At 43.2% G+C, this 121,710-nt stretch overlaps 1 protein-coding gene across 1 annotated transcript; it reads left to right on the top strand.

Annotated features, from left to right (window-relative positions):
* Positions 1–3,433: 3,433 nt before the first annotated feature.
* LOC115200513 (serine/arginine repetitive matrix protein 4) lies at positions 3,434–120,014 on the top strand. The gene is made up of 12 exons (XM_029763638.1): positions 3,434–4,291; positions 86,431–86,577; positions 99,759–99,851; positions 100,414–100,497; positions 102,266–102,343; positions 109,741–109,827; positions 112,499–112,664; positions 115,522–115,853; positions 116,059–116,265; positions 116,379–116,480; positions 116,640–116,798; positions 119,096–120,014. The coding sequence occupies exons 1-12, from the start codon at positions 4,158–4,160 to the stop codon at positions 119,358–119,360; spliced, it is 1,854 nt and encodes a 617-aa protein (XP_029619498.1). The 5' UTR covers positions 3,434–4,157; the 3' UTR covers positions 119,361–120,014.
* Positions 120,015–121,710: the final 1,696 nt, after the last annotated feature.

Consider the following 121,710-nt stretch of genomic DNA (forward strand, 5'->3'; position numbering starts at 1 on the left):
TCATTTTGCAGGGCTCTGGCAGTGCTTCTCCTGCTCCTCCTTGCACAAAGGCGGAGGTAGCGGTCCTGCTGCTGGGTTGTTGCCCTCCTACGGCCTCCTCCACGTCTCCTGATGTACTGGCCTGTCTCCTGGTAGCGCCTCCATGCTCTGGACACTACGCTGACAGACACAGCAAACCTTCTTGCCACAGCTCGCATTGATGTGCCATCCTGGATGAGCTGCACTACCTGAGCCACTTGTGTGGGTTGTAGACTCTGTCTCATGCTACCACTAGAGTGAAAGCACCGCCAGCATTCAAAAGTGACCAAAACATCAGCCAGGAAGCATAGGAACTGAGAAGTGGTCTGTGGTCCCCACCTGCAGAACCACTCCTTTATTGGGGGTGTCTTGCTAATTGCCTATAATTTCCACCTGTTGTCTATTCCATTTGCACAACAGCATGTGAAATGTATTGTCAATCAGTGTTGCTTCCTAAGTGGACAGTTTGATTTCACAGAAGTGTGATTGACTTGGAGTTACATTGTGTTGTTTAAGTGTTCCCTTTATTTTTTTGAGCAGTGTATATTCCAGCCCACCATTTAAACATATTCAGCGGGTGTCCAGTTGACATGATTCTGTGTCAGACCTCGGTTCAAATACTATTTGAAATAATTTCCCATACTTTATCTGAGTTTGATTGAGCTTGTCTAGTGCAATGGAACCAATAGTTGGTGGTTGTAGACATCCCTCTAGTGGTGTGGGGGCTGTGCTTTGGCAAAGTGGGTGGGGTTATATCCTGCCTGTTTGGCCCTGTCCGGGGGTATCATCGGATGGGGCCACAGTGTCTTCTGATCCCTCCTGTCTCAGCCTCCAGTATTTATGCTGCAGTAGTTTATGTGCCGGGGGGCTAGGGTCAGTCTGTTTCATCTGGAGTATTCTCTTGTTTTATCCGGTGTCCTGTGTGAATTTAAATATGCTCTCTCTAATTCTCTCTTTCTCTCTTTCTTTCTTTCTCTCGGAGGACCTGAGCCCTAGGACCATGCCTCGGGACTACCTGGCATGATGACTCCTTGCTGTCCCCAGTCCACCTGGCCATGCTGCTGCTCCAGTTTCAACTGTTCTGCCTGCGGCCACAGAACCCTGACCTGTTCACCGGATGTGCTTGTTGCACCCTCGACAACTACAATGATTATTATTATTTGACCATGCTGGTCATTTATGAACATTTTAACATCTTGACCATGTTCTGTTATAATATCCACCCGGCACAGCCAGAAGAGGACTGGCCACCCCTCATAGCCTGGTTCCTCTCTAGGTTTCTTCCTAGGTTTTTGGCCTTTCTAGGGAGTTTTTCCTAGGGAGTTTTTCCTAGCCACCGTGCCTCTTTCACATGCATTGCTTGCTGTTTGGGGTTTTAGGCTGGGTTTCTGTACAGCACTTTGAGATTTCAGCTGATATACGAAGGGCTATATAAATAAATTTGATTTGATTTGAATAGAATTGTCACTAAAGTTCCAACCCCACCCATCTGGCACTCCAGACAGGCTTGAGCAAACGCTCAAAGTATATGAAAGATTTCAAATAGTGTTTTAAGCAGAGTAGCGTTTTTCGTCATGAATCTTGTTCTGGAGACAGCTCTGCAGTGTGGTCACTAACTGGCAAAGCCACAAAGTCATAAAATCTTACACTAACCTTAACCCCAACCTTAACCACACTGCTAACCATATTTTCTCTTTTCATTAATGTTTACAATATAGCCAGTTTTGACTTTGCAGCTGGCCTATCTATGGGGAAATCACTCAGTTCTGCTTCAAGGACAAGGCTCATGACAATAAACGTCAACTTTCATGTTTTAATTGAAGAGCGCTTGTGGTCTGCATCCCAAATGGCACCCTATGCTCTACATAGTGCACTACTGGCTACGGGCCCTGGTCAAAAGTAGTGCACTACATAGGGAATATGGTGCCATTTGGGACTCATTCCCTGACTCTATCTTTATTCAAAGCACAGTGATGATCCAGGCTGCCCGCTTTTATCATTAAGTGGCTGGTGTTGTTCGACATTAACTTTCATGTTATCAGCTAATGTATAATCTAACTGAGCTTGGCTTTAGTTTGGAGTGCCTCCGTGCATATATATTAGAACAAGCCTGGCCAGGTGATTGTTATCCCCATTTATGACGGATCAAAAGTCTGCATGTTCTAACATAACATACAAAAACTTAGAGAAGCTTCTGGTAAGGTCAAGTAATAATGGACGTTTTGCTGCCAGAGATGTATTGCTTGCAGTGTATTCCTTGATCATAAATATTCAGATGTGTCATCACTGCCACTTGGGCTCCCGAGTGGCGCAGCGCTCTGAGGCACTGCAGCTCAGTGTTTGAGGCGTCACTACAGACACCCTGGTTCGAATCCAAGCTGTATCACAACTGGCTGTGATTGGGAGTCACATAGGGCGGCGCACAATTGGCCCATTGTCGTCTGGGTTTGGCCGGGGTAGGCCGTCATTGTAAATAAGAATTTGATCTTAACTGACTTGCCTAGTTAAATAAAGGTGAAATAAAAAAACTGTCAAAGTACAGTCAATTTTGAATCCTTACGTCTATCCAACAGTAAATGATTAATCAAATATGTCTTCCTAAATTGAGTACTCAGCATTGCATAAGTAGATATTATGACAGATGATGTGAGGGGCATGGAGAGCAGAGAGGAGAGAGGGGATTGGGTTGTGGTGCATATTGTAGCTAGAAGAGTTGGGCTGTGTAGAATAGCTGGTGAAACACTGCTGTGTTGTGTTGTTATTCTGTAATCTGGATTGTGTTGGGCTGTGTAATATTACATTGTTGGACTGTGCTGTTGTGGTGGGTTTTGTTGTATACTGTAGGTAGGTACAGGCTTGCTGGGGAAAAACTCTGAGCCTTGGGGGTTATTGTGTCAGGCACATGCACCGGCTGCTTCTCTCAAACCCAGCCTTCTGTTATGCTAATAGGGGGAAACGGCTTGGCCCTTTGTCCAAGACACAGAGAGAGAGAGAGGCCTAGAATGAGGGAGGGAGGGAGGGAGGGGGACACAGAGAGACTAAAAGGGAAAGAGACTGAGTAAGAAAATGAGAGTAACTAAAGGGAGGGAACAGAGTGAGGGAAATAAGACATAAAATAATAGGAGGGGAGAGAAAAAAGATCACGAGAGAAAGAGAGAATGAGAGAGAGAGCGATAGAGAGAGAGAGCGAGAAAGAGAGAGAGAAAGAGAGAGAGGGAGACAGATAAAGATAGAGGGAGAGAGAAAGAAAGAGAGAGAATGAAAGAGAGAGAGAAAGATCACGAGAGAGAAAGAGAAAGAGAGGTAGACAGAGAGATATAGAGGAGAGGAGAGAGAAGGTGTCCTACTCCCCCTGACCTACCCCCAGCCTCCCAACGTCACAGTCTGAGAAAGACAAAACAAGCTACCAGTCAGCTGGGCTCCTCACTCCGCACGCTCATCCATACACTCTCAAACCCACTCACTCACTCACGCCCACAAACCCAGACATATACAGTCAGCACACACTCGCCTCGGCTCTCAGATCTCATCCACCCGTCGGTGTGTGTGAATGAGTCCCTGTGCAACACGCTGAGAATCACTCCCTCACACACTACGTCCGTCACTGGCTCCTTGGCTCTGACCGGAGAGGAGGATTCTCCTGTATGGCCTGTGACTCTCTGCTCTAACTGAAGACTACCACACAACACAGAGCAGAGAGACAGGGAAGAGGAGAGGGAGAGAAACGCTACCCCCCTCAGAGAGAACAAAAAACAGCCTGACGGTGCAGCAGCAGCAGCAGCAGCAGTAGAAGAAGCCTTTGTCTTGTCCAGCTTGGTCCACATGCTCCCCCCAGTAGAAAGAAGAGAACAGAAGAGAGGAGAGGAGCAGCTCTGAGCACTGACACATTGACCTACTCTAGCAGGAAGAGAACAACGTTTGCTGTTTGCTGTGTTTCCCTGTGTGCATTCAGATTCAGTACTTGGACAGCTCCGGAGCGCTCCGCTCTCCAACACATTCCTGTAGTAGAGTATAGTATATGTGAAGTCTCCCTCGTCGAGACCCCATTCCCAGGGGCAGCCCTGGACCCCCAGCCCCAGCCACCCTTGGCTCGCTCCCTGGCTCCCTGCGCCCCTCTCCCCCTGGGGACAGCAGACAGCATGGCCAGCCTGGAGCACCAGTGGGAGAAGCAGCTCTTTGAGAAGTTCTGGAAGGGGACGTTTAAGGCTGTGGCCACACCGAGACCAGGGAGCATCATCGTGGCCAGCATCACCGCACGGAGGAGGGTAATCAGGTCAGTTATCTCTACAATTCAAATTTCAAAAGGCTTTATTGACATGACAAAAATGTCACATTTTTATTGCCAATCAACATTGTTGAACAATTCAACCATACAATACGCTCAATCTCTCAATTCCCTTAATTCTCTTCATCTCTCTCTATGTCAATAATGCAACTGTAGTTTTGTAAAATCAGGCTTATTTTGTACCTATGCGTATGATAGAATTGCCCACCTGTAGACATGCTAGTAGATATGAAAGATAAGTATGTAAAAAATGTTTGGGCTGTAGCTGAATCAAGCAAACAAGCAGGTGGTTAAACCTCTTGTAACTATGAGCACTCAGTAGACAGTCCAACACCAAGTGAATTAATAAGGAATTAAGATAGGGGTGTCAAACACACGGCCCACGTGGGGGACCAATCCATCATGCAGGTGGTGTGAGTTAAAATGTGTAAATACAATATTGCTTTTATTTACGATTATTTTTATTTTTGGGGGGGGGGCGGGGTGACTCAATATACTTTAAAACGGGAGTGCAAGTAGAACTAATTTCTTCCCGGTATGTGACCTCCTATATGCTGCGCATGCACCAACATATTTTATGTACCTAATCATAGAATTACGTATAGAATCCCTATTAATTCAATAGGATCTCTGTGGTCCTAGACGTCAATATTTGTTATTTAACTTTTAAAATGTGTTACCTTTTATTGTGGTATAAACACAACCAGTCATGATGTTTTCATCTGATTGTCAAAGGTCTCCTTTACTAGGCTAGTGAGCACGTTCATCTAGTCACAACATATATTCATCCTCCAAACAGTGGAGGATGGAAAAGGGACATCTGTTACACAAAACACCAGAAAGTCTAATGACATTTGGTGATTGTCATTAGGCCAGAATTTATCAGTCCACTTCTGTCTGGACACGTCTCGGTGTCGAGTGTTCTCATCGAACCACATCGCATTTTGGAGCGTAGGCTATACCACCCGTTTTCAAGTCCATTCGCTCATTTTTCATGCCTTGTTATATCCTAGAATTTTCTTAATGGTGTTTTCATTGTTGTTATTATTCATTATTGTGATAAGCTCATACGATAGGCTCACTATTTGTTTCCCCGGTGTCCGACCATACCACCTTACTTTGACCCCTGCTTTAAAATGACTAAAACCATATCAAAACTGTGAATAGATGATAATGGACTTCATACAGTTTATTGACTGTGTCCAGCTCACTAATAATCACTACATTCATACAGTTTATTGACTGTATCCAGCTCACTAATAATCACTACATTCATACAGTTTATTGACTGTATCCAGCTCACTAATAATCACTACATTCATACAGTTTATTGACTGTGTCCTGCTCACTAATAATCACTACATTTATACAGTTTATTGACTGTGTCCTGCTCACTAATAATCACTACATTCATACAGTTTATTGACTGTGTCCAGCTCACTAATAATCACTACATTTATACAGTTTATTGACTGTGTCCAGCTCACTAATAATCACTACATTTATACAGTTTATTGACTGTGTCCTGCTCACTAATAATCACTACATTTATACAGTTTATTGACTGTGTCCTGCTCACTAATAATCACTACATTCATACAGTTTATTGACTGTATCCAGCTCACTAATAATCACTACATTCATACAGTTTATTGACTGTATCCAGCTCACTAATAATCACTACATTCATACAGTTTATTGACTGTGTCCTGCTCACTAATAATCACTACGTTCATACAGTTTATTGACTGTGTCCTGATCACTAATAATCACTACATTTATACAGTTTATTGACTGTGTCCTGCTCACTAATAATCACTACATTCATACAGTTTATTGACTGTGTCCAGCTCACTAATAATCACTACATTTATACAGTTTATTGACTGTGTCCAGCTCACTAATAATCACTACATTTATACAGTTTATTGACTGTGTCCAGCTCACTAATAATCACTACATTTATACAGTTTATTGACTGTGTCCTGCTCACTAATAATCACTACATTTATACAGTTTATTGACTGTGTCCTGCTCACTAATAATCACTACATTCATACAGTTTATTGACTGTATCCAGCTCACTAATAATCACTACATTCATACAGTTTATTGACTGTATCCAGCTCACTAATAATCACTACATTCATACAGTTTATTGACTGTGTCCTGCTCACTAATAATCACTACGTTCATACAGTTTATTGACTGTGTCCTGATCACTAATAATCACTACATTTATACAGTTTATTGACTGTGTCCTGCTCACTAATAATCACTACATTCATACAGTTTATTGACTGTGTCCAGCTCACTAATAATCACTACATTTATACAGTTTATTGACTGTGTCCAGCTCACTAATAATCACTACATTCATACAGTTTATTGACTGTGTCCTGCTCACTAATAATCACTACATTCATACAGTTTATTGACTGTGTCCTGCTCACTAATAATCACTACATTCATACAGTTTATTGACTGTGTCCAGCTCACTAATAATCACTACATTCATACAGTTTATTGACTGTGTCCTGCTCACTAATAATCACTACATTCATACAGTTTATTGACTGTGTCCTGCTCACTAATAATCACTACATTCATACAGTTTATTGACTGTGTCCAGCTCACTAATAATCACTACATTCATACAGTTTATTGACTGTGTCCAGCTCACTAATAATCACTACATTTATACAGTTTATTGACTGTATCCAGCTCACTAATAATCACTACATTCATACAGTTTATTGACTGTGTCCAGCTCACTAATAATCACTACATTCATACAGTTTATTGACTGTGTCCAGCTCACTAATAATCACTGAGATGAAAGCTAGGCAGTCAAGGAGCATAGAAAATTCCAACAAGAAATGATGGATACAGGGCTATTTTTTCCACATTTTGACATAAGGAAATGTAACACATTTTCAGTGTGTAACTCGTTAAAGACCGAATGCAGCCCCTGGGACAAAATGAGTTTGACACCCCTGAGTTAAGGTTTCAATATGTCTACATGTTATATGTAGATAGAGGGTTACATAACAGAGAAAAAAACACATGACAGGCAGGCATATCAAGTAAACATGACAGAGGCTTCAGTAGAATTTCCCAATTTCTTTTAAAGGTTACATGCTTGTCTTATCTTCTCTCTCTGAGGCTCTGTCCCCTCCAGTGACATGGTGGCCATATGCCGTTGTCTCTCTGTGAAGTGCCACCGTGTGTTACGTATTCATGCTCCTTTTCACTGTGTGTGTATGTGTGTGTGTGCGTTTGGTTTTACTATCCTTTTGGGGACCGGAAGTGGGGACATTTCGTCAGTTCCACACAAGGAAAGGGGCTATTTTAGGTTTAAGGATTAGGTTTAAGGTTAAGGTTAGAATTAGGGTTAGAATTGTTTATTTTATTTATTTATTTCACCTTTATTTAACCAGGTAGGCAAGTTGAGAACAAGTTCTCATTTACAACTGCGACCTGCCAAGATAAAGCAAAGCAGTTCGACACATACAACAACACAGAGTTACACATGGAGTAAAACAAACATACAGTCAATAATACAGTAGAAAAATACGTCTATATACAATGTGAGCAAATGAGGTGAGATAAGGGAGGTAAAGGCAAAAAAGGCCATGGTGGCAGAGTAAATACAGCATAGCAAGTAAAACACTGGAATGGTAGATTTGTAGTGGAAGAAAGTGCAAAGTAGAAATAAAATAATGGGGTGCAAAGGAGCAAAATAAATACATAAATAAATACAGTAGGGGAAGAGGTAGTTGTTTAGGCTAAATCATAGATGGGCTATGTACAGGTGCAGTGATCTGTGAGCTGCTCTGACAGCTGGTGCTTAAAGCTAGTGAGGGAGATAAGTGTTTCTAGTTTCAGAGATTTTTGTAGTTCATTCCAGTCATTGGCAGCAGAGAACTGGAAGGAGAGACGGCCAAAGGAGGAATTGGCTTTGGGGGTGACCAGAGAGATATACCTGCTGGAGCGCGTGCTACAGGTGGGTGCTGCTATGGTGACCAGTGAGCTGAGATAAGGGGGGACTTTACCTAGCAGGGTCTTGTAGATGGATGGCACTGTGATAGACTCATCCAGTTTATTGAGTAGGGTATTGAAGGCTATTTTGTAAATGACAGTTTTAGGGTTAGGCGTTTGGGGTTAAGGTTAGGTTAATGATTTTTTTAAAGGAATCAATTGTTTGGTTCCAACAGAGGGTAAAACATACTTGTGTGTTATCTATTCATGCCTACTTTCATTGTACTATCAGCCCTCAGAGCAGACAGACATGCATACATACATACATACATACATACATACATACATACATACATACAGACATACAGACATACAGACAGACAGACAGACAGACAGACAGACAGACAGACAGACAGACAGACAGACAGACAGACAGACAGACAGACAGACAGACAGACAGACAGACAGACAGACAGACAGACAGACAGACAGACGAAAAACAGATGGGCAGACAGACAGACAGGCAGGCAGGCAGGCAGACAGGCAGGAGAAAAACAGACAGGGAGAGATATGTGACATCGTTGTATCAGTGTTTATCGTCTCCTCTCTCTCTCTCATCCACTTATCCTGATCCTCCTGTTCTAGCTGATCCCATCCTCACAATCAGACACGATCCCCCGGCACTGACAACTTTATCCCTCATCCTATCGCCCCATCCTGACCAAAAAAAGTACACACAAAAACCCAGTCTGGGGATTCACACAGTGACGTGCTGCCGTCAGGATGGGGCAGCACTTATCAACAGGAGACTCTCTCTGTCTCAAATTACACCCTATTCCTTTTCAAACTATTGAGCCGAACCGAGTCGAGCCAAACCAAGCTGTAATGAGCTGGCCTGGTTATGCATCCACTATAGTTTCTGGATCCATGCTGAAAAGGAAATGGCACAATATAGTGAGCAATTTGTATAAATATCATTATAAACTGGGTGGTCCGAGCCCTGAATGCTGATTGTCTGAAAGCCGTGGTATATCAGACCGTCTACCATTGGTATGACAAAACATGTATTTGTAATGCTCGAATTACTTTGGTAACAAGTTTATAATAGCAATAAGGCACCTTGGGGGGTTTGTGGTATATGGCCAATATACCACAGCTAAGGGCTGTATCTAGGCACTCTGCGTTGCGTCATGCTAAGAACAACCCTTAGACGTGCTATGATGACCACATACCACAATCACCCAAGCTGCCCTATTGCTTAAATAGTAATATCTTTTAGATACGGTACTAACACACAAAATAACTAACATTATGTCACGATCAACAGTGTAACAGTTCTGAAGTTCACGTAGATTGTAATTTCTCTAATAACCTTCATTGATGGCAGTGGTGTAAAGTACTTAAGTAAAAACACTTAAGTCATTTTTTGGGGTATGTCTACTTTACTATATATATTTTTGACAACTTTCACTTTTATTTAACTACATTCATAAAGAAAACAGTATACATTTTACTCCATGCATTTTCTCTGACACCAAAATGTTCAGTGGCTTGCAAAAGTATTCACCCCCATGGCATTTTTCCCATTTTGTTGCCTTACAACCTGGAATTAAAATATATTTTTGGGGGGTTTGTATCATTTGATTTAAACAACATGCCTACCACTTTGAAGATGCAAAATATTTTTTATTGTGAAAGAAACAAGAAAAAAGACAAAAGAACAGAAAACTTGAGTGTCCACAACTATTCACCCCCCCCCCCTTGGGGTATGTCTCTATAAGCTTGGCACATCTAGCCACTGGTATTCTTGCCCATTCTTCAAGGCAAAACTGCTCCAGCTCCTTCAAGTTGGATGGGTTCCGCTGGTGTACAGCAATCTTTAAGTCATACCACAGATTCTCAATTGGATTGAGGTCTGGGCTTTGACTAGGTCATTCCAAGACATTTAAATGTTTCCCCTTAAACCACTCAAGTGTTGCTTTAGCAGTATGCTTGGGGTCACTGTCCTGCTGGAAAGTGAACCTCTGTCCCAGTCTCAAATCTCTGGAAGACTGAAACAGGTTTCCCTCAAGAATTTTCCTGTATTTAGCACCATCCATCATTCCTTCAATTCTGACCAGTTTCCCAGTTCCTGCCGATGAAAAACATGCCCACAGTATGATGCTGCCACCACCATGCTTCATTGTGGGGATAGAGTTCTCGGGGTGATGAGAGGTGTTGGGTTTGCGCCAGACATTTTCCTTGATGTCCAAAAAGCTAAATTTTAGTCTTATCTGACCAGAGTACCTTCTTCCATATGTTTGGGGAGTCTCCCACATGCCTTTTGGCGAACACCAAATGTGTTTGATAATTTTTTTCTTTAAGCCATGGCTATTTTCTGGCCACTCTTTCATAAAGCCCAACTCTTTGGAGTGTATGGCTTCAAGTGGTCCTATGGACAGATACTCCAATCTCCGCTGTGGAGCTTTGCAGCTCCTTCAGAGATATCTTTGGTCTCTTTGTTGCCTCTCTGATTAATGCCCTCCTTGCCTGATCTGTGAGTTTTGGTGGGCGGCCCTCTCTTGGCAGGTTTGTTGTGGTGCCATATTCTTTAAATTTTTGAATAATGGATTTAATGGTGCTCCGTGGGATGTTCAAAGTTTCGGATATATATTTTTTTAACTCAACCCTGATCTGTAATTCTCCACAACTTTGTCCCTGACCTGTTTGGAGAGCTCCTTGGTCTTCATGGGGCAGCTTGCTTGGTGGTGCCCCTTGCTTAGTAGTGTTGCAGAATCTTGGGCCTTTCAGAACAGGTGTATATATACTGAGATCATGTGACACTTAAATAAAGTCCACCTGTGTGCAATCTAACCAATTATGTGACTTCTGAAGGTAATTGGTTGCACCAGATTTTATTTAGGAGCTTCATATCAAAGGGAGTGAATACATATGCACGCACCACTTTTCAGTAGTTATTTTTTGTTAAATCTTTTGAAACAAGTCATTTTTAAAAATGTATTTCACCAATTTGGAAGCTCTTGTGTATGTCCTTTACATGAAATCCAAATAAAAATCTATTTAAATTACAGGTTGTAATGCAACAAAATAGGAAAAACACAAAGGGGATGAATACTTTTGCAAGGCACTGTACTTGTTACATTTTGAGTGACTAGCAGGACAGGAAAATGGTCAAACTCATGCACTTATCAAGAGGACATCCCTGGTCATCCCTACTGCCTCTGATCTGACAGACTCACTAAAGACAAATGCTTTATTTGTAAATTATGTCTGAGTGTTGAACTGGGCCCCTGGCTATCCGTAAATAAAAAAACAAGAAAATTGTGCTGCCTTGTATGCTTATTATTTGAAACGATTTATACTTTGACTTTTAATACTTAAGTATATTTTAGTAATTACATTTACTTTTGATACTTCAGTATATTTAAAGCCAATAACTTTTAGAATTTTACTCAAGCAGTATTTTACTGGCTAACTTTCACTTTTACTTGAGTCATTTTCTATTAAGGTATATTTACTCAAGTATGACATTTGGGTAATTTTTACACCACTGATTGATGGTTATGTGTGACTCAGTTGATAGAGCATGGCACCTGCAATGTCAGGATGGTGGGTTCAATTCCCGCTGGGGCCACCTGTAAGAAAATGTATGCATGCGCTTCTCTGTAAATCATTGGATAAAAGCTTCTGCTAATTAGCATCTATTATAATAATTTGGTTTTGACACCCACTATCATCACTAAATGTTGTATCACACGGCCGTTGTGCACCTATTAAAGTGATTGTTATTTTAATGGTGATTATGGTGATCCATTTCACAGCACATGCAACATGCATGAGTAAATTATAAATAGGGCAATAATATGTTAACCTGATCCGATTCCTCTATTCACAAAATGCCAGTGATACTGTATTTATTTAAATATTTGTTTTGCGATTCAACATGTGGCTTGTTCAAAGGGTTATTTTCTATGTTGAATATTACAATGTAACTTCATTTTAGCCTGTTTGTTGACTCAACTCAACTCAATTCCCTCCAGCCAAAATGAAGGGGGAACAGAGAAACAGTTCTCTTGATTTCTGGATATATATAAAAAAATACACCCTCTAAATATACCATCTCTCTCTGTGTTGAACTGAGCACACACAAAACAAATAGTGGGAGTACCAGATAGGGGTTCTATAAAGAACCATAATCATAGGGTTCCAAGTGGAACCTCTATGGTGCTATAAAAAACCCTTTCCTAAGGTTCTATTGAAAAAGATTCTACATAGCACCAAAACAGGGTTCCGCTATGCTGCCCTACAAAGGTGACAGTGACAACAAATTTGGTCAAAAATCTTTGATCTGTGTTATTTAGTTTCCTGACACAAGAACAAGCCAGTTGATCAGAAATTGTATCAGTATCAGAAATTGCTGTCTGTCCAGACAGAAAAAGAGTTTGAAGTAAGATTTTGCCGCTAACAAAAATACGTGTTTACTGCGTTTCTGCCTTTGTAAGACAGTATGGTTTCCTCACATTCCTCAGGTTCCTCACTTTTTTTTGGCACTGAGCAAATGTCAGGTCTTCTAAACGCAAACTTGAACGTTGTGAAATGTATGTGCATCTTCTGGTGTGCCTTTACTGTGAACACGGAGGCTGTACCAGCTTTAAGTTACAGTAATAACAGTGGCCAAGTAGGCTACTGTGGCTATTTGATCATAATGTAGGCCTACCAGAGTGGCCTGCCATCAAAAACAATGGAGAAAATGCATCCCATAACATTTTAACATGGAAATAGCTGTTCTATAATTCAGCCTACAGTAGCAGCCAATGTGTGGTGTCCAATGTAGGTCTACACTCCATGAGACTTTTGGAAAAAATGTAGTGCTTGACATTAACCTGTTAACTGGCTTTTCAAAGATGGCTAGAAATGTACACTTTTTGTGCTCTTGTTGGAAGAAACCACTCCTCCATTGCTGACTAGAAATTAGCTATAACTGGGCTAATAACTCACTAACTAGCAAAGAATATGATCAAATGTTCACACACGTCTACATACAGCTCTCGCTTTGATCTCAAAACAAGCACATCTACTTGCGGCCACTCATGCTGTAAACACAGTCCAGTTCAAAGTGAATGGCACAGATCCATATATGGCAATGGGCTACTTGCATGTAGGGATACTGCAGCTCTGATTGGTTATGCCGCACTGGTCTGTGGAGTATGGGCTGAGATGTGCCAATAGAGCTGCAGCAATCCAATAGAATCCTACTCCGGCGCATTCTGCCTATAAGAAAATCTCTTGCATAGTCCGTTTTGCATTTAAGCCTTGCATAGTTTGTTTTGTTTCGGTATGCTGCATTGAAAGTGTTGAATATGGGCAATTCCCACAGTAGAGAGAAACGTTGATAGTTTTAACTAAAGCGGAAAACTATAAAGTTGAGTGAAGTTCAACTCGAGCTTCTGTGCGGCAGTCCCGGGGAACATTGGTTACAACCCTTTTTATGGTTCTTTATAGAACCTTTATGGATAATGGTTCTATAAAGAAACTTTCTCTGTCTGAAAGATTCTTTGTAGATAATTTTGAAGAACCATATAGGTAAAAAAAAATTCTTCCAGTCAGCTATATTGTTAAAATTCCATAAGTGTTATTGTGTTAATTGACAAGTTGAATCAGGTGAGCTACCTCTGGAACAGCTGGTGGTGCCCGAAATGAGAACAACTGACTGATTTAGTCAACCATTCTCAATTGACACAGGGCAACACTTGAGTCTTTAACAAGACACCATCATCACTAGCCATAGTCTTCTAGAGTATGTAAAGGCATAACACAAAAGATTAGATCAGCAGGAATGACACTCTCAATCGCAGTTGCACCAACCAAAAAAAAACTGTGCGTGAACCACGCCCCAAAATATTTTAATGAAACACCTCCCCTACATTTGAATTATCACTAAAAGATCAAAGAGACGTTTGTGAACTGTAAAGAACCATTACCCTTCCCAAAGAACCCTTTTGTGAACTGTAAAGAACCACTACCCTTCCCAAAGAACCCTTTTGTGAACTGTAAAGAACCATTACCCTTCCCAAAGAACCCTTTTGTGAACTGTAAAGAACCACTACCCTTCCCAAAGAACACTTTTGTGAACTGTAAAGAACCACTACCCTTCCCAAAGAACCCTTTTGTGAACTGTAAAGAACCATTACCCTTCCCAAAGAACCCTTTTGTGAACTGTAAAGAACCACTACCCTTCCCAAATAACCCTTTTGTGAACTGTAAAGAACCATCGAAGGGTTCAAAGGGTTATTTGAGTCAGTATGGTTCCACATAGAACCATTGCCCTTCCCAAAGAACCCTTGCGGGAACCCTCATTTTTTAGTGTGCAGTGTAACGGTGTCCTTATAGTGTCTGGGATAGCACCAGCGGATGCTGCATTAGTGGATGCTGGCTCTCTCTGCCTGTCTGTTCAGTTTTAGCCCTTCTTAAAGCTTGTCCTCCAGCTCCAGTGTCTCCTCTCCTCTCCGCTGCTCTGGAGAGGCTAACTGTGGCTAACATTGACGTTGATCCAAGCATCACAGGCGCGGAGATGACAGACATTTACATAGCCTGAAGAATAATTTTTCTGCTCTGTCATTCGCTACTTTAGTCTGAGACTGCCATCATTGAAGTTGTTTATGGTGACAAGGAGCACAAGATGAGTTGTACAAAACAAAGTCATCAGTGATTGGATTGTCTCTAACCAATCAGAGAATCAAAGCCAATGACTTATTTTCAAACCTCCACTTTACCCACATTCTGGCTCTGGCCCAACCCATCAGTTTGTGAACCAATCAGTAAGCCGCAAAAGTGTTCGCATTCAGTGAAGGGTCAGGGAGTTACTCAGATCCAGACACATTCTTAGGAAGAAAGTAACGCCCGTGGGTGTGGCGTAGCGATCAGCCAGAGCAAGGTGTCTGGGTAGCCAGGCAGACATTTACAACCAACCGAACAAATGTTCCAAATTTTTCCCCAGCCAGAGCACAGGCTGTCAATCAGACAGCTAACACTGTTAACATCAACCTATTTTGTTCTCTCGCTCTCTATCTCTCTCTTTATCTTTCTCTTTTTACACTTTCTCTCTCTCTTTCTCTCTCTCTCTCATCCCTCTTTATCTTTCTCTTTCTCTCTTTTTCCACTCTTTCTCTCTCTCTCTCACACACACTTTCTTTCTTCACTCTCTTTTTCCACTCTCTCTCACTCTCTTTCCCCATCCACAATGCACATAGACAACACAGGGAGATTGTAGAGGACTAGAGGAACATCCTCCCTGGTAGAGTGCTGTATGTACGGTATGTAAGTTGGTGATGCTCTGTCGCGTTCTGACGGTAACTGGGGAATGCTTAGCCCAACAGAACACATAGCCTCAGGCCTAGTTCCTCTCTTCACTTGCGCACTTCCTCTCTCTGTTTATCACTCTCTTTCTCCTGCTCCATCCCTCACTCTTTCTCTTGCTCTCTCCCCCTCCCTCCCTCTCTCCCCTTCTCTCTCTCCCTCTCCCGCTCTCTCTTTCGCTCAGAGAATCACCTTATTCACTGTGTATAACCGAGGGGTGATGAACAATCCTAGTGAACTCCTGGGAAGTGACAGTTAGTGTAGAACAGACAGAGATGGAGAGAGGAGAAGAGGGGGAGACAGAGAGAGATGTTTCATGTTCAATCAGTGTCTTCCCTCCTCCTTCCCCTTTTCCTGTCCTTTTTTTTCTTTTTCATTCCTCTCTCTGTCTTTTCATTCCTCTCTCTGTCTTTCATTCCTCTCTCTGTCTTTTCATTCCTCTCTCTGTCTTTTCATTCCTCTCTCTGTCTTTTCATTCCTCTCTCTGTCTTTTCATTCCTCTCTCTGTCTTTTCATTCCTCTCTCTGTCTTTTCATTCCTCTCTGTCTTTTCATTCCTCTCTGTCTTTTCATTCCTCTCTCTGTCTTTTCATTCCTCTCTGTCTTTTCATTCCTCTCTCTGTCTTTTCATTCCTCTCTCTGTCTTTTCATTCCTCTCTCTGTCTTTTCATTCCTCTCTCTGTCTTTTCATTCCTCTCTCTGTCTTTTCATTCCTCTCTGTCTTTTCATTCCTCTCTCTGTCTTTTCATTCCTCTCTCTGTCTTTTCATTCCTCTCTCTGTCTTTTCATTCCTCTCTCTGTCTTTTCATTCCTCTCTCTGTCTTTTCATTCCTCTCTCTCTCTTTTCATTCCTCTCTCTTTTCATTCCTCTCTGTCTTTTCATTCCTCTCTCTGTCTTTTCATTCCTCTCTCTGTCTTTTCATTCCTCTCTCTGTCTTTTCATTCCTCTCTCTGTCTTTTCATTCCTCTCTCTCTTTTCATTCCTCTCTCTGTCTTTTCATTCCTCTCTGTCTTTTCATTCCTCTCTCTGTCTTTTCATTCCTCTCTCTGTCTTCATTCTTCCATCGTTACTGGAGCATGAGAACCACAGACCCCCTCCCTCTCTCCTTCCCCTCCCCTCTCTCCTTCCCTTCCCCCTCCCCTCTCCCTCCCTCTCCCCTTCCCCCTTCTTCTCTCTCCTTCCCCTCCCCTCTCTCTTTCCCCCTCGTCTCTCCTTCCCCTCCCTCCTTCCCCCTCTCCCCTCCCCTCTCTCCTTCTCTCCTACCCTCTATTTTCCCCTCTTCCCCTCTGTCCTCCCCTTCTCTCCTCCCAGTCTTCCCCTCTTCTTCATCCTGGTTGGCGAAGGGGGGAATGGAGGGAGGGAGGAATGGAGGGAGGAATAGAGGGAGTCATGGAGGGAGGAAGGGAGGAATGGAGGGAAGAATGGAGGGAGGGAGCTAGGGATGAGTTGACTAACTCTACAGCTGGAGGTTCCAGCCTTCAGCTATTATAGCCCTGCAAGCTGTTTTGTTCAGAGGCGCTCTTCATTAAAAATGCAGGCCGCTGGGGCACAGAGTCGGGGGCTATCGTGGTGTTTGTGTGTGTGTGTGTATGCCCTGCTTGTTTGTGTGTACTTGCAGGGGTTAACAGGGACTTGTCCAACACTGAGGCAGATGGTAGCCTGTGGGAGTGTAGCGGGGGGAGGAGCCTCTTACCTCAGCCCTCAGCCCGCTGCTCTAGCCAGGAAAATAAATTACAGCTAAGGGATTGGAAGCTGTTCCCTCCATCCAAAGGCATTGGGGATACACTTTCTAACACATTGAGTAGCCTGTAAATGAACAAGGAATTAACTGCTGTTGCATCCAAAGGCATAGAGGATAGATTTTATAACAATACACATTGGCATAGAGGCATAGTAGTCTGTGAATGAATAGGGGAAAAAGTCACCTTCAATCTAAACCAGTGGCAGTAGTCCCTCTTGAATGGAAAGGCATAGAGATGGGATACACTTTCTAACACACGGACACAGACTCAGTGTAGCTGTAAATGAACAATAGACTTTCTCTCATATGTAGACCAGAGGCAGAAGTACTCCCTGGGGAGTAGCCACTCTCTCCTCTCCTCCGAACTTGATGGATGAGGGGATGATACCGGAGTACAGTCCTGCCACTAGAACCTCTCTTTTTTTATCATTCTCTTATTATATCTCTCTCTCCCCTCCTATTCTCTCGCTCAGTCTCTCTCCTTCTCTCTCTCTCTCCTTTTTTCCTTCCTCTCTAGCTTTCTCTATATCTGTCTCTACCTCTGTCTTTCTCTCTTTCTCATCTCTGTCTCCCTCCCTCCCTCCCCTTCCCAACTCAGTGCCGGTTAGAGGCATTGTATTCTATTTCACTGCTAGTTCTACTCCCTCTCAGTGTTCCTAGTCATTGTATTACTGTCTGCTCATTGGACCAGGCTGCTCAGGAATGTTCATTACTGTCTGATCATTGGACCAGACTGCTCAGGAATGTTCATTACTGTCTGCTCATTGGACCAGGCTGCTCAGGAATGTTCATTACTGTCTGCTCATTGGACCAGACTGCTCAGGAATGTTCATTACTGTCTGCTCATTGGACCAGACTGTTCAGGAATGTTCATTACTGTCTGCTCATTGGACCAGACTGCTCAGGAATGTTCATTACTGTCTTCTCATTGGAGCAGACTGGTTAGGTATGTTCATTACTGTCTTCTCATTGGAGCAGACTGCTCAGGCATGTTCATTACAGTCTGTTCATTGGACCAGACTGGTTAGGTATGTTCATTACTGTCTGCTCATTGGACCAGACTGCTCAGGCATGTTCATTACTGTCTGCTCATTGGACCAGACTGGTTAGGTATGTTCATTACTGTCTGCTCATTGGACCAGACTGGTTAGGTATGTTCATTACTGTCTGCTCATTGGACCAGACTGGTTAGGTATGTTCATTACTGTCTGCTCATTGGACCAGACTGCTCAGGCATGTTCATTACTGTCTGCTCATTGGACCAGACTGGTCAGGAATGTTCATTACTGTCTGCTCATTGGACCAGACTGCTCAGGAATGTTCATTACTGTCTGCTCATTGGACCAGACTGCTCAGGAATGTTCATTACTGTCTGCTCATTGGACCAGACTGCTCAGGAATGTTCATTACTGTCTTCTCATTGGAGCAGACTGGTTAGGTATGTTCATTACTGTCTTCTCATTGGAGCAGACTGCTCAGGCATGTTCATTACAGTCTGTTCATTGGACCAGACTGGTTAGGTATGTTCATTACTGTCTGCTCATTGGACCAGACTGCTCAGGCATGTTCATTACTGTCTGCTCATTGGACCAGACTGGTTAGGTATGTTCATTACTGTCTGCTCATTGGACCAGACTGCTCAGGCATGTTCATTACTGTCTGCTCATTGGACCAGACTGGTTAGGTATGTTCATTACTGTCTGCTCATTGGACCAGACTGCTCAGGAATGTTCATTACTGTCTGCTCATTGGACCAGACTGCTCAGAAATGTTCATTACAGTCTGTTCATTGGACCAGACTGGTTAGGTATGTTCATCACTGTATTCTGATTGGACCAGACTGCTCATTCAGGATATAATGATACAGATACAGCCTCCTAGCAGGACTCTAGACGTGTCCCAAATAGCACTCTTTTCAGAATATCATTGAACATCACAGCACATTGAAGGTTTTAGTGGTAAACGTGGGAAGTCTTGTATATGTACTATAGCTTCCTGGTGTCTGTATGTGTAGATGGCGCTGAAACTCTTGCTGTACAGTACATACATTGAGTCATTAACGCTTCCTTAGGTTATGACTCTGAGGCCACTGTGGCTCTAACTAAGCCCATCTGTGCAGTATTGGTGGTGCTGGGTTGGATTTCCATGGTGTTGGGCTGGGATGCTCCAGGCTGTGCTGCCATGGTACAGTACAGAGCTGGAGAGCAGCTGTTATCCAGGCCTGTATTTCCTCCTTCAAACCTAGCTTGGGTTCTGTCGACTCTCTCACAGTACTGCCATGCTCAGGTTGAGCTGCTATGGTACAGAGTTGGAGAGCAGCTGGAACGCTTGTCCCCAGGGGGTTTCTCTGGAGTAATTCCTCCCTAATCTAACAGCAACATTTCAGGGAAATGCTCTATGGACACACCTGGTGCTCAAATTGACGATGTACAGTATGTCGTGCAGATGAGAGTTGAGTGGAGATGAATGGATTTGGTTCAGTTACTTCAGTCTGTTGTCCTGATGAGCCCTTCCCAGCTAGCTACTTTGTAACGGCCAGCTGGCAACAACAGCAGCATGGTGCTAGTTAAAACTTGTAAAATAAAGTTATGTTTATTTCGATGGGCGAGGGACAAATAACTTGTAGTATTGTTCACAAGCTGGATGTCACCGGGACATGCCAATTAGCTAACATAACGACAAGCCGGGCAGCTGTAGCACATGTCGTCGGCGGAAGCTAAAGTGGCCAATTTGTCCCATCCCACTTGATTTAATCAAGAGTAGGATAGCAGCCTACACAAGAAATAACTTGTCATATTGGTATTAAATGGTACTAGTTACCATCTGGATGTCACCGTGCCAGAGTCTACTACTCAAAATGAAGAGAGCTTTTCGCTTCAAGCTGGCAACACAACAAAATGCGGCATATTGTACTTTGCTCCCGCTTGCTGAGCACTGCTGTCCTATAAGGAGAGGGAAGTAGCTAGATAGTGTAGCCAATATCAGGCCAGTAAGGAAAGGGAAGTAGCTAGATAGTGTAGCCAATATCAGGCCAGTAAGGAGAGGGGAGAAGCTAGATAGTGTAGCCAGTATCAGGCCAGTAAGGAGAGGGGAGTAGCTAGATAGTGTAGCCAATATCAGCCCAGTAAGGAGAGGGGAGTAGCTAGATAGTGTAGCCAATATCAGGCCAGTAAGGAGAGGGCAGTAGCTAGATAGTGTAGCCAATATCAGGCCAGTAAGGAGAGGGAAGTAGCTAGATAGTGTAGCCAATATCAGACAAGTAAGGAGAGGGCAGTAGCTAGATAGTGTAGCCAATATCAGGCCAGTAAGGAGAGGGAAGTAGCTAGATAGTGTAGCCAATATCAGGCCAGTAAGGAGAGGGAAGTAGCTAGATATTGGCTACACTATCAGGCCAGTAAGGAGAGGGAAGTAGCTAGATAGTGTAGCCAATATCAGGCCAGTAAGGAGAGGGGAGTAGCTAGATAGTGTAGCCAATATCAGGCCAGTAAGGAAAGGGAAGTAGCTAGATAGTGTAGCCAATATCAGGCCAGTAAGGAGAGGGGAGTAGCTAGATAGTGTAGCCAATATCAGGCCAGTAAGGAGAGGGCAGTAGCTAGATAGTGTAGCCAATATCAGCCCAGTAAGGAGAGGGGAGTAGCTAGATAGTGTAGCCAATATCAGGCCAGTAAGGAGAGGGCAGTAGCTAGATAGTGTAGCCAATATCAGGCCAGTAAGGAGAGGGAAGTAGCTAGATAGTGTAGCCAATATCAGACCAGTAAGGAGAGGGCAGTAGCTAGATAGTGTAGCCAATATCAGGCCAGTAAGGAAAGGGAAGTAGCTAGATAGTGTAGCCAATATCAGGCCAGTAAGGAGAGGGAAGTAGCTAGATATTGGCTACACTATCAGGCCAGTAAGGAGAGGGAAGTAGCTAGATAGTGTAGCCAATATCAGGCCAGTAAGGAGAGGGGAGTAGCTAGATAGTGTAGCCAATATCAGGCCAGTAAGGAAAGGGAAGTAGCTAGATAGTGTAGCCAATATCAGGCCAGTAAGGAGAGGGGAGTAGCTAGATAGTGTAGCCAATATCAGGCCAGTAAGGAGAGGGCAGTAGCTAGATAGTGTAGCCAATATCAGGCCAGTAAGGAAAGGGAAGTAGCTAGATAGTGTAGCCAATATCAGACCAGTAAGGAGAGGGCAGTAGCTAGATAGTGTAGCCAATATCAGGCCAGTAAGGAGAGGGCAGTAGCTAGATAGTGTAGCCAATATCAGGCCAGTAAGGAAAGGGAAGTAGCTAGATAGTGTAGCCAATATCAGGCCAGTAAGGAGAGGGGAGTAGCTAGATAGTGTAGCCAATATCAGGCCAGTAGGAGAGGGCAGTAGCTAGATAGTGTAGCCAATATCAGGCCAGTAAGGAGAGGGGAGTAGCTAGATAGTGTAGCCAATATCAGGCCAGTAAGGAAAGGGAAGTAGCTAGATAGTGTAGCCAATATCAGACCAGTAAGGAGAGGGAAGTAGCTAGATAGTGTAGCCAATATCAGGCCAGTAAGGAGAGGGAAGTAGCTAGATAGTGTAGCCAATATCTGACCAGTAAGGAGAGGGCAGTAGCTAGATAGTGTAGCCAATATCAGGCCAGTAAGGAGAGGGAAGTAGCTAGATAGTGTAGCCAATATCAGGCCAGTAAGGAGAGGGAAGTAGCTAGATATTGGCTACACTATCAGGCCAGTAAGGAGAGGGAAGTAGCTAGATAGTGTAGCCAATATCAGGCCAGTAAGGAGAGGGAAGTAGCAAGATAGTGTAGCCAATATCAGGCCAGTAAAGAAAGGGAAGTAGCTAGATAGTGTAGCCAATATCAGGCCAGTAAGGAGAGGGAAGTAGCTAGATAGTGTAGCCAATATCAGGCCAGTAAGGAGAGGGAAGTAGCTAGATAGTGTAGCCAATATCAGACCAGTAAGGAGAGGGAAGTAGCTAGATAGTGTAGCCAATATCAGGCCAGTAAGGAGAGGGAAGTAGCTAGATAGTGTAGCCAATATCAGACCAGTAAGGAGAGGGCAGTAGCTAGATAGTGTAGCCAATATCAGGCCAGTAAGGAGAGGGAAGTAGCTAGACAGTGTAGCCAATATCAGGCCAGTAAGGAGAGGGAAGTAGCTAGATAGTGTAGCCAATATCAGGCCAGTAAGGAGAGGGAAGTAGCTAGATATTGGCTACACTATCAGGCCAGTAAGGAGAGGGAAGTAGCTAGATAGTGTAGCCAATATCAGGCCAGTAAGGAGAGGGAAGTAGCTAGATAGTGTAGCCAATATCAGGCCAGTAAGGAGAGGGAAGTAGCAAGATAGTGTAGCCAATATCAGGCCAGTAAAGAAAGGGAAGTAGCTAGATAGTGTAGCCAATATCAGACCAGTAAGGAGAGGGAAGTAGCTAGATAGTGTAGCCAATATCAGGCCAGTAAGGAGAGGGAAGTAGCTAGATAGTGTAGCCAATATCAGACCAGTAAGGAGAGGGAAGTAGCTAGATAGTGTAGCCAATATCAGGCCAGTAAGGAGAGGGAAGTAGCTAGATAGTGTAGCCAATATCAGACCAGTAAGGAGAGGGCAGTAGCTAGATAGTGTAGCCAATATCAGGCCAGTAAGGAGAGGGAAGTAGCTAGACAGTGTAGCCAATATCAGGCCAGTAAGGAGAGGGAAGTAGCTAGATATTGGCTACACTATCAGGCCAGTAAGGAGAGGGAAGTAGCTAGATAGTGTAGCCAATATCAGGCCAGTAAGGAGAGGGAAGTAGCTAGATAGTGTAGACAATATCAGGCCAGTAAGGAGAGGGAAGTAGCAAGATAGTGTAGCCAATATCAGGCCAGTAAGGAAAGGGAAGTAGCTAGATAGTGTAGCCAATATCAGGCCAGTAAGGAGAGGGCAGTAGCTAGATAGTGTAGCCAATATCAGGCCAGGGTGACAGCTAATGCAAATTTACTGTAGTGATGTTTACCAGAAATGTACAACAATGTTTTACTGTTTTGCAACATCTATGTTATGGAGTTGTTTATCTCTTATGTGTATGAATGATTTTGTCTGAATGTAGTTATCATTTTATATTACGGTTTCACTTAGCTAGTTCTCCGACTGTTTAACTAATTTGGTCTTGGATTACACATATTATGTGCAGCTGCGGCCTTTTAAAGGAAATATTCACCTATTTGTAATGGTAAAGTGTTTTTTTCAATTCCCCGGTTAATTTCATGTTTCATGTGTATCTGATCTATTGCTGTTCAAGCAGGCAGAAATTGAGCCCGGTATGACTTTCTAAGCTGTTTTAAGAAGGTCATACCATGGATCATTTACCTATTTGATTTAGAATTTTAAGACCCCTTTAGATATAAAAAAATTATTAAAGCCCATAAAAACACATTGAATAACACATTCATAAATAGCAAAAAAGACAGTAAAACAATAAATCATATAGGAATAAGGTTTTGAAATGTCTGTCGTATATATCTAGGACAGGAAATATATACAGTACCAGTCAAAAGTTCGGACACCCCTACTCATTCAAGGGTTTTTCCTTATTTTTCCTATTTTCCTATTTTTGTAGAATAATAGTGAAGACATTAAAACTATGAAATAACACATATGGAATCATGTAGTTACCAAAAAGTGTTAAACAAATCAAAATGTATTTTATATTTAGATTCTTGAAAGTAGCCACCCTTTGCCTTGATGACTGCTTTGCACACTCTTGGCATTCTCTCAACCAGCTTCATGAGGCAGTCAGCTGGAACTCATTTTAATTAACAGGTGTGCCTTGTTAATATTTAATTTGTGGAATTTATTTCCTTCTTAATGCATTTGAGCCAATCAGTTGTGTTGTGACAAGGTAGGGGTGGTATACAGAAGATATCCCGATTTGGTAAAAGACTGACATAAGTATTCAGACCCTTTGCTATGAGACTCGAAATTGAGCTCAGTTGCATCCTGTTTCCATTGATCATCTTTGAAATGTTTCTAGAACTTGATTCGACTCCACCTGTGGTAAATTCAATTGATTGGATTGACAGATCTGGGGAAGAGGGAACCTCAACATTTCTGCAGCATTGAAGGTCCCCAGGTCATTCTTAAATGGAAGAAGTTTGGAACCACCAGACTCTTTCTAAAGCTGGCCACCCGGCAAAACTGAGCAATCGGGGAGAAGGGCCTTGGTCAGGGAGGTGACCAAGAACCCAATGGTCACTCTGACAGATCTCCAAAGTTCCTCTGTGGAGAAGGGAGAACCTTCCAGAAAGACAACCATCTCTGCAGCACTCCACCAATCAGGCCTTTATGGTAGAGTGGCCAGACGGAAGCCACTCCTCAGTAAAAGGCATGTGACAGCCCGCTTCGAGTTTGCCAAAGGGCACCTAAAGACTCTCAGACCATGAGAAACAAGATTCTCTGGTCTGATGAAACCAAGATTGAACTCTTTGGCCTGAATGCCAAGTGTCAAGTCTGGAGGCAACCTTTCAAAATCCCTACGGTGAAGCATGGTGGTGGCAGATTCATGCTGTGGGGATATTTTACAGCGGCAGAGACTGGGAGACTAGTCAGGATCAAGTGAAAGATGAACGGAGTGAAGTACAGAGAGATCCTTGATGAAAACCTGCTCCAGAGCGCTCAGGACATCAGACTGGGCGAAGGTTCACCTTCCAACAGGACCTTAAGCACACAGCCAAGACAGCGTAGGATTGGCTTCAGGACAAGTCTTTGAAGGTCCTTGGGTGGCCCAGCCAGAGCCCGGACATCTCTGGAGAGGCCTGAAAATAGCTGTGCAGCAACGCTCCCCATCCAACCTGACAGAGCTTGAGAGGATCTGCAGAGAAGAATGGGAGAAACTCCCCAAATACAGGGGTGCCAAGCTTGTAGCATCATACCCAAGAAGACTCAATGCTGTAATCGCTGCCAAAGGTGCTTCAACAAAGTACTGAGTAAAGGGTCTGAATACTTATGTAAATGTCATATTTCATTTATTTTTATTTTATTGTTAGCAAAAATGTCTAAAGCCTGTTTTAGCTTTGTAATTATAGGGTATTATGTGTAGATTGATGAGGAAAAATTGCATTTTTAGAATAAGGCTGTAACGTAACAAAATGTAGAAAAGTCAAGGGGTCTGAATACTTTCTAAAGGCACTGTATTTCCACAACAGTTTTCACGTGTTGCTACCAACCTTATTAAAACCACAAGATGAAACATTTGTTCACAAAAAACAAAAAAATTGTTCTCACATATTAGTGTTAATTAACACTGTAAATTAGAGGAATTAGTGGTTTTGGTTTTGTCAAATCTTTGTGTAGAGTGGCTGACGGACATAACTGATGGAGTGTTTTTCGATGGGCCCTCTGCTATGATTCTGATGAGGCCCTGACAACTACATTGAACTTGGATAAATGTACCATTACTCAGCTCACAGTTCACTTTTATGTAAAAATCAAACACATTGACATTTAAAGAGTCTTGTGGCATTTAAAGTAATTTGTGTTGAACAGAATGAGTTGTATGCTGCTGTGCTCTGCTGTGCAATAACCGTGTGGGTAGCATGAAAGATTTGTAAAATCCACTGTCATGAATTTCTTTTATAGAATGTTCCAGTCTGTCAGTATATCAGCTTCTATAAAACTGTGTGTTAACTTAGCTCATAAGAACTAAAATAATGGACAGGAAGACATATGTCCTTAAAGCTGAAATCTGCATAAATGGAAATAGGGCCACTGTTGTCCCCAGCACATTTGATATTGGTTTGTCTTTTTGTTTATGAACTGGAGGAGAGGAGCATCCAGCATCGTGATAAAACAAATACACACTCTGCTCTTCTATTATGAATGCAATGATATCCGAGGGAAAAAACAAAGGGTCTGAAACATCATTCGTTGTTTGAAGTCATTTCTTTGTTGCTGTAATATCGCCACCGGATGTGGCAGTTTCACCACTACGGATTCCAGCTTTAAAGCGATAGTGGGACATTTTTGGCAATGCCCTTTTTTTCTATTTACTCAGAGTCACGGATACCATTTTTATGTCTCTGCGTGCAGTTAGAGGGAAGTTGAATGTAGTTTCTGCAGCCATAGCATTAGCGCAATGACTGGATGTCTATAGAGACAGCTAGCGTCCCTTTAACTGGCATGTTGACATAGATTAGTTTCTCACCTTCAGTTCCAATTAAAACTGTGACTATTCTTGTTCGACGTTGAAACACCTTTGTAGTAATGTTCTTCTGTGTTCTCAAAGTTCTCTGTGACAAAGTGAAGAAGTGTTGGCATGAGGACTATCTAATGGCAGTTATTTCCTCCTGTCCCTGAATCACTGCACTAGATGGCACCTCACAGATTCCACCACCCACCCTTCCATTTTACATCTAATCTCAAAGTGAAATAATAGTCCTTGTTCTAAAATAATCTTCTTTACCCTCTGTTCTTTAATGTAGTCCATCAGCGTGGGCAAATGTGATGTCAACAGTGGCTTGTATTCATGGATGCCAAGGGAAGCCAGGCTTCCCCCAAAAATGTACCATGAAAAAAAGAAAAATACATAAAATAATTTATCTTTCATCTCTCTGTGTTTCATAATTTCCCTTCAATTCGAGGCTGAATGTATCTCACCAGAGAAAGCATCCGAGCAAGCAAAACAGCGCCCCTCTGTCTCTGTATGTGTAGCCCATCTACCTAACGCCCGCAGCATTGAATGCAAGGGAAGCCAGCTAGCATTTGGCCTCCCTTGATAATTTTTTTAAAACAATAAAAGCCAATCAGCATTGAGCTAAACTGAGTGAGCTCAACTATAAATGGTCCTGGCGCACCAAAAACCCTAACCCAAGCCAATTTGGATTTGGCTTCACACCAATCACATCACATCAAGCCAAACGTAAAAAAAACTTGAACTGTTGCATTTCGTTGTGCTGTTGTCCTCCGGTGGCTTCAAGTAGGGTGAGTCAACATGTTAATTCATGCTATTCTTCATTTGTATTGAATTACTTGTAGGCCTATATTACACGCACGCACACACGCACGCACGCATGCATGCACGCACGCACGCACGCACACACACACACACACACACACACATCAGTTCCATGGACAGCCACATGATATTTAGCTTACATTAATTGGATTAAATTGTTTTTGGAATCTTTAAATTGTCACTGTATTAGACTAAGCATAGGGGATTCTTTGTGATTTGCAGGAACTGTCCAGTGTTTTAAATAAATAGTTGTTTAGTAGTCCGAAAATGTTGGAAACATTAACTTGCTTGACCATGATGCTTTGTGGACTCCACCAGACAGAGGTTGCTCTCTGGTTTTGTGATGAAACAAAGGTGTGGGTGAATTTATTATGCCACTCTGTCTTCTCTTTGCCTGTAGGCCTATAGAGTTCTGTCATACTTTCAATACGAGCTTCTATTTTTAAAAATCCACCTTTCTAGAAACAAGTCTCTCACTGTAGCCGCTTGTTATAGACCCCCTTCAGCCCCCAGCTGTGCCCTGGACACCATATGTGAACTGCCCCCATCTATCTTCAGAGTTTGTACTGTTAGGTGACCTAAACTGGGACACGCATAACACCCAGACCGTCCTACAATCTAAGTTAGATGCCCTCCATCGCACACAAATTATCAGGGAACCTACCATGTACAACCCTAAATCCGTAACCATGGGAACCCTCTTAGATATTATCCTGACCAACTTGCCCTCTAAATACACCTCTGCTATCTTCAACCAGGATCTCAGCGATCACTGCCTCCTTGCATGCGTGCGTAATGGGTCCGCGGTCAAACGACCACTGTCAAACGCTCCCTAAAACACTTCAGTGAGCAGGCCATTCTAATCGACCTGACCCGGGTAACCTGGAAGGATATTGACCTCATCCCGTCAGTAGAGGATGCCTGGTTGCTCTTTAAAAGTGCTTTCCTCGCCATCTTAAAATAAGCATGCCCCATTCAACAAATGTAGAACTAAGAACAGATATAGCCCTTGGTTCACCCCAGGCATTCAGCATTAGCATCGAATAGCCCCCGTGATAGGCAACTTTTCAGGGAAGTCAGGAACCAATATACTCAGTCAGTTAGGAAAGCTAAGGCTAGCTTTTTCAAACAGAAATTTGCATCCTGTAGCACCAATTCCAAAACATTTGGGTCACTGTAAAGTCCATGGAGAATAAGAGCACCTCCTCCCAGCTGCCCACTGCACTAAAGATAGGAAACACTGTCACCACCGATAAATCCACCATAATCGATAATTTCAATAAGCATTCTTCTACGGCTGGCCATGCTTTCCACCTGGCCACCCCAACCCCGGCCAACATCTCAGCACCCTCCACAGCAACTTGCCCAACCCCCCCCCCCCCCCCCGCTTCTCCTTCACTCAAATCCAGACAGCTGATATTCTGAAAGAGCTGCAAAATCTGGATCCCTGCAAATCATCTGGGCTAGACAATCTGGACCCTCTCTTTCTAAAATGATCAGACGAAATTTTTGCAACCCCTATTACTAGCCTATTCAGCCTCTCTTTCGTATCGTCTGAGATCCCCAAATATTGGAAATCTGCCGCGGTCATCCCCCTCTCCAAAGGGGGAGACACTCTAGACCCAAACTGTTATAGACCTATATCCATCCGGCCCTGCCTTTCTAAAATGTTTGAAAGCCAAGTTAACAAACAGATCACCGACCATTTCGAATCCCACAGTACCTTCTCCACTATGCAATCTCGTTTCCGAGCTGGTCATGGGTGCACCTCAGCCACGCTCAAGGTCCAAATTGATATCATAACCACCATCGATAAAAGACAGTACTGTGCAGCCGTCTTCATCGACATGGACAAGGCTTTCGACTCTGTCAATCATCGCATTCTTACCGACAGACTCAATAGCCTTGGCTTATCAAATGACTGCCCCGTCTGGTTCACCAAATACTTCTCAGATAGAGTTCAGAGTGTCAAATCAGAGGGCCTGTTGCCCGGACCTCTGGCAGTTTCTATGGGGGTGCCACAGGGTTCAATTCTCGGGCTGACTCTTTTCTCTGTATATATCAATGATGTCGATCTTGCTGCTGGTGATTCTCTGATCCACCTCTTCGCAGACAACACCATTCTGTGTACATCTGGACCTTCTTTGGACACTGTGCTAACAAACCTCCAAACGAGCTTCAGTGCCATACAACACTCCTTCCGTGGCCTCCAACTGCTCTTAAAAGCAAGTAAAACTAAGTGCATACTCTTCAACCGATTGCTGCCCGCACCCTCCCGCCCGACTAGCATCACTACCCTGGACTGTTCTGACCTAGAATATGTGGAAAAGTACAAATACCTAGGTGTCTGGTTAGAATGTAAACTCTCCTTCCAGACTTGCATTAAGCATCTCCAATCCAAAATTAATTCTAGAATTGGCTTCCTATTTCACAACAAAGCCTCCCTCACTCATGCTGCCAAACATACCCTCGTAAAACTGACTATCCTACCGATCCTTGACTTCGGCGATGTAATTTACAAAATAGCCTCCAACACTGTATTCAGCAAACTGGATGTAGTCTATCACAGTGCCATCCGTTTTGTCACCAAAGCCCCATATACCACCCACCACTGCGACCTGTATGCTCTCGTTGGCTGGCCCTCACTACATATTTGTCGCCAAACCCACTGGCTCCAGGTCATCTATAAGTCGTTGATAGGTAAAGCCCGCCTTATCTCAGCTCACTGGTCACCATAGCAACACCCACCCATAGCACGCCATCAAGTAGGTATTTCACTGGTCATCCCCAAAGATAACACCTCCTTTGGCCGCCTTTCCTTCCAGTTCTCTGCTGCCAATAACTGGAACGAACTGCAAAAATCACTGAAGCTCGAGTCTTATATCTCCCTCACTAACTTTAAGCATTAGCTGTCAGAGCAGCTTACCGATCACTGTACCTGTACACAGCCAATCTGTAAATAGCACACCCAACTACCTCATCCCCATATTACTTATCCTCTTGCTCATTTGCACCCCTGTATCTCTACTTGCATATCATCATCTGCACATCTATCACTCCAGTGTTAATGCTAAATTGTAGTTTTTCGCCTCTATGGCCTATTTATTGCCTTCCCTCCCTACTCTTCTACATTTGCACTCACTGTACATAGATTTTTCTATTGTGTTATTGACTGTATGTTTGTTTATGTGTTACTCTGTGTTGTTGTTTTTGTCGCAGTGCTTTGCTTTATCTTTTCCAGGTCGCAGTTGTAAATGAGTACTTGTTCTCAACTGGCCTACCTGGTTATTAAATAAAGGTGAAACAAAATAAAATATATAAATAAATAAAAAATATCACGGTGGCAAGGCATATGAAATAAGAGGTTATAGTGCAAACAGCACAATTATCACAACACATTCATTAGTTTGTAATGTGGCTTTTTTTCTGGATTCTCTAGTGATTTTACCCACGTACCACTACCGGATGTCAATTACATGTTCTTTGATGCATGCCTGTCAAAGGGGATTGACTTGGTACACAAGGAGACTAATAATTTCCTTCTCCAGAGAGAGATATATAGTATGTGGAACTTTGTGAATGGAAGAGAGCTATCAACTCTGGGCCTTGTGCTTGCTTCACTCAAAGACATGAGGCCAGACTGACAGACTGACAGACAGGGAGTGTGACTAAAAAGCCATATAAGTATAGGCAGCATAAAAGCAGAATAAGACGATGTTGAATGAGGGAGAGAGGTAGGGAAAGAAAGAGAGGAAGGAGAAAGAATGAGAAAAGGAGAGTAAGAGACGGCGAGAGAGAAAAAAAGAGAGAGAGTGGTAAAGAGAAAGAAAGGAGAAAGATGGATAGAGAAAGAGGGACATCAGGCTGGGCTTTTACTAAAGTGGCGTTTGGAGATCAATACAGTTAATGTCAACATAATGGAGTGGATTAAGCTACAGTTAATGTCAACATTCTTGAGTGGATTAAGCTACAGTTAATGTCAACATTATGGAGTGGATTAGGCTACAGTTATTGTCAACATTCTGGAGTGGATTAGGCTCAAGTTAATGTCAACATTATGGCGTGGATTAGGCTACAGTTATTGTCAACATTCTGGAGTGGATTAGGCTACAGTTAATTTCAACATTCTGGAGTGGATTAGGCTACAGTTAATTTCAACATTCTGGAGTGGATTAAGCTACAGTTAATGTCAACATTCTTGAGTGGATTAAGCTACAGTTAATGTCAACATTATGGAGTGGATTAGGCTACAGTTATTGTCAACATTCTGGAGTGGATTAGGCTCAAGTTAATGTCAACATTATGGCGTGGATTAGGCTACAGTTATTGTCAACATTCTGGAGTGGATTAGGCTACAGTTAATTTCAACATTCTGGAGTGGATTAGGCTACAGTTAATTTCAACATTCTGGAGTGGATTAGGCTACAGTTAATTTCAACATTCTGGAGTGGATTAGGCTACAGTTAATGTCAACATTATGGCGTGGATTAGGCTACAGTTATTGTCAACATTCTGGAGTGGACTATGGTACAGTTAATGTCAACATTATGGAGTGGATTAGGCTACAGTTAATGTCAACATTATGGACTGGATTAGGCTACAGTTAATTTCAACATTCTGGAGTGGATTAGGCTACAGTTAATGTCAACATTCTTGAGTGGATTTGGTGAAAACTTTAAACAGAAATACAATTCTCTCACATTAACATTTTACAAGCATCCCAACATATTCCAAATAGCTTTATCCTTATTCATTCATTTTTATACAACCATTAGATGCAAGTCTCACAACTGAGGCTATTATATAAACAGCGGCATGGTAATGTGGCCGTATTGTCTCTCATGAGTTTCAAAAGGACCAGTTCGTAGCTGGATTCTTCACCGATCTTTTGTTCTGTGAGGTGGAAGAAATTCCTTTGTCTCTCTATGAAAACACTCTGTCTCTTTACTGTGGCCATGAGGAGAGAATTTCCTCATAGGAATTTACGACCTCTTCTGACCACAGCAGCCTGGGTCAGGAGTATAGAGGTCGGGGGATGGTGCATAGAAAAGGCCTGGTGCAGAGGGAGGGGGGTCAAATGTGCTCGCTGTACCCAAAGAGGGCAACGTCATGACGCTAGTAAATTGAAGGCAGTTTATTGAACGTAGTAAATTGAAGTTAGTTTATTGAAGGTAGTTCATTATTCATTGAAGTTAATCTTACAGACAGTAAAAGATTACCTGTTCATTATGACCAATAGTGACGTGCTCCTGAGGAGGGAGACGGATATCTAGTCATATCCTATTTGATCTTGACAAACCATTAAAACATATTTGATGCATGCTTCCTTATAGTTCCATAGGGCGGCGCACAATTGGCCCAGCGTCGTCCGGGGTTTGTCAGGACATTTTGCAATTGCGAGAAATCACACTACTCCCTATTCTGTGATGAACCAGTCTGTTGACACTATTCACTATTCTCTAGATCATCGCTCCCACGGTAACGGCATGGTAATTAATGTAGGTGGAAGGGGATTGGCTGGGATGAGGGAATCTACTTAAACCCGGAACAGGTGCAACATGTCAATAAACCAACCCATTTTCCAACGCTTCTTCATACTTTGTCATAATTAAGATCTGAGGCTGAGGTTTTAATGTTTGTCAACCCATCGTTAACGAACGCATTTGCATCAGTCTTCCATTTGTAAGGCAACGATACCGTTGCGTTTTCAAGTTGTATGAGGCACTATGAAAATGATATAGAGGAACCGGTGCCTGGTGAACGTGTAGCTGAGGAAGTCATAATGGTAATTAGATCTGCAGTGCTTTGGGGAAAGACTGATGATGAGAGATGATGGTGCACGTCCCAAATGACAACCTATTCCCTATATAGTGCACTACTTTTGACCAGGGCCCTAAAGGGAACAGGGTGGTATTTGGGACGTAGCCGTGGTTATTGCCACTTTCAACTGGAACATACCACCAGGTACAGCAGCACCATCACTCATAATGTCTGTGCAGTGCAATAACTCCCAGCCTAAGAGATTGCACAGAGACCCAAACCGCATTAAAAATGCATCCACACTGAGTCGGCATACTGGAAAATCCGAAAATCATGCATAGCGTGTTTGACGTTGTATCTTCCCAGCGGCAGATTCAGGTCTGAAGGACACAGTGTCTCAAATGGCACTTTATTCCCTATGTAGTGCACTACTTTTGCCACGGCTTATAGGGCTCTGGTCAAAAGTAGTGCACTATGTAGGGAATAGGGTGCCATTTGGGACACTGGCAGTATTTACAGCAGGTTAAAACACAAGAGAAAGACAACACGACAGGCTGTGTTCTATCAATACGTTTTGTCCGAGGTTATTGTCTCTGTCTGTCAGCTTGCCAACTAAACCGTGTTTCTCTGTCTGTCAGCTTGCCAACTAAACCCAGTCTCTATGTCTGTCAGCTAGCCAACTAAACCCAGTTTCTCTGTCTGTCAGCTTGCCAACTAAACCCAGTCTCTATGTCTGTCAGCTTGCCAACTAAACCCAGTTTCTCTGTCTGTCAGCTTGCCAACTAAACCCGGTTTCTCTGTCTGTCAGCTTGCCAACTAAACCCAGTCTCTATGTCTGTCAGCTTGCCAACTAAACCCGGTCTCTCTGTCTGTCAGCTTGCCAACTAAACCCAGTCTCTCTGTCTGTCAGCTTGCCAACTAAACCCGGTTTCTCTGTCTGTCAGTTTGCCAACTAAACCCGGTTTCTCTGTCTGTCAGCTTGCCAACTAAACCTGGTTTCTCTGTCTGTCAGCTTGCCAACTAAACCCAGTCTCTATGTCTGTCAGCTTGCCAACTAAACCCGGTCTCTCTGTCTGTCAGCTTGCCAACTAAACCCAGTCTCTCTGTCTGTCAGCTTGCCAACTAAACCCGGTTTCTCTGTCTGTCAGTTTGCCAACTAAACCCGGTTTCTCTGTCTGTCAGCTTGCCAACTAAACCTGGTTTCTCTGTCTGTTAGTTTGCCAACTAAACCCGGTTTCTCTGTCTGTCAGCTTGCCAACTAAACCCGGTTTCTCTGTCTGTCAGCTTGCCAACTAAACACAGTTTCTCTGTCTGTCAGCTTGCCAACTAAACCCACTCTCTATGTCTGTCAGCTTGCCAACTAAACCCGGTTTCTCTGTCTGTCAGCTTGCCAACTAAACCCGGTTTCTCTGTCTGTCAGCTTGCCAACTAAACCCGGTTTCTTTCTGTCAGCTTGCCAACTAAACCCGGTTTCTCTGTCTGTCAGCTTGCCAACTAAACCCGGTTTCTCTGTCTGTCAGCTTGCCAACTAAACCCGGTTTCTCTCTGTCAGCTGGCCAACTAAACCCGGTTTCTCTGTCTGTCAGCTTGCCAACTAAACCCGGTTTCTCTGTCTGTCAGCTTGCCAACTAAACCCAGTCTCTCTGTCTGTCAGCTTGCCAACTAAACCCGGTTTCTCTGTCTGTCAGCTTGCCAACTAAACCCAGTCTCTCTGTCTGTCAGCTTGCCAACTAAACCCGGTTTCTCTGTCTGTCAGCTTGCCAACTAAACCCAGTCTCTCTGTCTGTCAGCTTGCCAACTAAACCCGGTCCATACTTGCAGATTTCTTGCTCCACATGATATTTTCTTTGTAGCTGCCAAACGGACCCCCCGAAGCGATCGGGGAGCCATTATTAAAAAGCAAACTTATCAAAGTCCGACCCTGATCCCTTCAATTAAATTATTTCAAGCCTGACTGGCTTATATTCCACATCCCGGCCTTCTCTCCTCCTCTTCATTTGTCTGTTTCTGTCCTTCCTATCCTCCTTGCCCATCCTCATTTTAGGAATACGTTTTGCCATTCATGTGAAACTACATCTCATTTGCATTTATAACTGATGGCTGGACTCGTCTGGGATGTGAGACTATATGTGTGTCCTAAATGGCACCATATTCCCTTTATAGTGCACTACTACCCATAGGGCTCTGGTCAAAAGTAGTGCACTATATAGGGAATAGGGTGCCATTGGGGATTTGAGACTGTTTCAGGGCCCAACAATGTGACAATGCAATCAGAGATGGGAGAGGAGGATATAATTGGCTAGTCATGAAACGGTTCTCATCATCACTTCACATCACCTTGGCGACTGTCTCTGGACACAGAATGTCACAATCAACCAAAGTGGCTGTCGTAAGACGTAAATCCATTCTACGTCCTTTGTACACAGTAACAGCGTTCTATGGTAATCAATCAGTCAATAGATCAATCAATCTACAATATGTTAATAAACTCTTGGGTTGTACATTCATGGTTCATTGAAAAAAAGCGTAATAACCCAAAAAAGGTTGTGTGAGGTAAGCATCGTTATGTTACTGGGTTAGGATTGCTTTATAAGATAAATACGGTTGTGAGGTAAGCATCGTTATGTTACTGGGTTAGGATTGCTTTATAAGATAAATATGGTTGTGTGAGGTAAGCATTGTTATGTTGCTGGGTTAGGATTGCTTTATAAGATAAATACGGTTGTGAGGTAAGCATCGTTATGTTACTGGGTTAGGATTGCTTTATAAGATAAATAAGGTTGTGTGAGGTAAGCATCGTTATGTTACTGGGTTAGGATTGCTTTATAAGATAAATACGGTTGTGAGGTAAGCATCATTATGTTACTGGGTTAGGATTGCTTTATAAGATAAATAAGGTTGTGAGGTAAGCATCATTATGTTACTGGGTTATAAGATAAATACGGTTGTGAAGTAAGCATCGTTATGTTACTGGGTTAGGATTGCTTTATAAGATAAATAAGGTTGTGAGGTAAGCATCGTTATGTTACTGGGTTAGGATTGCTTTATAAGATAAATAAGGTTGTGTGAGGTAAGCATCGTTATGTTACTGGGTTAGGATTGCTTTATAAGATAAATAAGGTTGTGAAGTAAGCATCGTCATGTTACTAACTATTCCCAACATGGGAAAGTTATTTTCCTCACCATGCCCTAGAGCAGTGGTTCCCAAACTTTTTATAGCCCCGTACCCCTTCAAACCTTCAACCTCCAGCTGTGTATCCCCTCTAGCACCAGGGTCAGCGTACTCTCAAATGTTGTTTTTTGCCATCATTATAAGCCTGCCACACAGACACTATACGATACATTTATTAAACATAAGAATTAGTGTGAGTTTTTGTCACAACCCGGCTCGTGGGAAGTGACAAAGAGCTCTTATAGGACCAGGGCACATATAATAATATAATAATAATCAATCATTTTGCTCTTTATTTAGCCATTTTACATATAAAACCTTTTGTTCATCGAAATTTGTGAATAACTCACCACAGGTTAATGAGAAGGGTAGATCGCATCATATTTGCACCACTTCGATGGTCCAACGTTGTTCGGTGCTTTCCCGGGTAGCTACATTTGAACCGTTAGTGGAATTCCCGCGAGAGAGTAACAGTTAATGTGATTGGATGTTAATTATTTAACTAGGCTACCTGTATTTGACATTGTGTTTCACTGAACACTAGATGGTAAAAAAAAAATGGCAGTGAAACGAGGCTACTCAGGCGAGAAAAAAAACCTCACCCAAATGTATAGCCCCGTTGGAAAATGTAAATGGACTGTTTGAAAATGTGAATCACATTTTTATTTGGCATACCCCTGGGGGTACGCGTAACCCAATTTGGGAATACCTGCCCTAGAGCAATCAATGAGCGAGGGCAACGGGAGTTACATGTTACATGCATCGTAGTTTATTTAAGTCAGTGTTTTTCTATAAACAATTACTAAAATAACAAGGACCTATCTAGAACCTTAGGACCGTCTATGTATTTTTCTTTGGTTTTATCTGCGTAATTACACACAGTACAGTATAATGTCAGCAGAGTATTGCTGGACAAAAAGTTAAATAAATAGGAAATAGAAAAATCCAGCCAAACCATTCATCCCTTTAATTTACTGTGTTAAATAACGCTAATACTGTATGTGAGAACAATATTTTTGTAAACAAATGTTTCATTTTGTAGTTATAATAAGGTTGGTAGCAACGTGAAAATTGTTGTGTAATTCTGTTGCAGCTCAAGTCGACTATAAAATCCACAATGCAATGTTCTCTCTATGGGCTAGCTAGCTGGGTGGCTGGCTGGCTAGCTGGGTGGCTGGCTGGCTAGCTGGGTGGCTGGCTGGCTAGCTGGGTGGCTGGCTGGCTAGCTGGGTGGCTGGCTGGCTAGCTGGGTGGGTGGCTGGCTAGCTGGCTGGGTGGCTGGCTAGCTAGCTAGCTGGGTGGGTGGGTGGGTGGCTGGCTGGCTAGCTAGCTGGGTGGCTGGCTGGCTAGCTAGCTGGGTGGCTGACTAGCTACACATACTAATACCAAAGTCAATATCAGAATGTGAAGTAGCTATTTAGCTGTAAAATTGCCTAAACAAACTGCGCTATCAATATAGGAGTCTACAATCTCACCATGTTCAACCTGCAGATTGATGTGCCTCGCAGAGTGGAGTTTGACATTCATAACGGCCATGCAACGGCACCATGCAATGAACCCTGGACTGAAGATGCAGACAAATAGCAGAAATGTCTAAATGACATTTCTTGAAGTAGGAATATCGCAAAAAATATGATCAATGGCTCAATCGAGAGAAGTCACCCTTCCGCGTTATGACACCTGCCAGTATTGAAATCTGACATGTATGATAGACGTTTTCATGATCTAAAAGTACCACGGGAATCGATAAAACATTGATAAAACATCGATAAAACATTGTTCAGAGTTGCACAAAAACAATATAACATTCAAAATGGGTGAATCTTTCCTTTAACTTGTGTAAGGCTTTGAGAATGTTGTCAACCAGAAATGGAGAAAGTGACAGTGGCTATGGCTGTGTGTAAAGGAAACATTCAGTAGAAACCCATGTTTCATATTGATGATGGGTCTGGCTGAGGCTCTAAAGTCACATACTTGTTTTCTAAAGACCCATGTTCGATAGTGATGGGTCTGGCTGAAGCTCTACAGCCGCAGTGTGACTGCTATTCCCAGTGACATTCGTGGAGCTGAAAGATCGGGCTGAGGACTGATTAGGAAGAATAGAGCTGACAGGTTAGCTGTTTTCCAGGGCCTGCCAGGAAATGCTCGCATACTCTGGGAGTGCAGTACTGTTTGGATGTATTATCAGTTCTTGTTTTGTCTAGTCTGAAATTTAGGGTGACTTATTAGTCGACTACTACTTACTGAAAAAGTGAAGGAGTTTGTAGGGTTTTTTTAAGAACATGGACCTTTTTCCATAGACTATAATAGGTTGACCCCTTATTAAATTACACCAGTATGAATCTGATAGTGATTTGGGGATAGATTGTCAATTATAGAAAAAGTCATATCTCATATAATGTTTTTTTCAATCACTTTAGAAAAAATGTAAGTGGTATATTTTCAAAACTGTAAGTACAAAACACTAAATAATAACACTTGTAATGTCCCCTATTCTTCTGGTCAGAACCTTTGATTGTGCATTCATTGGGATTTCGCATCTTTCACCCCGAAGTCATTCATGCAAAATCTAAGTTTTGCGTGAGCACATACAGTATTGATTAGTTATTAATACATCAGATAACAATATGCTCACCATTTAAGCATTTTAATTACCATTTGATCCAATAGCAAAAAATACAAGATACACATTTCAAAACCGTTCTTTATGAAGTGCTGAATAGAAAGAATAGTAGATGGTAAATATAATTTTCTTTCCAGAATGTGACTATAACTTGACATGCACCATTTAAAAAAAAAATATCTATATCCAATGGCAGGTTGTGAGCATGTTCAGGAATATGTCCGTGTTACAGTTTCATTGTCCTTTTATACAGTACATACGTAGGGCAAATCCTCAGAAATAGGGGTATTGTATAGGGATATTGTTCTGCCACATGCCAAATTGTATTAGATCACCTTTTCTACTTGACTTGTCAACTAATACAAAATCACCTGTCTCTCTGCTTGAAAATCATCAGCTTACAGTGTACTAATGAAACTCTGATAAATTCAGATGAGTGTAATATATTGTTATATCCAACCCAGGTATTTCAGTATGGAATTGTACACTACACTATAATTCCAAATGGTAGCACATAGAGTGACTCTTTCTACTTTGTCCTGTTGAAGCACGCTGCCTGATGGATAATTATGTAGTACAAGGTCAGGCAACCCTGGTCCTCGAGTGCCGCAGGCGCTTCATGTTTTTGGTTTAACCTGACCTGGAAGACCAGGTGTGTTGAATTTAGGTAGTCACTGAACTGATCAATTAGCTCAGTTGGTCTGGTGTGGTGCCTAGTTGGAACAAAATCCTGCAGTACCTGCGGCCCTCCAGGAACAGGGTTGCCTACCTCTGATGTACTGTAGTATTTAAGCCACATCCATGTATGATTTTGTTTTACCTTCCAACATAAATTGATGTCAAATTGATACATTTATGAGGTAAAAATACAAAAAATGACATTGTTCAGAAGTTATCTAACTAAACGTTATCTAGGCACTAAATCAGTTTGGTTCAGTAGTTATCTGTGTTGAGCAGTTTGAATAAGTGATGGTTTATTGTATTGTTAACAAATCATGTCAAAAGTAAAGTGAACATTACATTTTGAAAAGCAGATATGCAGATACAATATTTATCTAAATTGAAAGAGTGATTTGGTGAAGTGAACAAAGTGACTTTGTGAATATGTTTGTTGTACTCAGTCAACTGAAAATGTCCTTTTGAAACATGAGCCATTTTGATGATTTGTTTTGATGTTTGTGCTCAGAATTGTGAAAATGTACTACATACTTGGGAAAATTAGTGAAGTGAAGAAAAAAACCCGCATTTCCTCAGCTTAATAATATCGCAGCTGAGATATAATGGGACTTTTTGATGGCCTATCTATTTAATTTTGTGTCGATTGGAAAAAATTGTCATCATGCCTTTCTCTCAGTTCATTTGGAAAACATGAAATCCTTTGCAGATAGTCCCGTAATGAAAGGTTATTTTAAAGGTTTTAATTCAAACGTTGAGCTCTACAGTGTCCCTGTGTTGAAAGAGACGGAATTGCTTTGTCTCAGCAACTCTCTTTGACTCTGAACTGAAGATACAGCCTACATCCCAAATGGCACCCTATTCCATTTATAGTGCACTACTTTTCAACAGGGCCCAGGGGCTTTGGTCAAAAGTAGTGCACTATGAAGGGAATAGGGTGCCTTTGGGAGGCACACCGTTTAAGGAAATCAAGTTGCGGTAAAACCTCGAGGTCTGCCAAGGATGATAGTTTCAGAATTAATGATGTAGCTTTGATCAGAAGCCAGTGGTGTCCTGGTGTCTTTGTCCCCATCTAAATGAGTTTCAAGTTATTCTCTCTCTCTCTCTCTCTCTCTCGCTCTCACTCGCTCGTTCACTCTCTCTCTCTTTCAATTTACTTTCTTTCTCTTTCTTTCTCTCTCTTTCTCTCTCTTTCTCTCCATAGATGTATTTAATTAATATTTATGCTTGGAGATTGGAGATTTTTTTTGTTGCTTTTTCACTCTTGCCTGTCTCTGAGTGCCTCTACAGTGCCTTGAAAAAGTTATTCACCCCCTTGGTGTTTTTACAATTTTGTTGCATTACAACCTGTAATTTAAATATATTTTTATTTTTATTTCATGTAACGGACATACACAAAATATTCCAAATTGGTGAAGTAAAATGAAAAAAATAACTTGTTTCAAAAAATGTAATAAAAAAAAAGTAAAAGTGATGCGTGTATATGTATTTACCCCCTTTACTATGAAGCCCCTACATTAGATTTGGTGCAACCAATTACCTTCAGAAGTCACATAATTAGTTAAATAAAGTCCACCTGTGTGCAATCTAAGTGTCACATGATCTCAGTATATATACACCTGTTCTGAAAGGCCCCAGAGTCTGCAACACCACTAAGCAAGGGGTACCACCAAGCAAGTGGCACCATGAAGACCAAGGAGCTCTCCAAACAGGTCAGGGACAAAGTTGTGGAGAAGTACAGATCAGGGTTGAGTTCTACAAACATTTCCAAAACTTTGAACATCCCACGAAGCACCATTAAATCCATTATTAAAAAGGGAAAGAATATGGCACTACAACAAACCTGCCAAGAGAGGGCCGCCCACCAAAAGTCACAAACCAGGCAAGGAGGGAAATAATCAGAGAGGCAACAAAGAGGCCAAAGATAACCCTGAAGGAGCTGCAAAGCTCCACAGTGGAGATTGGAGTATCCGTCCATAGGACCACTTGAAGCCGTACACTCCACAGAGCTGGGCTTTACGGAAGAGTGGCAAGAAAAAAAAAACATTGCTTAAAGGAAAAAATAATCAAACACGTTTGGTGTTTGCCAAAAGGCATGTGGGAGACTCTCCAAACATATGAAAGAAGGTACTCTGGTCAGATGAGACTAAAATCGAGCTTTTTGGCCATCAAGGAAAACGCTATGTCTGGCGCAAACCCAACACCTCTCATCACCACAGTGAAGCATGGTGGTGGCAGCATCATGCTGTGGGGTTGTTTTTCACTGGCAGGGACTGGAAAACTGGTCAGAATTGAAGGAATGATGGAAGGTACAAAATACAGGGAAATTCTTGAGATTTGAGACTGGGATGGAGGTTAACCTTCCAGCAGGACAATGACCCTAAGCATACTGCTAAAGCAACATTCGATTGGTTTAACGGGAAACATTTACATGTCTTGGAATGGCCAAGTCAAAGCCCAGACCTCAATCTAATTGAGAATCTGTGGTATGACTTAAAGATTGCTGTACACCAGCGGAACCCATCCAACTTGAAGGAGCTGGAGCAGGAGCAGTTTTGCCTTGAAGAATGGGCAAAAGATCCCAGTGGCTAGATGTGCCAAGCTTATAGAGACATACCCCAAGAGACTTGCAGTTAGTTATGCAAGCCCAACTTTTCTGTTTTTTTTGTCTTATTTCTAGTTTGTTTCACAATAAAACATATTTTGCATCTTCAAAGTGTTAGGCATGTTGTGTAAATGAAATGATACAACCCCCCCAAAATACATTTTAATTCCAGGTTGTAAGGCAACAAAATAGGAAAAATGCCAAGGGGAGTGAATACTTTTGCAAGCCACTGTATGAACGTCTATGGACTGACTTTTTACCCCTCCTGACTCATGCAAGAATATGTTGATCGGTCAAAGCAGTGAGCACTCGTCCGTACTTTATAGCATGTACTTTGTTAACTGTTAAAAGCATTACTATTTTTTAGGGACAGATCTAAATTTAATAGGGGGGAAAGGCTGGTCCAACTCAAGATGTCATGAAAAAAAATGCGCCCCTTCCCCAAAGTAAAAAGTATTTTCACATGACCCTCCCCTTGTACTATCAAACAAATTTACCATGCTCCCCCTCATATAATTAATTCTAAATAGTATTTACGACCGCAAATAACAATGACTGTAGTGACCTTGTGTTTAGAAACGTGTATATTGACTTTGCCAGTTCAGAATGCTGTGGGCTATGGGCCAGAAGGTTGAGTGTTCACCGACCACCACAGTCGATGCCCTGCAGGGCTATGGGCCAGAACATTGAGTGTTCGCCGACCACCACAGTCGATGCCTCGCAGGGAAATAGGCCAGAAGGCTGAGTGTTCGCCGACCACCACAGTCAATGCCCCGCAGGGAAATGGGCCAGAAGGTTGAGGATTCGCCGACCACCACACTTGATGCCCAGCAGGGAAATAGGCCAGAAGGTTGAGGGTTCGCCGACCACCACACTCGATGCCCCGCAGGGAAATGGGCCAGAAGGTTGAGGGTTTGCCGACCACCACACTCGATGCCCCGCAGGGAAATAGGCCAGAAGGTTGAGGGTTCGCCGACCACCACACTCGATGCCCCGCAGGGAAATGGGCCAGAAGGTTGCGGGTTCGCCGACCACCACACTCAATGCCCCGCAGGGCTATGGGCCAGAAGGTTGCGGGTTCACCGACCACCACACTCGATGCCCCGCAGGGCTATGGGCCAGAAGGTTGCGGGTTCACCGACCACCACACTTGATGCCCCGCAGGACTATGGGCCAGAAGGTTGCGGGTTCACCGACCACCACACTCGATGCCCCGCAGGGAAATGGGCCAGAAGGTTGCGGGTTCACCGACCACCACACTCGATGCCCCGCAGGGCTATGGGCCAGAAGGTTGCGGGTTCACCGACCACCACACTCGATGCCCCGCAGGGCTATGGGCCAGAAGGTTGAGGGTTAGCCGACCAGAGACAACGATAAAAGTCAACGGCAGATGATCAGAAAGGGGGAAATGAAATTTTAACCATTTTGATGCCACAATTATATCCAATATATGCAACACATTTTCCACCAACAGGCTTCTGTGCCAATGCACCACACAACCCATAAACAAAGCATATCCTCTTCGGACACTTCAATATCATCGTTTACGTTTTCAACAATAAATTGACTATGTCAATCTCGATAAAATACATCCCTCCCTACCTTGTAGGCTTATCCAGTATCGAAGGCTTGGCTTGACAATCTCCAAATGTCATTAAACTTTGTGTTTTGTTACAGATGTCTCTTTCCATTCACTAACTGGCCGCTGCACAGTTTGGGTTGATTGAAAAATACATATATACACAAATATTTTTTTAAAGTGACCGGGATTGCACATTACATTTCCAATGTAGTCCCTCTTTTTTACATAAATATTGAACAAAAATATAAACGCGTAACGTAAAGTGTTGGTCCCATGTTTCATGAGCTGAAATAAAAGATCCCTGAAATGTTCCAGATGCACAAAAAGCTTATTTCTTTCACATTTCGTTCAAATTTCTTTACATCCATGTTAGTGAGAATTTCTCCTTTGCCAAGACAATCCATCCACCTAACAGGTGTGGCATATCAAGAAGCTGATTAAACAGCATGATCATTACAGAGGTGCACCTTGTGCTGGGGACAATAAAATGCCACTCTAAAATGTGCAGTTTTGTCACAACACAATGCCACAGATGTCTCAGGTTTTGAGGGAGCTTGCAACTGGCATGCTGACTGCAGGAATGTCCACCAGAGCTGTTACCAGAGAATTTAATGTTCATTTCTCTACCATGAGCTGCCTTCAATGTTATTTTAGAGAATTTGGCAGTACTTCCAACCGACCTCACAACTGCAGACCACGTGTAACCATGCCAGCCCAGGACCTCAAAATCCGTTTTCTTCACCTGCAGGATTAGGTGAGACCAGCCACTCAGACAGCTGATGAAACTGAGGACTATTTCTGTCTGTAGTAAAGCCCTTTTGTGGATAAAAACGAATTCTGATTGGATGGGCCTGGCTCTCCAGTGGGTGGGCCTATGCCCTCCCAAGCCTCCCAAGCCGCTGCACAGTCATGTGAAATTCATAGATTAAGGCCTTATGTATGTATTTAAATCATTTAAATTGAATGATTTCCTTATGTGAATTGTAACTTATGAACTGACATTTTTTTGAAATTGTTGCATGTGCGTTTATATTTTTGTTCAGTTATACAATTACATAAATACAGACACATTACAGAGATAGAGACTAAAACACGCTCAACCTCCAGATGAGTATGAGGGGGAGATTAAGGACAATTTCTAGAAGCTTGTTTGGCAGGTAGCTAATTCTTTAGATGTTTGGGTCTGCTGGTTAACCATGATGTGCAGGCATAATCAAAGTGACACCGGACTAGCGCACTTGACAGAGTCTTTACGGTGTCTATAGCTACTGTAGGTGTCAATCCAATGGGCGACAGATTTTCATGTGAATATTCTAAAATAGTCATAAAAACAATATGCCAATTCAGAGTTTCCTTTAGGACAGTTTTGCGCAGGACAACATGACAGGGAATATTTAAGTTTACCGTACATTTGAGACATTTTATGGACATCCATATGCATTCAGATGTAACCTGACGCAGCCAGCATGATCAATGAATGAGGGATGTTGGCCAAATGAGACACATTTATGTGTCCTTAAAAACAGCCTATAAAAAATTACAAAGACACTATTCCTTGTCTTTCAATGTGTAGCATATGCAGCTGTCAGAGATTTGAGCACTAAATGTATCAGGACATTGCATGCAAAGGCCTAAAGGCTTAGGTGTCCACTGAATTATATTAATATATATATATATATATATATACACAGTTGAAGTCGGAAGTTTACATACACCTGAGCCAAATACATTTAAACTCAGTATTTCACAATTCTTGACATTTAATTTAATTTAATTAATTAATAGGTCCGTAAGGATCACCACTTTATTTAAAGAATGTGAAAATTAAGAATAATAGTAGAGAGAATGATTTATTTGAGATTTTATTTCATTCATCACATTCCCAGTGGGTCAGAAGTTTACATACACTCAATTAGTATTTGGTAGCACTGCCTTTAAATTGTTTAATTGTGTCAAACATTTCGGGTAGCCTTCCACAAGCTTCCCATGACAAGTTGGGTGAATTTTGGCCCATTCCTCCTGACAGAGCTGGTGTAACGGAGTCAGGTTTGTTGGCCTCCTTGCTCACACACGCTTTTTCAGTTCTGCCCACAAATTTTCTATAGGATTGAGGTCAGGGCTTTGTGATGGCAACTCCAATCCTTTGACTTTGTTGTCCTTAAGCCATTTTGCCACAACTTTGGAAGTATGCTTTGTGTCATTGTCCATTTGGAAGACCCATTTGCGACCAAGCTTTAACTTTCTGACTGATGTCTTGAGATGTTGCTTTAATGTATCCACATCATTTTCCTACCTCATGATGCCATCTATTTTGTGAAGTGCACCAGTCCCTCCTGCAGCAAAGCACCCCTACAACGTGATGCTGCTACCTCCGTGCTTCACAGTTGGGATGGTGTTCTTCGGCTTGCAAGACTCCCCTTTTTCCTCCAAACATAACGGTGGTCATTATGGCCGAACAGTTCTAATTTTTGTTTCATCAGACCAGAGGACATTTCTCCAAAAAGTACGATCTTTGTCCCTATGTGCAGTTGCAAACCGTAGTCTGGCTTTTTTTATGGTGGTTTTGGAGCAGTGGCTTCTTCCTTGCTGAGCGGCCTTTCAGGTTATGTCGATCTAGGACTTGTTTTACTGTGGATATAGATACTTCTGTACCTGTTTCCTCCATCATCTTCGCAAGGTCCTTTGCTGTTGATTTGGGAGTGATTTGCACTTTTCGCACCAAAGTACATTCATTTCTAGGAGGCAGAACGCGTCTCCTTCCTGAGCGGTATGACGGCTGCATGGTCCCATGGTGTTTATACTTGCGTACTATTCTTTGTACAGATGAATGTGGTACGTTCAGGCGTTTGGAAATTGCTCCCAAGGATGAACCAGACTTGTGGAGGTCTTGGCTGATTTATTTTGATTTTCCCATGATGTCAAGTAAAGAGGCACTGAGTTTGAAGGTAGGCCTTGAAATACATCCACAGGTACACCTCCAATTGACTCAAATGATTTCAATTAGCTTCTAGATTTTCTATAGCCATGACATCATTTTCTGGAATTTTTCAAACTTTTTAAAGGCACAGTCAACTTAGTGTATGTAAACTTCTGATCCACTGGAATTGTGATACAGTGAATTTTAAGTGAAATAATCTGTCAGTCAACAATTGTTGGAAAAATTACCAAAACTATAGTTTGTTAACAAGAAATTTGTGGTGGTTGAAAAATGAGTTTTAATGACTCCAACCTAAGTCAATCAATCAATCAATCAACCAATCAATCAATCAATCAATCAATCAATCAATCAATCAACCAATCAATCAATCAATCAAATGTATTTATAAAGCCTTTCTTACATCAGCTGATGTCACAAAGTGCTGTACAGAAACCCAGCCTAAATCCCCAAACAGCAAGCAATGCAGGTGTAGAAGCACGGTGGCTAGGAAATACTCCCTAGAAAGGCCAGAACCTAGGAAGAAACCTAGAGAGGAACCAGGCTATGAGGGGTGGCCAGTCCTCTTCTGGCTGTGCCGGGTGGAGATAATAACAGAACATGGCCAAGATGTTCAAATGTTCATAGATGACCAGCAGGGTCAAATAATAATAATAATCACAGTGGTTGTAAAGGGTGCAACAGGTCAGCACCTCAAGAGTAAATGTCAGTTGGCTTTTCATAGCTGATCATTCAGAGTATCTCTACCACTCTTGCTGTCTCTAGAGAGTTGAAAACAGCAGGTAGCACGCTGGTGAACAGGTCAGGGTTCCATAGCCGCAGGCAGAACAGTTGAAACTGGAGGAGCAGCACGACCAGGTGGACTGGGGACAGCAAGGAGTCATCAGGCCAGGTAGTCCTGAGGCATGGTCCTAGAGCTCAGGTCCTCCGAGAGAGAGAGAAAGAAAGAAAGAAAGAAAGAAAGAAAGAAAGAGAAAGAGAGAGAGAATTAGAGAGAACATACTTAAATTCACACAGGACACCGGATAAGACAGGAGAAATACTCCAGATATAACAGACTGACCCTAGCCCCCCGACACATAAACTATTGCAGCATAAATATTGGAGGCAGAGACAGGACGGGCCAGGAGACACTGTGGCCCCGTCCGGCGATACCCACAGACAGGGCCAAACAGACAGGATATAACCCCACCCACTTTGCCAAAGTACAGCCCCCACGCCACTAGAAGGATACCTCCAACAACCAACCTACCTTTCTGAGACAAGGCCGATTACATCCCACAAAGACCTCCCCCACGGCACAACCCAAGAGGGGGCGCCAACCCGGACAGGAAGATGACGTCAGTGACTCAGCCCACTCAAGTGACGCACCCCTCCTAGGGATGGCATGGAAGAGCACCAGTAAGCCAGTGACTCAGCCCCTGTAATAGGGTTTGAGGCAGAGAATCCCAGTGGAGAGAGGGAAACCGGCCAGGCAGAGACAGCAAGGGCGGTTCGTTGCTCCAGTGCATTTCCGTTCACCTTCACACTCCTGGGCCAGACTACACTCAATCATAGGACCTACTGAAGAGATGAGTCTTCAATAAAGACTTAAAGATTGAGACCGAGTCTGCGTCTCTCACATGGATGAGCAGACCATTCCATAAAAATGTAGCTTTATAGGAGAAAGCCCTGCCCCCAGCTGTTTGCTTAGAAATTCTAGGGACAATTAGGAGGCCTGCGTCTTGTGACCGTAGCGAACGTATAAGTATGTACAGCAGGACAAAATCGGAAAGATAGGTAGGAGCAAGTCCATGTAATGCCTTATAGGTTAGCAGTAAAACCTTGAAATCAGCCCTAGCCTTAACAGGAAGCCAGTGTAGAAAGGTTAGCACTGGAGTAATCTGATCAAATTTTTTGGTTCTAGTCAAGATTCTAGCAGCCATGTTAAGCACTAACTGAAGTTTATTTATTGCTTTATCCAGGTAGCCAGAAAGTAGAGCATTGCAGTAGTCTAACCTAGAAGTGACAAAAGCATGGATACATTTTTCTGCATCATTTTTGGACAGAAAGTTCCTGGTTTTTGCAATGTTATGTAGATGGAAAAAAGCTGTCCTTGAAACAGTCTTGATATGTTCGTCAAAAGAGAGATCAGGGTTCAGAGTAATGCTGAGGTCCTTCACAGTTTTATTTGAGACGACTGTACAACCATCAAGATTAATTGTCAGATTCAACAGAAGATCTCTTTGTTTATTGGGACCTAGAACTAGAAACTCTGTTTTGTCCGAGTTTAAAAGTAGAACATTTGCCGCCATCCACTTCTTTATGTCTGAAACACAGGCTTCCAGGGTAGGCAATTTTGGGGCTTCACCATGTTTCATCGAAATGTACAGCGGTGTATCGTCCGCATAGCAGTGAAAGTTAACATTATGTTTCCGAATGACATCACCAAGAGGTAAAATATATAGTGAAAACAATAGTGGTCCTAAAACGGAGCCTTGAGGAATACCGGACTTTACAGTTGATTTGTCAGAGGACAAACCATCCACAGAGACAAACTGATATCTTTCCGACAGATAAGATCTAAACCAGGCCAGAACTTGTTCGTGTAGACTAATTTGGGTTTCCAATCTCTCCAAAGGAATGTGGTGATTGATGGTATCTAACGCAGCACTAAGGTCTATGAGCACAAGGACAGATGCAAAGCCTCGGTCTGACGCTATTAAAAGGTCATTTACCACCTTCACAAGTGCAGTCTCAGTGCTATGATGGGGTCTAAAACACAGACTGAAGCGTTTCGCATACATTGTTTGTCTTCAGGAAGGCATTGAGTTGCTGCGCAACAGCTTTTTCTAAAATGTTTGAGAGGAATGGGAGATTCGATATAGGCCGATAGTTTTTAATATTTTCTGGGTCAAGGTTTGGCTTTTTCAAGATAGGCTTTATTACTGCCACTTTTAGTGAGTTTGGTACACATCCGGTGGATAGAGAGACGTTTATGATGTTCAACATAGGAGGGCCAAGCACAGGAAGCAGGTCTTTCAGTAGTTTAGTTGGAATAGGGTCCAGTATGCAGCTTGAAGGTTTAGAGGCCATGATTATTTTCATCAATGTGTCAAGAGATATAGTATTAAAAAACTTGAGTGTCTCCCTTGATCCTAGGTCCTGGTAGACTCAGGACAACTCAGTTGTGCAGACTCAGGACAACTGAGCTTTGGAGGAATACGCAGATTTAAAGAGGAGTCCGTAATTTGCTTTCTAATGATCATGATCTTTTCCTGTAAGAAGTTCATGAATGTATCACTGCTGAAGTGAAAGCCATCCTCTCTTGGGGAATGTTACTTTTTAGTTAGCTTTGCGACAGTATCAAAAATAATTGTTGGATTGTTCTTATTTTCCTCAATTAAGTTGGAAAAATGGGATGATCGAACAGCAGTTACTGCACGGTTCTGTCTTTCCAAGCTAGTCGGAAGACTTCCAGTTTGGTGTAGCGCCATTTCCGTCCCAATTTTCTGGAAGCTTGCTTCAAAGCTTGGGTATTTTCTATATACCAGGGAGCTAGATTCTTATAACGAATGTTTGTTTTTTTAGGGGTGCGACTGCATCTAGGGTATTGCACAAGGTTAAATTGAGTTCCTCAGTTAGGTGGTTAACTGATTTTTGTACTCTGACGTCTTTGGGTAGGTGGAGGGAGTCTGGAAGGGCATCTAGGAATCTTTGGATTGTCCGAGAATTCATAGCACGGCTTTTGATGATCCTTGGTTGGGGTCTGGACAGATTATTTGTTGCGATTGCAAATATAATAAAATTGTCCAGGATTATGAGGAAAGACATTAAGATTCACAACATTTATTCCACGGGACAAAACTAGGTCCAGAGTATGACTGTGGCAGTGGGTAGGTCCAGAGACATGTTTTTTTGAAAATTGAAATTTGCTATCGTAAATGTTACCAACACCTCCGCCTTTGCGGGATGCACGGGGGACATGGTCACCATGGTAAGCAGGAGGTGAGGCTTCATTTAACACAGTAAATTCATCGGGCTTAAGCCATGTGTCAGTCAGGCCAATCACATCAAGATTATGATCAGTGATTAGTTCATTGACTGTAACTGCCTTGGAAGTGAGGGATCTAACATTAAGTAGCCCTATTTTGCGATGTGAGATATCACAATCTCTTTCAATAATGGCAGGAATGGAGGAGGTTTTTGTTCAAGTGAGATTGCTAAGGCGAACACCGCCATGTTTAGTTTTGCCCAACCTAGATCGAGGCACAGACATGGTCTCAATGGGGATAGCTGAGCTGACTACACTGACTGTGCTAGGCTCCACTAAGCTGGCAGGCTGGCTAACAGCCTGCTGCCTGGCCTGCACCCTATCTCATTGTGGAGCTAGGGGAGTTAGAGCCCTGTCTGGGTTCGTAGATAAGATGAGAGCACCCTTCCAGCTAGGATGGAGTCCGTCATTCCTCAACAGGCCAGGCTTGGTCCTGTTTGTGGGTGAGTCCCAGAAAGAGGGCCAATTATCTACAAGTTCTATCTTTTGGGAGGGGCAGAAAACAGTTTTCAACCAGCGATTGAGTTGTGAAACTCTGCTGTAGAGCTCATCACTCCCCCTAACTGGGAGGGGGGCAGAGACAATTACTCGATACCGACACATCTTTCTAGCTGATTTACACGCTAGAGCTGTGTTGCGCTTGGTGACCTCTGACTGTTTCATCCAAACATTGTTGGTGCCGACGTGGATAACAATATCCCTATACTCTCTACACTCGCCAGTTTTAGCTTTAGCCAGCACCATCTTCAGATTAGCCTTAACGTTGGTAGCCCTGCCCCCTGGTTAACAGTGTATGATCACTGGATGATTCGTTTTAAGTCCAATACTACGGGTAATGGAGTCGCCAATGACTAGGGTTTTCAATTTGTCAGAGCTAATGGTGGGAGTCTTCGGCGTCTCAGACCCCGTAACGGGAGGAGTAGAGACCAGAGAAGGCTCGGCCTCTGACTCCGACTCGCTGCTTAATGGGGAGAACCGGTTGAACGTTTCTGTCCGCTGAATGAGCGACACTGGTTGAGCATTCCTACAGCATTTCCTTCCAGAAGCCATGAGAAAATTGTCCGGCTGCGGGGACTGTGCGAGGGGATTTAAACTACTATCTGTACTTACTGGTGGCACAGACGCTGTTTCATCCTTTCCTACACTTAAATTACCCTTGCCAAACGATTGCGTCTGAAGCTGGGCTTGCAGCACAACTATCCTTGCCATAAGGCGATCGTTCTCCTGTATATTATGAGTACAGCGACTGCAATTAGAAGGCATCACGTTAATGTTACTACGTGGTTCGGCTGGTGTAGGTCCTGACGAACCACGTCCAAATATAACGTCCAGGGTGAAATTGTTGAATGAAAAAAGTCTAGCGAGGGGAAAAAGTAAACATATTAACGATAATTAAAAATCATAAAGTTGGCAGGTAGCAAAGTAAGGTTAGCAACAAACCACACAGCAGCACGTAAACAAGTCTACAAGTTGTGACCGGAAATTACGTAAAGAGGGTATATACAAGGAGTGTATGTAAACTTTCGATATATATATATATATTACATATACTATACATACAGACATATGTGGAAACCCCTTGAAATTTGATTTGGCTATTACAGCCACACACGTTGCTGACAGGTGTATAAAACCGAGCACACAGTCATGCAATCTCCATAGACAAACATTGGCAGTAGAATGGCCTCACTGAAGAGCTCAGTGACTGTCAATGTGGCACCGTCATAGGATGCCACCTTTCCAATAAGTCAGTTTGTCCTATTTCTACCATGCTAGAGCTGCTGCGGTCAACTGTAAGTGTGAAGTGGAAATATCTAGGAGCACCAACGGCTCAGCTGCGTGGTGGTACGCCACACAAGATCACAGAACGGGACTGGCGTATGCTGAAGCATCTGTACTCGGTTGCAACACTCACTACCATGTTCCAAATTGCCTCTGGAAGCAACGTCTGGCCATCCGACTGACTAATCTGGGTATGGCTGATGCCAGGAAAATGCTAACTGCCCCAATGCTTAGTACAAACTGTTAAGTTTGGTGGAGAAGGAATAACGGACTGGGGCTGTTTTTATGGTTCGAGCTAGGCCCCTCAGTTCCAGTGAAGGGAAATCTTAAAGCATCAATGACATTCTGGATGAAGTAGGGTAATTTGTTCATTTTCGATCTGAATATTTTGTATAAAGATAAACATTACATTGTTAGATTATAGGAGTAACTCTGGTAGTCTTGAAACAGTCTTCATCACGTCAAGTTCAACTGTCGGGGTCAGTTGGAGCACCGGGGTGCTCTGCCCTCATATCTTAGGCCTGTAGTAAATAAAGCTTAATAATAGCTACACCAACGTCTCTAAACTTTATTAGGGTATCAAACAAATATCAAAAGTAAGTCAAGCTATTGTTTCTAAGGAAAATACGAACAGAACAGCAAATGTAAAACAGGGAAAAAACATACTACCTTCCCCTGAGCCAACCCCCCCCCCCAAAAAAACACACAACCCTCCCCAAAGCAAAAAAAAAGGTGTGACAACACTCCCCTAGTTTTTTTATTGAACCTTTATTTCACTAGGCAAATCAGTTATGAACAAATTCTTGTTTATGTCTTATGACAGCCTATATCAGCCAAAGCCAGACAACACCTGGATTTGAACCAGGGACTGCAGTGTTACCTTTTGCAATGAGATGCAGTGCCTTAGTCCGCTGTGCCACTCGGGAGCCCAAGTTTGGACCATCCCTCCCACCCAGTACATTTAGATCTGCAGTCCCACCACATTGAATTTAAAATATTCTGCTACAATTAATATGGGATATGGCCTTTAAAGTGATGATGTGGCTAAACTAATGCATTTTGATTGATGGCATAATTCCGCATCAGTCTCGTAATGTCCAAAGGGCATCCATAATAGACATAGATATCAAAGTCAAGGATGCAGGGAACACACACATATTGGTATGAATAATATAATAATTAACTTAATCTTTCCATTACAGTTATTCTGATGCACACACACGCACGCTCGTACGCATGCACGCACAAACTCCTAAGCACACACACGCACGCTTGTACGCATGCACGCAAAAACTCCCAAGCACAGACACGCACGTTCATACACACGCACGCACAAACTCCTAAGCATACACACGCACGCTCGTATGCATGCATGCACAAACACGCAAGCACACACACACACACAAACACAAGCAAACACACATACACACTGATTGGATCTTAATTTGCTTTTAATTAGTGTTCTGATTTCAGCCCTGACAGGCAGTTATTCCGTTGGTGTTGATCATCTCACTGAAATGATATGACAATAACTCAGTACAGCCCATACAGTAGCAGTAACAAGAACCGTCCTTTTCTCTTGATGATATTGGCATGGTTAGGAGAATACAAATTAAGCATTTTGCATCGACGGACTAAGAATATGGGGTATAGAGCCGTAATAGAATAGTGTATACATCTAGTCCTGTTTAATAAGAACCTGGATTCCAAGTTCCAACAGGAAGTGGAGATATTGATTTAATGGACTAATACCTTTTAGCTCCTAGTTCTGCAAAGGGCCTCGCTGAGAAATATTATTATGACATTATTTACTCCTCGTCCCTCTAGTACTTCACTGTGCCTCTCTCCTCCTATCACTGCCTCAGCGACACCACATCCTGGTGAGAACATAGCCTGGAGAGGCAGAGATTAGGCTTAATACAGTATAGGAGAAGAGGAGGAGGAGGAGGGGAGGAGGAGGAGGAGGAGGGGAGGAGGAGAGGAGGAGAGGAGGGGAGGAGGGATAGGAGGAGAGGGGGAGAAGGGGAGGAGAGGAAGAGAAGGAGGAGGAGGAGAGGAAGAGAAGGAGGGCTACTCTCAGAGTAGCACTATCTAGTGAGCATTGGTCCTATCTTCCTCCAGTGGTCCTATCTTCCTCCAGTGGTCCAATCTTTCTCCAGTGGTCCTATCTTCCTCCAGTGGTCCTATCTTCCTCCAGTGGTCCTATCTTTCTCCAGTGGTCCTATCTTCCTCCAGTGGTCCTATCTTCCTCCAGTGGTCCTATCTTCCTCCAGTGGTCCTATCTTCCTCCAGTGGTCCTATCTTCCTCCAATGGTCCTATCTTCCTCCAGTGGTCCTATCTTCCTCCAGTGGTCCTATCTTCCTCCAGTGGTCCTATCTTCCTCCAGTGGTCCTATCTTCCTCCAGTGGTCCTATCTTCCTCCAATGGTCCTATCTTCCTCCAGTGGTCCTATCTTTCTCCAGCTCCAACTCCAGCCCTGCATGGCTGATTCTTTCCTGACTGGCACTTCACAGCCACTGAGCGTGTGAATGTGTGCCTGCATGCATGCGTATATATGCGTGTGTTGAGCCCAAGGTTAGTGTCTTTCGGTCAGATTGAAGACATCCCCGGCTTGGCTGGGCTCAGTGTCTGGGGCTAGAGGAGATATAGACTCTGATGTTGCTCTCGCATTGCGACACACACTGCCGTCTCGCCACGCTGACTCTTCATCACCCCTCACTGCACACACATGTGCCTGCCCCGAACACACCCACAACACACACACCCACACACACCCATCTCCTCCTATTCATTATCTTACACATCAGGCCTTCGGGGTTAGGGTTAGTCCCGCCCTCTTAAACTTTGCTAATTTAATATGCCAATCCCACGCTGTAACCTGTGCATTGTGGGATCTCTTGGGCGCTGATATCCTCTCTTCGAAACGAGCTATCAGGATCAGGATGATCCTGAACAGGATGATTTTTGCATATATATATTTCACTTTATACATTAATCTGTCTGTGGGAAGATCTGGCAGAGAAGAGATATTAATTATGTAATTCATGTCATTGCGTGCCTCCCGCTCAGATGAGGTTGTGTCACTATTCAAATCGCACTCGGCCTGCATACAGAATTCAGTGTCAGTTATTTGCTTCTTATTGAACTGATAGCGACAGTACACATGCTGCACTTTCTGCCTTGGAATGACATTAGCTTGCAGGGATTCAGGTGAGTTGAATGTTGGATGGCTGGCCAGTTGACCTAGCAGTCATAACATGCATAAATGTATTGAATAACTTGAATAATGATATGCTTTTTTGTAAAAAGGCAATGGGTTGTGAATGGTAAATAGGTCTGCTGCTCTTACCACGTCATCCCTCTGTGCCTTGTAACATTTGTTCAAAGCCAAAAGCATTGTAGCCCTGTATTTCAAACCCGATAATAGAACAGAGGCTTTCTATTTCAAAGCTCCATGTTAGTCCTGTTCACTAGATGAATCCTAGGATTCCAACATAGAATTAGAACTAATTCTAACTCTACGGATTCCACAAACCCTGACAACCCCACTTTAAAATATACTGTACATTCAACAGTTCTAATATCCTTACTGAATATGCATGAGTGACCATTACGTTAGCAGAGCATAGTGAATGAATCGGGCCCTGGTGACGAATCCACCTTCAACTTCCATGGGGATTATCTCTTAAGAAGTTTTAAACCTCCGTCTTAGAGACGATTCTTCAATTCAGTTAATCATTTTGAGTCGCGTGGCTTTAAATTATTTTCAATTAGCTTTCGTTACTGTTTCCTGTTCTCTGCAGTCTCTTCCTGGGGCACGAACAGAAAATAAAATGGCCTCCGCCTCGCTGTCCCAGTGTTTCTGTGGATGTAGGTTCATCTGTTTCGCTGGATAGTATTGGATATGCTCTGATGTAGACAAATCCAATATGATTACAAATCTGAAAAAAATTCTGTTTGATATTTACTCACAAATACATCTAGGATTAGATGAAGACAAACTTGATCGTAAGTATTCCTCAAATGTCACCTTAATTAAAAGTTGCATAGCACTCCCTCAAAGATTGAAGGACTTGAAATATATCAAGCAGAGATGTAATCTTTTTTAATTAAATAATTTCTAACAATAGTTTGTTCTTTTATGTTTACTGTAGCTATTGTACCGCTCATCATTTATTTACCATGTATTCTGTAACCAACCTCATTTATTCCATATGTCAAAACAAACAATGTATGTGCTTGTCATCTATTAAATGAATCTATATTACTGACCTCCCTCAGTCCCAAAGAACCATAGAGGTCAGAGGTCACATGAGTGATACAACAGATCCCTCTGACATTTTTACCTTCAGCACATGACAGATAATAGAATAATAATATAATAATTTACTTGTCCTTGAGCTGGCAACCTGGCACACACACACACACACACACACACACACACACACACACACACACACACACACACACACACACACACACACACACACACTGAACTTCCTATTGGGCCTCGAGCAAATTTAATAAACCTCCCTCACATAAAAGTGGTAATAGACTCCCGATGATGGGCCACTAAATAAAATAGAAGGGAGAGGAGGAGGAGATGAGCAAATGTATTACCCCATGTCTTCAAATGTATTACCCCATGAAGGTCACTATCTCATTGATTAACGGTCCCAATAGGGAAATTATCCTCACGTGTACCTAAATAACAGCGACCTATAGGTCACCTCCAACCTGAGCTGACCGTGTTTGAGGGAGAGAAGTCCTCAGGGATTTGTTATCTCCTAAGGAATCTGGTTTGGATTTCTGTAAGTATGAATTCTCTTTTTTTAAACAAAACAATTTCACCACTTTTTGAGGATCTGAGGGCCCGTGCCAAATCTTTTCAGCCTCCTGAGGGGGAAGAGGCGCCGCCGTGCACAGCTGCACCATCAAGAGTATCTTGACTGGTTGCATCACTGTCCTGTAGTAATCATTTATATGGTACATAACGTTAAATGTTCTTGATTGATCTTAATCGTTAGTTTAGAACGTGCATAATATAAAGATCTCTATCTCATCTCATGTAAAGATGAGACATTGAACAGTAGCATAGTATATGTGACTTAGAATAGCCATTTTTAGCATTGGTTCTACATTCTTTACAAGCAGCATGTGTCGGCGCACACAGACATTTAGGAGCACAATGAAAAATATTTGACATAAAGCTAGAATACTTAATTTTTATAGGAACACTGGTGCTCCTCAATTAAAATTCCAGGTCGCACAACAAAATATTTAGGCACATATGTGAGTAAAATGGTGGCACTGTAGAGCCCTATAGGGCGTTTAGTTATATAATCATACATTCAAATGTAATCTATACAGTCATCAGCTACGGCTGCTACGGCTCATATCATTAACATCCCTATTCACCTTATTTATGAACCCGGAAACAAAACCATGTACAAACGTTCTGTTTTGTGGAGGACTTCCGTTGTGGCGTTCTTGCCATTTTGCAAACGTTAGCTAGCTAGCTCAAAATGTCATGGGATCATACCAAGAAAAACCTTTCAAAGTTGAATGGCAAGTCTGTGCCACATACGCAGATTATTCAAGAGTGGTAGGACGATATGAAAAATTGGCCACATATCACCTACGAAGACATCTTAAATTATTTTGTCTTGTCTCTCGGTGTGGATGGGTCAGAGATGAGGAGCTATAAAAGCACAGAGGCATATCAATACCTACACAGTTGTACAGCAGGGGTCTGAGCACGCACCCCTGAGGGGCCCCGGTGTTAAGGATCAGCGTGGCGGATGTGTTGTTACCTACCCTTACCACCTGGGGGCGGCCCGTCAGGAAGTCCAGGGTCCAGTTGCAGAGGGAGGTGTTTAGTCCCAGGGTCCTTAGCTTAGTGATGAGCTTTGAGAGCACTATGGTGTTGAACACTGAGCTGTAGTTATTTAGCTAGCTAGCTAATTGTGATGATACCTGCGGGCGTTCTGCCATGGCTTTCTGCAAGCCCAGATGGAGTGTTAAACTCTCCAGTACTTCTAGAAATCAAATGTCCTGTTCTGAGTAATAATTGTGAGTCTCTGACTGAACTGTTCTCTGGCAAAGTCACTGATGTGAAGCTGGTGGATGGGGTTCCTCAGCTGCAACCTAATGGACCCTCGTGGGTACTACAATCAGGTGCAAAATGGGCATGTTCTGCACAGGACTGGAGAGATGCAAACTGCTTGTCTGGGCTTCATCTGAGCAGGTTGTTAATGATGGGTCTTTTGATGTGAAATTCTGTGCTGATGTTATCCCTAAACTGAAGGCATTCTGTTTCACACATATGCTTTCAAGGATACTAGATGAGTTCCAGTCAGGCAGACTAACTCTGTGCCCCAAATATGTTCATCCACTGTATGTGGTATCTAAGGGCCTAACACTTCTTATACTCTGTGCCTTGTAAAGCTCTGTCGGCTCTACCTTATTATCTAAGCATAACTCTTGATTAGTGTTTTTGTTTTGTCTTGCACAGTTCTCTTCATATGCACATTTACCTGATTATATTTGCATAATTCTTGGTGTTTTTTTTATATCTTGCCTTGTACAGCTCTCTTCAAAGATATCTATCTAATGCTTAAGGATAACTCCTTATGATTTATGAACATTTGTATTGTACCTTGTATAGAGCTTTCTTTTCATATGGCACTTCATGAACTTAACTAAGCATACCATAATTATTATTGCACTTGGCAAATTATGGTGTTAATAAAACCAATATGAAATTCAACTTTGTTGACATTTTCTTTGATAAACTTAACATTTTGAAATGAAGGATGAGGAGGCATGTCTTAAGGGTTTCAAATGTGTTTTCAGTTTGATTCTGGGTTTGGTTTTCAAGGGCATAAATGAAGAAACCAGTGTGGCACTTCGTAAACAGTCGCCTTCCCTCTCGGTCTGTTAGAGACATTTTAGTACTGAAGAAAATGCATTTTAAATCGATTTAAGAAGGCATGATAACAGCACCTATTGAATGCCTGTAATTATCATGAACAGGCAAAGTTACAGTACATTTCTAATGTAGGAATAATAAAATGATTCAGATTAAATAGGAAACCATATATCCACACATTATCTCATGTGGATGAAATGATACTGTATAAAGTTATATTTCAGATGTATGAACATTCTCACTGTTCACTCTGCATCCTCATGGATGATCTCGCCCTGCATGTTAGCAAGTGCTGCACAGATTCGAAGGACTTTGTCCATTTTGTGTGTCAGGTTGATGGAAACAGTCTGGGAGATGTTTTTGAAGACCTTGAGTCTTCTGGTAACTCTCTCAACATGTATACGTACAATAGCTATCCTTCTTGTGCCTGTGACATCCTCGTCAGACAGCTGGTCTCCTTTCTGAGTGAAGGCTGGTATGGCAAGGTTAATCTTCCTCTCATACAGCAGATCTCAGATGGTGTCTGCCATAACTTCATCGCCAGGCCTAAGGTATTCCAGGAATTTTGGGTGAGTTTTGGGTGATGAACCTGACACTGCATCTGCCTCCATATGCAGGAGAAATGAACATAATGAGCCCACATGTAGCAATGACAACCAAATACTTGAGAGTATTGCTGGAATAATAGTGGCTGTATGACTCTCCTCTGGAATTGTGATTGTGTGCTTTCTGAAGATTGGTTTCAGAGCAGTCGGTGGTGCAAGTGGTGTTGGGGAACTTCTCATTGAAGCACTGAGACATTGTGTTCTGGATCGTCTCCCTCGGCAGTCATGGAATGTAGATCCTCATGTGCTCCTCCATTGTGTCAATCCAGTAGGAAAGGATTCTACTCCCTGGGACACAGCAAAGCGTTCAGCAAGATCACCCTGGAGTAGATTCAGCTTCATCAAGGTTATCAGTGTTTATCAGTATTTATTTCAGTTACTAGTCCAATGCTCTAACCACTAGGCTACCTGCCGCCCCTGTCTTCATCTTCATCTGTCAAACAAACATAAAAGAGACCACAAGTTTAACAAAATAAAAAGAACAGACAGCCTACTGGTCATGGTTAGGTAAAAAAAACACTTTAAACGTTTAATAAGTTAGCTAGTTAGACATGTCATGAGCATCACCAGTGGCATGCCAGCAATGATTGATATAAACATGGGATGGGGGAGACATTGTCAGACAGAAGTTGTTGGATAGCTAACAATGTAGGGACTAATTAGCTAGGCTAGTTAGCTAGCAACACTGTATACGATGGGCTGCCCTCAAGCTAGCTAGCTAAGTGAGTAAGCTAGGCAACAGTTAACTAGCTACAGTATGTTAGGACTTAGGAGTGGCTACCAACTAGTAAAGATACTTAGCTAAGCTAGCTAACTTCTGCCTGATTCAGGACACCCATCCGTGATGATAGCTAGCGAGTAGCAGCTAGCTAACACCTGTTACGTGTTGAAGTCCTGATGAGATGTCACCTTCTGGTCTGTACAGGAGCATGATAGCCCAGCCACTTCTCAGGGAAAGGATGCTCTTCAGTCGGCCTCTTGTCCACGAAGTGATCGGAACACACATAGGGTCGGTTTGGTGGTTTCTTCAAGTTCAATGCTTTGAACCAAAGCCGAAGGGACTCCTCGTCCTTAGTAGGTGGGTGCAAATAACAACTGCAGTTGCTTCTCAAAAAAGTTTGGTGGTAAAAAAAATCATGCTCCATGAATAGCTTCCGTTTCTGCCAGTTTTTGTGGCACCCCCTTACCGAACATAAAATGCCCGTTTTGCCTGAATTCATGCTTGGAAAGTTGTGAAAAGTGATACTGAGTTAGTTAGCTAGGTAGCTAGCTGCAAACTATTGGCCGGAAGTGCTTAACCAGAAGTTCCCCACAAAAAACCTAAATAGACGACGCCCATATTTCTGTTGAAAATGAGGTGAATAGTGTCAACAGTTACGGCTGCTAAACCCCATATCATTAACATCACTACACAGTCATCAGCTACTGCTGCTACGCCCCATATCATTAACATCACTAGTCATCACACACACTCTGCTCCTCTGTTCTTTATTTTCCTCTTATTATTATTATCTATCTCGATGCCTAGTCACTTTACTGTCACGCCCTGACCATAGAGAGCCTTTCTATTTCTCTATTTGGTCAGGTCAGGGTGTGATTTGGGTGGGCAATCTAGTTTTCTTATTTCTTTGTTTGGCCGGGTATGGTCCCCAATCAGAGGCAGCTGTCTATTGTTGTCTCTTATTGGGGATCATACTTAGGCAGCCCTTTCCCCACCTGTGATCGTGGGATCTTGTCTATGTGTAGTTGCCTGTGTCATGACGTTGCCCTCTTTGGACACTGCGAGCACCATCCCCCGACCTCTATACTTCTGACACCAGGCTCTGTAAGAGCGGTCATAAATTCCTACGAGGAGACCCTCTCCTCATGGCCCCAGTATAGAGAGAACAAAGGAGTTCTTCCACCTCACAGAACTCCAGAACTGGAGGTTCTGGAGAAGGTATAAAATATCGGTGAAGAATCCAGCTACAATTTTGTGAAACTCATGAGTGACAATACCGCCACATTACCATAATCATGTTTATACAATAGCCTCAGCTATGAGACTTACATCTAAATGGTTATATAAAATGAATGAATAAGGATGGAACTGTGTGTGAAATTGTGTAATGTAATTTTGCTTTTGTTTAATGAAGGAAACTCCAATTCCCTTTGGAGTCCTTGGCACGCCCCCAGGGACACAGACAGAACCTGGCGTCATGAGACAGCCTTTTTCTGCTCTTCCGAATAAAACCCCCACCTTGGTTTTCTATCACTAGACCGAGCTTACCTCAATTACGAGATGGCTAAAGGTTGGAGACCAGCTTACCTCTTGCTGAACTTTTAACCATACCACGTGGTTAAACTCTTAGACTATCGATACCGACAGAATAAGAACAAGTCTTTGATATTAATTACTAGTCTGCAACTAGGAATTCGGTATCATTGAACGCGAAGACCGACAACCGCCGAAAACATCTATTCTATAACGACATTAATGAATGTCACTCTGAACTACCCATTCTAACCACGACAGAGAGAGAGAGAGAGAGCGGACAAACTCTCCAACAGAAACAAACTTTTCAACAGAGATCCCAATGACACACTGAGCGTAAATATATATATTGATTGCAATTGTTCCCGAATGAGTGAGCGTTCATGTGCAAAGGGTTAGCATTTCAGGTCAATTGTTATAATTATCAACTCTGTAGTGTCTTCTCAGCTGACCCCAACCCCCTTTTGTCTAACAAGCCGCCATGCCGGTTTAGCCCACTAGGGCACATTCCTCTATCATTTATTTGTAACGATATCTACTGTTTGTTATGCATTTCTGGGAATTACCTAGTTAGTAAATAAATGATTTTAAGACAATTGATGTATGGATGACTCATAGTGAAAACAGGGTTCGTGCAGATAACCAACAATTTACGACGTTTGGAATGAGACTGGCGTGAGGTAAATAATAATTTATTAATTCGAAGACTAAGTGATCAGACATTAAAATATCTGAAAGTTATATTAGGAAAATTATAACTTTGTAATCTGAATATTTTCCTTGGTGCCCCGACTTCCTAGTTAATTACAGTTACATGATTAATCAGTTTAATCGCGTAATAATAATTACAGAGAGTTATTTGATAAATATGTCTTCAGTTTTAATGATGCCAAAGACACGACACCTGCGAGCACTACGTAGCGTCACGGTTCGTTTTTTTTTGGTGCTTTATTGTTTTCTGTGTGTTTCACTTCTCAAATGAAAGAGGATGGAACCATACCACGCTGCTCTTTGGTCCGACAATTCTTATATCGAGCATGACACTTTACCCGGCCTTCATGTACATATCTACCTCAAATACCTTATTATTATCTATCCTGATGCCTAGACACTTTACCCTTCCTTCATGTACATATCTACCTCAAATACCTTATTATTATCTATCCTGATGCCTAGCCACTTTACCATGCCTTCATGTACATATCTACCTCAAATACCTTATTATTATCTATCCTGATGCCTAGACACTTTACCATGCCTTCATGTACATATCTACGTCAAATACCTTATTATTATCTATCCTGATGTCTAGTCACTTTACCCTGCCTTCATGTACATATCTACCTCAAATACCTTATTATTATCTATCCTGATGCCTAGACACTTTACCCTGCCTTTATGTACATATCTACCTCAAATACCTTATTAGTATCTATCCTGATGCCTAGACACTTTACCCTGCCTTCATGTACATATCTACCTCAAATACCTTATTATTATCTATCCTGATGCCTAGTCACTTTACCCTGCCTTCATGTACATATCTACCTCAAATACCTTATTATTATCTATCCTGATGCCTAGTCACTTTACACTGCCTTCATGTACATATCTACGTCAAATACCTTATTATTATCTATCCTGATGTCTAGTCACTTTACCCTGCCTTCATGTACATATCTACCTCAAATACCTTATTATTATCTATCCTGATACCTAGTGTCACGTCCTGACCAGCAGAGGGAGTAGTTGTTTAGTATTTGGTCAGGACGTGGCAGAAGTTGTGTGTTGTATGTAGTTTCTAGTTGTTCTGTTTCTGTGTTAGTCTTGTGACTCCCGATCAGGAACAGCTGGATATCGTTGTTCCTGATTGGGAGTCATATATTTGGTGTGTGTTTTTCTCTTGGGGTTGTGGGTTATTTCACACTGCTGTAAGTATTTGTATAGCCTGTGAAACTGTCACGCTGTCATTTTGTGTTTATTGTTTTCCGTGTACATCATAGTTAATAAAAATGATGTTGAGCACGCAATCCGCTGCGTATTGATCCACATTTTCTGACAGTGATTTTGAGATCTTCAGATGAAGGAGAATATCGTGACACCTAGTCACTTTACGCTGCCTTCATGTACATATCTACCTCAAATACCTTATTATTATCTATCCTGATGCCTAGTCACTTTACCCTGCCTTCATCTACAGGGAGGGGTGAAGGGATGGGGATGAAGGGAGGGGTGGAGGCAGCGAGGGGTGGAGGGAGAGAGTGAGAGAGAAAGAGAGAATGAGAGGGAGAGAGTGGGTGAGAGAGAGAGAAAGGTGGGGTGATCCTCTGTGGGTCTCATTAAGATGGTGGCTATATCAGGTACATAGGATCGGCATGGGATTGACTTGTCGCTGCGTCTCCATCTGCCTGTTACACCACACAGGTGGCAAGGAGATGGCAACTTCCTGTGGGACAGATTTAGACCTGCTCCCTTCAGGGTGTGGAAGACTGGTGTGTGTGTGTGTGTGACACCTGTTACACTTGTTGTGTAAAAACACTCAGCTGGGGTGTGTGTTCCCAGACCAGGTATATTCTGTGTTCTCAGACCAGGTGTAGTGTGTGTTCCCAGACCAGATGTATTCTGTGTTCCCAGACCAGGTGTATCTGTGTTCCCAGTCCAGGTGTATTCTGTGTTCCCAGACCAGGTGTATTCTGTGTTCCCAGACCAGGTGGATTCTGTGTTCTCAGACCAGGTGTAGTGTGTGTTCTCAGACCAGGTGTATTCTGTGTTCCCAGACCAGGTGTATTCTGTGTTCCCAGACCAGATGTATTCTGTGTTCCCAGACCAGGTGTATCTGTGTTCCCAGTCCAGGTGTATTCTGTGTTCCCAGACCAGGTGTATTCTGTGTTCCCAGACCAGGTGTATTCTGTGTTCTCAGACCAGGTGTAGTGTGTGTTCTCAGACCAGGTGTATTCTGTGTTCCCAGACCAGGTGTATTCTGTGTTCCCAGACCAGGTGTATTCTGTGTTCTCAGACCAGGTGTAGTGTGTGTTCTCAGACCAGGTGTATTCTGTGTTCTCAGACCAGGTGTATTCTGTGTTCTCAGACCAGGTGTATTCTGTGTTCTCAGTCCAGGTGTATTCTGTGTTCCCAGTCCAGGTGTATCTGTGTTCCCAGACCAGGTGTATTCTGTGTTCTCAGACCAGGTGTATTCTGTGTTCTCAGACCAGGTGTATTCTGTGTTCCCAGACCAGGTGTATTCTGTGTTCTCAGACCAGGTGTATTCTGTGTTCTCAGTCCAGGTGTATTCTGTGTTCCCAGTCCAGGTGTATTCTGTGTTCCCAGACCAGGTGTATTCTGTGTTCCCAGACCAGGTGAGGTGTGTGTTCCCAGACCAGATGTATTCTGTGTTCCCAGACCAGATGTATTCTGTGTTCCCAGACCAGGTGTATCTGTGTTCCCAGTCCAGGTGTATTCTGTGTTCCCAGACCAGGTGTATTCTGTGTAGATACGCAAAGTCCCTAATCAAACCAGTCATTAGGTATATGAAGTATAATACGTTTAATAAGTCAATATTTCCACAGTAAAAATTCTCTGTTGGTGTTATGTATTCAGCAAAACAATGTTTGCAGTGAATAAATAGAAAGATTACTTTCCTCTCAATACAAGGAGAAGTGTATATGTTGACCATGTTTCGTACGTTACTATCTGTTACTGTCTGTCACTGTCTACTGTGTCTACTGTCTGTCACTGTCTGTTACTGTCTATCACTGTCTGTTACTGTCGGTCACTGTCTGTCACTGTCTATCACTGTCTGTTACTGTCGGTCACTGTCTGTTACTATCTGTTACTGTCTGTTACTGTCTATCACTGTCTACTGTGTCTACTGTCTGTCACTGTCTGTTACTGTCTGTTGCTGTCTGTTACTGTCTGTCACTGTATGTTGCTGTCTGTTGCTGTCTGTTACTGTTTGTCACTGTCTGTTACTGTCTGTTACTGTCTGTCACTGTCTGTCACTGTCTGTCACTGTCTACTGTGTCTATTGTCTGTCACTGTCTGTTACTGTCTGTCACTGTCTGTTACTGTCTGTTGCTGTCTGTTGCTGTCTGTTGCTGTCTGTCACTGTATGTTGCTGTCTGTTGCTGTCTGTTACTGTTTGTCACTATCTGTTACTGTCTGTTAATGTCAGTCCCTGTCTGTTACTGTCTGTCACTGTCTGTCAGTGTCTGTTACTGTCTATCACTGTATGTTACTGTTTGTTACTGTCTGTCACTGTCTGTTACTGTCTGTCACTGTCTGTTACTGTCTATCACTGTATGTTACTGTCTGTTGCTGTCTGTCATGGTCTGTTACTGTCTGTTACTGTCTGTTGCTGTCTGTTACTGTCTATCACTATCTGTTACTGTCTGTTAATGTCTGTCCCTGTCTGTTACTGTTTGTCACTGTCTGTCAGTGTCTGTCACTGTATGTTACTGTTTGTTACTGTCTATCACTATCTGTTACTGTCTGTTAATGTCAGTCCCTGTCTGTTACTGTCTGTCACTGTCTGTCAGTGTCTGTTACTGTCTATCACTGTATGTTACTGTTTGTTACTGTCGGTCACTGTCTGTTACTGTCTGTCACTGTCTGTTACTGTCTATCACTGTCTACTGTGTCTACTGTCTGTCACTGTCTGTTACTGTCTGTCACTGTCTGTTACTGTCTGTTGCTGTCTGTCATGGTCTGTTACTGTCTGTTACTGTCTGTTACTGTCTGTTACTGTCTATCACTGTATGTTACTGTCTGTTACTGTCTATCACTATCTGTTACTGTCTGTTAATGTCTGTCCCTGTCTGTTACTGTTTGTCACTGTCTGTCACTGTCTGTCACTGTCTGTTACCGTCTATCACTTTCTGTTACTGTCTGTTACTATCTATCACTGTCTACTGTGTCTACTGTCTGTCACTGTCTGTTACTGTCTGTTACTGTCTGTTACTGTCTGTTACTGTCTGTTACTGTCTATCACTGTCTGTTACTGTCTATCACTTTCTGTTACTGTCTGTCACTGTCTACTGTCTGTTACTGTCTGTCACTATCTGTCTGTCACTGTCTGTCACTGTCTGTTACTGTCTGTCACTGTCTGTCACTGTCTGTTACTGTTTTTGTTTTGTTTACAAGGTAGTGAGTGCTGGGGGTGTCGCACATCAAAAATAACTGCTGTTCTATTGTGTGATCTACGATGTCTGAGGGGGAAAAACTGTTCGTTGTTTGCTGTAACTTTGTTGTTGTAATATCGCAAACGGACGTAGCAGTTTCAACATTAAGGGTCCCAGCTTTAAACTGTGATAGACAGTACTGTCTGTTACTGTCTGTTACTGTCTGTTACTGTCTGTCACTGTCTGTCACTGTCTGTCACTGTCTGTCACTGTCTGTTACTGTATGTTACTGTCTGTTACTGTATGTTACTGTCTATCACTGTCTGTTACTGTCTGTTACTGTCTGTCACTGTCTGTTACTGTCTGTTACTGTCTGTCACTGTCTGTCACTGTCTGTCACTGTCTGTTACTGTCTGTTACTGTCTGTTACTGTCTGTTACTGTATGCTACTGTCTATCACTGTCTGTTACTGTCTGTTACTGTCTGTCACTGTCTGTTACTGTCTGTTACTGTCTGTTACTGTATGTTACTGTATGTTACTGTCTATCACTGTCTGTTACTGTCTGTTACTGTCTGTCACTGTATGTTACTGTCTGTTACTGTCTGTTACTGTCTGTTACTGTCTATCACTGTCTGTTACTGTCTGTCACTGTCTGTCACTGTCTGTCACTGTCTGTCACTGTTTGTCACTGTTTGTCACTGTTTGTCACTGTCTCACTGTCTGTCACTGTCTGTCACTGTTTGTCACTGTCTGTCACTGTCTGTTACTGTCTGTTACTGTCTGTCACTGTTTGTCACTGTCTGTCACTGTCTGTCACTGTCTGTCACTGTCTGTCACTGTTTGTCACTGTCTGTCACTGTCTATCACTGTCTGTTACTGTCTGTCACTGTTTGTCACTGTTTGTCACTGTCTGTCACTGTTTGTCACTGTCTGTCACTGTCTGTCACTGTCTATCACTGTCTGTTACTGTCTATCACTGTCTGTCACTGTCTGTTACTGTCTGTTACTGTCTGTTACTGTCTGTCCCTGTATATTACAGTTTGTTACTGTCTGTCACTGTCTGTTACTGTCTGTCCCTGTATGTTACAGTTTGTTACTTTCTGTCACTTTCTGTTACTGTCTGTCACTGTCTGTTACTGTCTATCACTGTCTGTTACTGTCTATCACTGTCTACTGTGTCTACTGTCTGTCACTGTCTGTTACTGTCTGTCACTGTCTGTTACTGTCTATCACTGTCTACTGTGTCTACTGTCTGTCACTGTCTGTTACTGTCTATCACTGTCTGTTACTGTCTATCACTGGGAGTGTCGCACATCAAAAATAACTGCTGTTCTATTGTGTGAGCGATGATGTCTGAGGAGGAAAAAACAGTGTTCGTTGTTTGCTGTAGCAGTTTCAACATTAAGGATTCCAGCTTTAAAACCAGAAACTTTTATAAGAGAATGACTGATAAAGAAATCCCCCCAGCATCAACATCTCAACATGTTACTCGTCACATCATTCACAGCTCTCACTGGCGCCACCAAATTGACCCGCTCCTCTTAAAGGGATACTTCAGGATTTTGGCAATGAGGCCCTTTATCTACTTCCCCAGAGTCAGATGATCTTGTGGATACCATTTTTATGTCTCTGTATCCAGTATGAAGGAAGTTAGAGGTAGTTTGTACTGAAGTTATTGCTATCCAATTACCTCAGTACACCCAGCTCACAGCCAGACTTTTTAACTCTCTCCTACGCACACCACAGCCATCTATTGGCCCATTGGGTTACACTCTCCCCTCTCCCTGCCATGACTAGCCTCTGCAAACCTGATATGTTTACTGTCACAAATTAGCGCGTTACCCAGGCAGCTCATTACTGCAGAGTTGTGCTGTGTCCGAAGCTGTTCTGTTCCCCCCACATGGTAGTCTGTGTGGAGACAAGCTTTGACATTGTGGAAACTGTTAGGGGGTATGGTTACCCGCAGAGTGGATACAAGGAAACATGATGGGGCATCATTGGAGGAGAATATAAGAAAAAGAGAAATAGGAGGTCTCTTTCGCACACTCCTAATGCTGCGGTTCGCGGTTGATGCTCTGTCACATTTGAAATTAGATGCTGGATACTGTTTTTCAATGCATGAAAAACTTTTATTTATTCCTCTCTTATACAGCTGCTGACAGAACATTACATATCTAATGGAGGCGGACAGTTTTACCCAGATAGCTATGTAATATTATCTCTGACCGTCCTCTCTAATATAACAGTATTTCTTGCACCGTACACTATTTTTTCACCTTCCAAATTAAGTTTAGAATCCCAAAGTATTCCCAAACCTCTCCAACTACAGCCAACTACAGCCAACCACTGCCAACTATCCCCCAAGCATCCAAGTGTAAATAGTGTCACAGAAACATTTTTTTTTTTTACAAAGAAGCAGCTGACAAGCACAGCGGTCCATCTCAAGTTCAGCCATCTGCCTGCTGTTGAGTCCTAACTCTCTGCCAGAACAAGAGCCCAGTGGCTCCCTAGTCCCACTCCCTAGTCACCTCCCTAGCCCCTTAGCACCTGTTTGGCACAGTCACTGGCCATATATTTCAGCCCTGAACCAACCAACGCTGCTGTCCTGATCAACACACTCCTCCAATCACACTAAAGGTCCTCTCCTCTTCTCTCATTTGCCAGACAGCTGGCTCTTGATGTGTCGTTGTTCAGGCGTTTGTCTCTGGTGCCACAGTGTCATAATTAGAGGCTGGGTACAGCATGGAGCAGTGATTGCTGCTCTCTCCTCCACAGACATTAGCATACGCACACACACATTGGCACAGACATAGACACACAAACACACACACAGACACACACACACACAGGCCCTTAGCGAAGATTGCAACCAGACAGGTAGACAGGAAGAGCCACCACGAAACGCATAATCACAAGTCGTATACCCTGCTAATTAAACACTGTGATTCTCCCTTTCCCTGCTCCCCTTACACTCCTCCTCTCCTCCCTCCTTTCCTCTCCACTCCTCTCCACTCCCCTCCCCTCCCACCCTCTTCTCATCACCTCTCCTGTCTCCTCTCTTTCCCTCCTCCTTGGCACAATATAATGCATAATCACTTCTAACTAACTTGATTTGGGGGGGAAACTAATTGACATGCTGTCCTATAGTTTATAACCTGTAAAGGAGCAGAAACACTGTAATTTACCCATGTAAACAATCTAAGCAACAACTAAACATACATACAGCTCACTCTGATCTTTTTAGATACTGAAAATTAGCATAGTTGATTTTGATAGTTCAAAATCAATTTTGATAGTTCTAATTCCGTAGCAATATAATATTTTTGTTCTTCCTGCTTGGAAGCAGAACCTGGAACTTCTGCAGTGTGTTCTGTCTGTTGGTCCTGTCCTCCTGTTGGAATCAGAAACTGTCTCTGCCGCTAAAGTGGCTTAGAAGTCATGGTAGCTCTTTTGTGATCCCAACGGAATGTTAGAGTTAAGGGGAAGGGCCATTTCCAGAGATGTCTGTCTCTAGGGCACAGGTTGAAGTCCCATCTGAGGTTTAATGCAATTGAGTATTTGGTAAAATCATGTCAGGAGAGATGAATCTGCAAAACAAAGGCTATAACATTTTCCCAAATGTAATTCTTCTCCGAAGTGATTTCTCTTTCCCGCCTGCTCTCAGGCAGTGGTTGGTTTGTAATAAGAGATATCAGAGATATAACAGCCCCTGTTAATTGAATTTAGGGACCTTGGAGAGCACTTGGGTAGCTTGGAGAGAAATATGTCATGGTGAGTAAATTAACCAGTGACCGGTGATCAGAGACCGGTGATCAGCGACCAGAGACCGGTGATCAGCAACCAGAGACCGGTGATCAGAGACCGGTGATCAGCGACCAGAGACCGGTGATCAGAGACCGGTGATCAGTGACCAGAAACCGGTGATCAGAGACCGGTGATCAGAGACCGGTGATCAGTGACCAGAGACCGGTGATCAGTGACCAGAGACCGGTGATCAGCGACCAGAGACCGGTGATCAGCAACCAGAGACCGGTGATCAGCAACCAGAGACCGGTGATCAGAGACCGGTGATCAGCGACCAGAGACCGGTGATCAGTGACCAGAGACCGGTAATCAGCGACCAGAGACCGGTGATCAGTGACCCGAGATTGGTGATCAGCGACCCGAGACCGGTGATCAGCGATATCTCCTAATTGTGTCTGAACCACTATTAAGTCCTTGATGTCAAGTTCTATCACCCTGCCTTCCTGTCAGGCAATGTAGGTGTGCATCCCAAGTGGTCCCCTATTCACTACATAGTGCACTACTTTAAACCAGGGCCCTATTCCCTATATAGTACACTACTTTGATTTGACCAGAGTACTATAGGCCCTGGTCAAAGGCAGTGCACTATATAGGAAATAGGGTATTATTTGAGACACAGACCAGGAGAAGGCGGTGGCCAATTTGAGCTAGTCTCAGCTGCCTATAAGGATTTGCATCTTTCCCTGTGAGTCGCGATTCACTCCGGCAGCTGGAACTGTCACAAAAAAATCTATTACCCGACTACGTTCATTTGTGATTTTCAGTGAGAAACGATCTCTTGCAGGAGAGGCCCAGGGACTGTCTTCTACAGGAGAGGTCTAGGGACTGTCTTCTACAGGAGAGGCCCAGGGACTGTCTTCTAAAGGAGAGGTCTAGGGACTGTCTTCTACAGGAGAGGACCAGGGACTGTCTTCTACAGGAGAGGACCAGGGACTGTCTTCTACAGGAGAGGGCCAGGGACTGTCTTCTACAGGAGAGGTCTAGGGACTGTCTTCTACAGGAGAGGACCAAGGACTGTCTTCTACAGGAGAGGGCCAGGGACTGTCTTCTACAGGAGAGGTCTAGGGACTGTCTTCTACAGGAGAGGTCTAGGGACTGTCTTCTACAGGAGAGGGCTAGGGACTGTCTTCTACAGGAGAGGGCTAGGGACTGTCTTCTACAGGAGCGGGCCAGGGCCTGTCTTCTCCAGGAGAGGACCAGGGAGTGTCTTCTACAGGAGAGGACCAGGGACTGTCTTCTACAGGAGAGGGCCAGGGACTGTCTTCTACAGGAGAGGGCCAGGGACTGTGGTATGTTTCTCTCCCTGAGACAATGGCAATGAAATAGAAACTTTAGTGGAACAGTGCCGGAAGCGACAGAACAGTAAAGATGGATTTAAAGATTGATTTTCATATCTGAACGCTACATTTTCTCATTATGAGACAAAACAGTCTAAATTAATTGTATGGGTCTTATTCTTCAGCATGTTGCTCTATTTGTGAGTGTACTGGCTGTGGTTGCTCTCATCCATTTGCTAATCTAGTGCCACCACCATCCACTTGATCTTCCTACTTGTTTGTTTCCTACTTCCTACATTTCCCTATATACAAGCAGGTGTTTAAGTGTATGTATATGGATGTTTAAATATTAATTGTGTGTGGGTGGGAGTGTTGAGTAGGAGCCACGTGGAGGCTCTTACAGGTGTGTGTTGACAGAGAGGAGAGTTGACCTCTGTAATTGTCGCTTCACCTCTCCTTCTCCTCCTCTGCTTTCGTTCCCATCAGACACTGACCTAATTGCAGCACAGCGAGTGTTTACCTCTTCTTGAGAAATATGAGGCACTGAATTCTGAAAAATAGGACAGACGTGTGAGGGTTCACATAGAAGTGAGGGGGTGTCCTATATGGCATCATATTCCCTTTATAGTGCACAACTTTTGACCAGGACCCACAGGATGCCATTTGGGACTCAACCAGGCACATACGGTAGCATTGCTGTACCTATATCACACTACTGAACTGAGCCGAACCAGGTCTGAGCTGAGCTAGCCTGAGTCTGCATCCATCGTAGTCTGAGCTGGGCTAGCCTGGCTCTGCATCCATCGTAGTCTGAGCTGGACTAGCCTGATTCTGCATCCATCGTTGTCCGAGCTGGGCTAGCCTGGTTCTGCATCCATCATAGTCTGAGCTGGGCTAGCCTGGCTCTGCATCCATCGTAGTCTGAGCTGGGCTAGCCTGGCTCTGCATCCATCGTAATCTGAGCTGGGCTAGCCTGGCTCTGCATCCATCGTAGTCTGAGCTGGGCTAGCCTGGCTCTGCATCCATCGTAATCTGAGCTGGGCTAGCCTGGTTCTGCATCCATCGTAGTCTGAGCTGGGATAGCCTGGCTCTGCATCCATCGTAGTCTGAGCTGGGCTAGCCTGGCTCTGCATCCATCGTAGTCTGAGCTGGACTAGCCTGATTCTGCATCCATCGTTGTCCGAGCTGGGCTAGCCTGGTTCTGCATCCATCATAGTCTGAGCTGGGCTAGCCTGGTTCTGCATCCATCGTAGTCTAAGCTGTTCTAGCCTGGTTCTGCATCCATCATAGTTTCTGGAACAATGCCGTGAAAGACACTTCATAGTATGATGCATTTAGTGCACAAATCCAACTCCAGCTACATGAAGAGTCGACATGTTCCTTATTGGAATCTAGTGTAGCCTACCGCGAGTCCAAGGCATTAACATCATTCATCTAATTGCTATCTTGCAAAGTCTTTGGATGACAATTAAGTTGTCCTTAACTAGAATATAAAACATATTAAAAATTTTAAGCCTTAATTTAAAACAAAGTGCCCAGGAAGTACTCTATCAGGTTGGCAATACACCACATCTCTTCCACTCATAATTACCATGGCTATCATCTCCTATAATAATGATGACCTATTGTTCCTGCTAGCACAGACAGGGGTAATGAACAGCGTATTAGCCTTGCTGAACTTCAGAGGAGTTGCTAGGGACCCAACCAATGCTCAAATCACCCACTGCAACTGGGGAAGGAAGATCCCACATACACACACACACACACACACACACACACACACACACACACACACACACACACACACACACACACACTTCCTTGACTTCAGCCCTTTTAGTATGACACTTGTTGTATGCCACAGAATGAAGCAACGTGTTGGCAATGCATTCCAAGTGGTAGGCTAAGTGGTATGTATATTAGAGCATAGCTGTATACTGATCCTGCTGCTCAGCCACTTTACCCCTGATTATATATACATACAGTGCCTTCAGAAAGTATTCATACCCCTTGACTTACAGCATGAATTTAAAATGTATAAAAAATATATATATATCACCCATTTACACACAATACCCCATAACGACAAAGTGAAAACATGTTTTTAGAAATGTTTGCTAATTTATTGAAAAATAAATACAGAAATATATTATTTACACAAGTATTCACCCCCCCCGAGTCAATGCTTTGTAGAAGCACTACATATATATACTACCGTTCAAAAATTTGGGGTCACTTAGAAATGTCCTTGTTTTTGAAAGAAAAGCTACTTTTCTGTCCATTAAAATAACATCAAATTGATCAGAAATACAGTGTAGACATTGTTAACATTGTAAATGACTATTGTAGCTGGAAACGGCAGGTTTTTTATGAAATATCTACATAGGTGTACAGAGGCCCATTATCAGCAACCATCACTCCTGTGTTCCAATGGCACGATGTGTTAGGTAATCCAAGTTTATCATTTTAAAAGGCTAATTGATCATTAGAAAACCCTTTTGCAATTATGATAGCACAGCTGAAAACTGTTATCTGATTATAGAAGCAATAAAACTGGCCTTCTTTAGACTAGTTGAGTATCTGGAGCATCAGCGTTTGTGAGTTCGATTACAGGCTCAAAATGGCCAGAAACAAAGAACTTTCTTCTGAAACTTGTCAGTCTATTCTTGTTCTGAGAAATGAAGGCTATTCCATATGAGAAATTGCCAAGAAACTGAAGATCTCGTACAACGCTGTGTACTACACCCTTCACAAAACCGCTCAAACTGGCTCTAACCAGAATAGAAAGTGGAGTGGGAGGCCCCGGTGCACAACTGAGCAAGAGGGAAAGTACATTAGAGTGTCTAGTTTGAGAAACAGACGCTTCACAAGTCCTCAACTGGCAGCTTCATTAAATAGTACCCGCAAACACTAGTCTCAACATCAACAGTGAAGTGGCGACTCCGGGATGCTGGCCTTCTAAGCAGAGTTGCAAAGAAAAAGCCATATCTCAGACTGGCCAATAAAAAGAAAAGATTAAGATGGGCAAAAGAACACAGACACTGGACAGAGGAACTCTGCCTAGAAGGCCAGCATCCCAGATGTCTAAAGAAGGCCAGATATATATTCGCAGGTGTAAATATTTTTTTTATATTGATACTGTTGAGGAAAGAGCATGCAAGCATGCATTGACAGCGGACTTATCACCCTGAGTTGCCATTACTGACTCTGTCTTAGTGATGTGTTTAGAAGCCCACTGCCTGTACCAAGGTTTCCCCAAAAGTTACTGTTCATTCTCAGACCTGGCAACCCACCATTTTGTATTCAGGACTGGTTCCGGTCTCACCATGTTTGTCTTCTCTGCCTATCGACTGTATAAAATTTACTATGTAATGTGTCAATGTCAACGAGGAGGACCATAATCCATGCATTGGGACCAGTTGCTACAGCAGTAGGCCTATATACTGTATGTTGGCATACTGCCATCTCCCTGACAGGCTGGGGTCATGTTGTTGTTTAATGTATTGATCTACCATCTTGTTTTTTGCTTCTCCTTCCTGTTTTGGGGCTAGATGTATTGATCCTTCCTAGTATCTCCTCCAATAGGGCTTCTTGTTTTTCACAAGTTCTATTAGACACAGACAGGTCTTTTTGACATTGGCAGGATCTATCCTGTGCATGTCACGCCCTGACCATAGAGAGCCCTTGGATTCTCTATGGTTCCCAATTAGAGGCAGCTGGTAATCGTTGCCTCTAATTGGGGATCATATTTAGGAAGCCCCATCTCCCACCTGCTTTGTGGGATATGGTTTGTTTGTGTTAGTGTGTTTGGGCACTACGACTTCACGTTCTTTGTAAGTTTTGTTGTTTTGTTTCTAGTTTCACTAAAAAGATGTGGAACTCTTTTCACTAAAAAGATGTGGAACTCAATGCACGCTGCGCCTTGGTCCGCTCATTTTGAAGAACGTGACAGTGCATGTGGCTGGCATGGCAACCAAAATTACCCACATCTTGCAAAACAGAAAACACCCGTTCACAGTGACCAGGTAAAGTGCATGAGAAGGACTGAATGGAATCTTACGTTCATAATGAATCTCTTCACACAATACCAGTTAAGAGTAGGCCTAAAAAATAAAAATTGAAAATATTATTTCCAAAACGTTATATATCCATTTTCAGAAACGTTGGTAAATTAGGTTACTTACGAAAGAGATTGGTGTGTTTTTTCACTGGCATGGGTTTGTTCAATGAAAGACATATTTGTTTGAATTCCTGTTTTTTTGCAAAACGCTATATAAGTAGTTCTGCTAGGTTTTACACAGTCAAATGTAACAAATAACTACATGTTTAATAAACAACTGTAGAAATGAGAAATTTGACAAAAAAACATTGACAAAATGAATCAATACAGTAGTATGAGTTCTGGATGTTAAACATCCAGAACTCTTAAGATAGCAAGGTGAGAGCGACTTACAACCACATAACACAGTCAAATATACAGCATATTAACATTCCATCCTAGCTAAATAATGGATATATAACGTTTCCCAAAAATCAATTTTAATACACACCTAAAATCTATGAATAACAAATCTGACATTATAATTTTACACACACATGAAGGTACCCATAAGTAATCATTTCTATTGAATACACACAAATGTGAAAAATATAGCATTTTGGAAATAAACTCTTCATATACACTACTCACATTGCCTCAGGGGCATACAACTGCTATTAGTCCTACTGTACTTGTAAGAACATATCTGGTCACAGCAGTACATCAGTAGTGGAAGGAATGGAAGATGGAACATAAAGGCTGTTCTAGAATCAGAATCCCTCTGTTACATCACTGTGGAGGCTCCATTCAACACTCTGCTCCATGACGCTTTCATCTATCATCTCCATCTCACTAGATGGTCTGGCTGTCATCAAATCACATGCAAATTGTCTGACGTTTTCACCCACACGTTTTGGGTTAACACTCCATTTGGAAGTGTCTGTACAGAGAGTAGGAATGATAAATATAGAAACTACCATGCAGGAGGCAAGTATGTCAGCTTTACATTCACAGGGGATGCAAATCTCCCATTTGATTTTATAACTTTTTTTACACTGTCATTAGAGGTGCTGTGTGTGTGTGTGTGTGCGTGCGTGTGTGCGTGTGTGGTTTGTCTATGTACAGTACACCACATTAAAGAAACACTGTTCAGTGGAGTTCAACAGATGTCCAGATGGTTCAGTTTAGTTCAGCAGATGTCCAGATGGTTTGGTTTAGTGGAGTTCAACAGATGTCCAGATGGTTTGGTTTAGTGGAGTTCAACAGATGTCCAGATGGTTTGGTTCAGTTGAATTCAACAGATGTCCAGATGGTTTGGTTCAGTTGAGTTCAACAGATGTCCAGATGGTTTAGTTTAGTTCAGCAGATGTCCAGATGGTTTGGTTTAGTTGAGTTCAACAGATGTCCAGATGGTTTGGTTTAGTTGAGTTCAGCAGATGTCCAGATGGTTTGGTTTAGTTGAGTTCAACAGATGTCCAGATGGTTTGGTTTAGTTGAGTTCAACAGATGTCCAGATGATTTGGTTGAGTTCAACAGATGTCCAGATGATTTGGTTGAGTTCAACAGATGTCCAGATGGTTTAGTTGAGTTCAACAGATGTCCAGATGGTTTAGTTGAGTTCAACAGATGTCCAGATGGTTTAGTTGAGTTCAACAGATGTCCAGATGGTTTAGTTGAGTTCAACAGATGTCCAGATGGTTTGGTTCAGTTGAGTTCAACAGATGTCTTCTTCTTGTCTGTTCATTGGCTGGATCTACTGGGTTACATGGTAAAACATCGCTCATAGCCATACACGCACAGGCAGACACACACGTTCTCTCTCTAGTATAGATTTTACTGTTATTTTCCCCTTCTTCCACATGATACACCACAATAGCAGCAGTGCCACATGACAGAGCAACAGAGCGGAGCGGAGCCCGTGCCACGAGGCAGGAGTCACTCTGATACACACAACCCAGATTATACTGCTGATGGTTCCACTATTAGTGTTCCACAACAGCAGGAAGTGGTTAAGCAGAGAACCATTGGAATATGACATTACTATGACAGGAGTGACCGTGTTCATCTTTATTCGGGAAAACAAATGTCTTGATGGTATGTTTCAGAGGAGGCTGGTATAGAAGGTATAGGAGGACTGGCTTACTGTAAAGACTGGAATGGAATAGAACTGGTATACCTTTGTAAACCCTGCTATATTAACAAGAACACGTCTTGATGGCATAGAAAGCATGTTATTTCCCTACAGAGAGCAGTTTTCACCTTAGTGCAGGCTCTGACAGTCCTCCTCAACCTATGACTTATTTTAGCTGTCTTTTCACTTGTTTTCTACATGTCACAGGTTCTGCCAGGATTCCTGGCGATTACAGTCCACATAACTTCTCCCCATCAAGTACTTTCCTTTTACAAGCACTAAATCCCTTCTCTGTTGGTGTTCATTTAAAGGCTTTTGTCAGTGAGACTATGCTTTGAATAGTCCCCTTTATGTACCTTCAAACACTCCCTCCCAGGTACTCCCAGCAGCCAGTGGTTATGGATTACTATTACAAAAGGATTTCATATGGCTCTGAAACTTAGAGAGAGGTAGAAGAGAAAGACGGAGAGAGGGAGCTCACAGGTATACACGGGCTGCGATAAATCGAAGCGCTTATAGCTTAGAAAGTTTCTCCCATAAATTCCTGGCTGGGCCAGGCAGGATCAAGGGAGAGTGCATTGGTGATGGCAGAATCGATTTCATTCAGAATTCTCATCAGCCCCAGCTCTCAGCTCTGACAGGGAATAACAAACAACCATAGCCTTCTAGGTAACGAGAGCCTTGTGCCCAGTTCACCTCTAGAACTCCTTTATCAAGATCACACAGGGAACTAACAATAACAACAGGAGCTAACACAAGAAATCAACATTTTATTCTTGTTCTGCTTGTTAGTGCTGATTGTAGTCATATTTCAGGCTCTTTTCATGTAAAGGGTTGTGGGAATTAAACTAGCGTGATAGATGGTCAAGGCCAGTGAGAATGATATAAAAGATACTTCAGAGCTTAATTGTGCACTGTTAGTCAGAATGAAAAACAAATTGATACATTTTCAAGATAACAAGAGTCAAGACAAATCTGCAAAGATATTATAACAAGAGTCAAGAAAAATCTGCAAAGATATTACTACTAGAGTCAAGACAAATCTGCAAAGATATTATAACTAGAGTCAAGACAAATCTGCAAAGATATTACTACTAGAGTCAAGACAAATCTGCAAAGATATTACTACTAGAGTCAAGACAAATCTGCAAAGATATTTAACTTGGCCATCAGCACCCATTCACAAAATAGAAAACGGTATATGCAACTGCCACTGCAAATATCAATTTACACTCATAGAAAAAAGGCTTTCAGAAGGGATCTTTGGCTCTCCCCATAGGAGAACACTTCCTGGTAGAACCCTTTTTGGTTCCAGGTATAATTATTTTGGGTTCCATGTAGAACCCTCTGTGGAAAGGGTCCTTCATGGACCCCAAAAGGGTTCTACCTGGAAGAAAAAAAACGAGAATAAAAATCATGTCACATTTAAATATTCCTCTCTTCTATCAGCCTCAGTCTCCGTCCTTTGATCATTTTAACCACCCAGTCTAGCGTGCATTAGCTGTCTTCATTGAACCCATCACCTTTAAAATGCACCGTCGTGTTGGAGCGCACCCAGGCTGAACTTTTACATAATTCGTTTGACACTGCAGGCCCTTGCAGATGTGTGTGTGTGTGTGCGTGTGCGTGTGTGTGTGCACATTCGTGTGTTTGTATACATACATACATGAACAAGGCAGTTAACCCACTGTTCCTGGGCCGTCATTGAAAATAAGAATTTGTTCTCAACTGACTTGCCTAGTTAAATAAAGGTTAAATAAAAAAATCTATATAAAGTATGTCTGTATGTATGCATGTGTGTTCTCGCCTGTGTTTGTGTGTGTGGCCCTCAGTCTATAATACCAAGGTGGGAGAGAAAGGAAAGCTCTGAGCCTCTGACTCTGGCTGCATAGGAAGAGGAAGAGGCTGTCTTTAGCAGAGGAGGAGGCTGTCTTTAGCAGAGGAAGACAAGGAGGCTGTCTTTAGCAGAGGGAGAGGCTGTCTTTAGCAGAGGAAGAGGAAGAGGCTGCCTTTAGCAGAGGAAGAGGAGGAGGCTGCCTTTAGCAGAGGAAGAGGAGGAGGCTGTCTTTAGCGGAGGAAGAGGAGGAGGCTGTCTTTAGCAGAGGGAGAGGAAGAGGCTGTCTTTAGCAGAGGAAGAGGCTGTCTAGCAGCGGGAGAGGAAGAGGCTGTCTTTAGCAGAGGGAGAGGAAGAGGCTGTCTTTAGCAGAGGAAGAGGCTGTCTAGCAGCGGGAGAGGAAGAGGCTGTCTTTAGCAGAGGGAGAGGAAGAGGCTGTCTTTAGCAGAGGAAGAGGAAGAGGCTGTCTTTAGTAGAGGGATAGGAAGAGGCTGTCTTTAGCCGAGGAAGAGGCTGTCTTTAGTAGAGGGAGAGGAAGAGGCTGTCTTTAGCAGAGGAAGAGGAAGAGGCTGTCTTTAGCAGAGGAAGAGGAAGAGGCTGTCTTTAGCAGAGAGAGAGGAGGCTGTCCTTAGCAGAGAGAGAGAGGAGGCTGTCCTTAGCAGAGAGAGAGGAGGCTGTCCTTAGCAGAGAGGAGAGAGGAGGCTGTCCTTAGCAGAGAGAGAGAGGAGGCTGTCCTTAGCAGAGAGAGGAGAGAGAGAGAGGAGGCTGTCCTTAGCAGAGAGAGAGAGGAGGCTGTCCTTAGCAGAAAGAGAGAGGAGGCTGTCCTTAACAGAGAGAGAGGAGGCTGTCCTTAGCAGAGAGAGAGGGGAGGCTGTCCTTAGCAGAGAGAGAGAGGAGGCTGTCCTTAACAGAGGAAGATGAGGAGGCTGTCCTTAACAGAGGAAGATGAGGAGGCTGTCCTTAACAGAGGAAGATGAGGAGGCTGTTCTTAGCAGAGGGAGAGGAGGAGGCAAACAGCTCCTGGTTATCTTCTCATTACAATCGGACAGAGACACTGTAAAGAATGTGTAATTACGCTCCAATATTCCATGACTAAAACACAATAAGGTAATAAGGAGAGGGCACAGAGAAGTCTGGCGTTGCTTCCCAAAGGGCACCCTATTCCCTATATAGTGCACTACTTTTGGCCTAATAGTTTTAGTATGTGGGTCATCTGATGGTAGCTGCTTTGCAATAAATATAAGCCGTGGTTTCTCCACAGAAGGACAAACTCAAGGATCTCTGTTTGGGCTTTGACTGTTCAACTTGCCAAAGCCTCCCCATTGCTACGCCTGCCAACCTTGAGACTTCGAGATGCAAAAAATAATTTCAGAAGATGTCAGGACAACTGAAGCATGTAAATAACTGCATTTTAACTGACAGCTCATTTGAGTGAGGAATAGCTGATTGCTGGTGTTATCTAGGGTCTGCATCCCAAAGACACTCTCCCTCTCCCTACTCCATAGGGCTCTGGTCAAAAGTAGTGCACTACATAGGGTATAGGGTGCCATTTGGGCTGCATTTCTGTGTGTTCTCGCCCATGTCTGAGGAGGAGGCTATATTTAGTAGAGGGAGAGGAGACTGTCTTCAGTAAAGGGAGAGGACACTGTCTTTAGTAGAGGGAGAGGAGACGGTCTTTAGTAGAGGGAGAGAAGACGGTCTTTAGTAGAGGGAGAGAAGACGGTCTTTAGTAGAGGGAGAGGAGACGGTCTTTAGTAGAGGGAGAGGAGACGGTCTTTAGTAGAGGGAAAGGAGACTGTCTTTAGTAGAGGGAGAGGAGACTGTCTTTAGTAGAGGGAGAGGAGACTGTCTTTAGTAGAGGTTGAGCAGACTGTCTTTAGTAGAGGGAGAGGAGACTTTCTTTAGTAGAGGGAGAGGAGGCTGTCTTTAGTAGAGGGAGAGGAGGTTGTCTTTAGTATAGGGAGAGGAGACTGTCTTTAGTAGAGGGAGAGGAGACTGTCTTTAGTAGAGGGAGAGGAGACGGTCTTTAGTAGAGGGAAAGGAGACTGTCTTTAGTATAGGGAGAGGAGACTGTCTTTAGTATAGGGAGAGGAGACGGTCTTTAGTAGAGGGAGAGGAGACTGTCTTTAGTAGAGGTTGAGCAGACTGTCTTTAGTAGAGGGAGAGGAGACTTTCTTTAGTAGAGGGAGAGGAGACGGTCTTTAGTAGAGGGAGAGGAGGTTGTCTTTAGTAGAGGGAGAGGAGACTGTCTTTAGTAGAGGGAGAGGAGACTGTCCTTAGTAGAGGGAGAGGAGACTGTCTTTAGTAGAGGGAGAGGAGACTGTCTTTAGTAGAGGGAGAGGAGACTGTCTTTAGTAGAGGGAGAGGAGAATGTCCTTAGTAGAGGGAGAGGAGACTGTCTTTAGTAGAGGGAGAGGAGACTGTCTTTAGTAGAGGTAGATGAGACTGTCTTTAGTAGAGGGAGAGGAGAATGTCCTTAGTAGAGGGAGAGGAGACTGTCTTTAGTAGAGGGAGAGGAGACTGTCTTTAGTATAGGGAGAGGAGAATGTCTTTAGTAGAGGGAGAGGAGACGGTCTTTAGTAGAGGGAGAGGAGACGGTCTTTAGTAGAGGGAGAGGAGACGGTCTTTAGTAGAGGGAGAGGAGACGGTCTTTAGTAGAGGGAGAGGAGACTGTCTTTAGTAGAGGTTGAGCAGACTGTCTTTAGTAGAGGGAGAGGAGACTTTCTTTAGTAGAGGGAGAGGAGGCTGTCTTTAGTAGAGGGAGAGGAGGCTGTCTTTGGTAGAGGGAGAGGAGGCTGTCTTTAGTAGAGGGAGAGGAGGCTGTCTTTAGTAGAGGGAGAGGAGGCTGTCTTTAGTAGAGGGAGAGGAGGCTGTCCTTAGTAGAGGGAGAGGAGACTGTCTTTAGTAGAGGGAGAGGAGACTGTCTTTAGTAGAGGTAGATGAGACTGTCTTTAGTAGAGGGAGAGGAGAATGTCCTTAGTAGAGGGAGAGGAGACTGTCTTTAGTATAGGGAGAGGAGACTGTCTTTAGTATAGGGAGAGGAGACTGTCTTTAGTAGAGGGAGAGGAGACTGTCTTTAGTAGAGGGAGAGGAGACTGTCTTTAGTAGAGGGAGAGGAGACTGTCTTTAGTAGAGGGAGAGGAGACTGTCTTTAGTATAGGGAGATGAGACTGTCTTCAGAAGAGGGAGAGGAGGCTGTCTTCAGAAGAGGGAGAGGAGGCTGTCTTTAATAGAGGGAGAGGTGGATGTCTTTAGTACAGGGAGAGAAGGCTGTCTTTAGTAGAGGGAGAGGAGGCTGACTTTAGTAGAGGGAGAGGAAGATGTCTTTAGCCGGAGGAAAGTGAATTGAAAATTTAATTTTCAAGCCACCATTATGCTTGAAAATATCGAGTGTGGTAGTCATTAATGCTCTGTTTTGGATTTGCCCAAACCTAGAGCTTTGTATTCAGAACAAAAGTGAATTGCTTTGCCACACTTCCTTCATTTGAGTCTGTCAATTAGGTTAACATTGTGGAGTAACTACAATGATGTTGATCCATCCTCAGAGGACATTCCTGCAGTCAGCATACCAATTGTACGCTCCCTCAAAACCTGAAACATCTGTGGCATTGTGTTGTGTGACAAAACTACACATTTTAGATTGGCCGTTCATTGTCCCCAGCACAATGTTCACCTGTGTAATGATCATGCTGTATAACTTCTTGATATGCCGCACCTATCAGGTGGATGGATTATCTTGGCAAAGAACAAATGCATCTGGGATCTTTTATTTCAGCTCATGAAACATAGGACCAACACTTCATGTTGGGTTTATATTTTTGATCAATATACTTGAAAATCTATGGCAAGACATGCAAATGTTTGACTAGTAATGATCAACAACCAATTTGACAGAGCTTGAAGAATTTTTTTAATAATAATGGCAATGTTGCACAATCCAGGTGTGGAAAGCTCTTAAAGATTTTCCCAGAAAGACTCACAGCTCTAATCGCAGGCAAAGGTGCTTCTACAAAGTACTACTGACTCAGGGGTGTGAATACTTATACAAATTTGATTTCTGTATTTAATTTGGAATATATTAGCAAACATTTTTAAAATGTAACTTCATTATTATGGGGTATTGTGTGTAGATGGGTGAGACGAAAATATACACTGCTCAAAAAAATAAAGGGAACACTTAAACAACACTATGTAACTCCAAGTCAATCACACTTCTGTGAAATCAAATTGTCCACTTAGGAAGCAACACGGATTGACAATAAATTTCACATGCTGTTGTGCAAATGGAATAGAGAACAGGTGGAAATTATAGGCAATTAGCAAGACACCCCCAATAAAGGAGTGGTTCTGCAGGTGGGGACCACAGACCACTTCTCAGTTCCTATGCTTCCTGGCTGATGTTTTGGTCACTTTTGAATGCTGGCGGTGCTTTCACTCTAGTGGTAGCATGAGACGGAGTCTACAACCCACACAAGTGGCTCAGGTAGTGCAGCTCATCCAGGATAGCACATCAATGCGAGCTGTGGCAAGAAGGTTTGCTGTGTCTGTCAGCGTAGTGTCCAGAGCATGGAGGCGCTACCAGGAGACAGGCCAGAACATCAGGAGACGTGGAGGAGGCCGTTGGAGGGCAACAACCCAGCAGCAGGACCGCTACCTCCGCCTTTGTGCAAGGAGGAGCAGGAGAAGCACTGCCAGAGCCCTGCAAAATGACCTCCAGCAGGCCACAAATGTGCATGTGTCTGCTCAAACGGTCAGAAACAGACTCCATGAGGGTGGTATGAGGGCCCGACATCCACAGGTGGGGGTTGTTCTTACAGCCCAACACTGTGCAGGACGTTTGGCATTTGCCAGAGAACACCAAGATTGGCAAATTCGCCACTGGCGCCCTGTGCTCTTCACAGATGAAAGCAGGTTCACACTGAGCACATGTGACAGACGTGACAGAGTCTGGAGACGCTGTGGAGAACGTTCTGCTGCCTGCAACATCCTCCAGCATGACCGGTTTGGTGATGGGTCAGTCATGGTGTGGGGTGGCATTTCTTTGGGGGGCCGCACAGCCCTCCATGTGCTCACCAGAGGTAGCCTGACTGCCATTAGGTACCGAGATGAGATCCTCAGACCCCTTGTGAGACCATATGCTGGTGCGGTTGGCCCTGGGTTCCTTCTAATGCAAGACAATGCTAGACCTCATGTGGCTGGAGTGTGTCAGCAGTTCCTGCAAGAGGAAGGCACTGATGCTATGGACTGACCCGCCCGTTCCCCAGACATGAATCCAATTGAGCACATCTGGGACATCATGTCTCGCTCCATCCACCAACGCCACGTTGCACCACAGACTGTCCAGGAGTTGGCGGATGATTTAGTCCAGGTCTGGGAGGAGATCCCTCAGAAGACCATCCGCCACCTCATCAGGAGCATGCCCAGGCGTTGTAGGCAGGTCATACAGGCACGTGGAGGCCACACACTACTGAGCCTCATTTTGACTTGTTTTAATGACATTACATCAAAGTTGGATCAGCCTGTAGTGTGGTTTTCCACTTTAATTTTGAGTGTGACTCCAAATCCAGACCTCCATGGGTTGATAAATTGGATTTCCATTGATTATTTTTGTGTGATTTTGTTGTCAGCACATTCAACAATGTAAGAAAAAAGTATTTAATAAGATTATTTCTTTCATTCAGATCTAGGATGTGTTGTTTAAGTGTTCCCTTTATTTTTTTGAGCAGTATATTTACTCCATTTTGAATTCAGGCTGTAACACAACAAAATGTGGAATAAGTCAACGCATAGGAATTCTTTCTGAAGGCACTGTATCTATGGAGAGAGGGGGAGAAAGAAACATGACAAGGAGTTATAACGAGAGGGAGAGAGAGAGAGCGAGAGAGAGAGAAAGAAAATGCAACTAAATCCATTTTTCTTCTTTTTTCTATCTATCCACAGCACTGAGACAACAACCTGCCAGCCACTCAAGGCTGATGAGGGGAATGCCGAGGCAGCAGACACCAAGTTGGACACAACCACAGACAGAAATGGATGCATTAGAGACATGGGAAGACGCAAACATGGCAGCTATCATCGGACGCGGAGGTGAGTGCCTTTGACTAAATTTATTCACTATTTTTCAAATAGTGAAGAAATGAAAAACGCCTTTTGAAGGTGAGCAGTCTTTGTAGATAAGTAGGTTTAAGAATTTAACATTTGTCTTCTGGTATCTTTTCTAACACAAAGTTACCCAGCTTTCTTTGGCATGACTGTTCGAACAGACCTAGCGGTTTAGAGCGTTGGGCAATTAACCGAAAATCTGCCGTTCTGCAATTGAGTAAGGCATTTAACCCCCAACAACAGCTCTCCAGGCGCTGAAGACATGGATTAACAGGTTAAGGCAGCTACCCCCTCATCTCGAATTCAGATGGGGTTTGGTTAAATGTGGGAGACACATATCAGTTGAATGCATTCAATTGTGCAACTGACTAGGTATCAAGAAGTCGTCAACAGATATGGCAGCTGTGCTTCTAGCTCCTAAGAAACTTTGCAGTATTTCGTTTTTTTGTGTGTTACTTCTTACATTATTAGCCCAGAAATGTTATTACATACAACCGGAAATAACTTTTGGACATCAGAGCGGGAATATGACTTTCCTGAATTGGGTCCTTTGTTCGTACCCCCCAGGGCAATTGAACTTATTCCAGAGGCTGCTCCAAAACACTGCCAGCGGTAAAGAGGTATTCGGAGTGGACTTCTAGTCCAACTCAGGAGGCATGCACACCACCGCTCCTGAGTATATTACTCGCTAATGTTCAGTGTCTGGATAATAAAGTAGAAGAGCTCAGGGCAAGGATCTCCTTCAAGAGAGATATCAAGCATTGTAACATACTGTTTCACGCAAACATGGCTCTCTCGGGATATACTGTCCCCATCCATACAGCCAGCTGGGTTCTCAGTACATCGCCTAGACAGGAATAAAGAACTCTCCGGGAAGAAGAAAGATGGGGGTGTATGTTTCAGGATTAACAACTCATGGTGTGATTGTGATAACATAGAGAAACTCAAGTCCTTTTGTTCACCCGACCTAGAATACCTCACAATAAAATGCTGACCGTATTACCTCCTAAGAGAATTCTCTTTGGTTAAAGTAACAGCGGTGTATATTCCCCCTCAAGCCGATATCACGATGGCCCTCAAAGAAGTACACTGGACTTTTTGCAAACTGGAAGCCGCATATCTTGAAGCCGCATTCATTGTAGCTGGGGATTTTAACAAAGCAAATCTGAGGAAAACGCTACCAAAGTTCTACCAACACATTGACTGTAGTACTCGAGCTGGGAAAACATTGGATCACTGCTACTCAACTTATTGAAATGTCTACAAGGCCCTCCCCCGCCCTGCCTTTGGCAAATCTGATCACGACTCCATTTTGCTCCACCCTTCCTATAGGCAGAAAATCTAACAGGAAGTATCCGTGCTAATGTTTATTCATTGGTGGTCTGACCAATCGGAATCCATGCTTCAAGATTGTTTTGATCACGCAGACTGGGATATGTTCCGGGTAGTCTCTGAAAATAACATCAACGAATACGTGGACACGGTGACTAAGTTCATCAGGAAATGTGTAGGAGATGTTGTACCCACTGTGACTATTAAAACCTACCCAAACCAGAAACTGTGGATTGATGGCTGAAAACTGAAAACACAAACCACTGCATTTAACCATGGCAAGGGACTGGGAATATGGCCGATTAAAAACAGTGTAGTTATTCCCTCCGCAGTCAATCAAACAGGCAAAACATCAGGACAGAGACAAAGTGGAGTCGCTATTCAATGGCTCAGACGCGAGACGTATGTGGCAGGGTCTATAGACAATCACGCACTGTAAAGGGAAAACCAGCCACAACACGTCCTTCTTCCAGGACAAGCTAAACACCTTCTTCGCCCTCTTCGAGGATAACACAGTGCCACCGACGCGGTCAGCTACCAAGGACTGTGGGCTCACCTTCTCAGTGGCAGAAGTGAGTAAGACATTTAAGCGTGTTAACCCTCGCAAGGTTGCTGGCCCAGACAGCATCCCTAGCCGCATCCTCAGTGCATGCTGTCCCCATTTGCTTCAAGATTTCCATCAATATTCCTGTACCCAAGAAAGCAAATGTAACTAAACTAAATGATTATCGCCCTGAAGCACACACTTCAGTCATCATGAAGTGCTTTGAGAGGCTAGTTAAGGACCATATCACCATATCCAGAGTGACATAAGGGACTGTAGCATACTCTGTTTTATGGAACCATGGCACTCTCCGGATATATTGTCCCCATCCATTCAGCCAGCAGGGTTCTCTGTCCATCACGCCGACCAAAAAAAATGCGGAGGGGTTTGTTTCATGATTAACTCATGATGTGATTGTGGTAACACACAGGAACTCAAGCCCTTTTGTTCTCCCAAACTGGAATACCTCACCATTAAATGCCGACCGCATTTCCACCCAAGATAATTTTCTTCAGTCATCCTCACCGACTCGGAAATGTTCCGAATCACCTCTGAGAATAGTATTGACGTATATACTGACTCGTGACTCGGTTCATCAGGAAGTGGATATAGGATGTTGTTGTGACTGGGTTCATCAGGAAGTGGATAGAGGATGTTGTTGTGACTGGGTTCATCAGGAAGTGGATAGAGGACGTTGTTGTGACTGGGTTCATCAGGAAGTGGATAGAGGATGTTGTTGTGACTGGGTTCATCAGGAAGTGGATAGAGGATGTTGTTGTGACTGGGTTCATCAGGAAGTGGATAGAGGATGTTGTTGTGACTGGGTTCATCAGGAAGTGGATAGAGGACGTTGTTGTGACTGGGTTCATCAGGAAGTGGATAGAGGATGTTGTTGTGACTGGCTTCATCAGGAAGTGGATAGAGGATGTTGTTGTGACTGGGTTCATCAGGAAGTGGATAGAGGATGTTGTTGTGACTGGGTTCATCAGGAAGTGGATAGAGGATGTTGTTGTGACTGGGTTCATCAGGAAGTGGATAGAGGACGTTGTTGTGACTGGGTTCATCAGGAAGTGGATAGAGGACGTTGTTGTGACTGGGTTCATCAGGAAGTGGATAGAGGATGTTGTTGTGACTGGGTTCATCAGGAAGTGGATAGAGGACGTTGTTGTGACTGGGTTCATCAGGAAGTGGATAGAGGATGTTGTTGTGACTGGGTTCATCAGGAAGTGGATAGAGGATGTTGTTGTGACTGGGTTCATCAGGAAGTGGATAGAGGATGTTGTTGTGACTGGGTTCATCAGGAAGTGGATATAGGATGTTGTTGTGACTGGGTTCATCAGGAAGTGGATAGAGGATGTTGTTGTGACTGGGTTCATCAGGAAGTGGATAGAGGATGTTGTTGTGACTGGGTTCATCAGGAAGTGGATAGAGGATGTTGTTGTGACTGGGTTCATCAGGAAGTGGATAGAGGACGTTGTTGTGACTGGGTTCATCAGGAAGTGGATAGAGGATGTTGTTGTGACTGGGTTCATCAGGAAGTGGATATAGGATGTTGTTGTGACTGGGTTCATCAGGAAGTGGATAGAGGATGTTGTTCCTACTGTGATGATTAGAAAGGATCTAAACCAGAGACTTTGGATAGATGGCAGCATTTACGCAAAACTGAAAGCACAAACCCTTGCATTTAATCATGGCAAGGTGACTGGGAACATGGACATGTACAAACAGACCAGCTACAACCTCCATAAGGCAATCAAAGAGGAAAAAACGACAGTACAGGGACAAAGTAGAGTCGCAATTCAACAGCTCAGACACGAGACGTATGTGGCAGAGACTCTAGACAATCACGGATTGTAAAGGGAAAGCCAGCCACGTCGCGGTAGGACTGGGCGATATGGCTAAAATATCATATTACTGTATTTTAAAAGAATTGGACAGTATGATGGTATTTGACAGTATTTTATGTTGTAAATGTTCTATGCTAGGGTGGCAACACATACGTTCTAAGGATCTTTCTCCATTCTTTTATACTGTTCAATTGAACTTCAACCCAAAATAATTTTAAGCATTTTCATACATTTCTGCATATCCTGCACTCATTTGAGATCATTTCCACACTGCCATGTAGGGCTGCACGATATGGGCAAACAATCTAGGCCTTATTTTTAACCAAATGTCGCAATTGCGATGTGACTTGCGATTTAGAGCAAAACACTTGAGTGAACTGTTGGAATCATGGAAACAGAATGATTATTCTATTTATATTGTTAGAGTATAATAATGGACACTTTGAATACCGTGTTGTTTGACATGATAACGAGTAAAAATGCCATGGAGGAGTTATTGTGACAGGTTAGGAACCAAAGTGTTGACAAGTGTTTCCTACGCTCGCGGACCCTAAAATCTTTGGCTACATTGAACGTTTTCTCTTAGCTACTTCATGTAGCTAACATATTCTTGCTTCACGTATTCCTCTTTGATTTAGAAGATACTGTTGCACAAACAACATGCTGATTTAGGTCTACACGATCACTGGTATTATAAGGCTGTATAGCTAATTATGTTTGCCCGACTCAGTATATTTATTAGCTAGCTAGCGATTAGCATTAGCAATTAGCATTAGTGGCTAACAATTAGTGGCTGACAAGATTTAGGCCCAACTTACTAAGAAAAGACAAACCAGCTGTTTGCAGATTTAAGAAACACAAACTATTTGTGTAATTATAGAATGCAAGTGGATTTATATTAAGAAGCAAAGTGAAAACAGCATCGTTGTCATCAACATTGTTGCATGCACTGAATTGACCATGCAGACTGAACGCAAGTGTCTCGTGGTTGAGGAACAACAATGTGCTCCTTGAGTGACAGGGGGCGGGGCTTGGTCTGTGTGGAAAATGGCATGGAGAGAGAGCAGAGAGAGATGACTGAAGTAATGAAGTAAACTATAAAAATGGACGTTACACACACCGTATCACATTTAACAAACCAAACATTCAAATACCATTATAGAAGGCAAAAACCCAAACCAGTCTGTGCATCAATACTGGTATATTGTAAAATACGGTATACCATATTCGTCGCAGACACTGACACTTTGCTCCCAGACGAGCTAACACCGCTCACAGGGACTGTGTGCTCTCGTTGTCCTTGGCCGACGTGAGTAAGTCATTTGAGCATGTGCAGACCAGCTGGCCTGAGTGTTTACGGACATATTCAATCTCTCCATATCCCAGTCTGCTGTGCCCACTTGCTTCAAGATGTCTACCATTGTTCTTGTATCCAAGAAAGTGAAGGTAACTGAACTAAATGACTATCGCCCCGTAGCACTCACTTCTGTCATCATGAAGTGCTTTGAGAGGCTAGTTAAGGACCATATCACCTCCACCGACACCCTAGACCCACTATAATTTGCATATTGCCACAACAGATCCACGAATGACACAGTAACCATTGCACTGCAAACTGCCCTATCCCACCTGCAAAAGATAAATACCTATGTAAGAATGCTGTTCATCGACTACAACTCAGCCTTCAACACCATAGTGACCTCCAAGCTCATCACTAAGTCTAGGGCCCTGGATCTGAACCCCTTCCTGTGAAACTTGGTCCTGGACTTTCTGACAGGCCGACCCCAAGTGGTGAAGGTAGGTAACAACACCTCCGCCACGCCGATATTCAAAACAGGGGCTTCACAGGGGTGCATGCTCAGCCCCCTCCTGTACTCCCTGTTCACCCATGACTGCGTGGTCATGCACATCTCCAACTCAATCATCAAGTTTACTGAAGACACAACAGAGGTAGGGCTGATTGTCAACAATGATGAGACAGCCTACAGGGAGGAGTTGAGAGACCTGGCAGAGTGGTGCCAGGAAAATAATCTCTCCCTCATCGTCAACAAAACAAAAGAGCTGATTGTGGACAACATCAGACAGCAGAGAGAGCACACCCCCATGGGGGCCACAGTGGAGAGGGTCAGAAGCTTCAAGTTCTTTGGCGTGCACATCACTGAGAACCTGAAATGGTCCCTTCACACTGACAGCATGGTGAACAAGGTGAAACAGCGCCTCTTCAACCTCAGGAGGGTGAAGGAATTTGGCTTGGCCCCTAAGACCCTCACAAACTTCTACAGATGCACCATTGAAAGCATCCTGTTGGGCTGTATAACCGCCTGGTATGGCAATTGCACTGTCCGTAACGGTGCAGTCAGCCCAACACATCACAGGAGGCACACTGCCTGCCCTCCAGGACATCTACAGCACCCGGTGTCACAGGAAGGCCAAGAAGATCATCTAGGACCACAGCCACCGGAGCCACGACCTGTTCACCATGGTACCATCTAGAAAGCGGAGACAGTACAGGTGCATCGAAGCTTGGACAGAGAGACTGAAAAACAGCTTCAATCTCCAGGCAAGTCACCACTAGTCACCACTACCCGGCCTCCGCCCTGCACCTTAAAGACTGCTGCTTTATGTACATACAGTCATTGAACACTGTTCACTTTAATAATGTTTACATATTGTTTCACCCACTTTATATGTATATGCTGTATTCTAGTCAAGGCTCATCCTACTGTATATAACTACTGAGCCAGGCCCAGCCAATAAGAATTAGTTTTTCTCCACAAAAGGGCTATATTACAGACAGAAATACTCCTCAGCACCCTTCTCAGACTATCCCGCAGGTGAAGAAACCAAATGTGGAGGTCCTGGGCTGACGTGGTTACACATGGTCTGCGGTTGTGAGGCCGGTTGGACGTATCGCCAAATTCTCTACAACGACGTTGGAGGCGGCTTATGGTAGAGAAATTAACATTAAATTCTCTGGCAGCAGCTCTGTTGGACATTCCTTCAGTCAGCATGCCAATTGCAGGCTCCCTCAAAACTTGAGACATCTGTGGCATTGTGCTATGTGACAAAAACTGCACATTTTAGAGTGGCTTTTTATTGTCCCCAACACAAGGTGCACCTGTGTAATGCTCATGCTGTTTAATCCGCTTCTTGATATGCCACACCTGTCAGGTGGGTGAATTATGTTGGCAAATGGGAGATATGCTCACTAACAGGGATATAAACAAATTTGTTTTCTTGGATCTTTTATTTCAGCTGATGAAACATGGGACCAACACTTTACATGTTGCGCTTATATTTTAATTCAGTATATATACTGTATTCTAGTTATGGCTCATCATATAGAACTTATTTTCTTTTGGGCGGGGGGGGGGATTATGTGTGTATTTTTTTATTGCTATGTATTACAGCCCTGTTGGAGCTAGAAACACAAGCATTTCGCTTCACCTGCAATAACATCTGCAAATCTGTGTACGCGACCAATACATTTTCATTTGATTTGATTTGATTTGATTAGCAGAGAGAGAGGAGAGCAGGGGAGAGAGAGGAGAGCAGGAGAGAGGGAGAAAGGAGTGTCAGGGGGGAGAGTGAGGAGAGCAGGGGAGAGAGAAGAGAGCAGGAGAGAGGAAGAGGGGAGCAGGGGAGAGAGAGGGGAGCAGGGGAGAGAGAGGAGAGCAGGCGAGAGAGAGAAGCGCATGGGAGAGAGAGGAGAGCAACAGTCTCTGATGTTCTTCTGATGATTATTATAACATATTTTACACATTAAAATAATCTGGATAAAATCAATTATTCATGGTGGAGAACTTTTAATTTCTTAGAAGTAAAAAAAAAATGTTTTTAATAATGACTAAGGCCAGGAGTTTTTTGGGGGGCAGGTCACACAGTGAGGAAAAACTCCTATGCTCATCCTTGCCTGATTCTGTATTGAGTGTTTTCATTGGACAGCCAGGGGACGCTAGTGGGAAGGGAAGCAGTAAACCTGTGGGGTGGTAGGTAGTCTAGCGGTTAAGAGTGTTGGGCAAAATAACTGAAAGGTCGCTGGTTTGAATCACAGAGACAACTTGTTGAAAAATCTGCCAATGTGCCCTTGAGCAAGCCACTTAACCTTGTCCTATCTCTGTGCACCACTAGCTGACAGATTGAAGTAATGGCCTCCATCAGAGGTCTGTTTATCATGTCTGTTCCCTGAAGGTCAGAGAGCTGAGGAGAGAGGACAGGAGCTAAAACCAAACCGCTCATTGAAAGATAGAGGGCTATGATGGCGAAACCACTGACATCAACCGACTCACCTCAGATAAATCTCTCGTGACAGTCTATGGAAATTGTCTCTGACTGCGGTCCTTTCTGTAGATGTCTAGCTAATGCTGTACATATAGCTAGCTACCTTTTTGATTAGCTGTTGATCCTCAAGGACAAAGTTACTACAGTTGGAGCGAATACGACAGATCTCTATGACTATTTATTTTATTCAATCACCATTTCATGTCTTATTGCCTAACCAGAAATTACTCTTAACTACAGTTCTAGGATTAGATTACCAGTCCCCAATCCTAACCTTTAATATGTATAGTCAAAAATGAGATTTTCCTGTAAAAAAAATAATAAATAAGAACAAAAAAAAAAATATATATTTCCAGACCATGAGGTTGAAATAACACTCTAAAATGGTGAAAATGAGGATAATACCCTTCAGTGTAAGAACATTAAGAAACACCTGGAATCTCAGCCTGTTCAGGTGGGATGGACTTTTTGACACACACCATTTGTATTTTTTATTTGTATTTTACTAGGTAACACATTCTCATTTATAGCAACGACCTGGGGAATAGTTACAGGGGAGAGGAGGGGTGATGACTGAGCAAATTGTAAACTGGGGATGATTTAGGTGACCGTGATGGTATGAGGGCCAGATTGGGAATTTAGCCAGGACACCAGGGTTACCACCCCTACTCTAACGATAATTGCCATGGGATCTTTAGTGACCACAGACCACAGTCAGTTTAACGTCCCATCCGAAAGACGGCATGACATCACAATCTGATTATTCTGACCAATGACCAGTCATATTTTATTTGCACGTGTCCTCCTACTTTGAAGGGGTAAGCGGGGTAGGCTCTAGAGTCTACGATCCTATCCGCCAATCAGGGCTGTATATGTAAATATATGTACATTTGTATCAACATGCCCATACGATCAGACTGAGCATTTCAATGGCAAACGGAGGCTCAGGGAAACAAATGATAGCAAATATATATTTTAAGAAAAACCTTGCCATGCCTGTGTGCACTGAGAACCCTGTTGCACCACAGCATGACGCTTAGAGCCACTCTGACACTGTTAGAGACTATGTGTGTTTACAGTTTCAGGGACGATGCTAATTTGTAAATCAACAGTGTTTTACCTGCTGGCTCTGATTACACTTTTTAAATGTTTGACATCTATATGCACAAAGTGCTCTGTCAGCAACCAAATATAGACAATAGCTGCATTCACTAGTACAAGTGCATGTTTATGTTTGTGTGGGCATGTACTGTATGCATACTGTACCCGCCTGTTTGTGTGTGCGTGTGTGTGTACCTCTGTACTGTGTGTATGACAAACCTGCTCTCTCTTTCTCAGCATCACTTCGCTTGCCAAACATATTTACACCTCAACCACCAGTGATATAAACACACAGCGAGTCCTGCCCAATTGATGCTCTCCACTTTTTCATATAACGCTAATTTATTACCTCATTATAGAAACCAATGCAAAGCTGTCCAAATGAATCGCAGATAAAACACCCTTTCTTGCACATCTCTCTGTTCCTTTCTCACTCTCTTTGTCTCACTTACTCTCTCTCTTCCTCACTCCCACCAGTCTGTTGGTGCTTCAAAGGGCCTCGTCGCCCCGACGCATCAGCCATTTGCAGAGAGAAAATTAAGTGGACCTTTCAGGAGCGTTCATCTTGAGAAACAGATGGGCTTCGACAAGAGTTACATCTTTATATTGACAAATTAACATGCTACGGGTGGAAAGGCAATGTCTGGGTGGGGGGGACACTACCTGACTGAGACAACACCCCCCTCCCCCCAAAAAGAGGGAGAGAGAGAGAGAGAAGCAGAGAGAGAAGCAGAAAACCTCCCAGCCTTGCTTTGGCAATGTAAACATGTTTCTCATGCCAATAAACATGGGAAATGAGTGGTGCAGCGGTCTAAGGCACTGCATCTCAGTGCTAGAGGCGTCACTACAGACCCTGGTTCGATCCTGGGTTGTATCACAACCGGCCGTGTTCGGGAGTCCCATACGGCAGGCAACAATTAGCCCAGCGTCATCCGGGATAGGGGAGGGTTTCGCCGGGGAGGCCGACATTGTAAAATAAGAATTTGTTCTTAACTGACTTGCCTAGTTAAATAAAGGTTGAACAAATCAATAAAAAGCCCAATTGAACTGTAAACACGTTTCCCATGCCAATAAAGCCCCATTGAATTGAGAGAAAGAGAGAAACTGACTAATGCTGGAGCTGGAGAGGGAGGTGGGGAGAGGGAAAGAGAGAGGTGAGAGCCGTCCTACAATCTAAGCTAGATGCTCTCAATTTCACACCAATTATCATGGAACCTACCAGGTACAACCCAAAATCCATAAACACAGGAACCCTCATAGATATCGTCCTGACCAACCTGCCCTCTAAATACACCTCTGCTGTCTTCAACCAGGATCTCAGCGATCACTGCCTCATTGCCTGTGTCCGTAATGGGTCTGTGGTCAAACGACCACCCCTCATCACTGTCAAATGCTCCCTAAAACACTTCAGCGAGCAGGCCTTTCTAATCGACCTGGCTCAGGTATCGTGGAAGGACATTGACCTCATTCCGTCAGTAGAGGATGCCTGGATATTCTTTAAAACTGCTTTCTTCACCATCTTAAATAAGCATGCCCCATTCAAAAAATGTAGAACCAACTATAGAAATAGCCCTTGATTCACCCCAGACTTGACTGCCCTTGACCAGCATAAAAACATCCTGTGGCGTACTGCATTAGCATCGAATAGCCCCCGCGATACTCAACTTTTCAGGGAAGTCAGGAACCAATATACACAGGCAGTTAGGAAAGCAAAGGCTAGCTTTTTCAAACAGAAATTTGCGTCCTGTAGCACAAACTCCAAAACGTTCTGGGACACTGTAAAGTCCATGGAGAATAAGGGCACCTCCTCCCAGCTGCCCACTGCACTGAGGCAAGGAAAAACCGTGAACTACCGATAAATCAATTGAGAATTTCAATAAGCATTTTTCTTTGGTTGGCCATGCTTTCCACCTGGATACCCCTACCCCGGTCAACAGCTCTGCACCCCCCACAGCAACTTGCTCAAGCCTCCCCATTTCTCCTTCACCCAAATCCAGATAGCTGATGTTCAGAAAGAGATGCAAAATCTGGACCCCTACAAATTAGCTGGGCTAGACAATCTGGACCCTCTCTTTTTAAAATGATCCACCGCAATTGTTGCAACCCCTATTACTAGCCTGTTCAACCTCTCTTTCGTATCGTCTGAGATCGCAGAGTACAACCCTGCCTTACACAGGAAGCGGTGCAGGTCCTAATCCAGGCACTTGTCATCTCCCGTCTGGATTACTGCAACTTGCTGTTGGCGGAGCTCCCTGCCTGTGCCATTAAACCCCTACAACTCATCCAGAACGCCGCAGCCGTCTGGTGTTCAACCTTCCCAAGTTCTCTCACGTCACCCCGCTCCTCCGCACACTCCACTGGCTTCCAGTTGAAGTTTGCATCTGCTACAAGACCATGGTGCTTGCCTACGGAGCTGTGAGGGGAACGGCACCTCCGTACCTTCAGGCTCTGATCAGTCCCTACACCCAAAGAAGGGCATTGCATTCATCCACCTCTGGCCTGCTCGCCTCCCTACCTCTGCGGAAGCACAGTTCCCGCTCAGCCCAGTCAAAACTGTTCGCTGCTCTGGCACCCCAATGGTGGAACAAGCTCCCTCACGACACCAGGACAGCGGAGTCAATCACCACCTTCCGGAGACACCTGAAACCCCACCTCTTTAAGGAATACCTGGGATAGGATAAAGATATACTATTAGATATACTATTGTAAAGTGATACTATTGTAAAGTGATATACTATTGTAAAGTGGTTGTTCCACTGGATATCATAAGGTGAATGCACCAATTTGTAAGTCGCTCTGGATAAGAGCGTCTGCTAAATGACGTAAATGTAAATGTAATGTTTCCGAGCTGGTCATGGGTGCACCTCAGCCATTCTCAAGGTCCTAAACGATATCATAACTGCCATCGATAAAAGACAATACTGTGCAGCCATCTTCATCGACCTGGCCAAGGCTTTTGACTTTGTCAATCACCGCATTCTTATCGGCAGACTCAATAGCCTTGGTTTCTCAAATGACTGCCTCGCCTGGTTCACCAACTACTTCTCAGAGTTCAGTGTGTCAAATCGGAGGGCCTGTTGTCCGGCCCTCTGGCAGTCTCTATGGGGATGCCACAGGGTTCAATTCTCGGGCCGACTCTTTTCTCTGTATACATCAATGATATTGCTCTTGCTGCTGGTGATTCTCTGATCCACCTCTACGCAGATGACACCATTCTGTATACTTCTGGCCCTTCTTTGGACACTGCGTTAACTAACCTCCAGACAAGCTTCAATGCCATACAACACTCCGTCCGTGGCCTCCAACTGCTCTTAAATGCTAGTAAAACTAAATGCATGCTCTTCAACCGATTGCTGCCCGCACCTGCCCGCCCGTCTAGCATCACTACTCTGGACAGTTCTGACATAGAATATGTGGACAACTACAAATACCTAGGTGTCTGGTTAGACTGTAAACTCTCCTTCCAGACTCACATTAAGCATCTCCAATCATCTCCGATTATAGAGAGTGAAATAAAGTGTAGTTATGTAGCTGTGGCCATCTGGCTAGTAACAACAAGGGCTTTGTATGAAATAGATACAGCGCAGATAGCATGGAATCTAGACCACAAGCAATATGCATGGATATGCATTGCGAAACAACGCTATTGCCACCTACTGGTGTGGTGTACTTTAACAAGGTTGAGTGTCTGATGACTTCAAGGTCTTTGCTGTGTGAACACAAAAGAGTTTGACTGGCAACACCGTTCAGAGGTGCTAAGTACTCTCAGCAGGCAAACTTATTGGTGTGTCTGAGCTTTAAGCCAACATTTATCCTACATTTTGTCAGTTGGTCACGTTGGAACTTTTTTCCTGGGGAGACAGTTGTCAATGATTAAAATTAATTGATTTTATAGTCATTCCTGTGTGGCCACAAATATAGTTGATTGCAATGCTGTTAGCATACAGAGTCCCTGTATACAGGTGTCCTGCAGGAGTCTCATACAGTAATGCAGAAACCTTCATCTCCCTGAGGAGAACAAATCAGTAACCCTGTCCATCCCTGTCTTTCTCCTGTTGCAGTGTGTTGTTTGATGACGATCTTTCCCCTCGGCCCCACACTTCCAAGGGGAAGAAGAAGAGGAGGAAATCGGAGCGAAAGAGGAAGAGGGAAAGGTCAGATCATAAATTAAACCTGCACTCTGGTGGCATGGTGAAACCAGCACTCTGGTGGCCTAGTGAAACCAGCACTCTGGTGGCCTAGTGAAACCTGCACTCTGGTGGCCTAGTGAAACCAGCACTCTGGTGGCCTGGTGAAACCAGCACTCTGGTGGCCCGGTGAAACCAGCACTCTGGTGGCCCGGTGAAACCAGCGCTCTGGTGGCCTGGTGAAACCAGCACTCTGGTGGCCCGGTGAAACCAGCACTATGGTGGCCCGGTGAAACCAGCGCTCTGTTGGCCTGGGGAAACCAGCACTCCGGTGGCCTGGGGAAACCAGCACTCTGGTGGCCTAGTGAAACCAGCACTATGGTGGCCTAGTGAAACCAGCACTCTGGTGGCCTAGTGAGATGGGTCAATTTTTAGACATGTTCAAACTGTTCTCTGAGCAAACGGAAATTTTAGAGACGCACACAGAGAAAGAGGAATATTACCGGCTTTGATAGAAGAGTGCATTTAGAGAATGGTGTGTGTGCGTGTGTGCGTGGTCATAATGTTTTTTTGGTGGTTTCTGTCATAGGTCTCCGTACTACAGTCTGTCTCCGGTGAGGAAGAAGAAAAAGAAGAAGAAGAAGAAGAGCTCTAAGAAAAGCAAACGCCACAGGTAGGTACTTCCTGTTTCATGTCATAATGTGAAACGCCACAGGTACCTACTTCCTGTATCATGTCATAATGTCAAATGCCACAGGTAGCTACTTCCTGTATCCCCTCTTCAAAGGGGGAGACACTCTAGACCCAAACTGGTACAAACCTATATCCATCCTAACCTGCCTTTCTAAAGTCTTCGAAAGCCAATTTAACAAACAAACTTTGGACACTGTGTTAACAAACCTCCGGACGAGCTTCAATGCCATACAACACTCCTTCTGTGGCCTCCAACTGCTCTTAAATGCTAGTAAAACTAGATGCATGCTCTTCAACCGGTCGCTGCCCGCACCTGCCTGCCCGTCCAGCATCACTACTTTTGACGGTTCTGACTTAGAATATGTGGACAACTACAAATACCTAGGTGTCAGGTTAGACTGTAAACTCTCCTTCCAGACTCACATTAAGCATCTCCAATCCAAAATTAAATCTAGAATTGGCTTCCTATTTCGCAACAAAGCCTCCTTCACTCATGCTGCCAAACATACCCTAGTAAAACTGACTATCCTACCGATCCTTGACTTCGGCGATGTCATTTACAAAATAGCCTCCAACACTCTACTCAGCAAATTGGATGTAGTCTATCACAGTGCCATCCATATACTACCCAACACTGCAACCTGTATGCTCTCGTTGGCTGGCCCTCGCTCCATATTCGTCGCCAAACCCACTGGCTCCAGGTCATCTATAAGTCTTTGCAAGGTAAAGCCTCACCTTATCTCAGCTCACAGGTCACCATAGCAACACCCACCCGTAACACACATTCCAGCGGGTATATTTCACTGGTCATCCCCAAAGCCAACACCTGCTTTGGCCGCCTTTCCTTCCAGTTCTCTGCTGCAAATGATTGGAACGAATTGCAAAATTCACTGAAGCTGGAGATTTATATCTCCCTCACTAACTTTAAGCATCAGCTGTCAGAGCAGCTTACCGATCACTGCACCTGTACACAGCCCATCTGTAAATAGCCCACCCAACTACCTCATCCCCATATTGTTATTTTTTTGTTGTTGCTCTCTGCACCCCAGTATCTCTACTTGCATATCATCATTTGCACATCTATCACTCCAGTGTTAATGCTAAATTGTAATTATTTCACCACTATGGCCTATGTATTGCCTTACCTCCCTAATCTTATTACATTTGCACACACTGAATATAGATTTTTCTATTGCGTTATTGACTGTAAGTTTGTTTATCCCATGTGTAACTCTGTGTTGTTTTTGTCGCACTGCTTTGCTTTATCTTGGCCAGGTCGCCATTGTAAATAAGAACTTGTTCTCAACTGACCTACCTGGTTAAATAAAGGCAAAATAAAAATAAAAATAATGTCAAATGGCAGCGGTAGCTACTTCCTGTATCATGTCATAATGTGTAACGCCACAGGTAGCTACTTCCTGTATCATGTCATAATGTGAAACGCCACCAGGTAGCTACTTCCGACATCTTAATGTTGTTGTTGATCGGTATTGAAATGAGTTACTTTGACAATAAATGTATTTCACCAGAAGACACACTATGGGTCTGGCACGCAAGATTACTTTGGCAATAACAAAAGAAAATATTATAGACTATATTATACTCCAACTGATCTATTACATCACTAATGTATGATGTTGGAGGGCAGTGGCTGAGTTAGTTTTAATAGCAGGCCTCCCTCAAATAAATGACAAAGAACTAGCGGAAGTGTCAGCAACAACAATAACCAATTATTTTTTATTTTCCAGATACACCTCTAAAAAGACAAAGCACAGCTCTTCTAGTTTGAAACATAAGAGGAAGGATGATCGAAAGCACAAGAAAAGGTTGGTCAATGTGATTTTTCATCAATTCAGGAACATATATCTTTCCATCACAGTACATTTTCCACAGCCCGATCTCTCTTCTAGCCATCCTTTTCCCTCTCCTGCTATTATAAGCCAGTAGTTCCCAAGCTGGGGGTACTAGGACCCATGGGGGTTCTTGGCCTATCCACAGGGCGTACTTCAGAAGACTGCATTTTACCACAGGCCTTCTGGTAAAATGCACATGACGGGGTACTTCAGGGGTACTCAGGAAGAGCAAAATTCAGTTTGTGGTACAGTAACCGAAAAAGGTTGGGAACCACTGTAGTAAAGCCATCCTTCTGCTACGAGCAGAAGCTGTGAGGAAATATAAACATGATCCTTTAGAGCAGAGGTGCACAATTGGTCGGAAGGTTCTATCTGGACCTCGACACATTTCTCATAAATAATTGTGAAATTAAATACTGCTGAAGCAACCCTTTTTTATCAATGTACACATACAGCGCTGGCTCAGGGCAGCTGGGAAGGTCCCAGACAGCGCCCCATACTACTGTGTGTTGTCCAATCACGTGCGTTATTTAAACTCAGCCAATCAAAGCAAATGTTTACAATGCATGTTAGGAGACTGATGTTGTTAGAGAGAGAGAGAGACAGCGAGAGAAGCAAAAACGGAAGCGAAAGGAGAAATTATAGAATGGCGTGCACAAAAGTTAGGAAAGTCGATACAGAAAATCAAGCTTTCAAAGAGGAGTGGACAGAGAAATATGCCTATATTCTTCCCACAGCGAGTGTCAAACCACTCTGCCTGATATGTCAGAGACGGTGGCTCTAATAAAAAGTGCCAACGTGAAGCGCCACTACAAGACAAAGCACAGATCTTTTGAGCAAAAAAAAATAAAAAATGCATGAAATGAAATGTATGCATTCACTACTGTAAGTCACTCTGGATAAGAGCATCTGCTAAATGACTAAAATGTAAAATGTAGATGATATCCACAGCAGTCTGAGGTGAGGGCACGCAAAATAAACAAAGCCCAGTATGATCGATCCACCAGAGTCCTCTCCCATGCATTCACTGCCCAACAACGTGCAAACGAATGTTCACTAAAAAATAGCTTTGATTTTGGGTCAACACCAAAAGGCATTTATTGACGGGGAGTGGTGATGGAGTGCATGAATGCTGTTGCTGAAACTTTACTTGATGGTAAACAAAAAGACGAGCTGTGTGAAAAGATCAAGCAAATCCCAATGTCACGTACAACAACAGCAAGAAAAAGTGAAATACGAACAGAGGATGTATTAACACAGCTTGGTGAAGCTATAAGGAGCGCACCATGCATAGCATTAGCTGCTGATGGATCTACTGATGTGAGTGATAATGCCCAGCTTCTGATGTATGTTAGATTTTACCACACAGAGAAGAAGGAATTCTGTGAAGACCTGTTAGGTGTAACACCACTCGAGACACATAAAATGAGAAGAGGGGGACCTAAAACAAGTGGTCTCTATCACCTCAAACGGGGAAGAGAGAGAGAGGAGCTGTGGCACGGCTGAAAGAGGACAACCCTGATCTCACAGCTTACCACTGCATCATTCATCAGTCTGTCCTGTTTGCCAATCTGTCAGAGTATGCTGAAGTGATGAGTACAATGATAAAACTCATCAACTTCCTCAGGGCATCCTCATCTCATCAACATCGTCCTGCTGAGAGAATTCCTGAAAGAAGTTGAGGCAAATGCAAATGACCTACAGCTGCACAACAACGTAAGATGGCTCAGTGAAGGCAGGGTGTTGGAACGCTTTTGGTCCATTCGAAAGGAAATAACAGCTTCCCTAGTACAGCTCAAGAGTCAGAAGGCAACACAGTTTTCACTTTTCGTAGACATCACACCTTAATGAGCTCAATATGAAACTACAGGGCAAGAACAATTCAGTTTGTGATTTGATGATGTCTGTCCGCTCCTTCCAGAAGAAACTGGAAGTGTTCAAGGAAGTTCTTCAAGGAGACTGTGCACACTTCCCAAAAGTGCAGGAACAGATTCAGGGTGAGAGAGATGTTTCTCCTCATGTCGACTTCATAGATACGCTGATTGGAAACTTCAGAAATCGCTTTGACAGCTTCAGCCTTGGACAGCAGCTTCTTCTTCTAATTGAGAATCCATTCCTCATCACAGATGTCAGGGGATTTTCAAAGGAGGTGACACAGACCTTCAAGTGGGCACATGCTGGATCTCTACAGATGGAACTGATTGATCTGCAAAATATGTTGCACTAAGAGAGAACTTTCCACTAACAGATCATGAAACTTTCTGGCTGCAGGCTGTCTGAGACTGTTTTCCCTGGTCTAACCAAAGTAGAACTACACACCTTGACCATGTTTGGCTCCCCATACAGTTGTGAGTCTTCTTTCTCCACTATGAACATCATTAACAATAAGTACCTTTCTAGACTCACCAATGAGCACCTACATACAGTTGAGGTCGGAAGTTTACATACACTTAGGTTGGAGTCATTAAAACTCGTTTTTCAACCACTCAACAAATTTCTTGTTAACAAACTATAGTTTTGGCAAGTCAGTTAGGACATCTACTTTGTGCATGACACAAGTCATTTATCCAACAATTGTTTACAGACACAAAGTTGACTGTGCCTTTAAACAGCTTGGAAAATTCCAGAAATGATGTCATGGCTTTAGAAGCTTCTGATAGGCTAATTGACATCATTTGAGTCAATTGGAGGTGTACCTGTGGATGTATTTCAAGGCCTACCTTCAAACTCAGTGCCTCTTTGCTTGACATCATGGGAAAATCTAAAGAAATCAGCCAAGAACTAAGAAAAAAATTGTAGACCTCCACAAGTCGGCTTCATCCTTGGGAGCAATTTTCAAATGCCTGAAGGTACCACGTTCATCTGTACAAACAATAGTACGTAAGTATAAACACCATGGGACCACGCAGCCGTCATACCGCTCAGGAAGGAGACGCGTTCTGTCTCCTAGAGATTAACATACTTTGGTGCGAAAAGTAAAAATCAATCCCAGAACAACAGCAAAGGACCTTGTGAAGATGCTGGAGGAAACAGGTACAAAAGTATCTATATCCACAGTTAAACAAGTCCTATATCGACATAGCCTGAAAGGCCGCTCAGCAAAGAAGAAGTCACTGCTCCAAAACTGCCATAAAAAAGCCAGACTACGGTTTGCAACTGCACATGGGGACAAAGATCGTACTTTTGGGAGAAATGTCCTCTGGTCTGATGAAACAAAAATAGAACTGTTTGGCCATAATGACCATCGTTATGTTTGGAGGAAAAAGGGGGAGGTTTGCAAGCCGAAGAATACCATCCCAACCTTGAAGCACGGGGGTGGCAGCATCATGTTGTGGGGGTGCTTTGCTGCAGGAGGGACTGGTGCACTTCACAAAATAGATGGCATCATGAGGGAGGAAAATGATGTGGATATATTGAAGCAACATCTCAAGACGTCAGTCAAGAAGTTAAAGCTTAGTCGCAAATGGGTCTTCCAAATGGACAATGACCCCAAGCATACTTGGGCTCATTGAGACAGGCCTAACAACCTGACTCAGCTACACTAGCTCTGTCAGGAGGAATGGGCCAAAATTCACCCAAGTTATTGTGCGAAGCTTGTGGAAGGCTACCTGAAACATTTAACCCAAATTAAACAATTTAAAGGCAATACTGCCAAATACTAATTGAGTGTATGTAAACTTCTGACCCACTGGGAATGTGATGAAAGAAATAAAAACTGAAATAAATAATTCTCTCTACTATCTACATTGAGAATGTGCAATAAATATTGTTGAATGTTTTTGAAATGTAGTACTTTGTTTATTAGCTATACATATACAAGAAGTGCATATGCCCCCAAATCATAGCTCACATTAGACATTTTAATGGTTTGGACTTTTGGGAGGAGAACATGTTAGTTACTGGGTATCTAATTGTGCTCACCTGCTTTAGAGAGTCTTCCTTTAGATCAATCAATCAAATGTATTTGGAAAGCTCTTTTTACATCAGCCGATGTCACAAAGTGCTGTACAGAAACCCAGCCTAAAACCCCAAACAGCAAGCAATGCAGATGTAGAAGCACGGTGTCTAGGAAAAACTCCCTAGAAAGGCCAGAACCTAGGAAGAAACCTAGAGAAGAACCAGGCTCTGAGGGGTGGCCAGTCCTCTTCTGGCTGTGCCGGGTGGAGATTATAACAGAACATGGCCAAGATGTTCAAACGTTCATAGATGACCTGCAGGGTCAGATAATAATAATCACGGTGGTTGTAGAGGGTGCAACAGGTCAGCACCGCAGGAGTAAATGTCAGTTGGCTTTTCATTGCCGATCATTCAGAGATGGAGACAGCAGGTGCGGTAGAGAGAGGGTCCAAAACAGCAGGTCCAGGACAAGGTAGCATGCCCAGTGAACAGGTCAGGGTTCCATAGCCGCAGGCAGAACAGTTGAAACTGGAGCAGCAGCATGACCAGGTGGACTGGGGACAGCAAGGAGTCATCAGGACAGGTAGTCCTGAGGCATGGTCCCAGGGCTCAGGTCCTTCGAGAGAAGAGAGAGAGAGAATGAGAGGGAGCATACTTAAATTCACACAGGACACCGGATGAGACAGGACAAATACTCCAGATATACAGACTGACCCTAGCCCCCCGACACATAAACTATTGCAGCATAAATATTGAAGGCTGAGACAGGAGGGGTTGGGGGACACTGTGGCCCCGTCCGACGATTCCCCCGGACAGGGCCAAACAGGCAGGATATAACCTCACCAACTTTGCCAAGGCACAGCCCCCACACAACTAGAGGGATATCTTCAACCACCAACCTATTACCCTGAGACAAGGCTGAGTATAGCCCACGAAGATCTCCCCCACGGCACCTACCCGGACTGTAATAGGGTTAGAGGCAAAGGTCGAGACTGAGTCTGCGTCTCTCACATGGATCGGCAGACCATTCCATTTAAATGGAGCTCTATAATCAAATCAAATCAAATCATATTCTATCTGTCACATACACATGGTTAGCAGATGTTAATGCAAGTGTAGCGAAATGCTTGTGCTTCTAGTTCCGACCATGCAGTAATATCTAACAAGTAATCTAACAATTTCACAACAACTACCTTATACACACAAGTGTAAAGGAATGAATAAGAATATGTACATAAAAATATATATGGATGAGCGATAACCGAACGGCATAGGCAGGATGCAGTAGATGGTATAGAGTACAGTATATACATATGAGATGAGTAGTGTAGGGTATGTAAACATTATATAAAGTGTCATAGTTTAAAGTGACTAGTGATACATTTATTACATCCAATTTTTAATTATTAAAGTGGCTAGAGATTGAGTCAGTATGTTGGCAGCAGCCACTCAATGTTAGTGATGGCTGTTTAACAGTCTGATTTCCTTGAGATAGAAGCTGTTTTTCAGTCTCTCGGTCCCAGCTTTGATGCACCTGCACTGACCTCGCCTTCTGGATTATAGCGAGGTGAACAGGCAGAGGCTCGGGTGGTTGTTGTCCTTGATGATCTTTTTGGCCTTCCTGTGACATCGGGTGGTGTAGGTGTCCTGGAGAGCAGGTAGTTTGCCCCCGATGATGCGTTGTGCAGACCTCACTACCCACTGGAGAGCCTTACGGTTGTGGGCGGAGCAGTTGCCGTACCAGGCGGTGATACAGCCCGACAGGATGCTCTCGATTGTGCATCTGTAAAGGTTTGTGAGGGTTTTTGGTGACAAGCCGAATTTCTTCAGCCTCCAGATGTTGAAGAGGCGCTGTTGCGCCTTTTTCACCATGCTGTCTGTGTGGTTGGACCATTTCAGTTTGTCCGTGATGTGTACGCAGAGGAACTTAAAACTTTCCACCTTCTCCACTACTGTCCCATCTATGTGGATTGGGGGGTGCTCCCTTTGCTGTTTCCTGAAGTCCATGATCATCTCCTTTGTTTTGTTGACATTGAGTGTGAGGTTATTTTCCTGACACCACACTCCGAGGTCCCTCACCTCCTCCCTGTAGGCCGTCTCGTCGTTGTTGGTAATCAAGCCTACCACTGTAGTGTCGTCTGCAGGAGAGGCCTTAACAGGAAGCCAATGTAGAGAGGCTAGCACTGGACTAATATGATCACATTTTTTGGTTCTAGTCAAGATTCTAGGAGCCGTGTTTAGCACTAACTGAAGTTTATTTAGTGCTTTACTCGTGTAGCCTGAATGTAGAGCATTGCAGTAGTCTAATCTAGAAGGGACAAAAGCAGATTTTTTGCAATGTTACGAAGATGGAAAAAAGCTGTCCTTGAAATATCCTTCATATGTTTGTCAAAAGAGAGATCAGTGTCCAGAGTAACGATCCATGATGAGAAGCAACCAGTGTGGACAACTACACTGCTTTTGTGTTCTGAAAGCACCATGAAATCACCCACTCCGATAGAGAAAAAAAAACGATTGAAAGCAAGAATTACAATGAAAGAGAAAAAGGGACCAAAAGAGAATAAGAGAATCCAAGTTCACGCTGTGAATAAACAATATTTCCAATTGTTCTGTAGTTAGCAGCGCAGCGCAGAGAATTGTTGTTGAACATAGTGTGACTGCTACAGAATGTCAGACCACTCTCCTCTCCTCTGCTCTCCTCTGCTCTCCTCTGCTCTCCTCTGCTCTCCTCTGCTCTCCTCTGCTCTCCTCTGCTCTCCTCTGCTCTCCTCTGCTCTCCTCTGCTCTCCTCTGCTCTCCTCTGCTCTCCTCTGCTCTCTTCTCTACTCTACTCTACTCTACTCTACTCTACTCTAACTCTACTCTACTCTACACTACTCTACTCTACTCTACTCTACTCTACTCTACTCTACTCTACTCTACACTAAATTACTCTACTCTACTCTACTCTACTCTACACTACTCTACTCTACTCTACTCTACTCTACTCTACTCTACTCTACTCTACTCTGCTCTGCTCTGCTCTGCTCTGCTCTGCTCTGCTCTTCTCTCCTCTGCTCTGCTCTCTTCTCCTCTCTTCTCCTCTCTTCTACTCTACTCCTCTCCTCTCATCTCCTCTCCTCTCCTCTCCTCTCCTCTCCTCTCCTCTCCTCTCCTCTCCTCTCCTCTCCTCTCCTCTCCTCTCCTCTCCTCTCCTCTCCTCTCCTCTCCTCTCCTCTCCTCTGCTCTGCTCTGCTCTACTCTCCTCCTCTCTTCCTTTCTCTTTTCTTGTTCTGTCATTGTTTTTCCATTACTTTGTCTTATTTTTATAAAAATATATATTGATTTAATTTGGTGGCAGTTATCAGGGAAGAAGCATATACACGTATAAGGGTAAGCAAGTCCAATATCCATCACAGCAACATCTGGCTATGTCTTCCCCACTAAGATCCTCATCCCCTGTTCTTTCTCTCTCCTCTCGTTTGCTCTTCCAGCTCACGGAGGCACATGCACCGGAGACGACGCTACCGGAGGTCGGAGTCTGAGAGTTCCACCTGGCGCTCCTCCAGCACCGAGAGCAGGTAAGTCCTAGCCACTGAGACGTGCGCACACTCACACACAGAGACAGAACCCCGTTTTTCTTTTCAGCCCCGGACAGAGGTGAATGATAGGCCAGAGGTGTGACTGATAGGCCAGAGGTGACAGCGTAGCCTAGTGGTTAGAGCGTTGGACGAGTAACCGAAAAGTTGCAAATTCGAATCCCCGAGCTGACAAGGTACAAATCTGTCATTCTGCCCCTGAACAAGGCAGTTAACCCACTGTTTCTAGGCTGTCATTGATAGGCCAGAGGTGACTGATAGGGCCAGAGGTGACTGATAGGGCCAGAGGTGACTGATAGGCCAGAGGTGACTGATAGGCCAGAGGTGACTGATAGGCCAGAGGTGACTGATAGGCCAGAGGTGACTGATAGGGCCAGAGGTGACTGATAGGGCCAGAGGTGACTAGGGCCAGAGGTGACTGATAGGGCCAGAGGTGACTGATAGGGCCAGAGGTGACTGATAGGCCAGAGGTGACTGATAGGCCAGAGGTGACTGATAGGCCAGAGGTGACTGAAAGGGCCAGAGGTGACTGAAAGGGCCAGAGGTGACTGAAAGGGCCAGAGGTGACTGATAGGGCCAGAGGTGACTGATAGGGCCAGAGGTGACTGATAGGGCCATAGGTGACTGATAGGGCCAGTGTGTGACTGACTGATAGGGCCAGTGTGTGACTGACTGATAGGGCCAGAGGTGAATGAAAGGCCAGTGTGTGACTGACTGATAGGCCAGTGTGTGACTGACTGATAGGCCAGTGTGTGACTGACTGATAGGGCCAGAGGTGACTGACTGATAGGGCCAGAGGTGACTGATAGGGCCAGAGGTGACTGATAGGGCCAGAGCTGACTGATAGGGCCAGTGTGTGACTGACTGATAGGGACAGTGTGTGATCATAGGAATGATTAACAGTGGTTGTGGTAGCCCTCCTATCACAGCTTCACAGGAAATGGCTGGAAACGCTGTCCACAGGAAATGGATGAAAAACTCCGTCCACAGATAGATGTACCCTTAATTACAATGCGAACAGGCTCTTTTCACAGTGGTATAGATTGATGGATTTGGTGGCTTATTGTTTGAGGTGATGGGTTAGGTTGGGTTAAATTCATTGGGTCTGCAGCAGTTGTTTGAGGTGATGGGTTAGGTTGGGTTAAATTCATGGGGTGTGCAGCAGTTGTTTGAGGTGATGGGTTAGGTTGGGTTAAATTCATTGGGTCTGCAGCAGTTGTTTGAGGTGATGGGTTAGGTTGGGTTAAATTCATTGGGTCTGCAGCAGTTGTTTCTGTTCAACTGTTCCATTGGTTAACATGCATTCTGACAACGTAAACACACCATTTCATTTACATCTGCATCTTCAGAGACAGACAGCTCAATTATATTACACCTCTAGTGTCCTTATATTAGTGTCACTCATCTGACCTTTCATTTATTTGTTTGTTTATTCATTTATTAATTCTGTCTTTTCTCCAAGTGATCAGTCAAGTGTTATTCATTCACACTGGTGACAGAGAGACGACAAAACTGAGCCCATGTTTCAAACTGAAATAATCTAAAGCCAGAGATGATTGCATTGAAATCCCTTCTGGATCTCTCGATTTTTGGGAGTTTACCTGCGATATTCGGCAGAGGAAATCATTACCGAAATTGAACAGCAGCAGGCTTTACCCCAACCGACCGATTGCGCTCCACCGACCGTGCCGAGAGTCTGTCTGCGTCCCAAAATGTCCCGCTTCACCACATAGTTCACTACGTTAGAACAGCGCACTATATAGGGATTAGGGTGCCATATGGAACCCAGTCTATGTCGTAGGGGGAAGACGACAGGGGGACAATCTGAATAATCTTCAATACTCAGGGATTCTACATCAACTGTTCCATTGAAACGATTATACCCCAACTGCATTATGGAACGGTATAATCATTCTGGAGTTGTATAATCGTCAAGCCTAGCCATAAAAACCCACTTAGCTCTCCGGCTCGTGTCCACAGCTGTAGCTCTAGTTTTAAATGTGAAATGCCACAGCTTGGCAAGGCTGTGTCTGTGTAAATTCTCGTTCCCCTAGCTTGGCTGGTTGACTGGTATCTGTGCCAGTAGTGTTTGCCTGTGTCTGAGGGTTAGGCTAAATATCGAGCTGGTTTGTCTCGCACACACACACACAGACACACATAGACAAAGACACACACACAGACAGAGTTGCAGGCATTAGTCTGTAAACAGCTGAGGGTTGATCCCTGTTCAGCCGTAGATGACATTTACTATGAGGTTGCTGTCTGGTTCTCCTGTACAGTCTGGGGCACATCCTGAGCTGGCTGCCTGTGTACCCCTGTCCACCACAGTTTTTCCACTGTCAGAAACTAGGCCACTGTTTAATCATAACCAGTCATAAAGTCCTTCGGATGATATTGTGACATAACTTCAACTACAGCTGTTCAAACAGTAAACATTGTCCCAGTGATTACATTACCCCAAATAGGTATTCTCACGGCTGCACAATTAGTGCTATTTTGACTAAATCGTTTTTGTCCTATCCCGAACGAGCACAGTTGGCAGTATATCTGGACGATTGTGTTCCAGAAAAGGCTCTTAGCAAAACTAAGTTTGTACTGAATTGTAGACTTTGATGTAGTGACGTTTTTAACTCCTTAATATTTGTGTCCACAGACGTCATCTGCACAAATCAGTGGATCAGCCTGCGTTGGGAGGCCTAGCAGCCCTGATGGAGGACCCTGGTGCGTCACTGGACCACGGAGGGTTTGAGTGGGAGCCGGCCGCCAAGTCAGTGTGTAAAACAACTCCAATCTTTCGCTCCGTCCTTTCTACCAGCACCGTAAGTGTTCCTCGGGACTTTGAGCCTAAACTAAAATACCTTCCGGTGGTATTACTCTATTAAGGTCATGTAAGACCTCTTGCTTCCTTGTCTGAAGCCGAACGTTCAGGGCAATGTTTTCGTTGTTGATGACATGTTGACATATAGAATATCAGATTGTTTATTTGCCCATATCCTCTCTCAAGATCAAACTATTTTACAAACAATCTTCATCAGATATACTGTAAAAAAAATCAAATTCTGTCATGGCTTTTACCTTTTTTCCTATCAACATCTTCTTTCATCAAAATCTTTGGGAATATAGTCTTTCGAATTCCTTCGAGGGTTGATCTAAATCACTTTTGAATCCAACTAATTTTACATGGCCTGTCCGAAATCATGTTGTTTCCGGACATCTTGTTTTTATGAACTCTTCATTGAGCAGTGATGTCATCTGTTCTTGTTTTTCTGTTTTTATCTAACACCATTAAATAATCACAAACTTAGCAGAAACAGCACCCGGGGAACTTGCTGGTGGTAGGCAGCTAATGATAATGTGCAGAGGATGCAGTCAAGCTGTTTTTTTTGTGAAAAGCTAATGGGTAAAGAATGAGTTGAAATGATCAGCACAATGACCGCTGGCAAGATTCCAACACATACTGTAGCAGTTCATTTTGTCTTCAATTCAGCTCAAGCATATAAGTACTAGTTCTTTTCATCAAAACAATACTTTTTATTGACTGTTTATGGATTGCTATTGGCCCAGCATTGCAACAGTACTAGAGACTTAGGTGATAGCGATCGATCAGATCTAAAAGACTTAGCAGTGGCTACAACTTACTTTTGAAAGTGGCGTTTCCTAGGTTCTTTATTACTGGGAATGCATTTGATTTTAAACACAGCTCAGCGCCGTTTGTTAGTTGACTCATTGTCTCAGGCTCGCTGAGGCGTGAGATACATTTAATTTCTCTCCAGTGATCTTTAAATTATGCTAATTACTCCCCAGATGTTTTTCATCACAGACCACAGGGTTGGTAATTGAAATGCAATAAGCTATAGACTAACGGTGACGCATGCTTTGTATTCTAAACACAAACCTTTTTTTTGTTGAGAGGATTATCTACAATTGGTTACCTACAAATGGCAATATTACTACGTTTTTTTCACTTTGTGTTCATTTTCATGGGTTTTAATTAAATTAACTGTCAATAAAAGTAGATTAGTCCTAATTTTAATACGGATACGGTAGCAATAGTTTCAAAACTCTTTAATTTCTGGGGTATGTTTGATATTTCCTCCCAATCAATGCAACCCACAAGAGAAAGGTGGGTATGAATAGAACAAACACACTGATTAACTCCCAGGTAGTTTGAATACTGAATATGTGGCAGATATTAAAACTGCTCCATATTCCAAATGGACTTAACAAAATGGTGGGTGTGGGTGTTTAGGGTTGCTTTCAGTGCAACTGGTGGTTGCTTTGAGTAACTAGTGTTCTGATTGCCAGCAGAAGAACACTGACTGTTAGGATAGTACTTGAGGAGCAAGATTGAATCGATTCAAGAATATTCATCAGTGGCCTGTGATGGGTGGTTTTGTTTTGACGTTTTCCCTGGGGTTTTCAGTGTTAGTTCTGGTCTGATGTTGCAGCCTGGGGACTGGATTATCTGAAATAGACTTAGGGAGGGCAGAGTTTAATCAATCTACTATGAGTGATTTGCAATCGATAGGTAAAGAGAGATTATAATCTGTTTGGAGGGAATGAATTTGGGTTAGCCAAACATTCAATCATTTGGTATCTCTTAGTTCTCTTCAACAGGAAAAAACATGTTTTTTATTCCTGTATAGTCCTTAGCAACCACTCTTACTCTTTTAGAGTAAAACAAATTAACTTACTTTAGTAAAAAAAAGCTATAGTCTAGTTTACAAAACTGGTATGAATACCTATTCTAAAGTACATTAAGTTTGTCCTCACAGACATGTAACCTGTATTCAAGATTGACTACACAATGAAAGCTTGTTATGGGCTTCTAGCCCCGAGAAAACCTTTAAACAATCTCAATTATGGGAAGAAAAGGAACATGCCAATAACAGTAACTGGCTCTGGGTTTGAAGAGAGGGTTATTGTCTTTTTCTTGCAATTTACGACTCTAATGATGCACTTATGTTGCCCGCTCTTCCCTTTTTCTTACACCTTACCTACTTAAGGAGGAAATCTTGATTGGTAAGTCGATGCTATCCGCAGACTTAGGGATTTACTGTACCTTAGGGTTCGCTGCAGGCTAATTATTTTCTTCTTGCAGGGAAAAAAGCACAATCTGTCCTATTCTGAGGACTTTCTAAGTTAGACTGATGGGATATCTCTGTCTTCAGTCCTTTTCATTTCCACATAATACCCATTTTGTGATGTTTGTTCAATGTTCTTAAAAACCGGCTTTGAATGGGGCCATTGTTTTTCCTTCTCTTGTACTTCTCTTTTTCTCTCACTGGACTTAGCTAAAGCCGTTGGTAGTTTTTAATCACACACTAGTAACTCTTCTTTATGTTCTGTTATTTCGTTCTTCCTTTCATATGTTTGTTTTAATTCAGTTAATTAAAAAAATTATTATATAAAAAAATCTTTCAATTTGGTTCAGTTTAGTTTTACTTTCCAAGTTATTCGCATGAAACAAATTTGCATGACGTCTTTAATCTTCAAGTTCTCTGTCCCCCCCCTAAAAAATATATATATATATATTCTCTGTGTTTTGGAAGGGTAATACATGCCTTTGTAGAGTATTCCCAATGCATCATCCAGGTAGTTGCTTATTGAACTAAACGAAAAAGAAAAAAAACATCTCTGGAAGTAAAGCAACATCCTCTTCCTGTCTGTTTACAGGTCTTGCAGTCAAAACCTGGCGGTGAGGTTTTAAACACAACAGTGATTCTCCGTCACACTTTGACCAATCAGAGCAAAGGACCACAGGATTACGATTCCGGGAACGACACGTCTTCCCCACCATCGACCAAAACCGGCATTTCACAGTCAAACGTCATCGGCAACAAAAAGGTCCTACGCCTTGCGCCGGCTTCACCGGAGAAACTGAAGTTCAGGGACGGAGACAACGCGTCCGACTCTGGGAACTCTGTGACCAGCTATGCTTCCCTGTGTAAACCTCTGCATGTGGAAGGTGGTTTGTCTACTGCTACTTTCAACGGGAACGGCAAGAGGTCAGTTTCCTATCCTTGAAGAATATCATACTATAGGTGATGAAAAGTGCTACTTGAAGTCAAGGACCAGAAATGTTCCTTGATTTACTTTTTTTTCAAAATGTAAACCATCCATATACATAGTGTAAGGAGGACATCTCTATATTTTCACAATTGCAGCAGACATTTTTAAAACATTGATGGAATTCCACTGTTATCATTGCAGTGAGCCGGTGAAGACTTCAGGATGTGGGGCCAAGGTGGGGAGACCTCAGAAGACTGCCTCCATCTCTCCATTGAGGACGGTGGCCTCTTCACGTAAGAGGACTAAAGCCAACTCCTCCAGCAGCAGCAGCAGAAGCAGGAGTAGATCCTCTGGGAGCTGCAGACACTCTGGACGCTACTCTCGAAGCCGATCACTGTCATCTGCCAGGTTGGTTTCACTTAGGTTCTAATGCACTTCACTGACACCTCCAGCAGCCACTTGAAATAATGTGGGCTTTCGCTGAACTCCATTGAAGTAAATGTGTTGTGCTTTGTCTTAAGGTCATACTCCCGTTCACCGAGCTACTCAGCTGGTTTGAGAAGGAAAGGAAGTGTAGGCAGTGGTAGGTCCAGAGGAAGATACTCCAGGAACAGTGAAGACAGGTAAAAAAAAAAGCTTTGCCTATCTACTCTAGCTCAGGTAATGACTTCTGGCACTACTATTGTACTAGCATGATGATAGCAGAAGGTGCTAGTATGCTGGGTTTAAAATATATCCAAATAATAGAATTGCTAATGAGAGATGCCATCTGACATTGGTAGGGTCCGAGAGAGGAAGAGGGACCCCAGCTCCTGTGAGAAGGATGTGAAACACGGCAGTCGGAAGCATAGCGGGAAGAGGCAAAAACCCAGGTCCTACTCTCCCATGAGAAAAAGGAGGAGAGATTCACCCAGTCACCTGGAAGCCAGGAGGATAACCAGGTCTGCTATTCTCTTTTCAGCTGATACACTTTCACACATTTGTGACAGGCATGCTTTATTCTTTTATTCTTTTATTTTACTTGGTATAAACTTATTCATTCTAACCACAGACTCAAGCCTGGTTCGCTCCTAACTGAGTCCCTCTTCTTTTAATCATCGACAATGCCCCCCAGTTTGCCTCAGAGACTGTTGAAGGACTGGACTGTAAAAGGAAGGCAATAAACCTGATTCATTGTCTACTAGTCTAAACAAGCTGCAATGGATCAAGCGAGACAGCTACAGTGCATTCGGAAAGTATTCAGACATCTTGACTTTTTCTACATTTTTTAATTTTCATCCTTATTGTAAAATTGATTAAATAGTTTTCATTAACCTACACACAATACCCCATAATGACATTGAAAAAAAAATGTTTTATTTAAAATTGTTGCTAATTTATAAATGAAAAAAAAAACGGACATATCACATTTACATAAGTATTAAGACCCCTTTACTCAGTACTTTGTTGAAGCACCTTTGGCAGCGATTACAGCCTTGAGTCTTCTTGGGTATGACACTACAAGCTTGGCACACCTGTATTTGGGGAGTTTCTCCCATTCTTCTCTGCAGATGCGAGGTTGGATGTGTGTCGCTGCACAGCTATTTTCAGGTCTCCAGAGATGTTCGATTGGGTTCAAGTCTGGGCTCTGACTGGGCTACAAGGACATTCAGAGACTTGTTCCGAAGCCACTCCTGCGTTGTTATGGCTGTGTGCTTAGGGTCGTTGTCCTGTTGGAAGGTGAACCTTCGCCCCAGTGTGAGGTCCTGAGCACCGTGCAGCAGGTTTTCATCAAGGAGCTCTCTGTACTTTGCTTCGTTCATATTTCCCTCAATCCTAACTAGTCTCCCAGTCCCTGCCGATAAAAAACATCCCAACAGCATGATGCTGCCACCACCATGCTTCACTGTAGAGATGGTGCCAGGTTTCCTCCAGATGTGACTCTTGGCATTCAGGCCAAAGAGTTTAATCTTGGTTAAATCAGACCAGAGAATCTTGTTTCTGATAGTCTGAGAGTCCTTTAGGTGCCTTTTGGCAAACTCCAAGAGGGCTGTCATGTGCCTTTTACTGAGGAGTGGCTTCCGTCTGGCCACTCTACCATAAAGGCCTGATTGGTGGAGTGCTGCAGAGATGTTGTCCTTGTGGAAGGTTGTCCCATCTCCACAGAGGAACTCTGTAGCTCCCCGATTGCTCAGTTTGGCCGGGCGGCCAAATCTAGGAAGAGTCTTGGTGGTTCCAAACTCCTTTCATTTAAGAATGATTGAGGCCACTGTGTTCTTGGGGACATTCTATGCTGCAGAAATGTTTTGGTACCCTTCCCCAAATCTGTGCCTCAACACAATCCTGTCTCGAAGCTCTAAGGACAATTCCTTTGACCTCATGGCTTGGTTTTTGCTCTGACATGCACTGTCAACTGTGGGACCTTATATAGACAGGTGTGTGCCTTTCCAAATCATGTCCAATCAATTGAATTTACCACAAGTGAACTCCAATCAAGTTGTAGAAATGTCTCAAGGATGATCAATGGAAACAGGATGTACCTGAGCTCAATTTCAAGTGTCATAGCAAAGGGTCTGAATACTTATGTAAATAAAGTAGTTCAGTTTTTTATTTTATTTTTATTTGCTAACATTTCTAAAAAACAGTTTTTGCTTTGTCATTGTGGGGTGTTGTGATGTCATTATGGGGTATAGTGATGTCATTATGGGGTATTGTGATGCCATTATGGGGTATTTTTTGTAGATTGATGAGGAAGATGTTTTATTTAATCCATTTTAGAATAAAGCTGTAACGTAACAAGATTTGGAAAAAGTCAAGGTGTCTGAATACTTTCCGAATGCACTGTAAATGAAACAGTTATGCTCATGATTATGCATTGAAATGTTCACAGTATAATGTTGTTTCAAGGTGTGACAGCTATATCTAAAATAACTTCTGGCCTGAACACGAGATGAAATCATTTTCTGAAGAAAGTGTAACATAACAATCCAGGCATGATTACTTAGGCCGGTATTCAAACAATGTGGTGTTCAACCTGTATGTTAAGAACAAGCTTTGATTTCATGACAATATCCAATTTCCAATGTCCATGAGAGGAATGTGGTTAGCACTTCCGATTCAGCATAAACATTCAGAATGAAACCGCAATGCATGTTTTCCAAAATCTTTGCAGTTGATTGAATTTAAACTTTATTTTCTTATTTTTGAATGTGTTTAGTCCAATCCCTCTCATGCTAACCATCTCTCTGATTCCCCACAGTGCCAGGAAGAGACCCATCCCCTACTTTCGTCCCAGTCCTTCATCCAGCAGTCGCTCTACCAGCGTATCCTCTTGGAGCAGCCTCTTCACAAGGAGCCGCAGCCCCAGCCCCAGTCCTGGCCTTTGCCGATCCAGAAGTAGGAGTTACTCCTCTTACAGGAGCTACAGCCGCAGCTCGTCTTGGAACTCCATCTTTGGGAGTCGGAGCCGGAGTCGGAGCTATGACTCGTTGGTTGGTTACAGCAAGAACAAGAACCGGCGCTGAATTATAAAACACACTGAAGAAGAGAAGACTGACTTAGCAACAGACTGAGTTAGCAACAGACTGAGGAGGAGACTGCACTATGATTCCACAAGTCAACAGGAGAACAGCAAAACTATGGGGACATGTTTTCATCTCTTTGCATCATTTCATGTTAGATCTCTGAGCCAGAACCTTCAAGCAATTGTTTTACGATACATTGAATTCCTTGGCAGATGAATTACCATTTGAATTGTAGCAGTGCTATTCACATTGCCCAGACAGAAACAACTGGAAATAGATTGATTGAATTGAATTGATTGATTGAATTTTGTCTTTGGTTCACGTTTGTCCATCCCCAGTGTATTTGCAATGTCCAGAGACAGTTTTTTCTGATGACACTCTTCCTCTGACGTCCATGAGTGAAATGAAGGATGAAGGAGCACCATTCATTTTTACCCTCTGATAAACTCTTCATTTTATAACTCTTAAGTTTCATTTATGATCTGGGATGTGCACTAGAAAGGTCTTTTGGGACAATTTCAGTAGGTTTGTGAATGTGTGTATTTTCAAATGGCGTGTTTTCCAGGAACGTAGAATAAGGTGTGTTGCTTCTCTGATCCCAGCTCTTCAGAAGGTAGAACACAAACATGCCTCCTCTGAGAAATGGAGGAGGAGGAGGAGGAGGAGGAGGAGGAGGAGGGAGGAGGAGGAGGTGGTCCCGGTGGCAAACAAACTGCTTGTCAGCTCAAATGCCAGTTTTATTTATCCTCTGATCAAGTGGAAACCATTTGAAATGTAATTCCTTGTAAAATGATGGTGAATTAACAAATCAGTCTGCAGAAGGCCAGGACTGAGAAAGGGGTTTGTCATGATCCAGAAATCCTGAAAATGTCCAGGAAAGCATTATTTTCCCTAACAACCCCTAGTGACACTGAACAATTTGGATATCTAAATTGCAACACCTGGGGTAGGGGTTAAATGACAATTTTTCACTGATTCATATTTAGGTTGTCAGATTTTTTCATTCATCTTGATGGTTATCTATTAATGTATTTATTTATGGTTGATCTTTATGAGTTATATGTGTTCTATGTGTTCTATTCCTTTGACTAAAACTTGAATAAGAGAGTTTTGAAATGTTTTACTTTTCCTTTTGACAGAGAGGAAACTCAACATTGGATGAATCTACTATTTTGTATAACGGTCTGAAATAGCACTGTAACATAATTTTCTTGAATTGAATGAGTTTGGTATTTCAGAATCTCATCGGTCTTGTTTTGTTGTCTGTCCGAAGGTGAAGTTTTAAAAAAAATGTTTGTGTCACGCATACTTGTAACGTGTTTACAATCATATTTCTGCATTTGTGTCACCTCTCAGTAATGGTATCTGTTTGTTTCTATGCAACACCATTATGTCACTGGGGTTCTACTATGTCTATGATGTAATGTTATGGTCTGAATGAAGAAAGTTCCAGTTTAAACCCTACAATGGACAGTCTGAATGCCAGTCTGTTTGTGCTTTCACGCCAACTCAATGTCACCCATTGAAAGTAATGGAGTTGGCAAGAGACCAAACAGATCTGGGACCAGGCTACAATAAACAATGTAATGCCATATACATTCAGACAACACTACTTAACTTTTTTTGAAATGTTACTTTCAACTATTCCCCTCTTCTCTTTTTGAGGGGAATGCTATTTTCTTCAGAGGATGTCCTATGAAAAGCCACAACCGAGACTACAGAAAAAAGGAAAGAGGAAACTAAAAGCTTGTGTGTCAGAGAAGACAACCCCAACCATGACGTTTAGCCTCAATGAATAGTCTACAGTATTTGTTAAATGATATATTATGTGGGCTCGTAGTGCACTGTTTGAATAACATTAGCATTTAGAACTGCTGTTCCTGCCCGTACTGTATATCATTGAAATGGTTTTATTTCTCTAATCTGTCACCTTGTATATCTTCGTTCAGTATGTGCTCCAGGCAAGAGGGTCTGTTGTTCTCTATGCATTGTACTGTATAATCATCTGAGGTCCTTTATCTGAATGTTCAACGACTTGTCCAAAAGCATAGAGATATTGGGAGGAAGATGACAAGTATTTTACATAGTAATTATGCTTTTGAGGTGAACCACTCTCCCTCGTGGCCCTAATATACCATTCCATGAGGTAAAATGTATATGAATATGTAATTACTGTGATGTAAATATGCATCGGCACTGTATACATTAATTATGAGAGATGAAGTATAATTCATTTAGAATTTGTGGAATAGTCAATCAAATGATCAATGCATCTACACATGTACTGGTATGGTAAAATTTCTCACATGTACTGTGTGTAGATACATTGCCTCACTGTTGTCAACTGTAA

Source organism: Salmo trutta, chromosome 9 (assembly GCF_901001165.1).
Source record: "Salmo trutta chromosome 9, fSalTru1.1, whole genome shotgun sequence".
NCBI classification, from domain to species: domain Eukaryota; kingdom Metazoa; phylum Chordata; class Actinopteri; order Salmoniformes; family Salmonidae; genus Salmo; species Salmo trutta.

Bases quoted from the DNA above. Each gene is read 5' to 3' on its own strand.
- LOC115200513 (XM_029763638.1), top strand. From the start codon at position 4,158: ATGGCCAGCCTGGAGCACCAGTGGGAGAAGCAGCTCTTTGAGAAGTTC. The intron at 99,852-100,413 runs GTCAGATCATAA...TTTCTGTCATAG, and splicing joins CGAAAGAGGAAGAGGGAAAG to GTCTCCGTACTACAGTCTGT. The intron at 116,799-119,095 runs GTCTGCTATTCT...GATTCCCCACAG, and splicing joins GAAGCCAGGAGGATAACCAG to TGCCAGGAAGAGACCCATCC.